The 141,096-nt window shown below is 34.1% G+C and overlaps 5 protein-coding genes across 10 annotated transcripts; 4 read left to right on the top strand and 1 right to left on the bottom strand.

Annotated features, from left to right (window-relative positions):
- The first annotated feature begins 4,422 nt into the window (after positions 1 to 4,422).
- Positions 4,423 to 12,936, top strand: LOC110447553. Of its 2 annotated transcripts, XM_021493331.1 has the most exons (5): positions 4,423 to 4,832; positions 7,603 to 7,687; positions 8,227 to 9,780; positions 11,509 to 11,539; positions 11,786 to 12,936. In XM_021493331.1, the coding sequence occupies exons 2-4, from the start codon at positions 7,624 to 7,626 to the stop codon at positions 11,529 to 11,531; spliced, it is 1,641 nt and encodes a 546-aa protein (XP_021349006.1). In that variant the 5' UTR covers positions 4,423 to 4,832; positions 7,603 to 7,623; the 3' UTR covers positions 11,532 to 11,539; positions 11,786 to 12,936. The 2 variants fall into 2 exon arrangements, with proteins under 2 accessions (XP_021349006.1, XP_021349005.1); XM_021493330.1 differs by lacking the exon at positions 4,423 to 4,832 and having other exon boundaries at positions 7,501 to 7,687.
- Positions 12,937 to 26,033: 13,097 nt separating this feature from the next.
- Positions 26,034 to 28,733, top strand: LOC110447542 (collagen alpha-1(III) chain-like). Its single transcript, XM_021493314.1, has one exon. The coding sequence runs from the start codon at positions 26,034 to 26,036 to the stop codon at positions 28,731 to 28,733; it is 2,700 nt and encodes an 899-aa protein (XP_021348989.1).
- A 24,261-nt stretch (positions 28,734 to 52,994) lies between these two features.
- LOC110447541 (glutenin, high molecular weight subunit DX5-like) lies at positions 52,995 to 69,446 on the top strand (the record flags this gene model as incomplete). Its single annotated transcript, XM_021493312.1, has 4 exons — positions 52,995 to 53,181; positions 60,220 to 60,273; positions 60,619 to 60,722; positions 69,274 to 69,446. Coding segments are annotated over exons 2-4 (297 nt in total), but the record flags the coding sequence as incomplete, so codon positions are not given.
- A 101-nt stretch (positions 69,447 to 69,547) lies between these two features.
- Positions 69,548 to 90,898, top strand: LOC110447552 (nucleoporin NUP145-like). Of its 5 annotated transcripts, none has more exons than XM_021493328.1 (8): positions 69,548 to 70,494; positions 72,351 to 72,440; positions 82,747 to 82,881; positions 83,976 to 84,059; positions 84,458 to 84,478; positions 87,515 to 87,976; positions 88,165 to 88,430; positions 89,389 to 90,898. In XM_021493328.1, the coding sequence occupies exons 1-8, from the start codon at positions 69,591 to 69,593 to the stop codon at positions 89,395 to 89,397; spliced, it is 1,971 nt and encodes a 656-aa protein (XP_021349003.1). In that variant the 5' UTR covers positions 69,548 to 69,590; the 3' UTR covers positions 89,398 to 90,898. The 5 variants fall into 5 exon arrangements, with proteins under 5 accessions (XP_021349003.1, XP_021349002.1, XP_021349004.1 ...); XM_021493327.1 differs by having other exon boundaries at positions 89,385 to 90,897; XM_021493329.1 differs by lacking the exon at positions 82,747 to 82,881 and having other exon boundaries at positions 89,385 to 90,898.
- A 3,185-nt stretch (positions 90,899 to 94,083) lies between these two features.
- Positions 94,084 to 137,223, bottom strand: LOC110447540 (collagen alpha-5(IV) chain-like). Its single transcript, XM_021493311.1, has 32 exons — positions 136,963 to 137,223; positions 124,604 to 124,678; positions 123,709 to 124,323; positions 121,142 to 121,273; positions 119,826 to 119,864; positions 117,990 to 118,031; positions 116,726 to 116,821; positions 116,496 to 116,549; positions 116,206 to 116,262; positions 115,805 to 115,855; positions 115,358 to 115,558; positions 114,881 to 114,988; positions 113,586 to 113,648; positions 112,955 to 113,116; positions 112,641 to 112,703; positions 111,904 to 112,434; positions 111,689 to 111,751; positions 111,495 to 111,542; positions 111,160 to 111,231; positions 110,524 to 110,607; positions 109,616 to 109,798; positions 109,138 to 109,176; positions 108,060 to 108,092; positions 107,540 to 107,581; positions 106,638 to 106,673; positions 105,719 to 105,760; positions 102,882 to 103,202; positions 99,830 to 99,880; positions 99,064 to 99,240; positions 96,224 to 96,385; positions 95,227 to 95,289; positions 94,084 to 94,293 (listed from the first exon to the last, which is right to left on the bottom strand). Exons 2-31 carry the CDS (start codon positions 124,665 to 124,667, stop codon positions 95,276 to 95,278), a joined length of 3,645 nt encoding a protein of 1,214 aa, XP_021348986.1. The 5' UTR covers positions 124,668 to 124,678; positions 136,963 to 137,223; the 3' UTR covers positions 94,084 to 94,293; positions 95,227 to 95,275.
- Positions 137,224 to 141,096: the final 3,873 nt, after the last annotated feature.

Here is a 141,096-nt window from a genome sequence, read left to right as displayed (position 1 = left end):
GCATGCAAGTTAGTGGTTCATAATTAAAGGAGAATTACTATGTCCTAAAAATTATTTAGGAGGCACGGTAGTCTGGCGATAGGACGCCGGGCTCGTGACTGAGGGGTTGCGGGTTCGAGTCAAGGCACGGCAATGTGTTGTATCTTTGAGCAAGATACTTTACTCCGCTTGTTCCAGTCTACTGAGCTGTAAATGAGTACGTGGTTGAGCAGTGCTAGAATTGTTGAATGCTAGCTGTAAACGCCGAAATGGCAGCTCTGGCTGTATGCTCCAAAGGGAGTTGAGAAAGATATTGGCTGGTTGCAAAGGTCCTATAACTACGGATAATAATTTGTGAACCGCTTTGAGACGACCTACGAACAAGGTTGTGATAAAGCGGTATATGACAACCTCGAATTATTATTATTATTATTATTATTATTAAATGTTATATGGATGTTAGTTTCTTGTCAAATTAAATTATCATGGCCTCAAAAGGTTCCCCTTGGTTAAAAGTTAAGAACCATAACTCCAACAGGTTAATGATGACAATCAACTAGCACCACTAATTAGGTTTGTTATCCGATAGTTGCAGGTTTTATATCCAGTTTCCCAGGTGGAGCTAGTTACAATTTAATGGTAATGAACGCAAGGTAAGACAAGTGATTTCACTCTAGTTAACTTGGTTTGCATTCACTGGTCAATACTACGGACTCGAAATGATTTTACCTGTGACCTGGAAAAGAAATGAAGTCACAATGTTTTGCATCATCTCACTTAATGTGTATTTTAATAACGACATCATTATGCACGTTTTCTTGTCGAGAACAAAGTGTCGAAGTTGCTTCCCGTACACCATAATGCTATTTTAACGTCCTGTCTTCTGATAGAATAATTTCTTATTTATGTCCCGAACTTTACAAGATACAACTGGTACAAGCTGATGAGGACATTACATCAGGTTCTCAAAGCTTATGAATTTAACGGCAAGATTGTAATTCTTTGAAAAAGATCTCACACCACAATAATGTTTAGTTGATGTCACATTGATTTCAATGGCCCTATAACGTTTCCGTATAGGATACACATACTGAAGGCATTATGTCCTAAAAACCAACTTAACGTCTTTGGTCATATCTATCCCGAGAGATCTTAATATATAATTTTAAAGTTTAAAGACTTAAAATCGAAGTGTTCTGTATCACATATTGAAAAACAGCGAAAGGTGACATGTGACTTAAAAACCTTTTATAAACTTATAACTTTAGACTACAATGAATTATTTATTCTTTAGCTAGTATTTCCATATACATTCCAGCTACAAAGTAAAGACTAACCTTAAGTACGGATGACCTTCCAGTTACTTAAAATAATCACTAGCAATATGAAGTAAGGGGTCACCTCTTTAAAAAATTAAAAATAAAATACGAAAGTCGAACAAAATTAACATAGGTGGCAGATTGGTCTTTTGTGAATATGCATTGTTTGATTAAGAAATGTCAAAATTTGAAAACCAATGACTAATTGACGTGAAAATAGACAACAGCATATTGTACCGAGAAGCGCGTGGTTATCTTACATGCATTATGGATTGATAATCACTGTGGTTTTGGCGTTAAGTGCCGTTTTAATGTTAGACGTCATAATGAATGTACTAGTAGGCAGGTCGCCCTGTGGGGACATGCTCTGATGTCTTGTGTCGGCTGACCTGACATTACATCACCGCCAGGCAAGCACAACGACCACTGGCCTGTAACATATAATAGATCAGTCAGCACACACAGAACAATTCATAGAAATCACGAAATCACTCGTGCGGAAATCCACTCTCGAAAAGCTATATTTGATACGTTCATATTTACATGGTGTTAATATTAGTGTTACTCGCTGGCGTTTGATAGGGATTAGTAGACACTTTATACATATTCTGTATAAACATATTGCTGAAAAATAATACAAACATGATCAGTCATCTGACATGCACGATTTGTTACATTTTTGTGAATACAATATCAATGCTACTTATCAGTACGAATGGCTTATTTGTTTTCAATTTTAAAGCTAAATAACACGAGTCAGCTTATTTCTACCACAATGTTATATGATATTGTCAAGTGATCGACAACTTTGTTTTATAAACGATAATTTGTTAATGCTGATGGGTTTGCCTATTAATGTGAAAATGTGAAAAAGATATATTATCATTTCGAACATCTGTACATCTATATTAATTATATCTTATAAATATATAAGATATCTTATAAGCATGGTTTTGGTGTGAGACTTTTGCCGAGCGAAGGGAGTCTGTTAGGGTGGTCCGGGGGTTCACCGCTGATACGGTGTCTGTGTAACGGAGGTGAACGAAATCAAAGGACATCTATCTTCAACCCGTCACACTCAATACACCATGAGTTAACTAATCAAAGTGAAGAAAAACGTTAATCAACCGTTTCAAACACACTTATGTTTAAACAAAACTTCTACTGTTTAATTGACGCCAGGGAATTGCTAAACAGGGACAAATGGGAGAAGAATAAAGGAATATATACCAAACTAAATCAGTCATTCGTTTCAGGGCTATTTTCATATGCTTTATGCGCGTAACAAACCTCAACTGGAGGATATTCTACTATGCGTATAACACATTTAAAATAAGTTTTGTTGTTACTTGTAGTTTGTAATTTTGTAATTTAGTGAACAACCTTATATATAATATAATTTATTATCAAATGGTCATGCAGGGGATAAAGGATGTTTTTTCTCTTTCAAATCTACCAATATCATAATTCATGGTTACTCGATTTAAAAAAAATCACAATAATGTTTGTTGAAAATATGTCTTTTTGATAACACCATAGTTATAGGCACGCAGCATTTAAAAAGTTTGCCAGTCAGGTGTCCTTACCAAAAAAAACAAACCCACAAGGTCGTAAATATCTTTCTAATTTTGAAAACCGATATTTGCAATAACAATAAAAAAAGTTGGCATAATAAAAAAAGGAAACATAAGAGGACATAAACATACAATGATCCTATTACATATTCTCTCGGTGTTGAACACGTTACAGAAATATGAAAATAACTTTTGTTTTTTTATTAAAGACGATTATTATTTCATACGACCAATTAATTACAGCCAAGGCACAAACACTTATTGGTCACGAACAGTACAATATGCCAAATATAAACCCTTTAAGGTCAATTCAGCCTCCTAAAAGAGGCTATAGTCACCCTAAAGTCCAATCCCCTGATAGGTTATATTCAAATGCCCAAAGGAAAGATCAGAACTTATATATGTTGATTGGATATAATGAACTTGTACATAAGCTATCAAAATGTTCCATAGCGAGGTTAACGTAGTCAATAATAAGACATGGAGGCTGATGCGTTTATAAAAATAGTTCACCGGATTTATAACATGTCATTCTCTTAAACAACCCAAATGTTTATTATGAAATGACATATAATCTGAAGTTCATATATATTCCTAGGTCATCCGGAGGTTAATTTCTCTTTTACTAGCTGTAGAGAGGGTTTCTAGTCTCAAAATAAGATAGATCTTTCCATGCGAAACTACTTATATCATAGTAAACTTCGCTTGTAGTATATTTTAGCAGATTATAAACAAGAAAGCAAATGCTTCGTTACCAAAATCAATAGGTTACCTTTAGAGGATGTGCCATTTCTCAACTGTCTGTGATGTTATGAATTGTGCTTGACATGTTATAAACAATGAAACTGAAAAGTGCGCTAATGTTTCTAATATGTCTAGCATTTTTATAGCAACATTAAACGTCACGAAAGGACCTCAAAACAGTCACAATACCCTTGGTGCTACATAAAAACACCGGTAAACTATGTTACTTGGACATTTTACTATGGTTTTCATGCATTTCCATTGCAACAATCATCTACTCTGAAGGCCAGTGAGCCTCTCCACGGCTAGTTTAAGGGAAATTAAGATCCGCATAACCTAGGTTTAATAATAAACTTTCATTGGGTCGGAATTAAGTGCGACTATAGCCTCTTTCAGGAAGCTTGTTGAACCTCAATATTTAAAAGTGTATGAAATATTAAACCATATTGATCACGATGGTTTTAATTATAAAACTCACGATACAATTCAGGAAATCAAATATAAAATTTGTAGTATTTGCTTTTTATTTCTTCTGTGTATCTATTAGGACAAGGTGTAAGAATAACTGAGGAAACAGTGAATTTTACTATATATTCCTGTTGTAACGCATTGGAATATCTTATAAAATACGTAAACGTCAAATACAAGATACTGTTTCATATAACATGTATATTGTTATATACACTGAACGTGAGTAAAGCTATGCTTGTCAATCTACCGACATAGCTTCTGACAACCTTGTTGGCAAACCACATTGTATGTACAACCGCGAGATAAAGTGTTTCCCGAGGTCATTCACTGACCTCTGTCCATATGATGACATGGTACCGTTAGCTACTCACCGTAACGCATTGTCACTTGCATTACCTGAAATAAAACAGCCATAAAACACCTTAATTAAAAAACAAATGCATTTAATCCAATATCATATAATAGAATGCACTGAAGCAAAATCAACCTTTAGGAAAACAATTTCAGAGAAATCAGTGATACATTGATAAAGTATAAATGATATGAGGGTTAGACAGCGGTGTATTCATACCTATGATATAGGCATCGGTTAGTGTGTAGCATGCTGACTGAGACCGGCACTTCCTGTAACAACGACGCTGTAAACAAGACGGACACCGGTAATGTTCTGACATCAAAGTGCACACCATCTATGTTCCGCACTCTATTGAACTGGTCTGGATTAGCAAATTGATACAACAAAAAGGTAAGTGAATTGTTTTAAAATATCAAACACCACGTTGTCTTAGCGGGAACCTAAAGGCAATATGGTTGTACACATCTAGTGCCCAGTGTGTGATCAATTGAACCTATGTGCAGTTTGTAGATATATACTTAATCGTACACTCATTTTATCAATCATCGAAATCAAAATTACATTGCTGTTGTGAAATAATCTCTTTGTGAAGATTTATTATTTGATTGTAAAAGATTAACCGTCTCATTATGCAATTATCTATTCCACTGCATTTCCTTTTCGCTTCTGAAATATGTATATGTAGACAATTTGAACATGTCAGTGGCTTTTTGTGCTTTTAACTTTGACATTTTCAAACCACATATCCCAAGAAAATATCTCTGATCCAGAGAAATGATCATTAATCTTGAAGACTACAGCAGACATTTGACTGACCAGAAACACACAGACTACACATGTAACTGAATATCTGCAATGTTTTTTTCTAGATACATATACATATACATCCCTCGGCCTTTGCTTGGGGCAGATACTGGCGTGTAAGAAGCTATTGCATATGTTTATAGCTGTTCGGTAGCCCCTCTAAATACATACAGACAAAAAGCAATACTGTTGTCACGTGTCCTTATATAAAAAATCTTTTTACTGAGAAATGTTCAGCACATTTTACTTTTCGATGACGAATGTTTCTACAAGTATTACAGTTATAGTGTTTCTGTTAAGGGCGAAATTATTTACTCCTAACGAATGCAAATTTAACGGTGATGGAAGAACATTCCATCCGGTATAAAGTAAAATTAATTTGCCATCTTTATATAAGACTAGACTTTTAAAAGAATTTCTTTTGGGTTCAATGACGTGACTAAAATCCAAATGTGAATGTAACACAGCATAAACACGTGACGTTACGATATATCATATTCATATCATAATGTTTTAACGATTTAGCACATGATGATACGTTAGACGATATGTTATAACATGCTAATATTTTGTGACGATATGTCACTTGATATGGTTTAGCAATATGTCACATGCTTATATTTTGTGACGATGTCACATGATATGTTGTAGTGAAATGTCTTATGATAATATTTTGTGACGATATCTCACTTGATATGTTGTAGCGATATGTCGCATGATAATATTTTGTGAGATTTGTCACTTGATGGGTGATAGCGTTATGTCACGGGATAATATTGTTACGATATGTCACTTGATATGTTGTAGCGACATGTCTTATGATAATATTTGGTTTGATATGTCACTTGATATGTTGTAGCGATATGGCACAGGAAAATATTGTCACGATATGTCACTTGATGGGTAGTAGCGACATGTCATCTGATAATATTTGGTGCGATATGTCATCTGATAATATTTGGTGAGATACGTCACTTGATATGTTGTAGCGATATGTAACAGGATAATTTTGTGAGACATGTCACTTGCTATGGTATAGCAATATATCACATGTAAATATTTTGTGAGACATGTCACCTTTTAATATGCTTGAATGATATCTTCATAAGAACTGTAATTTGTTTTAACGAAAAGCCAAAAGATAATGTATTGTAACGAAATATTTCCCATGTTTACTTACTTAAGATACACGTTTCTCTCACCGTTCCTAGAATGATCTCCAGTTTTTCTTGTTCAGAATTCTCCTGAAAATCGCTAAGGTTTGACAGACAGCCCGTGGAAAGGAACCCTGATATGAGGTCAAGGGAGCATAAAAAAGTGTCATCACAATCAGCTCTCGACAGGAGAGGTCATGTGCAAATCAGGATAATTAAAATAGAATACTGTTACAAAATCTGATACGTATTGTTGAAAGGATAGGAGAAATTGGAGTCATCCCCTACGGCAAGGGTATACCACAAAAATATGATCCATATGAGTGAGATTTTTAATGTCAGCCACCAATCAACAATATCACCCCTCTAGTTGAGATTTCTCTGCTATACACAGAAGGCAGGAAAGCCTCGATGTAAGTCCCATACGGACTACCTATATGGGTGCACGCAGTGACCTTTACTGTCATCATATCACATACACGTATAACGTCAAAATTGAAAGTCTTTCAAACGGTGATGTTCTTGTTAAAATATTCCATACCATGATTTATATCTAACCAAATTGTCTGCAACCTGGGCCAGATTGATTAATTTAGATTACCATGCAGTGTCATAAACGCACCTATGAAGGACCACTGTGTACTAACCAATTTCTGCATACCATGATTTTCCTCTGTGCTGATATTGGTTGATCATACATGTATAACTTAAATGACTTTCTAGAATTACTAATATACCGATGCTCACACAAAATTAGTTACAATATGACAAATTAATTACAATTAACATCTAATCGTCACAGAAGCTTATTCTTAAAAAGTTATCGTTTAAACAAGGTGTTTTGCCAGCAATAATACAAAATTAAAATCAGACAGTGATGAACATGTACGGAGTACACTAGATTGATGGATAAGAGTAACACGTAACAAGCCCATATCTGTTCCCTCATGTCGTCCGTATTCCCCCACAATAACGTACTACTATAGTAATTGATCGCCACTAAAGAACAATCAAAGACCCACCTGTGTTAAGTGAGCAATGATGATAAATTATGGTTGTCCAAAGGTGATTACTTCCCCACAAAGTGAAATAATCTAAAGTGTGGAACGAACTGTACGAAACATCACAGTTTAAGTAGGTCTTAAATGTCAGAGTTGTGTAGATTATATAAGTGATTGTATGATCTTTGTGGAATGTTTCAGAAAAACAAGAAAATTAACAAGATGGCTTACAGGATGGTAGTGTCCTTGTTAATCGCCATCGTGTCTCTACTTGTTGTTACTGATGGTAAGTATATTTTTATTTGGTGTAAAAATATTGCTCCCAATAACAAAGACCTTCACCTAAGAATGTATGTTATCTACAGGAGTTAGGTAAAGCGGCTCTCAGCGTCAAGGGAAGCTTGTGTCATACCTCTAAATAGGGTCTGGAAATAACTGCTTACCTACCTTGTATCCTCCTGGCTGGTCGTTGGCGAGTGTATTGATTGTCCGGTTCAACTTGTTTATACTAATGTGAAGCTTTATCAAACAATCATAAGAAGTTAATGCATATCTTAAAATATCTTACGGAAGATAAGTAAATGTTCGTCAATATAAATCTTTTTTCATGCTTGGCCCTTTATATACACGGGGTAATATGGTAAACATGATATTTCTCGGAGTAACATTGATTCAAAACGGCAAATATTTCTAGTTAAATTTCACTTAAAACCATAAATCATGGAAACTACAAATGTGTTATTGCCAAAGCGTTTTTAATGTTAATGAAAGTTTTACACTGCTTCATGCATTTGTCACTATAATTGTACAATATTCCATTCTCAGCTCAATTTGGAATTCCCGTGGGCCCTCTCGAGGAAGTATCACCGTCAGAATTTGAACGAATGAGAGGAGGAATAACTCCAGTACAGCAACAGCGAGCACTTGGTCGGGGTATTCTAATGGGAAGGCGTCAATTCAATACGGTACCGTCTCGTTTTGCACAACAACGTCTTATGCTTAGGCCTGGTCAAATGCAATTTCGTCTTAATACAGGCATTCCACCTGTATTTCCGACTCAGTTTAACACGAATGCTTTAGCTAGACGTGCCACTGCCCAGAACCAAGCCGGTATGGTTGTTCCCTCTTTTAATAGAAATAACATGCGGATAGTGCCGATGGGAAATCCGATAAGAACATCCAGGCAACAACAATTCCAACAAGAGGCAATAAGGCGGTCACAGTTTGCTCAACGTTTTCGACCATTCTTTAACGCAACCCCATCGAGATTTGGAGTAGCGACCGTTCAGCAAGCGAATTCAATCCTACAGACCAGGCAACAACCAGTAATTCAACAAGCTTCAACGGTCGATTTGAGTAGATTTCCAAATTTTGGAACAAACAATGGCAATGAAATGGGCAATCAGCTTATTAATCAATTGATGTCTTTTCAACAAATTTCCGCGGATCTTCCAGGTCAAAGTGGAGTTCAACAGCAACTGGTACCAAGAGTAATGCCAGTACAATTACCTGCAGATCAGCAATTTTTAAACAACATGTTAATTCAGCCTGTCGCACAGTTTCCAAACACTCAAGGACAGTTTCAGACGGGTCAAGGCGTGCGTTCCACACAAACTGTCCAACAGTTGACAGGAAACAATATTGTTACACCTACTTTTTCAAATAATTTGCCTGTCCCTCAACTACCCTTTACATCGGCACAAGGAATCAATTCACAAGGACAAAGCACCGTTACAGTTCCCATGGCTTCTTCAGGAATCAACCCACCGCAGTGGTCGTTCCAATCAGGTAACACACCAGCAGTTATTGGTGGACAGGATGCATCACAAATTCTACAGACATTACCACAAACAGGTTCGAGTGTTGAAAATAATCAGATGTTTACAGGCCTGTCTAATCAGGGTATCACAGATCCATCTGGTCAGGTTTTCAATAACCAAGGTGCCATAAATCCAACTGCTGCTTCGCCGTCCTCACAAACCACCGGTGATAATACGCCTGTTCAATTTGATGAACAAATAACGATGTTCCATCCAATCACTCAGGAAATGTGCTACCGAGGACGAAATCTTTCGCCCGATCTCGAGAAGTGGATTGTAAACATTTTGACAATGAGGGCTCAAAGACCTGGCGGTGATGTACTTTGTCGGAATCGAGATAGCTACACTATAACAGAAATAATAGAGATGGAAAAAGAATTATTAGCCTTAGGTATTGACCCTCACAATCCAGCAGCGTTCAAACTACAACCAGAAATAGTAGACATGACTGGTAATGGAGTCCGTACTGGAACTGCTGCATCCTCTAACACGGCACCTAGCACAGGATTACCCATTCCTCCTGCTGACGTTCTGGTTGCTTTTTCAACTCCAACACAAGGTAAGTATCGACGATAGAAATTGTTACTATTCCTTATGTATTGAAGAATTTTGAGATAAGATGAATGTGCCAATTTAGAGCGACAATAATGTGTAACACATATATATAATTCAACATACAAATCTAACAATATAAAAGCACCAATACAACATCAAATGAATAGTTATCTTCTAGAAAACGAGTTAAAACCCCTTGACGATGTTTGAAATCGATTGTTTAATTTGAAGTCGTCGTGTACTTTTTTTACTTTCAATTTACCTTGTGAATTTGGAGTTCAAATTATGCTTTCAAACATATATGTAACCGTCTCTAAAACAGAGATTGAATTGTTCGATTTTTTAGGTAAAGTGTTGTTGCACTAAGTGACATTTACATTCATATTGAATTACTTGCTGTTCTAGAAGTGTCACCTCTGAGATGGATACTCATATCTATTAAAAGGTCTTTAATTATTTTAAGATCCTTTAAACGATCTCGGTTTTGAAACACGATGTCCATGTGGATGTATAATTTTCTGTTGCAAACACATGTATTTTGGTCTAGTTGTGTGAAAGAACGTGTAAAAGTTTGGGTAGTACTTTATTTAAATGTACATTCGTTTGAATGTAATTATAAAAGATGTGTTAAAGTTAATGTGATTATATGAATAAATGGAATATATGAATATGCATGTCTGGGTAACATCCTTGCAGGTCGGGCATTAAGCGTTATTTCCTGCTGTATGTTGTAAGAGGTAACACATGGGGAACCTCCTGCAGAATTGGGGGTTTGCTTTTGTGTCCTCTACTAGGGGACATAAAAGCTACCAAAACAAATCTGCTGCATCCATTGCAACATTAGGGATCTTTATATTTGCTCTCAACTTCCTAACAACCTTTTCGTTCCCTACACCCATTGCTTTGCAACGTCTCACTTTTGGCCTAAGTAGTTGTTATTCCCTGCTAAATGTTCTTCAGATAGAGTGTTCGGAACACCGATTAACACACATACACGCTTACATTACACACGTTGAGGTACGTCCTTAAACGACCTTAGCTGTTTCTAGGACTGCTAATACCATATAATTTAAACCAAACCATACCACTTTTGAATATATGTGTACACTTCTGTAATTTGGTGTACGACTGTATATATATGCGTCTATGTATGTGTGGATATAGTTGAGTGTGTGTGTGGATATGTGTGTAAACGTGTGTAGATGCATTAGTGTTTATGTGTGTGCGGGATGTGTGTACGTGTACATTTTGTGATCCACATATTTATGGGTCAGTAATGTGGTATCATATGTGGTGTGATATATGGGAGACTTGCAGTAAATATCTCCTTGTATGGCAGGTCCTTACACAATTGTGTTTTGATAAGAAATAGTGAATACAAAACAATATGTAATAACTCACTGTTGAAATTACCATGAACAAATCCTTTAAAGTCTTTTTATACTTCTTTTGAAAGGAGGTGTTTAAGTGCAACACAGGCGTATTACATATATCAACACGCGTTAATTGAGACCTTCACTATACACACGCGCATGGTGGTTCTGTTGACTTCTGATTTAACATCCGATAATCGTCCAATACACTTCAGCATTTTTGTTATATTCGTATGAAGTATTCCACACTAGAAAACACGGCTGGAAAAGCTGCGTATGTACTACATACAATTGTTGCGTATCTTTTAAATCTTTATCGTAAAAGAAATATTTCATTCAATCTTTTGTACTATTTTCAGGATCTTTACAAAGCAGATCGTAATATCTCAGGTAAGATATCACATTTATCAATGGAATATTACATTTTGTCAGCAACTGATTTATTCTATATCATTAAATTTATAATATGCTCCTAGCTTTGACTTGTATTACCTTAATTTAAGACAGGATGTTGATAAAATGGCAAGGATAACATCGATGTATATTACCTCTTGCCTATATTTAATTTCCTTAATTAAACAAAATGTTTGTTAATATTCTCTAAAATCTATAATATAATCAATCATTTATTTTCAGATGGTAGACATTCCTAGATTATTTGGGTCGTTCTTTTTGCCGATCCTCAACTGAAGAACCACACAATGGACTTTTGTCTCAAAAGTGCGTCAACATATACAGGTCAATTAGCATGACTTTAATAGTATCTTGTCAAATAGAAAATAGGAACAATGCACACATTTCCTGCATCACTGTTCGGATTGCTCAACTCATGACTCAAAAAGTTGTTGTTTTGATGAATACCATTTCATTTTCGTATGCAGATTGGGAACCAAGAACATTTCAAAACAAAATCAAAGACTTTATGAATGCCTTCAAATTCAAGAAGATAAAGCAGATATGTAATATCAGAGGCTACTTGTTACCTACATCACAAGTGATATTCCTAATGATATTTCTGACAAGTCCAGGAAGGTGTGTCGGACGCTAACGATTTAACATACAGTAAATATGTCTAAAATCACGAAAAACGCTGAAAACCGGAACATTTGTCATGGTAACGACAGAAAAAGATTTTTAAGTGTAAAAGAAGATTCTCCGGTAGATTCTCCTGGCTATGGATTATATTGGTCCTCTATCATGAAACAAAGGAAAATTAGAACAGACTCTTCGGTAACGAATCAATTGTGACAGTATTTGGTATGAGTTGGTGAATTGAAAATATTTTTATTATCAGAATGCAAAGTGAAAAGAATAAATAACAAAACAACTAGAAAATTTCAAACGACAACAACGTTAATAACAAGAATATTCTTGTTATTAATCCAGTCATAATATGTTAGTACTTTAAAATAGATGTTAACAAATACAATGTACCTATATCTGCATGAAAAATTAATAATGATTCTTATCCATGATTACTTCATCCATAATGGAGAATAGTAGATAAATTTGTCTTGTAGTTTCTATATAGTTATTGTCCCATGGACTTATTTTTCATATACCCTCATTTAAATTTGGCCAACATACATTGATATTCACATATATACCACATTTGTTATTTGGTTTATTTAACCATGGAGTATGACCCCTGTTCATAATTGATTTAACGAAAATGATAGTTAAAAGCATTCTTTTTTCATGTAGTTCTTATTCATTGTTCGTGTAGAAATATTACATTGTATTCAATAAATATTTATTTCTCTCTTATTTCATTGTATGTTTATTTTTTCCTGAATCTATTTATAAAAAGAACTATTTTAATTAAAACATAAAATAGTGTGATACTTCTTTTTTATTTCAACAATTCCCATTTTGTCTTCCATTTTATACATCGATGTACCAGGTCATGATGTTTTATACATGGATACAAAATGAATATACTTCAAAATATATAATGTTGTCTTAACTTGTGTATAGTCCATTCTTACACATACGTATACCTATTTAACGTTTTGATTAATATAACTGACAACATAAAAACCGCTATGTGTTGAAATAGTTCGACTAGAAATATATTTTAATCAATTTAATCACTTAGTATGATTTATTCATCTTTAATTTATCTTTCAAGTTTCATTTCGTTGATGGTACTTACGTAAAAATCAGAACGCCTTTAATACCGATAACATTGGCAAACATCAGTGAGAGCTCTTCTATAATTTTAAAAAAAACATTGAAAAAATAACTTTTCACAAAAGATAACATATTTCTCTTAGCTATGTGCTTTCTATTCATTGTTTTGATCACGTAATTGTTTCTTGGTGGTTTTTTTATCAATACTGTTTTTAAGAAAACCAATTACTTTTAAATTATTCACTCTTTGATCATTAAATGTTTTAAATGCTTGTTCTTTCACTCATTGGTATACATTCTCATTAATAAATATATATCTATATGAGATATCACAATGTGTATACAAATGTATTTTAAAATTCATTTTAAGTAAATTGATACACCTTACGTGCTGTACCGAATATAACCTGTTCCGAATATAACCTGTTCCGAATTATATACTGCGTCACAAACTACAAATAATAAGAGGATCATGCCCGGTATTAAATCTGTTTCAAATAGTAACAAGCTGAGCAGACTTTTTTGGTCCTTTCTGAACGTAAGCTATTGCAACATACACAATAATTCCTATCGTGTTCTAGCCTCATGAATAGAAAATGAAAGTATGTATATATCGGGCAACAGCTTTCTAACGTATAAAACTCGGCTAGTTTCGATCTTAGCAAAATAACGTACTGCATAAGTTGATCATATAACTTCAGCATGACAGTGTAATATGAGTCATATCTGCAAATGTGATAGGATTGGAAGACGACTTCCTGAATAAAGGTTTTGTTCTTTCCTTAAAAAAAAAAAAAAAATGCAATTTCAGATCTCCATATATTAAATCCAGAATTGCGTGAAACGAACTTTTATCTATCTTCTAAAACAAGTTCTTAAAGAAACAAGGAATCTGCCTTATGGCTAAGTTTGTTTCGAACACAAACAGGAATTTAAAAGTTATTTTGCGAGCTTTCAAAAACGTCTGTTTCCTTTGTCAAACAAAGAGTGTAAATGAGTGAGTTGTTTTCAGCGGTTTAGAATCGAGTCACTGGTCATTTACACTCTTTGCTTGGTATTTATACCGAATTGTTCAATCCTATTCCGAGTAAAAGAATCTGCCTCTTCATTTTTATATCTAACGTTCCTATAGAATGACATATAGGATCACCTCAATGCTAAACGCAATATAAAATATGACCTAAAGTTTTACTTTTAGATAGTTCAAGTTCTTTATTAACTTTGAGTCTTGCGACTCATCAGTGTAACACATATACATGATATATATATATATATATATATACTTTCTCATAACATTGACAAATATCGAAAATACTAATAAATACACAGACGAGACAAAACACTCGGAGAGCATAACTACTTATGTTAATAAAGCTCTTCTTGAATTTGCAGCTTTAATGTATTTGGCCAATTTTGCTAATTCATTTGTGTTTTGTCCGTTAAATAACTGAATTAATTTAAACATGCTCGGTTTTTTACAATAGTACTTTTTTAAAAATTTCTCACGTAAATCAGAATAACAGGGGCATTTAAGAATAAAATGAAATTCATCTTCGACATCATCTATATCACAAGCGGTACAGATTCTTAAAAGTCGCGGAATATTTTGATAACGACCTTTCTCTACATTTAAATTATGGGCTGAAAGCCGAATTTTTGTTATTTCTTTTAAGTAACCTTTCATAAACGATTTTCTTAAATAACCCTGTATACCAACTTCTTTGTTAAGACATGTATAAAAAAATCCTTTTGATGATGTTCTAATTTGTTCTATACAATCTTGTCTATAAATATCTAAAAGTCTTTCTTTAATTATAATCAAACAGCTATTATCAATGTTATCTGTTTGCCATATGTAACCTAGACCTATTCTATATAATTCATTCTTGATATTAATTACCCATTTGTCGTTACGCACTAACATGTCTTCATAACATGATTTTAAAATGCAATTATCGGTATTTATAATCTTTATCCAATACTTAAAAATTCTGAATTTCCTCAGCAGTGATAATGGATATCTACCAAGCTCTAAATAAACCATAGCATTACAAGTATTTTTACGCACACCGAGTAATTTTTTACAAAACATAATATGTATTTTTTCAACATCCGGGGCTTTATGAAAACCCCATATTTCTGAACCGTAACACAAAATACTGTTTACATATGTATCAAATACTGATAGTTGGGTTTCAATATTAAAATAATTATTACGACATACATTCATAACTGAAAATAAAGCTTTCCTTCCTTGATCTGCTATTTTTTGCTGTGTTTTTCTGAAAGTGCCGTTGTAATTTAACAACATACCTAGATAATTAAATTCATTTACGATTTCCAAAGGACATCCGTTATATGTCCAATTTCCATTGTTTCTTAAAATACCACCATTTCTAAAAACCAGCACTTTTGTTTTATCTGTATTGACCGTTAGATCCCACTTTTTTGTAAATGCTTCTAAAGAATTTAACATGTCTTGCAAGCCTTCTGGTGTTTCCGAAAAAATTACCATGTCATCTGCGTACATCAGCAGGAACAGATTTAAAGTTTGAATTTCTATCGATGGACAGTTGTCAATTAAAAATTGCATCTCACAGTCATTTACATATAATGAAAACAATAATGGAGACAAAATTTCCCCTTGAAACAATCCGTTTACACAATTGAAGAAGTCAGATAATGAACCATTATACTTAACACAACATTTTACGTTATTATACAAAGACCTTATTAACACTAATAACTTTCCATCAATTCCTTCCCTTATTAATTTGAACCACATATTTTGTCGATTAATAAAATCAAATGCTTTTGTATAATCAATAAAACAACAATACAATCGTTTCTTATGTTTAAGACTCCGATTAATTATGGCCTGTAATGCAAATATAGCGTCTATAGTTGAAAGATTTTTTCTAAATCCAAATTGAGCGTCAGTTATCTTACTGTATTTCTTATCAAATGACATCAGTCTATTATTAATGATTGACGTAAAAAGTTTTCCCAAACAGCTAACTAGAGTAATACCTCTGTAATTATTAGTATTATTTGCATCTCCCTTCTTAAAGACAGGCACAATATTACCTTTAGACCATGTTTCCGGAAAGTGCCCGGATGTGAGTATATTGTTGAATAGAATAACTAAGCATGGCAATAAAACAGTCTTAAATTTAATCATGTATTCGTTTAAAATAAAAGATAATAACATTTTAGGTTCATTCGGACTTTTAGTGGACGTGTCACACTATGTGCGCATTCCAAAATTCTATTGTAAATATCAGGGTTTTCTAGATATACATCACACGAGTGTAAGATATATTAGCCAAACTCGTGAAATAAGTTTGGTAATACTGAAGACACTGTAAGATACTCTGTTTATTACATTTTCTTTACGAAAACTACCCTGGAACGCAAAGCGACACATCAAGCTGACAATACTTTATCTGTATTCTTTACCACTAGCATGTCTAGACAACGTTACGCGACAAAAAATAATCATCACTGCAAATATTGTATATAGTATAAAGTATGCAAAATTACTATTTTCATGTAATAATTTAATTAAAGTCACGTCATATCAACCAAGACCACTACGAGTTGTTGATAAGCGTCGAATTTTAAATGGTGGGACTTGAAAACACTGACGCTGTGTTTCATTTGACATGAGTTTCCTCAGATCAAACAGTTAGAATTGCTGACCTGCATAGTCTGCTGGCTTCCTTAAATGTTACAGCCATGACCCCATATCCATTCATTAAATCTCTGCCATAATTGAAGGCATGATCATTATACATATTAGATTGTTGATGACTGATTTACTTTCCTGGATTCGGCAGAAGACAACGAGCCAGGTGTTTTGTTTGATGCAAGAAACGCTTACCTTCTAGTGTAACCGGTTTCGTCTCCGAATTTCATGGATAAGTGTTTGCTCCGTTCCTATTTTTTTGTTTTGTTTATTGATATCTTTTCAGTTCCTGTTGTCATTTTTGTATTGGTGTCCTCTCAGTTCCCGTTGGCATTTTTGTATTGGTGTATCATCCTTGCTTGATTTTGTTTGTATTGGTGTCGCCTCATTTCCTGTTTTAGTCCTTTTCTATCGGTGTGTCCTCAGCTCCTGTTGTCACCTTGTATTGGTGTCCCTTCAGTTCTGTTCCTGTCTCTTTGTATTTGTGTCTTTTCAGTCATGCTGTTGTCTTTTTGAATTGGTGTATCCTCAGTTTTTTTTTCTTTTCACATAAGTTCATGTTGTTGTCTTTTTGTGTTTTGTGTTGTTCACTTTTCTGTTTTAATTTCTCGATCAAATGAAGCAAAACATAAAGAGAAATTATCAAATCATAAAGAAGAAATAAAATGTTAAGCATGCCTTTCAATTTCCTTCAATTTAATATTATTTAATACATAAATAAATTCGTCCAAATTAACGCAATATTTTCATTGCGGTAGGATAGGAATGCAGAATACATTTCTCCTCATTTCAAAACATGTTATTAAACTGTCCAGTTATATGTTTAATACACAAGAATGTTTGTAATAAATATATTTTCATGCAGACAATTCTGATAATTATATAAAACTATTAATGAATGAAGGGAGATTACTCTTAAAAACTCTTTTGTATAACGTAAAAGGTCGCGTGCACCCTTAAATAAGCAATCTTAATATATCAACAAGCGAAACCGAAAGTAAATAAACACAATAAACACTGAATCGCGCAGTTTACTTAACCTACAGAAATGACGTAATTCGCATGTTATTTACCTAATCTTCACAGCATAACTTCACAGAACTTTCCTTCACAACATAAGAAATCAATGGGATTAAATGCAGTTATCTGGTACATCACTCTGTGACTGAAAACATTACCCACAGTAACACTAAATGATCTAAGTAGTAAAACACGAAATACCGCTTTTATGTTTTTCAGCGCATTTCTAAAAAACGCAATGTCATGTTAGCACGTGCAGTCGTGCTCTGCGCGGATATGGCAGGTTTCGGATAATCGAAAGTCGGTTGTCAGGAATTAAAAAACTGAAAAGCGAGTGAATCACCATGACACTGCTAACCATTTAGCATACAATGACCATGCTATTTCTCCAATCGACAATACAAATGATTCCCAGCATAAACAATCTGGATTTAAATTATTGCAATATGAAATTTGGAGTTATATTATGATAAATTAATATTCTGATTAAGCATTATGCTTATTCATATCTGATCTGTAATTAGTTATACAGTGCCATGTGTTGCTTTAACCTTTGTAAATGTCTCTAGGTATTACGTACTCTGTACATTGATGTATGTGACGTCAAACAATTCAACAGGCAGACACACTTATGGTTGTACACGCATCGACGGTCTGCTATCGTTAACCTCATTAGTCTGAACAACAAATTGTACTCACACTATGCGGGTGCTACGTAACCTAAACACTCACCTTTACACTCACCTTTAATGATTCACTTGATATGTCCATAATAAATGATAAGGCCACTAGATTGTGAATGGGGTTCTTTAAGGAGCGATATTTTATATGAAAAAAAATATATACAAACACGAGTAAAAAATGAAGAGATTTGTTTCCGTAATCGGGCAGGTGGTTTTAAATATGCTGCTCACGGTAATAGCCAATCACAACTCCTAAATCAAATCATGTTTTTATAACTAATTACAAAAGGTCAGACATATTAATTAATTATTATCATTAATGTGTACCGCGGTATTCAGTTTCACCGTGCGGCGGGTTATCCTTGTAACACACTGCGAGTAGTTAACTTGAGAAGCGGTTGCATGGATAATGTCATGGAACGTGTAAAAACATGTTTTGCATATGAATGAGGAATAACCATTGGATTTATGAATAGATAGAAATTAACGTGTTTTTTTTAGATCACCTGATCAACCAATAATTAATCATTATTAACAAACCTTTGACGGTATTTAATTACCGATCAACCACAAAAAGTAATACTTTATTATAATTGATAAAAATATCTCGATTATCTATACATCATACAAGATGACATAACTTTGAATAATACCTATTGAGTCCGACCTTAGGTTTCTAGGGTATAATACATGCTGTTTATCGCCCGGTCCGCTGTTCCCTCTTGTGTGTGGCTACGAAAAGGTCCCATCTCTTTACAAAATGGCGGCCGTAAATCACCTCCTGCTCTGCCTCGTATGGCTCGCTGTGGATTTACTGTCAATACATGGTAAGTACATTTCCTTTTGATATTTTGAAGCTAAACTGCAATTTTGAAAGAAACCTATATTTCTAGACACTCTCTAACCTTTGAAGCTATTTCTTATGTATCGATGCTGGATGTGTCAATCGCGCATAATCAATAACATATTACATTTCTCCGTCAATTTGATACAGCTGTTTAGTACTGTAAGACCAAATATAACTTTTTAATTAAAACTTAATTTTACATTTGCGACAAATTCCTATCAAAAGTTGTAAAACAGCTTGGGGTTCTCTATGATGAAAAAACCCAGGATTTAACAAACATATGGGGCTTGTCAGTCTTCGCGTATGATTTATAACTTGTCTTTTTTTTGTTTACATGACCCAGTTTCTTGTATCAACATGAACTTTTAATTATCTATCGTTTTATTAAATTCAATGATATATGTATACGTACAGCAAAGTTATTGTATGTGTCAGCAAGGGGAGAAATATAAACTTCGAAGAGTTGAAAGGTACACGACATTTATAGACAGGGAAGTCATTTGTAGAAACATAAATGTTACAGCCATACCCTCTCACAATGCCGTCATCAATTAAATACATTTTGTTCACGTTCGTTTCATCTAAATCCGTACTGATTTTCTACAGACATTTATAGTCCAATTTTGGGACGTCTGTCTACAAACATGGCTATTTCTAATTGATGTGATGTTAAAAGTATTTTTCTTTACGGATTAAGATAAATTTTGCAATTTTATTCCTATTTTATAGCCGTTTCGACATTTGCAATGATACACAAAGGATGAAGAATTCAATACTAGAAAAAGATTATTGAAAGGCCTACACTGTTTATGGGGGGGGGGGGGGGGGGGAGGGTTGTCTTAAACAAATTGCCTGAAACGTAAATGCACAAGTGACAAAATAAGCACAAGTGACAACGTAAGCACAAGTGACAACGTAAGCACAAGTGACAATGTAAGCACAAGTGACAACGTAAGCACAAATGACAACATAAGCTCAAGTGACAACGTAAGCACAAGTGACAATGTAAGCACAAGTGACAACGTAAGCACAAGTGACAACGTAAGCACAAGTGACAACATAAGCACAAGTGACAACGTAAGCATAAGTGACAACGTGAGCACAAGTGACAACGTAAGCACAAGTGACAACATAAGCACAAGGAGCACTTACCCTTCCGGAGCTCTTCATTTCTGTTCCGGTATATTGGAGACGGTTTGTGGTCTCTCTCTTTTGTTATGATGTTCTCCCTGTTGTCTGATGTCAGTACATACTAGGACGCAGACATATATATATGTATTGCTATATTTTACTGCATAAGACTGCCATCACAACTCCTTGACGTCAAAGAGAAATCCGAAGTTATGGCCGATTGGATATCTAATCCTGACCTGGGAAACTATTGAGCATTGTTCCTGTCTCGTCTTGGCAAAACAGTTTTTTCCAAAATAATACAGTTACTGAAGAAAGAAAAACATTGATTTTTACGTTTATGAAATCATGCATTTATGATAAAGTGATTATAATATCATACACAAGTCTGATTTAGATTGTTAAACAAACGTTATGTAAAGTGAAAGTATTATCATACAAACGTTATGTAAAGTGAAAGTATTATCATACAAACGTTATGTAAAGTGAAAGTATTATCATACAATCGTGATTTAATGTGAAATATTATCATTAAAGATATTTGGTAACTGATATAATGTCTGTCTAGTTGGGACATTAAACTGAGTTGTTAGATTCTCGAATGTCCAAACCTGAGACATATCATGATTATGCCGATAGTTAATATCCTTTTCTCTGCCTATTGCTTTGGTCAAACCTTTAAAATAAAGTTTTTGAAGTAGAACTAAATAGAATGTACTCATCAACAAGTGCATATTTTGAACACTTTAAACTGTACTCTGATTTAGTGCTTAGAAAGATACACATGGTAAAACTGATTAACTAATGTGTGAATGATGAGATTAAAGTTATAACTCATAAACATTATACAGACTGGCAGTTTTAATGGCAGTAATATCTAAACGTCAAATCAATTGATTGTAATTACTACAGTTTTATAACGAGTTCCCCAAATGGGTTTCAAGTGATAAAAACCGTGCTAATATTGTTTGACGTTAAATACAAAAAAAGCTTAATCAGTTAATATATGTCTGACTATTACATCGACAAGCATGGCATGAGTGTTTAACTTAAGGTGGTTAAAATGTACAATTGATAAACAGGTAGTACGAGGAAGATGTAACAAAAGAAAGGGATAAAATATTGCATACAAGCTATAAAACGTGACATGTGTAGTATACCTTACATTAAATAAAAGTGAGATAACAGTGTGTTAAAGTTATGTAACTTTATATGTACCTTAAATATATCACTTACAAAATTGATAACATAGTATAAGAAAAACACCACTAAATGTTATGTGTAACGATTAACATATAAATATCATATACAAAACCAATAAAATAGTGAATAAAATCTATTAAACCTTACGTGGACTTAAGTATCTTAACTAGGTAATACACAAAAGGTGATTAAATAGTGAAAAAAAACCACTTTATGTAATGTGTCATAAGTGCCATACATACACTACCCAAATAAGTGAAAGAAAACTGTGGATCACTTTATTTTTGCGAGACATGATTTTTTTTATTATTTCGCCAATTCATTTTTTCAATATCATAGATAGTAATTATCAATTTTGAAATAATTTCTTTTTCGATTGCGAAAACAAGTAAACATGAAAAAATGGAAAACAAATTGTTAAATACAGTACACGCGAAAGTAAAGGGATTTATATTAGTATTTATGCTTAAAACCTATTGAACAATTCAAGTAAATTTTCCGTACTCTAATCCATATTACTTTCACACAAAAACTGATGAAAAGTGTATAAAACCTGCAAAAATTAAATTGCGTTTATCACGTTATTGAGACATTAATGTTTCTAGTTATACCGCGAACTTAATTATTTCTTATATAAATATCATTGATAATAATTATCAATATTGGGATAATCTCCCTTTTAATCGCGAAATCACATACATTTATGTATAACGAATAAAACACAGAGAAATAAATAAAGAATGAAAATATACACTAAAATTTGGTGATTACATATATAAAGCACCCACAGAGGATAACGTTAAGTGTCAAAACTACTATAATTAAATTTCAGTTACTCAGTGGTATCCAAAAATACATGTCAATGTAATGTTATTTTTGTTAAATCAAATATAAGCTCAAAATAACCCGGAACAATGTTACATACATTGTACTATAAACAATGTTACTATTCATCCAGTCAATGTATTAAATTAATTTGTTGATTTCTTATAACACACCTTCAATGATAACTTTCCTAATGTCTTATAGAAAATCAATTATAATGAAACTGACAGCACGCTTTTCATTTCCTCCATTGTTATACCGCGTCATCATATTGACATTCAGTGACATCTCCATATATACTTACAGCTTAAAGTTCAAAGGTAGTGTACTGAAATAATATCTAATGATGATCTCGTTAGTTTTTATCGTTCGCTCGTAAACTGTCTATCACGGCTTCCTCCTTGTGACAACACTACACGATACGCTACCTGTTTGTGTTTGTGAGATAAAAGGTAATGCTATCTTCCCCTAAACGATTTCAAAATCTTGTCCCATCGAACGTAATGACAACGTAATATAACTTAATTATTTTATATTCCAACTACCGTACTTATTTTTGTAAAAACACCACAAATGTCTTAAACGAGGCGAGATAATTGAATTTCCACCGATTATAATAGAGTATAAAGACCAAAACGCTATAAATGCTACCTTTAGTTACCCTGGTCCCATTCCTTTATGATCGTTCATATATACTGATTGATATATTGCTATTACTAACTCTATTTAGACCGCATTAATATGGGGTTCCAACGTCACTTTAAAACATGTATTAAACGTTCTACATTTCATAAAAATGTTATTTATTATACTTATACATTTATTCTTTCCAATGTTTTGATAGGCTTTAGTTAGGGATTGAACCATTATAAGGTCTTTTTTATTTTTAAACATCCCTTGTGTTGACCCTTCCTAGCATTGTTTGGAAGACATAGAATTAACAGAACAAACAAATAAAACAACTAATCTGTAAGTCGAATTCGTAATCAACGAAACTGGGATAAAATGAGGACAAATACAAATCTAGAACAAAAAGAAACAACGAAATGTTCATTTAGATTAAATTCAAATGATATCATGTTCTCGAAGTGAGAACCGTTGTAATGACAACGAAACTATAAGTTTAATAAAAAAAATAGTTTGATATTCATATGTCACGATAGCGATCATAAAAAATGCTAATAGTCTTCACCGTTAACTGTAGGATAACGACCGGATATTAATTTGTCAAGGGTGATGTCACAATGGGGATAAAAATAGATTAACCTTTCCAATGGCAGATCGAATAAAACTGTCGAACATATTAGATCACATTAGTTTAATAAAATAATTTATTAACCGTAAATTTGAACTAATATTTACAACTACTATGGCCAATGTAAATGTCATGTACTTTCAAAATGTGCTTCGTAATCCTCTTTTAGCATGCACTTTAAATTTATCCTGGTTATAAATATAAGGTTGTTTAATAAAATCTAATACGTTTGACCTTTAGCAGATTCAAAAGTAGCTGTTTATCATAAGATTTTTATTATTATTAGTTCAACTATACGAATGAAAGGGACGCACATGCTGTGCGTATCGTAGGTATAACAAGCGGAATTTACTTTATAAAGCTGAAATCGCTGTCCTCGTTACATGGTTGTGGTAAGTCACACACTAAGTAGGCTATAAAATAAATCTTGTTTTGTTGAACAGTTTCATGATAAGAAATATACTATGAATGTTTTGAACCCAGCAGTAATTGAAAACTTATTTTGCGAGCGTTTCTTTCACGAGCAAATAGTGAAAATGGCGGATTTCTCAACTCTATACCGCTAAAACCCCTCACTAAGCCACCATACGTCAATCCAGTAAAGCCAACTGTCAGAATAAAATCGAGACGTTTGTCCAAACAACCATCTAATACTGCAAGCAGTCAGATGGACGATACTATGTCTACCAATTCCAACCGTTAGTGGATATTAAAATGGCGTCATACACATGACTCAACTTGTGTCCACCTTCGTCTTTGCTCATCGGTTCACATTCCCTCCTAATCCATACGGGTTCGTTGATTTTCTTCACTTCCATTCAAGCAATGGGAATTGTTCTAGCTTTGGTGGTGTATGTAAGCATGGTGTGTAATGGTTGATTTATTGTATTGTTCCCCCCATGTTTCTTTACCTCCAATAAGGGCGGGATTGGTTAACATATTTCCCGTCCCTGCAAAAGGTTTTCGAAATCTCGCAAAATAAGATATCAATTACTGTGTGTGTTAAAAACAAACTCCGAATAAGACATACCTTAATTTTGATGTGGCATTTATATTTTTATATGTATCCACTTGTATTATTATAATTAAGCCAAATTTAACATCTCAATTGGCCTACATCAATGATATGCTTACGGATGAAGGATATTAAAAGTGAAAACACGTTTTTATGTGATGTACTATCATTATACCATGTGCTAACTAAATATGAATATAAACTAGAAGCGGTTGATGATCGATAATCAAACAATACAAGATAATGAAAAAGACCCAGAAAAGCACTTAAATAGTCATAAGCTTTGTTTTGTTACATTAATTGCACATGTCGTCTGTCAATATCGAAGTAAAAAATGTAGGTTAAAGTGTAGACAGTGGTTATTGTAGGTAAATAGTATTCAAAAAATACAATGTCACACATGTTGTCGTGTCCTCATTTGACGTAAAAAATATAAACATTGTTTTTTTGTAGGGACGAATTCATTCACCAGTGCGCAACGCCACTCTGGCATGTTGTCATCTTTACAATAAAGTTATGCTATTTGCTATGTCAAATGAAAATACTATTGAATTATTTAAGGAATCTCTTTTTGTTACCGTGAATAAAATGGATATCGTATAGTTTCAAATACATCACTTTAAAATGTAATAACTTGATTATTTTAATGTAAACTATTATTAAATGAGTTATGTAGGTCTAATTGACCTAACCATTCTGGATATCTTCTAAACAAATATATTTCGGTTGACAAACTATTTCCTGTATATCAATAAATACCTCACTAAATAAATGTTATTTCCCTCTCTACCTGAACATATTATACATTTTGCAATCACGACTTCATATATGAGCCGATAAACTATACTAAAGTTTCTAATTGAGGAGATGATGAGGACTTTTTAATCTAACAAATCACACATTGTCTTCTTCAGCTCAACCGCCCCAAACAAACTTCGTACCACAAGGGAATCCATTTGGTAGCAGACCAAATGCCGCCTGGGATCCAAGAGTACTGCGGTTTCAAAATCAATTCCCGGTGATGCCATTCCGCCAATCACCCGGTCCCGTATCGAACTTTCAAATGGGTGGTGGAGGAAACAGAATGGCAGGTCCACCAGGTCCTCAGGGTCCTCAGGGTCCGCCAGGTGGTGGAGGAGAGAGATCGTGGAATCCACAAATGGGAACGAATCAGATGGGAAATTTCAGGGTCCTACCAGCTAATATGGCTGATAGTTTACGCAGCAGAGCTAGGATGTTTAGTAACCAGGGATTTTCGCAGGGGAACCAAGGTACTATGTTGCCATTTGTAGGTGGACATTCACCTGGCGGGAACATGCCTTCCGGCCAGACAGCATTCGGAAGTGATGTGCTGGATCTTAGTAACATGCCTAACTTCTCGGATCGATTCGGGCTCGCATGGGGAAACGAATTATTAAGGCAGTTATCACCACAACAAGACAGCGAAACGCCATCGTCTTTTGGGGGTTCAGGCTCTGGATCTAATACAAACAGCAACACGAATCCTCAACAAGGTGGACAGACAAATAACCAACCAAACGCTGGTCAACGCGGATTCGGGAACATGATGTCACCCAATGGTATGATGCCACCGAATGGGATGATGCCTCAAAATGGTATGATGCCTCAAAATGGTATGATGCCTTCAAATGGTATGATGCATCCTAATGGGATGATGCACCCTAACGGGATGATGCCCCCTAATGGGATGATGTCATTTGGACAGCAGATGCCATTCCCTGGCATACCTGACATAACGCAAATGAATCAACAAGGCAACCAAATAACACCACCCCAAAACCAAGGCCGGAATATCCCTGGAATGCAAACTGGACAGACGCCTTCAGGCATAATGTCAGGAGCTTCAAATAATGGATTTCCACAGTTTGGCGGTGGAAATACAAATGCTAGAACACAAAATTCGAATTCTCAAGGTCAGTTCCCTCCACCCTGGTTAGGTTCCGCACCAAATATGTTTGGAAACTCATTGAATTCGCAAGGAAATCAAGGACAAGTACCCGGAATGAATGGAAATATGGGGACAAACGCTATGCCCGGTGGAAACGGAATGTCAGGAATGTCGGGAATGAATGGCATGCCGGGAATGAATGGAAATGGAGGCACAAATAACATGCCTGGTACAAATGGAATGAATAGCATGTCTGGAATGCCTGGAGTTAATGGAATGCCCGGAATGAATGGAGCAATGCCCGGAATGAATGGAGGAATGCCTGGAATGAATGGAGGAATGCCTGGAATGCCCGGAATGAATGGAGGAATGCCTGGTATGAACGGAATGCCGGGAATGAATGGAAGACCCGGTATGCAGGGAATGAACGGAGGACAAGGAAATAATAATATGCTGGGTAACCCAATGAACAATATACCAGGTGGAACGAATGGTATGACAGGAGGAATGAACAATATGCAAGGCGTAAGGAATGGAATATTAAGGGGGATGAGCGGTATGCCGGGCGGGATTAATAGCATGCCAGGTGGAATGAATAATATGCAAGGAGGACCTAATGGTATGCAAGGAGGGATGAATGGCATGCCAGGTGGAATGAATAATATGCAAGGACGACCTAATGGTATGCAAGGCGGTATGAATGGAATGCCGACTGGAATGAACAATATGCAAAGTGGAATAAACGGTAATTCGGGTAACATGCAAGGTGGTATTCCGCCAAATACTGGCATGCTAGGAGGAATGAATAATGGCATTCAAGGGGGAGGTATAAGTAACCCGTCTGGAATGCCGGGAATGAATGGAATGCCGGGAATGAATGGAATGCCAGGGATGAACAGCATGCCAGGAATGAATAGCATGCCAGGGATGAACGGCATGCCAGGAATTAATGGCATGCCGGGGATGAATGGTATGCCGGGGATGAATGGAATGCAAGGATCCAATCAGGGAGGAAACAATCAAGGCAATAATCAAATGCCTGGATTCCCAAATTTCATGGGCAATCCCCAGGGTAACATGGGTACGAATAACCCTATGCAAGGAATAACTCCTAGTGGTGGCATGCAACCAGGGAACAATCAACAAGTAGGTTTTCAGCCTCCGCAAGGGGCTCAAAACCAACAAGCATTCAACCCAAATCAGTTTCAACCTCCATTTATCGGGATTCCACCACAAGGTGGGACTGCTGTTCAGGGCAGTGTTAATAGTCAAGGAAGTTCAAATGGATTACCTGGACCATTATCTTTTCCTCAGAATCCAGCTGGCGGGACTTCTAGTCAACCTGGCGGAGCCTTGCAGTTTCCATTAGGAGGAACGCCTGGTCAGAACCAGTTTGGCACAGGTTTAAATGGATTGGCTGGAACAAATGCGGGGACGTCGTCTTCTACAACAGGCACAGGTAATAATCAACAAGGAGATAGTGACATGGTCACCACGATAACTGATAATGACGGACGGGTTTTATGGCGAAGTGACCGTCATGTTTCAAGGACAGAAATTATGCAGGCAATCCGAAGGCTCGCCAATAATGACAATAGCTCGCCAGCTGCTGCTGCTGCTTCCGCACTACCGTCTGGTGCTCAGTTTCTTGGTGGCAGCGGTGAGACGAGTGCTGCTTCTAACCCAGGTCTAGAATCAGGGGCTGCTAGTCAGAATGGTATCTCCTTTGGAACAGTAGGTTCTAGTACTAATCCAATCCAAAATTTCCCATTTCAATCTACACCAAATCAGGTTGATCCGATGAGTACTACAGTTCATAACTTCATGGACAATCCGAACCGACCGAATCCGTCAGCAGGTATGTCAACAGTTTAACCTATGTAAGGAGCTAGTAACCAAGTAGTGAAAATTACTGGCCTTCTTACCAAAAGAATCCTAAGTGTCGTGAAATGTAATCTTATTTACTATCCTGTATGGCAAAATAGTTCTATCTTCATGCCAAATTTCCTAGCATGATGTATTTCTGTTCTCGTCTCAATGATAGTTAAACATAAATATTCAATGTACCACGTTTGCATGAAAGATATGTTCCATAACTAGGTTTAAAACTCCATTTCCAAGCTGATAGCGTAAGAAGCCAATTAGGATTGAATAGCATACACTGTATTTTTAAAAATAATGTAAATCACTATAATTTTGCAAATCACTTGTTATCACGAGTTTGAGTTGTATAGGAAAAATAACAATTTTCAGAAATAATTCATCGTATCTGAAAACCCCGTTCGTGATATACCAATCGTCCTCGGTAATTAACGTAAGAACTCTTTCTCCCGTGAAATGTTAGTGATTAAAAGTAAACTTAATATCATCCTTAGATGTTGAAACATAACTGCTACTTCTTGAAAAACTCCTGTTAAGGTTGTATAGATAACGCTTTAGTTCATTATGTACATTCAAGTATAAAGTAACTGTAAATCACATAAGTTTAGTGATTGCGTTTCGAACGACGTAGTGACAGGAATTTAGATACGCAAATTTAACAATGACAGCTACATATACATATACGTCCTTGAAAACAATCATGGGTCGAATTAAGATGAGATCATAAACAAATTATGTTGTCATTGACTATTTATCATGTGCTATTGCCCAAATTAGATAACTTAATCCCGAGCTTTTACTAGTGAGCTTTCAATCTTCGCTGAACATTTTAAGGGCTTCATAATATGGGACAGGATATCTACCTTGTTTCGCCTACGGTTTCCGGTTTTCTGTTTGGGTTCAAAGTTCTTGTATGTTTTCGATTTTGACACTCCTCTTGTATTTGGGTTTGGCGCCATGGCATTTTTTCATAATGAAATAATTGGTCTAACATGTAGACGAAAACAACATTTGGTGAAAATAATACCGAAAGCAGACCAGAGGCTATAGTAACACGTACAGAGAGACTACATTCTTCTTGTATACTATTATTTGTTATGTCAGTAAATGGATTCATTAAAAGCTATCATTTGATCTCAAAAGTTTACGACTCGTTATTAGTACGACATATTTCTTTCAAATGTTTTCTAAATATATTTTGCCTTTTGGAATATAAAATAGTTAAATGGATAATTTAATTGACAGTCCATTTGTTACACTGTTATTTGTTTTGTACTGTCGTCCAAAACATGCACAGGCCTGGGACTCTGTCTTCAATACCATGGCATGGACATGCTTCATTTCAATACATTAAGTACATGATGTACTACTTTCACAGCTCAATCACACAGAACAGAGTCAGGGTGACAAGCATACTGTAGATCAAAGGGTCAGTGGGCCAGCAGCATTTACAATTAGGACATGGAATATAAAAGATATCATTGGGTAGATTTTTGTAGTCATCACGGTAACTGCCACTACACTGGAGAAACGGAGATGTTGCACAAATCTGCATGATTTAACGTAATTCTATGTATATTATTCTAAACCAAGAATAATATTTTCATAAGCTATATTTATGAATAACATGCCTTAAGTTAGTACGTTTAAGCATCGTTAGATGAACAATATATTGAGAAGAGTTAAGGATCAGTGGATTAATACAAATGACAGCCATAGCATTTTCAATACCACCTACATAGTTCTTTTCATAAACATTACTGCCATGCGGTATCGAACTAAGTCTGTTTATATTGTTTATTGTACAAAAATAACAAGACCACAAACAAACAACCTCGTCAACACGACATGAAAAACCAAAAGGAAAACCCTATCAATCAAGGCGTGTTACTCCGCAGTCTTAGGAAAACAAAATATGCACCGTGATAAAACGTGTATTGGACGTATTATTCTAAATAAAAAATACCATTGTCATCGCATACTTATAAACAGTATGCGGAAGTTTCAAGAAAATCATGCTGTTTGTAAATGCCAAACTGAAGTAGTCTGACTGTTATATTTAATTTACTGACTGATCCCATCATGTCGGCGTCCGTGGGGGTAATTCAGGGCCAAGAGAGGTAGCATCATATCGTTCATTAAGTCAAATAAGACAGTCGAAGGAACTAAACGAAGCCACGTAAGCTAATTGACTGATTGATGTCTAAAGCGACCATGCATTAAGAAAACAAAACGGCATTATGTGCGCGCTGGAGGGAAGTTTCCTTTTCTTTTTAAAACCGTTACAAAAGTGATTTTAACGAGTCAAACATTGTAACCGATCCGTTTTAAAATAGGAAGTCCAGACATTTAGTTTTGATTTGATAACATGTCGAGGTTCTGTTCACTGTATCTCGTGTTACACGCTCCGATACTTTCTCACCTGACCGTACACCACCGCCTTTCACTATCGTCTGTAAGGTCTCAGGCTGATGATTAACCTATCCTACTTTAAAGCAATGATCACCAGCAGTTTATTTTTACTTAAGTCTACTGCATTTTAACGTAGTCATGATTTACATAATAAAATAGAGAAATACCAAATTTGCATTGTTTTGGCTGTTATACATATGCATACAATAATAGTAAACGCCAATACATTCTTTACTTTTTTATTTAAAATATGTCACCCTTTGAGAACAAGTAGTAACAGGTTATAAGTCCTCCCTCATTGATGACCTGTCTGATTTATGTATATGCCCTGTTCCTTTTTAATCGTAAGAGTTAATAAGAGTTCAACAAGTTTCTGATAGAACTTTTGTTATTCTGCTTTGTCTGTATCGCAAGTTTTCAATTGAGAAGAACATAGATAATATGCGTGTGTAAAAAGTAACAGTTATTAAATGACTTCTTGATTTATAAAAAGATAAAATGACCATAAATCTCCACTATCAACTTATATTACCATGTATGTTACAAAGTCAGTAGTAAATTAAAGTTTGAAGATTGGCATTGACATATTAAAGGTTGTTGTCGCTACCTAGTTTAAACGTCAGATGGGTTTTTTCCAGTATTTCTTATTATGCTATTACTCACAAATTTGACAATTAGAGACAAAATTGTACATCATTATATTAAAAATGATATTTTTATTCTTTAGCCATCTATTAAATTTACATAAAACCAACAGTCTCTCCGATGGTGATTCAGTAAGATATTTGTTGTAAATTATGTAATAGTGAAACATGCAAATACATATACTTACTAACATTTTCGAAAAAGATCTGTTCAGAACTGCTACCTATGTACCTGAACTCTCATACATCTACATAATTCAATTATAGATAGGTTAATACACGAATCAGTACATATTAGTGAACATTACCTTATTAAACTTGATTCATGTTGATACTATTTTTCTTTTTTGATTTTTATTATATTTCCCTTTTTTACAACACATAGTTTAAAAATGAATCCTTAGCATTTTACGTCATATTTGTGTTTGCAAATTGGTAGAAAATGCTGCTTCCGATTTAGCATTGTCGTGGTGGATTAATTAATCAACTTGATCATTTGTATTATACAATATTGCACAGAATGTTTATTGTGTACTGTATCCAATATGTTCTTATCATTTTGACACATCCGATCACAATACACTCAAGACATTTAATCGTTCATAAACAAAATCAAATGATTGATAAAACATTGTGTTGATGAATATTTTCCCGCTTTTCGCCGAAACTGAGGATGCTTCGTTTTAGCAACATGTGCTTGTGATTAAGTATCTTTTTATTAAACCTCATCATACCAATTGTGAATATAATTGACATAATACACTTACACGTTTTTATATGTAAGTGTCATATTATCTACAATTAATATCTGATTGGTAGTTAAACTATAATTCTAACAGAATTAAAAGAAAACGATAGTTTGATTTAAACAGGCATTGTTCTCACAGCTTATGTTGTATTTTGCTGAAACAAATATCTGGCAAAGCCTTGGTATGTTTGCCTTAGTAAGAAAATATAGTCATTTATGCATATATATGTTCATCATTTTATATTCCTTTAATATTCCTTTCTTGATATTACTACATTATAATACATTGCAATGATATTTGTTAAATAACCTATAATCGGTTTGGTGTACATATCATGCATGTGCTGTTCACATTTTGAAGTTCTCTAAATTGGTAAGAAATAATTTCCTAGCTTTTACAGGCACCATTGTAACTACAACGTCCAGTTCGCTTTGGAAAATTATGTATACCAATTTAATTTGAATAATGTATATAAATTATATACCCCAGCATATTTTCAATGTTCGTAAATGCAAACACAAACTGCGTTTCTTTTGGTGTAAGAACACGTGTGTTTAACTGAAAAGGGACTATATATCTAATACAATGTTGTCACAAGTAAATAGTTCAGTGTGTTATTGACTATTACTGTATTGGGCGGATTGGTTGAGTGGTTTACACTCCGGCCTTCCAAGCAGGCGCCGGGGTTCGATCCCCGAAGTCGCCGTACGCATGGAATATTCAGAAAAAAATGTTTTTTCTCCTGCCTACACAACTCCAACAACCCAGGTGGTATATAAAATGATCTGGGATGGGTGTTGCGGTATCTGTGCTGTAGCATTCAAGTAAGGTGGCACTATAAATGATACCATTGTAAGCACGGTCCCACTACAAACAGAACACAATACATCTCCAGCACACACAGGTATGCACACATAGGTAGATATTATCCAGGTGGCATAGACTTCCTCAATATTGTATTGATTAATATATATGCTGATTGTATTGACTGTATAACAGTGTATATCTATGTACTGTAAAGCGCTTTAGAGTGGCTTATGTTAGCTATATAGGGCGCTTTATCAAATGTTGTATATTTTATTTTCATTTATTTATACGATGATTATTGGCGTTTTTTTGTGATCACTTCAGAGTGACATTGACTTGAACATTATTTCACTAATGGCGATTACTTTTTTTTCTTTTCTGTTAAGAATTACTGATGTATCGCCTTGTATATCTCATTTGCATAAAATGTGTAACTATTCAGTGGTATCACTACTAGATCATCAAATTGAGTTGTTCTGGGCAGATTCTGTAAATAAAACACAAATTTTGGAGAAAATTTTACTATTATTATTTTTGCTAAATACTTCTCAATGCAAACAAAATATGTTTTTATCAAGTCCAATTGTTACTATTACCTAATAATCCTAATCCAGACTAAAATCAACAAAATAGTCTGCTGGTGATTTTGTCGTCCTAACAGTACAAAAAATCGTAAGATTAATATTTTGTTTTTCTATCTTGTGCTTATTATTATTATTCATATATTACTTAAATTAATTATAAAAGCTTGTTACAGGTTGCTTATTGCTTCATAATATCCAATATCGATACCAATGAAATAATAATCATCACGATAGATAAAAGTGACAATGATCTTTGGCTGTTACTATGGTACTAGTTAAATCACAAATAAGGAATTGTTTGACTCTGTTTAGTTAAACAAATGCATGCATATTTAAGATAGTTTCTTAGCATTTCTTCATTATTTGAATTGGGAGTGAAAACTAACATGATGAGATATATCTCATCAAAAGGGAGATAACTTGCATGGTTATATTATATCCTAAGAGCAGCACGCGGGATAAGCTTCGGCCATATGGATTTTAGAAAGTATTTTTACTTTTATTTCCATTTTGTACCACATGTCCGAGAAATAAAGAAAAGAAAAATATCGCATATTATTTTATTTAATCGTGTCTTTTTTTTTACAAGTACCATATTCGACATCCAAAATGATTATAAAAGTTGAATGTCACCTAGTAAGTCTTAGCCCTGATTTGGTGGAAGATTTTCGGGTGTTTTCCTCTTTCAGCTATATAACCTGTCTCATAGAACTATGGGATATTTTTGGTTAAAATGTTTACAATTTATTACGTATATCTATCGTTTTATGATTCCTTTATTTAGATGTGTTAAAAGATGGTGTGTTACTATAAATGACAGGCATGGCGTTTTATACCACCAACACATTTCTCGAAACAAATCTATTTTTCAAAGTATATTATAAGTACGAAAATAACACGACCACAGACAACTTTGTCAACACGACAACATGAATAACCACGAGGAAAACACAATTAATGATGGCCTACTACTCCGCTGTTGTAAAATATAGTATAAATGTTTCAAAGATTTGGATTTTCTTTTACATCATGTACAATGACCTTTTTACGTAGATAATTAACACTGCAACTAGGTATACGATTAGCTTGGCATGCGCATGTGCATAAGGTTAAGATAACTCAACATCTGAACATGTTGAACACAGTGATTTTGCCAAAATTAATAATAATGGAGCAACGGAAATTAAGTTTCCTTTAATTTGATATTTATTAAACTCGTGTAATATGTAATATGTATTTGTTTGGTTGTGGTTATAGTTAATTGTTCCACTGCCCTCGGCAGTCAATTGTCAGGTGAATTGTATTTAAGGCAAACACGTGGTTTTTTTAGGATATAGTTTCAAATACTCAGATACTCTGAATTACGTCAAATTACATTATTATGTGATGTAAAATATTGATATTATACTTTTCAACCTATATAATACTAACATCAAATGATAAATGCAACAGTGGATACACAAAGATAAGATTATTCACCTTTGAAGTATTTCTACCAAAGAAACATGTACGATTTGCACATATTTGGCAGATACAGCTGTATGGCATGCAAGAAGACATGTAAGAGAAACGCAGACGGTTGTCAAGGACATTTTTATTCCTGGTCGTCAATTTTCTTCCAGTTCAAATATAGTCCACAGAAAGAATGCCCAGTTCCAGTCAAAGTAAACAACATTGTTGTTTATAAACCACTGACTCAGGATGCCGCACTAACAGCCTGACTCTAATGAAAACAAAGTGGACAATGCCATTGGTTATGAATAATTTGTAGTTGAACTGACACTCTCGATAAACATTCTGTCCGAAAATTTCTTGCTTCCATCATTCATCATTGTGTTATTTATTTAATTACAAGGGACCTATATTTGTTTTTTTCCTTCAAAACGTCATTCGTTCATTCAAATATTTAGCAAGTGTTGACAAAATTTGACGTTAAATATAACATAAGCTTCCTTATCAATGTTAGGGTTTCCGCCTTTTCTGTCACATTCTTTAGATAACTTTGTTAATATTCTATTATGGGTTTGGATTATCTCTGTATGATATAGTAGGATACTACAGTACTGTGCTATTGTAGGGTCACGTGGAGGTTTGTTTGAACAGTTCCTTTCCGGACCAGGGGGACAAGGTAGATGAATGCCATTTTTTAATAAAAAGATGTCAATTTGAACTATTTTGTCTAAAGGTACATTATCAGAACGGTTTGATTTTATGTACCAGTATATCATGATGAAGTGTGTTTGAACAGCATTAAAAATGTGACGAGATGAATTTACATACACTGTAAGCTTGTTTCAATGATAGCTATTTCATTTGTAAACATTATGTATGAATACTTTATTAAATAAAGTTTTTTGTAATAGGTTTTTGAAGGTTTTCCCCTTTTGTTTCTGTTTGATTTGCTATTTTGTATTCTGTATGGTCTCATTTTTATCAACTTAAGTTAATTAAAGAAATAATCTTAACTTTAAATGTTCTATACAAAAGCATTGCTGGGGTAAATGACAAATCTTAACTTAACTTCAACATTGCCTTGTTATGGGATAACCTAATGTACTTAAATCATGGAAAATTAATAAAATTGGGGCTGGTACATGTATTTATATCTGTGTTGTTGGCTGTAGGTATTGATGTTAACATGAACTCACTTTTCTGTAGGTCAGCAGACTAATAACGCTGGCAGTGGGACAGGCAACCGCAGTCCGTTCTCTCTATAGACCGCTCGTTATTGGTAAGTACTCATTCCTGTATCATAGGGGAGCTAACTCTAAATATCACGTGCGTTTTCCTGGGATTACACACAAAAGTTTACAACACAATCACCATTGACCCCCATCCGATTCTGTAAAGACGCACACCTCCAATGAAAGATGGAGATGTGTTCTTATCATCATTATATTTCAATTTTGAATTTGTGAAGCATAAAAAAAAAAAAAAAAAAGGAACATTTTAATCATCTTAGTTTCTCCTATTTTTGAAGAAAGAAAAAAATGACAAAAAATGATAAAAATGTTAGTAAGTTAACGTGAATAATTAATAAAAATGACTGAATTATACAGACTGAACTTTCATCTGGAGCGCTCATTTTATATCTTACTGTTTCTCTTCGCTCAGATGGTGGATAGAAGATGGCAACAGAGTGCGCGTGCATCAAACGGCCCAACATTTGATCAGGCAGTAGCGACTGACCTTTGTCCTAATATTGTTCCCACTTCCAAAATGTTGTTATGATTTTGTCTAATTGTTACTTGTTGTTCGGCATGGTTCTGTATTTTGGTGAATAATAAAGTACTTCAAACAGTTATTCTGAATTTATTTTAATTAATAACGTGTATCGTTTATATTTATTTAAACACAATGATACATTTCCTTTTTCACTTGATTGCTTTTAAAGAAAATAGCAATGTTTAAACTGATAGGAAATTATGGAGGATCGAATTTGTTCTTACGTCTGTGAAAAATCAAACAACATTACAAGCCTGAATGTATTACCCTTGGAGTATGTAGTACTATAATCATTTTTGTTCCATTATTTGATGACTTACCAAAGACATACAAACCAATCTAAGAAATGTAAAAAATATGTCAACAGTTTTATTTCCCATTTCTAACACGTCTAATGTTTTATTTTCCAGTACATGACTTAATATTATAAAAATCCAATTCTATTGAATTATAAAAAAAAACCATCTTCAGATTTTACGCAATATATTCCTCGCCTTTTATTGATGTACAGGGGTTCATTTACCTCCACCATTTTTAATAGCATAACATGTTGATCTCTGTAAACCAATCGTCCTTGGCAAATATTTCTCCTTAAATTGATAATGTCATGTATGTTACCTCATAAAAAACTACAAACACTTTGTGCATTACAAAGACTATACATCTAGGTCTGGTATGGCTGACTGATACCGCCAACTGGGTCATCAATCTGTCGTGTTTACCGCAATATCAATGTCTATATATTTTCTGTTTACAATGTGTCATTTATACACTGTTTATATACAATATATTACACAAACAAAGTATCAGATTTTCAAGAACAATTTTGATAAGAAAATATCCAGTGATATATTGTTAAAAAAGTAGATAATATATATTTATTTACATATAAATAAAAATTACATCTTTAATGGATAATTTCTTAAATACTCAACATTGACCCTTAATAAGGAGGACGGATTAAAATAAAAGAGGTGATTGTTTCGGTTCTATTTATATACAGTAATTTATACGAACAAAGTATATATTTATCAACGACATATAACAAGAAAATATTCAGTGATATATTATAAAAATATGTCTTCATTGACATATCAAATAAAGTACCCAATTTAATGGATAACTCCTCATTGTATGTTAAATCTTTCGTAATAAGGACTAACAAAATACAAAGAGATGATTGTTTCGGCAGGACTTCGCCTGAAGTGTTAACCAATCCTTTCATGAAATGTAGCTCTACGTCATCGATCACGACAGACATTCAATGACACGTATTGTTGTATTGTTGTCTGATAGGAGAATGACCAGTACTCAGTGACTACAGTCCGAAATATGAGTAATTATTGGTGTTACGGATCACTTGTCAGTCACTGATATTTCGTACGGACCCAATCATCTGTACTGTCTGATTATATATTATTTAATAGCAATGATACATTTAGTAAAGCAAAAACAAAAATAACTGAACAAGCTAAAAAGGCACTATATGCATTGTACAAGAAAATAAGAAATATTCCATTGTCTGTTGATTTGCAACTTAGGTTATTTGATTCTCTTGTTTCACTGATCCTATTGTATGCTTTTGAGATATGGGGATTCGAAAACACTATTACCATAGAAAGAATTTATTTGCAATTTTGTAAAAGAATCATAAATATGATTTTTTTTTATTCCGAATTATATGATTTATGGAGAAACCGGGATATATACTCTGGAAGTAGAAATCAAGACAAGAATGATCATGTTCTCGATTAAGTTGTTAACTGGCGGAGCAAGTTATCTAGTCTGATATATATGTTTTACAATCAAATGAACAAATGCATTTTAAATGGAATAATTACATAAAAGATATATTAAACAAGTTAGGTTTTGCAATTTTTGGATTTTTCAAAATACATGCACTATGAATAGAAATCATTTCAAAGCTGTAGTTAAACAACGGTTAAAAGATCACTTTATACAAAAATGGTTCCAAGAGATAGAAAACTCTTCTCGTGGTAAATTCTACTCCATATTTTGTACTCACGTTTCTATGTATCTTGATTTCAGAGAGCAAATTTGAATTTCCAATTAAGTATATATATTCTTAAATATTAATGAATAAGAACTAAATAAGGTTTTGAAAAAAATGCTTTGATTTCGAAAATAAATATGTAAACAACTAAAAAAATACAAGAACAAAAGCGATCATGGTTTAACAAATACAAATTTATTTATTTCAGAAACATTTCCTCCTAAAGTAGATCTAACTTGTGCATATCATATAAAAGTTTAACCTTGTAACATAAATATTCCGTTTCTTTCTCCTAGTTGACTACAAACATTTCGCATTATCTGGAGCCTAATTTTAGCGTAGCTTTTAACTGAATACAGGCTTAAAATCAACTTTTAATATTTCATACTTAATTGACACTTCGTGGTATTGTAGTTTAATGTTCTCCTGTTTTCTTTTGATTACTTCTGTCTATATGCCGGTGTTTAACGTTGGAGTGATCCTACTGTTTGTACTGTATGCTGAACGTAACACACACAGCTGATTGCACCTATAAAATCTGGTAATAGATACAGTACGCCAAAAATGAATTACACCGCACCATACAACTGTGTAGGCTATAGCATTGTGAATACAACTTTTGCAGTGGTCGATATCTGAGATTTAAAGCCTTCTCAGTCGATATAATACCCATTATTATAATATATACATGTTATAACACTAACTGTGTGTCTAGTTTATAATATCTCTTACTTTGTTAAGCTTACAATAGCACTTACTCTATTAAGTATATAATTACACTTATTATGTTTAGTACATAATTACACTTACTATGTTAAGAATATGTTAACATTTACTATTTTTATTGTATATTTATTAAGTATAAATTAATTTTACTATGTTAAGAGTTACATATTCATTATATGTTAAACATATGTCTTTTACTATGTTTATGCTATCACTTCTTCCTCTAATATATTTAAGCATTGAACTGTTTTTGTATGGTATTTATGGTCTATTTGAATGACACAGCTTTGCAAGCAAACATCATAATGCGCGCTAAGCATAGCTGTGTCATTAAAATAGATCATAAATACCATACAAAAACAGTTCAATACTTATATTTACGTTTTCTCTGCCTTTTATGTTATTTTATAACTTACAATTTATATTTAAAATTTAAATTCCCGCCTTATCGACAGCCCACACAAATTCGTTCAATTATTGTAACAGCGTGTTATCGCGTGCTGATTACCAAACAAAGTAGTACTTTGAAATTTTAACAAACACTTCAATTTTATTCCTCAATTCAGTATCAATACAATTGCGTGTGATATGTCTATATGGTGATTTAAGTTTTTTAATAGAAATCTGAGCTGAAGGTAAGATTTTAAATTGTTTCGAGTTTCCCCCGGAACAAATTTAGCTCATGGATAAACAGTGAACACCGTGATCCGAGCTTGCCCTCCACGAGGGAGTTATTTTTGGAAGTTGAATGTGAAGAATCCAGGCGTTAATCTATTTGTTGATTGTATGGGAACCTGACTACAGTCGGTAGTTTATATAACAGCCTCGTTATTTGACATATCGTCAGAAACTGAGGAAACCGTGGCCGATAGACGCGTGATACTGATAACGTTTGAAGTGAGTCTCTTGCGACAGAGCACAGGGGTTCGTTACAAATGTCTGAAATACACATATGCCTTGTGTATGTCTATGTGTGCTGTGACTCATATCAGTAGGTCTATAACATATGTGTATTTTAGACATTTGTAACAAACCCCTGTGGATCAGTGCAGTGTAAAGGACGATATTTCTGATAAATTGCATGAGTGTTAAAATGTTTCCATTGCCGGTGCATTGGTTATTTCAACCGATTTTCATTTTGTTCGATATTGCAGACCTTGGTCTTATTTTCTTTTCTTTTCTACATTTTTTTTTATACAATAACAATTACATTGTCAAGTCTCACAATGCCCAGCGATATTTCAGCAGCCATTATGTCTGTTACCATTGGATATTGTTGTTCCGGTCGGCGTTGTATTAAGGTGCATCAGGACATTTTGAGATCGCCATATTTGGTCGAAAAAGAAAGTAAAGAATTTAGAACAAAAGCACCGTTTCACAAGCGATCAAATATATGAACTTTTAAAAGTAGAACTTAAATAAAATTATAGGTTTGATGATGTTCTAAATATCCTACTTTATTATAGCGGAAACTGGTATTTTGAGGAACAATTTTACATATCGTAGTAGCTGTGACGCACACAATTCATACCCGTAAAACTGAGGAAAATTCAGTTGGGTAATATACCTCTGAATGTGCTGTTATATGTAAGGTATGTCGTGCCATGTCGCGATTTTAATATAATTATGCAGCGCGTACATAAGCTGGCATGTTTTCAATCCAACTACTTGCCACATTTGCGCCATCAACCGTATTTTATAAAACATGAATGTGTTCATAACACTACCGTACATCTGTACCGATTTTGGCATAAATGCAAACTATACAAAAAGGAAACATATCTGCCACTTATCGAAACCGATCAATGTCAGGATAGATATAACAACCAAATCATTACCTTTCACGGCACTTTACTTTCGTTTAAACAGCCATCTTTGAACTACAATAATGTACATATATTCCTACGCCATCGAATGTTTTCGAAAATAAAACCAAAGCTACCACCTGTACGATTAAGATTAACTTTTTTTATTCTAAATAATACTTTTTTTAACAAGTTTTGCTGCAAAAACATACTTTACAAAGTTTCTTGAAAACCCCCACCTAATAACGGAATTATTTGGCGAATTAAAATCCGGTTTAGTGTTGCAGGTCACATGTTGACAGCCAAGATGAACAGTATTTCCTTGCAAATGTGATCGGCATTGTCGATTACTATGTTTTATAGACAATAGGTGTGTATATGTGTAATGAGTTATTGTGCTATTGGGTTTTTACAATGAATAGTGGATTTTTGGTATTGAAAGAGAAAATTTTCGAAGTCTGTGTTGTCAGTCGGTCAGCCATGTTTACAAAATGACGTATATTTTCTGCTATAATATTACATGTTATGTTTATGCTTTTTTATTTTATGCATTTTTTAGTAAAAAAAATACTTTATTATGTTACCAAATCATTCTGTTAATTTTGCGCTTGTGAAAAGAAATGTGTTTGCCAAACATAACGGTAAATTGTACGGAAGCCTACAGATAGTCTCACAGGTTTCGCATGCTTTCCATGAGCAATGGCTCATTTATTGTGAGTTATGCTCATTTCCGGTTTTTAATGTGGAAATGGGGATATTTGTTACCATGTGGCATATAATTGCAGATATATCAATCAATCCATCCTGTAGTTTAAATATTACGACATGTCTATAGAAACATGTTATAACAAAATGTGTATACTATAGTAAGATTTTACCTGAACAATTGCAAATACCATGTCATGTGGTGTTTTGGTATGTGACAAGTACTTCATTATAGACAGGAAGAACTTATTCTATCTTCTGTGTTTTCAATTATTGGATTCCAGATGTAGGCGAAAGTTTACCCGATTTGTAGGCAGGCAAATTTCCCATTTCTGGATCAAAGATGAGGACAGTGGAAAGGGAGAATAGTACAAGGGGAATTACTTTATACTTGTAGAGGAAGAGATGGCAGAGAATATGTAAGAAATGAAATATTATATCCTATTATATGTACAATATAAGTTATTTATGTTGAAAAACTTGCAGATGTTTCTGTGCTAATAAATAATTTTTGTTATGTTCAGTTGTAGCATAAAAGAGTTGCATATTCGGTATATACTGGTCAGTTTGTGTGATAATTCTATGAAGGCAATTACCAGAAAGAAGTTTGAAAGTATATTTGTACTTGAAAACATTATAACACAATATCATTACTAAGTTATATGATTTATTTACTCAAGTGTTACTGAAACTGATAGTAGAGTGTAAAATACCAATACAACATGAACAACATATTTCAGTTTGTTAAGCTGAAAAAACCCTTGATTAAGATTTCATTTTATCATGTTTGAACATTTTTGATTACCAGGCCGTGTATGAAGTACAATACGACGGTGAAGAAGATTTGACTGAAGTCAGTCATACACAACTAGCTGAACATTTCACATGTGCACACTTGAAGTGCATTGATATTTAAAGAAGGTGTTTTAGAGACATTGCTTTATTTATTTCCTTAAACAGAAGAAAGCCATATTCGGATACATTGAAGGTGGCAGTTTACAGGAGATGAATAGATGAACACTTTGGAATGTTGTTGAAAGAGTAATATTATATCTAACAAATCCATTAGTTGGTGATGTACTTTGTACAAAACACCATGTCATAGAAAAAATAGGCAAATTATTGCGAAAGTGTGTTTAAAATTATGCATGCAAACAGACTTGCATTTATGGGTATCCATACTTTTGAAAATAGTATCAAATATGGCCGACTTTGCTGAAGAAATAACATGTAACTACATGTTATGTGTTTTGTTATATCAAGTCATATAGTCTCAAATTGGACTAAGTAAGAGTGGCACAACATGACGTGGTATTTAAACTTCTTATCATTGTTAAATGGTGTACAGTAATGAGAAATTCTGGTGGTACATTTTTGGGGGGTTTTGGTTCCAAGACTCTTCAATGATATGGTATGTGAACATTAACCCTAAAAACTCATATGCAGTGATGAAGCACCATATCATGACCTTTATTTTAATATATAATAATCTATATTATTTTTTTTTCCCCTTCTTTTTCATTTGATTAAACTTAGGGAGCAAAATGTGTCCTGATGCACCTTAATACGCTAAGAATTATGTCTCGTGGTGCATGGTATTTAAAGTCCCATCAACGACACATCTTTCAAATAGCCTTTATAGTGACAATGCCATTCAAATGTAAACATTAATATTTATTCCGTTAAGTATGTTTCTATAAATAGATGTTATTTACTGTGTACAGTGTATATATAGTACCATGTACAGTATGTTTTATTGATTAAGTCTAGTATATACTTTATCAGTTATATAATAACTTTTTCCAAGTAATTATATTATTATTCTCTTTATTTCCATCAACATGAAGATAACACAAAAAGAATAGTTACATATAAGAATCTATCAACATCTGTATACATGAACATTGGAAAAGAATGCATATATCGTTTTTTCTAATGTGTACATAGATATTTTATAAGAGAAAGAATATGTATATAGACACCATTGCTTAAATATATAATCAAATTATTTGTAATTATGTTTTAACGTTTTATACACATGTGTTACTACCCCTTATCTGAAATATTCATAATCTTCAGATGACAGTTTATAATTTAATTCACTACCCAATAAGGTATTAGTCAAATCAACATCTGGTAACTCATGCAAATAAACATTGAATTGTATATCCAATATACTAGTGAAATGGCACCATAATGTGTCTTACTTCAGTAGTTTGTTTCAATATGTAAGATAATATGAGTTGTGACCTACGAGACTATGATTTTTAGTTATTTAAAGGGAAAGTTTCAAAACCTACACCGAGTCATTTAAGAGTATTCCTTTATTTAACAAAGTATGTAGATATGTTTCCAATGACAAGATAATTTTTCCAAAATTGTAATTTATTTGTGAAAAAAACTCTTAAAAAAACTCTTAATTAATAAACTAAAACATACTTATGTTATAAAGATGGCACGGAGTATCGTACAAAAAAATAGTGAGAATTGTTGAATTTGTGGTCTTCCATGTTTAGTCTGGTCGTCATTTAGGTGATGAACTTGGAAGGAATGATAGACCACACAGATAGGCATGACTGTCTAATCTATCTGTAGCGTCATTTCTAATATACCACAATAGACAACACTATGCGTGTCAGATTAGGCAAATACATCAAAATTAGTACGGGGGCATATGAAACTTATACTGTGAGTCAAAACGTAAACACGTAGTTTTCTAGCAAGTGTGAAGTTCAACTGACCACATCGCTCCCTTCATGCCAGGAAGATTAACTGACCAAGTCATTGTATTTTATGGTTGTTTTATAGCTGATCTGACGAAGGGGGAAATAGACAGTGTATATTTTCCACCAATCAACATCAGCCAAGTGCTCTATGTCGTACATAGCATCGTGATGTACTAGCTTCCGTGTATAGACCCAGGCTCTGTTTCCACCATAACAACCTTAGATGTATCGAAAACCATAGGAACAGCTCAAAAAATCGACCCTCAATTCAACCACTATTTATGTCTTCTATAAAAAAAAATCGAAACGAATTTCTCGCTCAATACATGACCGTGCTTTTCATTCGTCCCGAATAAAAAAGGACTTAGAAAATATCGAATATTGAGAGAGGATAATTGGCCCTTTCAAACGATATTTCCTGACAGAATAAAGGGAACGTTCCATGTGATTCAGGGTTTCCTATTGAGTAAGCTTTCCGTTACACCGTAATTGTCAAGTTTATTGCAACAAAACTTGGATAATAGATTAGAATCAATAAGTGTGACAGCCTTATAAACAGTCTGATGCATAAATTATTCGAAAATTTCGGAATCGGAAATGTTCCAAAATTAAGTACATATTTAAAATTTAGTATTGCAAAATACGGGTTTTGTTTATTCAGGTGAAAAGCTTGTATGGAATTATAGATATATGCTAAATTACGAGTAAAATATAATAATAATAATAATAATAAAATAATAATAATTCGAGGTTCTTGTATACCGCTTTATCACAATCGAGTTTGTAGATCGTCTCAAAGCGGTTCACAAATTATTATCCGTGGTGATAGGGCCTTTGCAACCAGTCAATAACCAACTCCCTGGGAAGTAACAGCCAGTGCTTCCATTTCGGCGCTCACAGCTAGCATTCAACAATGTTAGCTCTGCCCAACCACATACTCATTTACAGCTGAGTAGAGTATCTTGCTCAAAGATACAACACAGTGCCGTGCCGTGAGTCGAACCCGCAACCCTTCGGTCACGAGCCCGGCGTCCTACCACTAGACTACCGTTCCTCCTTATAGATCTATAGATACTTTTAAACAGGGAAAACAAAAAGTTTTCTTGTGCACGAATGCATTTATAATATTATCCATGACGCCATTCTTTTATGACGTAACGCTTGACAACAAGTCTTCGCGCCATTTTGATTTCAATACTAAACGCAACTCCATAGTTTCTGCTGTTCTCAGGTCAGATTTAATAACTTTTTTGTGTGTGGTGAAATTAACTGTTTAGTGTTATATAGCACACGTGTACCAAAATATATAATTCAATTTCAATTCGATAATTCCAGATATTTCATTTAATAAATTCACATTTTTCTCAGTCAATAGGGTGTGTTTTAAAATGTGTAGACATACAGCACAAGCGAAAAGATGCCTTTTAAACCATTTATAACGTTACAATTTTAAAACTGTTGGATACAATTAATTGATGATTTACATTTAGAGTCGAGTTCCATGTAAACCATACCACAATATTAGCTTATAGTCGACCGCAGAGTCAACTGTCTTGTGACATAAAAGACCCACAAAAACAGGAAAACGTTTTTGAACTTGTAGTATGTCAATGCATATAGCCACAGAAAGTAAACATGTTTTACTGCACCAAATAGCCCTTTCGTCAATTTAGGGTTCATCACTGGTACCAAGGTCAACAGAAAGTCACTGATTCTGAAGTGAAAATCGGTGTAAAGGTACACATTAAAACCAATGATTATGTGTAATATCACAGGTATATCCAGACTTTATAGTGTGTCAGATGGACATATCATTTACTCTACAATCATTGCCTCATCCATTGACATGTATAGTATATATTTTATATAACACCTATATCGTTAAATACGTCTAAATCAATTGACCTTCGTCCAGATTTTAGCACGCTCTGATGGACACGGAATTTACCTGTATATCTGTGCTATTTAGCGTCAAAGTGTCATACCTTGTTGTCTATCCTGGTCATGTGTCCAGCTCTACAGCAAATTCACGAATACTACATTATACAAAATGTTGATGGAAAGTTGTCAGATTTTTTTCTTAACAGGGTTGGATTATTACTAGATGAAATTCTGTCACCGATATTTTTGTCTATGTATATAAATGATTTTGAATCATATTTTATACAAAATTGCAAGGGTAGTTATGAGATTGAGGAACTCAGTTTATATCTGATGCTATATGCTGATGATCTAGTATTATTCTCCGAGACTGTAGAAGGTCTCCAAGATATGCTTTATAATTTAGAAAATTATTGTACTGAATGGAATTTAACTGTAAATGCTGAAAAAACAAAAATGGTAGTCTTTAGAAAAGGTGGAAGATTGCATAATGACGAAAAATGGTATTACATGTACAAAGGAAGTAAGGTTGAATGTGTGGATCAATTTCCTTACGTAGGTGTTATTTTAAATTACAACAATAAATTCACATCTATACAAAAACAATTAGCTAGCCAAGGACGAAAAGCTATGTTTGCATTATTTTCAAAGTTTTCATCATTAAACTTCAATGTAAAAACTATGCTCCACCTTTTCGATACATATGTAAGCAGTATCCTTTTCTGTGCAAGTGAAATTTGGTGTATGCACAAAGCTCCAGAGATAGAACATGTACATTTACATTTTTGTAAGAAACTACTAACATGGTATATCTAGAATTGGGACGGTTACCTCTAGTTTGGATGAGAAAAATTAGAATGATAAAATATTGGTTTAAGATATTAAAATCTGAAAATTGTATTATATCAACTTCCTATAGGTTTTTATTACAATGTGGAGTAGAAATGATTTCAACTGGGCTATAGCAGTAAGAGATGAATTAAATAATCTAGGTCTTAGTGATGTTTGGTTAAATCCATGTATCTCTCAGCAAAATTTGTTATTACCATTGATAAAACAAAGAATTTTTAATCAAGGCATACAATTCCTAAGGGCCACAATGGAAAACTCTCCAAAATGTTTATTGCATAAACAAATTACATATAATAGATTTTGGAGAAACATTACAATTTTACCTCACAAAATATATACCAAAGAAATATCGCATTTGTTTAACTCGAATACGTACATCTACCCATACTTTAGCTGCAGAAATTGGAAGGTATAATAATATACCTAGAGAACGTAGATATTGTAAACAGTGTAACTCCCCCTCTGAATTAGAGGACGAATTTCATTTTTTATTGGTCTGTTCTAAATTCCAAAATCTCAGATCTCGTTTTATCAAAAGCTATTATTGGAAAAAAACATCTGTGTTTAAAGTCGTCCAGTTATTGAGTGTCCATAATATTAAAGAATTGTGTATACTAGGAAAATTCATATATGAGGCAAACAAATTAAGGGTATTATAATGGAATATGATTGTTTTCATCCTCTGTACATTGTCCATGATTTGTGTAAAAAATGTTTTGTAAAATGATGGGCCAATGGCCCAAAGTTTGAATAAAACTTGAAAACTTGACAAGTAATGTAAACTTGTGAGAATGTAGATGTTAACACAACTCACAGATATTAATCTAACCAGACCGTACCCTTAAAAGAAGTAGTGACTCATGACTATCTTTTTCATTTCAGCAAGTTTATCTTAACCAAATAAGTGTTCCAGAAATATACATACTTACTTCACTGGGTCAGTAGTTTTTTTCCAGAAGTTATATGTTTCTAAGATAAAAGTAAGGTCTTGGAAAACGGGTTAAATAAATCTGGATATCCAGGAATATTATGTATGTAGAAATTTCACGTAAACACTAACTTCATCGGGGTAAGTTTGACAGACGGACAGAGAGATTCCTTATTACCTCTGGATAGAGATTTCAAAATAACACCAAACAATACAAATGATAATTAGAGTTTCCGATTCAAAAATTGTTCGGAATATTTGGTTTAAATCATATCAGGTCACATTCACTTGCAATTTAAAATATTGAGTTCATGTCAAAGAGCAGCAACTCAATTCCGTCCGCATCAACCAGTATCACACTCTCCCACTCGTCATCAGCCAATTGGACGCGCGCACGACTTCCCAATAGAAAATCTGTTTGGTAATTGTTCTCAAGAAATGAAAATTTTACATAATCTCTGCACTGGTTTCACAAAGAAAAGGGGCGACTGGGGGCGAGACCTTCTTTAATAAATGATGACAAGTATGGGGAATATAAGATTTGTTTTATCTTCGTTTTAAATTTGTGTTTCATATCATTTTCATTGATATATTTTGCAACCAAATTATCGTGAAATCCTGTCAGGTGTGAGTCCGATTGTAGGGACTGTTAATACCAGTTTAAGCGTGAGTACAGAGCCCAACAGGATAACACCGGTATGTTGGAATAATAATTGAAAAATATACACCGAAATGTAATTCCAAAAGTATTTTAGAAAATGCAACTGATTCTGCCGAGACACCGCGGAAGGGAAATCGTGAAATGGATCAGAAAAGAAAATATGTGTTAAGCAATGCAACACATAGATTGCGTGTCGTATGCAATCACCCGCAAACTACGCACACTCGTCGATGTACCGCGATGTATCGTGTACCGCGATGTATCGTGTTTGTGGTATTGCTCACTTGTCACATTTTTCTTTACATTTTTTTTTTCTTTGGCATAGATACTTGAATACGATACATCTAATTAAAATCCCTTTTTAGTTTGCTTAATTAGGAGAAACATGAAAGAAAATTGAAAGGCATTGCTTTATGTTCCCAGTATCGCACCGCCGCCGAATCAGTTTGATAAAAACTATTGGGATTCTTAAATGTGGTTTGACGTCCCATTTTAAAATGACTACATCAGACCAAATTTACCCCTTTATCTAATGAGTTTTGCGGGAAATATAGGTATATTATACAAGTGAAACAACAGCGACTCACGTGTTCATATATTGACTAATGTAACCACATTTTATATGTGCAGAAAATCGGCCGCTTTTAATCTATGAATACCTTTGTGACTGGTCAATGTAAATAGATATCTTTTACAAGGTAAAAACTGTAAGTTTTATAATATTGATATAAATCTTTATCCTATATAAAAAATGCAATTAAGTATACGTTCGGTGTTGGCTTTCACACAGTGATTGCTGTATTAAGTGTATTTTTAAAGTAATCCTACTGTATATGTATTTGAATATTGGCTGAGGAGTTGTTATTCATGCTGTTTAACTGACGATGCGAAGCGGAGCCAATAAACGGATATTTACAACTGTACCAATCTACAATTGGGTTATCTCCAGTCTAACTCATATAAGCTAAAACATTAAAAGAAATTATCATTTTAGGTTATTATTGTGTTTTCCCCAATAGCTGAGTGATCTACCGTGGACTGGTGGCGTCAATTACATTCAAGTTGAGGCGGAATTCTATTTACGTTTCGGGATCACGCTATAGTTCGTGACGTCATCAATAATCAATTTCAGGATGTATCGATCGGGATATTGACAATCACCATTCGATCTTCATATGCAAATTATGTTACGGCCATTATGTTATTGACCAATTAAATGCAGTGTTACATCTCAAATTAGAATAATAATGTGTCTCTATCAAGAATTACTCCCAGTATAGTCCTACAGTGAACAAAGATTAAACGTGAAAGAGATTGTCAAAAAGTAAGTTTGAATAGAGATAACCGACTTAAAGTATAAAGAACAGGTTTTTAAGGTAATGCATCTTTCTACAAGAAATCTTATGACGCCTTTTTTGTGCGGGGGAGGGGGCACACAGTATAAAACCGTTATTCTGGTTGTATAAGCATTAGATCAGTTGGAGAATCACTACTGCTTTAGGTCACCATTAAAATATCTGTTTGACGTAACCCGACTAAGGATTTGAGGTTTTGGTAGGTAGGTCGGTCAAACTATGTGACGAAGGAAAAGTAACATTTAGGACTTCCCACCCTTCGTAATACACATGTTTTTCTTGTCGTATTTTCGTGTCGTCATTTCCGTATTACGTACCAGTCATTTCACCGGGTAAACAATAGTACACGTGCGTGACGATGATATGTCAACACCCGATATCGAGACTTAATTAACTTGGAAATATGTAATCACACGTACTTCAGAAATAAAGCGTATGATACAAAGACATTAATTAACTCATCGGACGACACTGACATATGATCAGACGACTTCAAGAAGGTCGTATATGAGGCGCATGGAATGCAGACTGATGTGTTTTGATTACCGACCTCACCTGTACGTATCACGTGCTAAAAGTACTACGTAGTTCACAAGCTCTTGGTCGCTACGACATTTGTTGTCGAGCGAGTTAAACGTTACGCTCCATCAGATAAATCGTTTCACAAATGCAATTACAATAACTCTGTGAACAGAGTGGTTTGTAAAATATCAAGATCCCTATAAATTGCAGGTGCATGTACGTGCACGTGATAACGGCAACCATACGATAGCCTGTGGTTACCTATGTACCTGACATGATACATCATGCGTAGGCGGGCTATGGAATGATGTCCTATGTGTACATGATTGAGAGTATTTTTTATAAAAGAACAGTAAATTGACAATTAAATATAGTAATTCAATTCATTTCCGTCGTTTTTTGTATAGTAGGGAAAAAAAGTGTCACTGTAAAAATTCTATCCCTCAGCTCTCCAAAAAGTTCCGATTTTTTTCAAGGTAGACAACTCTCATCAGGATCAAAATTATTGTAAAATGTAAATAATTTATTATAAAGACTTTGTGTATATTTGGTTCAATTTTTCACTCTTTTTGTATGAAACTATGTGTCCTGTTCGCTTTTAGCTTGTATTTAGTAACTTTCATCCATACAATTTCAATAAAAAACGCTTTTTGTAACATGTTGTAGATACTTTATGATAAAAAAATATTTGTAGGGTTGATTAGCAATGTTTCTTTTCATTATTTTATTGTTGTAATAGTTTTGAACAATGCCACACCATCAAAAATATGAAAGTGTTGAATTTGACAAAAATTCAATTTTTCGGTATTTTTTACAAAAAAAATCCCCAGTTAATCGGAATGATTAGATTTTCATAATTCATTGAATTCTGCTGGCTAATTGTGAAAGGGTGGAGCCTCCTTAACTTTACTCAACTCTCATAAGTAAAGCCGGTCAACAGAAGCAATATCTCATTTTGTTTCACGACCTTGACACTGTCGCTTAGGCACTTTTAATATCCAATTTTTAGAAACGTATGTAAAATACTTTATATATTTTCTTTCAAAATGGGGAGATTATATTGTACCTGTATTTTAACATGAAGATTAATTTCGGTAGACATTATCAATAATTAATTTGCAGTCGGGCCGTTTTTTCCTGGGTTGGTCGCGTTACACCAAACATACATCGTACATGGATTTTATTTAGGTTATATAGAAATATATATCCATGTCATGACTGTTGTTAAAGAATATGGGGTCAATGGTTCAAAGATGAATGTTACGTTTATATTTGACGTAAAATTGTATTTAAATCTTATGTATCATCTATTTATCAAAGCCTAATTTGTGACAGCCATGATTACGGAAAGTTTTGTCATACGGAATTGCAATAAAATAGTTGTAATGGATCCAGTTGTAGGGAGAGCGAGCAAAAAATATACACAAAACTTAGCAGGAGCCTTGTATTCCTTCCAATAAAACAGTTGAAGCATGCCTTAATCAGGTATAAAACGCTAATGAAACTAGAAGCCTGACTGTATAGGCAGTGGCTTCGTACCTACATTCCACTGAGCTTGGCGTTGTAGTTTATATAGAAATGTGTGTGAAATAGCCACTATCTCGTCAGCTCTTGACCAGTGTTGACAGTCACAGTGGCGAAATGTCACGAGTCCGTACGCCTGTCAACCATACCGCCTGACGTGACAGACCATTAAATGACCCAGAGCGACACCTACTGTCCAAGTTTGGTACTCACCCTCCCATCCACTGCATCGTACCACGGGACTACCAAGCGGCCATTGGTGCTTTGGAGGGTTGGATTTTTAATCAAAACAGCAAGATAATTCATTTGGAAAACAGAAAAGGTAAATATAACTCTGTTTTTATATTGACAATTGTCATCATCCTTTCTTATCGATTATCACTCTTGAAGTACAGTATCACCTGGATTATCTATCTTGATTGACATGTACTGCTCATTTAATATACATCTGTGTCTGAGTGTACTTTATGTCACAGTCAGTCTTTCTTCATTCACAAAGTTTCGTGAAAGTTATATAGGATATGTGTATGTTGTGGTATCGAAACATTGATAATCCGACACGATTACGTATTGATACTATACAAAATTGAGACCTTTAACTTAGTTAGGAATTAGTGACATTTTAACATTCAAGTGTGTCAAAACTTCGGACGGCTAATTACTAAAGCTATTGAGGTGTGCTGCAATATTTAGAACCAGTGATACCACAGGATTGTAAAACAAAATATGAACCATTAATACTATAAGATAATTGGATGTGTGAACAATCTTAGAAACCTTTGATATTGTAAGATATTTGGACAAGCTTAGAAACTTTTGATCTTATAAGATATTTGGATGTTTGGACAAGCTTAGAAACCTTTGATACTATAAGATATTTGGATGTTTGGACGACCTTAGAAACCTTTGATATTGTAAGATATTTGGATGTTTGGACAAGCTAAGAATCCATTGATATTATACCATGTGGTACCAATGCCAGTTTGTGTATCAAAAATATGAAGAATTACACGATTGTCTAGAAATCCCATATATTTGTGTTATACGCAGTTTTGGATCATTTAGCAGGGCTTGTCTGTTACTTTAATGTAGAAAGTATCTTTAAGTAACTTTTTAGTTATGCTGTAAATATATTTAATATCTACCTATACATGGGTTTACGTTTAACCTCATTCCTTCGCTACATAGATGTAGATGTCAAGGACGCGGTCATTTTTTTCCGATTTCTCGCCGCTCCGTTTCATTCATAAACTTATTGACAGCCAATTGCAAGGTTTCCAAACAGGTGTGTAAGGTGCTACAAGGCACACCTTCCCCGGTATTATATCACTGTCCTGATTGACAGTTACGGCCAGTCTGGTTTAGCGTGATATATTGACAGTTCTCTTGTCTAATGTGCTGTTACAAGTGTTCGAACAACAGTCGCACACACGGGGGCGGATACCCCCGGGGCCCGGGCTAGTAATCTAGACATAAATGGACATTTTAACACAAGAAATCGAGACGAAATACTGATTGGTCGAAGGATCAAACAACGCGTGTTGATAGCAGGCTGCCGAGGGTGACAACCACTGACATCAATCTCACTGCAGTGATAAGTGTTATTTATACCTAATGCTGTCTCACGGTAGATTACGCAGTGCTGTTTCCTACAGGAAAACAATAATTCAACGAACGTTAAAGAAAGATCATCAGGTTGTCATCACAACAACTTCGTTAATATATTTTGGCTGTATACTTCACAATGGAAGAGTAATTCCCCTGCCTATAACGTACAAAATGTAGGACACACATCAACGATGCTAAACTATTCGGCTCCCCGTGTTTGCAACGCTAGCTGTATCTTCATATTCCTTTGTAACACTTTCACATAAGCTCTAACAGTATGAAAACGAATTTCGTAACTTTTTAATGGCCAACGTAGGTCCTTTTATACTATCTTATATAACATGGAAAATCCAAGTAGCCCTAGGCTGTTCTCCACAACTAAATCATTTGAATTTGTTGCTATATTATGTAAATCCAAGTCATCGTCAAATCAAGAAAAGAAAAGAAAAGAAAAAAGAAATGCATTCGAGATCAGTCATTTTGGCGTTTTCATAACATGATTGTAATCGTCTTAAGTTGTATGATGTACTAATACTGTTTTCTTCAAATGACGAGTAAAGCACTTCATGCCAATTAAAAAAATACTCTATCTATTGGTATTTATCTGATACTCCAGGTATTGGTATAAATCTGATACTCCATGTATTGGTATATATCTGATACTCTGATACGCTATATGTAAGCATATATATATATGTTTTTCAATATTTCAAAAATAAAAATAAATCATAAGATAGTAGTTTTAATTAGTAAGTATGTAATAAACAGAATAAAACACGCCTTTTTCCATATCACACCCAGTATCAATCCTCGACCAATATCAGCCCTCGGGCCTTCGGCCCTTGGGCTGATATTGCAGTCTCGGGTTGATACTGGGTGTGATATGGAAAAAGGCATGTATAATTCTCTATTTATCTGATACTCTATGTATTGGTATATATCTGATACTCTATGTATTGGTATATATCTGATACTCTATGTATTGGTATATATCTGATACTCTATGTATTGGTATATATCTGATACTCTATGTATTGGTATATATCTGATACTCTATGTATTGGTATATATCTGATACTCTATGTATTGGTATATATCTGATACTCTATGTATTGGTATATATCTGATACTCTATGTATTGGTATATATCTGATACTCTATGTATTGGTATATATCTGATACTCTATGTATTGGTATATATCTGATACTCTATGTATTGGTATATATCTGATACTCTATGTATTGGTATATATCTGATACTCTATGTATTGGTATATATCTGATACTCTATGTATTGGTATATATCTGATACTCTATGTATTGGTATATATCTGATACTCTATGTATTAGTATATTTCTGATACTCTATGTATTGGTATATATCTAATACGCTATGCATTGGTATGTATCTGATGCTTTATGTATTGGTATATTTCTGATACTCTATGTATTGATATTTATCTGATACTCTATGTATTGGTATATTTCTGATACTCTATGTATTGGTATATATCTAATACTCTATGTATTGGTATTTATCTGATACTCTATGTATTGGTATATATCTGATACAATATGTACTGGTATATTTCTGATACCCTATGTATTGATATATTTCTGATACCCTATGTACTGGTATATTTCTGATACTCTATGTATTGGTATATATCTGATACACTATGTGTGTATTATTACATATATGATATTGGTCCATTATCGAGTTTTTTTTAGTTAGCAATGGGTTTTCGCAGCAAATGATGAAATATTTTAACTTAAATTGATGTTTTTCAAGGATTAATTATCTCGTGTATTAACTTGTTTCAGTGGTAACATAAGTTAAACTAGTTAACGCAGTAGTTGCAAAAGTGACAAAGCAAATGTAAGGGTATGAACTCCACCAGAACTACCAAATTATTGTCCTGTAATGTTGTAGCCATACTGAATTAATTACGGCTATGCACTAATAAGTGTCACTGATTGTTATCGGGAACTCTTTTTTGTGTTTATTCTTCATCAAACCAAACTGAAGACATGACAGTTTGGTAATCGTAAAGGCAACAAAGAAGGTGCAACATAGCATTGTCGTCTGTATTTGCGTCAAGCAGTTTGGAGTTGACAAGTCAAACCAGACGGTGAAATATAATTAGTGTCGAGCAGTAAATAGTAGACTCGTCAGTACATAAGTAAATGTTTGATCCGCGCCAGACAGTGAACTATTCACCTTGTTAACAGGAAGTATACGGACTTGAATTTAACCCAGTCAGACAGACATTTATTATATTTATAAAGGTAACTAGCTACTGAGAGATTGTTTGTTTTGGGTTTAAGTCTCGCAACAGTTAGGGTCACATGATACATGTTTCTACGGGTCACTAAAGTGTCATTTAGAAATTCTGTCATACTGAAATGTCACAGTAACAGCTTGGACATGGTAGCTTGTGAGCTCAGTTGTATTGTATCGACAACAGACTAGCCATAGATGTCTACGGGAAGTCATTCCAAAGGAAATTGTCAATAAGAGAGAAGAGCAAAAATTGAGGTACAAAATGTTTGATTGCGATGGGATATTACTTTCCCCAAGAGAACAAGGAAGAATATTAAGGACCTATGATGCAAGTATCCCCAATTTCGTCGCCCCATAATATCTCTCAGTGTGATGAGGAGGTTGGTCCGCCCCCAAAGGAATAGGGAGCTGCTAATATGCTTTACTTTCAAATGCTGCCCTAGTTTATTTTTTCCGCATTTTGTGTTCTTTATCCCAAATTCGATTTGTACACAAAACAACGTCGTTCCTATTGTTTTTGTTGTGGGTAAACACCATCATGGCTCTTGGAATACGACCCCCATTACTATCTCAAACTGTAACCCAACGAACAATATAATTTAAGTCAATGTATGTTCCCAGTAAACAGTCGAACCTCGTTATCTCGAAGTCGACGGGGTCGTGGAAAAACTTCGAGTCATGCGAGTATTAGAGTTATGCGGGTTCGTAAATTTGGTATTTTGCTGTTTGGACATAGCACTAGCAGTTGTTGATTTCATTAATAGCCATTGATTGTTACCAATCGATAAATGATGTTCGTAATCAATATAACAAATACAGGTATGTTATTTTACGATAAACACGCTTACAAAAATAGAATAAGTTATTTCCGAAAAACGTACTTTCGTTTAACGCGATCAAAACGGTTGGACCACATTTTGAATTCGTTAGTAAATATGGACGGGCCTAGTTATTAAATGTTGTTTTTGGCTAGTCTAGATCTTGGCAAAGTCTTTCCAGGCCTACATTTGTATTTGCAAGTTCTTCAAGTTTTACTTCTGAGTGTTAAATTTAAAAATCTCTAAACATCTCTAACCTTAAAACATAACCATAACGGTTATACATTAATGCATGCAGGTCCATAATTGAACCATTGTCAGATCAGTTTATAAATTGAAGATATCGTATATATATTACGAGATATGTATTTTGTTACTCTACTTCTCTGGTCGTTAATTGGAATTCATTGCTACTTAGTTGTTACAAGCGTTTAATATAAATGTTTGTGTCAATGGCGAGTCACGTACACTCTGAAGGGGTAACACCACTAAATCATAAACAATCTTAGCAACATCTTGTCAATACATGATCATGTCACGTAATATAAAAAAACATTTAAGAGTAAAGGTCATCATGATAATAAAATCACAAATTACATGTATACACATGTGATTGTAATAATCATTACCTTTATTGACATCAGCCACGTTCCAGAGGTCATGGTATGCACATTGATCGATACTGATCATTACTGATCGAAACTAATCATTACTGATCGATACTTATCAATACTGATCGATACTGATCGATACTGATCAATACTGATCCTTACCGATCATTACTGATCGATACTGATCAATACGGACCATAACCGATCAATACTGACCACTTCCGATCAATTCTGATCCTTACCTATCAATACTGATCGATACTGATCAATACTGTCCATTACCAATAAATAATTATCAATACTGATCAATACTGATCATTACCGATCTATACTGATCGATACTGACCATTACCGATCAATACAGATCCTTACCGATCAATGCTGATCGATACTACTGACCATTACCAATAAATAATGATCAATAATGATCAATACTGATCGATACTGATTAATATTGACTATTACCGATCAATACTGATCGATACTGACCATTACCGATCTATACTGATCGATACTGACCATTACCGATCTATACTGATCGATACTGACCATTACCGATCTATACTGTTCGATACTGATTGATACTGACCATTACCGATCTATACTGATCGATACTGACCATTACCGATCTGTACTGATCGATACTGACCATTACCGTTCTATACTGTTCGATACTGATCGATACTGACTATTACCGATCAATACTGATCGATACTGACCATTACCGATCTATACTGATCGATACTGACCATTACCGATCTATACTGATCGATACTGACCATTACCGATCTATACTGTTCGATACTGATTGATACTGACCATTACCGATCTATACTGATCGATACTGACCATTACCGATCTATACTGATCGATACTGACCATTACCGATCTGTACTGATCGATACTGACCATTACCGTTCTATACTGTTCGATACTGATCGATACTGATCATTACCGATCAATACTGATCGATACTGACCATTACCGATCTATACTGATCGATACTGACCATAACCGATCTATACTGTTCGATACTGATCGATCCTGACCATTACCGATCAATACAGATCGATACTGATAATTATGGTTGAACATAGTGTTCAATGGAATATCTTCATTTGACCAACAAAAAGCGACGTTCTAACTTCCAGTATGGGTTTTGAGCGCTGTACCTTATCATATAGGCATGAATATGTCTTGGATTTGTTCCGACAGAGTTTACGTGAAATACCGGCCAAGTATTAATTATATTTTGAAGCCAAACGTTTCAAGTTTGTAACGTTTTAAAGGGATTTATAGACTTTTTTCCATTGTCGCTGTATTCCACATATGTTTTGGAACATTTCAAGCATGTATTGTTCATTCATGATTCAAAATGGATAGAAATGACCACATGGTGCAGTTAAGTGTTTACGTTATTTGGTTTTCTGCATCTACAAAACAATGAACAAATACATTGTATTTGCATCATTTCTTGTTTTTTTTTAGTGATTATCTTGTTTAACTGAAATACTGTTTGGCATACTTCCTGATGTATGAAACACGAGTAAAATTACCTCATATTGTTCAATAAATGTATTCGTTGGTAATAAGAAACGAAAGTCTGTTAGTTTTTGATAAATTTATCTAAATATAGGAGGAATTACAGATGTAATTGCCATACACGGCGCGATTGTATATATAAGAAAAACTCAATCCGTCTTAATTTCGTTTTTTTCATAAAGTTCATGATAATGAATGAATCTGGTCACTACTTTGTTACTGAAGAGTGCTTGTCATCTGATAACTTTGTTAAAATGTCAATCTCTACCTAAGTGTCGCCGTTGATTTGGCTACTTCAATACTTACTTTTAGTAAGCTTAAAGTCAGTAACCTTATTGGTTATGTATATAACTGTCCTATAGTGGTACACAGTTTGTCACTGACTTGTGTACACGGACGTCAGTGTAACTAATGATGATGAATAAACACCACAAATACATCTAATTATTTATGTCCAGACTTTAAAAATCGACCTGTCTTCTTGTATCCGACAATAGTTGGCTAGCGATGTGATCAAGGAGAGGGGCAGTGATGTACGACAATCTCCCATGGTATGTGTAACGTCATACACTGTGTTTTACATCATATCATAGAAATTATTTGACATGTCAGTGGTTCACTAGCGGAAACACCGAACATCACCGTACAGGCTTCAGGGATCCTACCTTACAGGCACCATCTTGGTCAGCTTTTAATATCAGCGTACCGTTTTTGTAGCTAGTGTTACGGCTGTATTTTTTCAAAACTAAAATATGACAGTCATTTGCAATTATTCGGTTCTATTTGATATTTTCGTATTTTTGAATATTGGTGGCATTGTTGCTACATCGATGGCACGACGTTGCGCGTGCACACGTGCCCAAGCATTGTCTGACGTTCTACATTGTGTTTTACAGGCAGCCAGTGGCCAGCACCGTTCCAGCCTATAAGATGTTACATTTAAATAGTAAAGCGTTGGTGATTATATTAATCGGAATCATTCTTGGACAAAATCAATCAGGTGAGTACTTATTTAACTTACCTATTATTTTATATTGTGCAATAACAATATGGATTATTGTGTTAGCGATTGCCGGTAAAAACATGTTAACATTTACCTATGATGTCGCCGCTGACTTCCTGCTTTGCATTAACGCATTGGATTGGATAATTCAATTCGAAATATCAACGTACATGCTTGTAATATGTTTCACTTTTTTTTTAATCAAGCAGGATATTCACAACAATACGTTGTTAACATATCCTGAAACGTCGTATCTGTGTATATAGGCAATTAAATTATGTACATGCACCGTTTGTAATTTATACATTTACAAAATCACTTCTGAAGCATCATTCTTTCTAATACCTGTTTTTTCTCGGTTTCTGAAATCGCTTTTTGGCGATTACACAGACAATATTCAGTACGTTTTCGTGTGTCACATTGGGGATTATGAAATTGAATTGAATATTGATTGGATAATTAAAACAAAGCGAATCGATATGATATGTTATATAGCCTGACGTTGATGATATGTACTATAAAATGCAGTTATGCAAATAATTGGCGTATTCTTTCAGAGCATTTTTGATAATTGCTCAATTGTTTTAACCTCTGACGTAAACAACTAAGAACATATCTATGATCAGAGTGACGTGCATTGTCAAGATGGCGACTTGAATAATCCCAACCGCGCCAGCTGCTTCAACACCATATTTTTGTCTCTCAAAACTTTGAGAAATATTTAACAAGCATAGTCCATATAGGAAGTTGAAAGTTCAGAAATAACAATTACTGTGCTTAACATATATTCATATGCATAAAAAGCTGCATAAACAATGAATGCTATTTATTTGTTCAAAATTTAAAAAAAACCATACAGTATATATTGCTTAACATGCAAAAAGACGCTGTTTCCAATGAATTTAACATAACATTACTATTTAGAATTTTTACCGAAACTAAGCGTGGCATAACATAGATAAGCATTATGAGAATGTTATTATTGGCAGTATTTGACAAAAATGTGTTTAAGGTAAATAATATGAATTCCGGTTACATACCAACGATAAGCTATATCGCCCTGTCTAAACGCAATGGTTTTGGAGTCAAATTTTGGTGGCAATGGTTATGTAACTATGTCTAATAATAGTTATCCATGTATCACATCAGACCGTATGTGGAGGGAAGTATCATTGATGGCAGGCTGCTGAATCACCTTAACGGAATAGTTAAATACAAAACTGATTACTGTTCATCTCTTGCGTATGCTATCAATAGTATTTGAGCAAAATCCCTTTAGCATAGCATCAATGAAATTGAGCGATAATGTTCATTATTAAACGCATTTTTTTCAATAACGTCGACGTGCTTTATCAAATCTATCTTATGGAGAATGTTCATATGAGCGGTGTGTGGTGTGTTGTTTCGTTGTCACTATCCCGGTGTGTGGTGTGTTGCTCCGTTGTCACTATCCCGGTGTGTGGTGTGTTGCTCCGTTGTCACTAATCCGGTGTGTGGTAATTAGTGTTGTTTCGGTTTCACTACCCCGGTGTGTGGTGTGTTGTTTCGTTGTCACTACTCCGGTGTGTGGTGTGTTGTTTCGTTATCACTACCCCGGTGTGTGGTAATTAGCGTTGTTTCGGTGTCACTACCCCGGGGTGTGGTGTGTTGTTTCGTGGTCACTACTTCAATGTGTGGTAATTAGGGTTGTTTCGTTGTCACGACTCCGGTGTGTGGCGTGTTGCTCCGTTGTCACTATCCCGATGTGTGGTAATATTTGTTGTTTCGTTGTCATGTGGTGTGTTGTTTCGTTATCACTTCCCCGGTGTGTGATAATTAGCATTGTTTCGGTGTCACTATCCCGGTGTGTGGTAACTAGTGTTGTTTCGGTGTCACTACCCTGGTGTGGTGTAATTAGTGTTGTTCCGTTGTCACTTCCCCGGTGTGTGATAATTAGCATTGTTTCGGTGTCACTACCCCGGTGTGTGGTGTGTTGTTTCGTTGTCACTACCCCGGTGTGTTGAAATTAGTGTTATTTCGGTGTCACTACCCTGGTGTGTTGTAATTAGTGTTGTTTCGTTGTCACTTCCCCTTTGAGGTAATTAGTTTTATTTCGTTGTCACTTCCCCTTTGAGGTAATTAGTGTTGTTTCGTTGTCACTTCCCCGGTGTGTTGAAATTAGTGTTGTTTCGTTGTCACTACCACGGTGTGTGGTAAATATTGTTGTTTCGTTGTCACTACCCCGGTGTGTTGAAATAAGTGTTATTTCGGTGTCACTACCCTGGTGTGTAGTAATTAGTGTTGTTTCGTTGTCACTTCCCCTTTGAGGTAATTAGTGTTGTTTCGTTGTCACTTCCCCTTTGAGGTTATTAGTGTTGTTTTGTTGTCACTTCCCCGGTGTGTTGAAATTAGTGTTGTTTCGTTGTCACTTTCCCGGTGTGTTGTAATTAGTGTTGTTTCGTTGTCACTACCCCGGTGTGTGGTAATTAGCGTTGTTTCGTTGTCACTACCCTGTGAGGAAATTAGTGTTGTTTCGGTGTCACTACCCCTGTGTTGAAATTAGTATTGTTTCGTTGTCAGTTTTCCGGTGTGTTGTAATTAGTGTTGTTTCGTTGTCACTACCCCTGTGTGGTTATTAGTGTTGTTTCGTTGTCACTTCCCCGGTGTGTTGAAATTATTGTTGTTTCGTTGTCACTACCTTGTTGTGTTGTAATTAGTGTTGTTTCGTTGTCACTACCCCTGTGAAGTCATTAATGTTGTTTCGTTGTCACTACCCCGGTGTGCGGTAATTAGCGTTGTTTCGATGTCACTACCCTGTGAGGTAATTAGTGTTGTTTCGGTGTCACTTCCCCTGTGTTGAAATTAGTATTGTTTCGTTGTCAGTTTTCCGGTGTGTTGTAATTAGTGTTGTTTCGTTGTCACTACCCCTGTGAAGTCATTAGTGTTGTTTCGTTGTCACTACCCCGGTGTGTGGTAATTAGCGTTGTTTCGTTGTCACTACACATGTGAGGTAAGTAGTGTTGTTTCGTTGTCACTTCCCATGTGTGTTGAAATTAGTGTTGTTTCGTCGTCAGTTTCCCGGTGTGTTGTAATTAGTGTTGTTTCGTTGTCACTACCCCTGTGAAGTCATTAATGTTGTTTCGTTGTCACTACCCCGGTGTGTGGTAATTAGCGTTGTTTCGTTGTCACTACCCTGTGAGGTAATTAGTGTTGTTTCGGTGTCACTACCCCTGTGTTGAAATTAGTATTGTTTCGTTGTCAGTTTTCCGGTGTGTTGTAATTAGTGTTGTTTCGTTGTCACTTCCCCTTTGAGGTAATTAGTTTTATTTCGTTGTCACTTCCCCGGTGTGTTGAAATTATTGTTGTTTCGTTGTCACTTCCCCGTTGTGTTGTAATTAGTGTTGTTTCGTTGTCACTACCCCTGTGAAGTCATTAGTGTTGTTTCATTGTCACTACCCCGGTGTGTGGTAATTAGCGTTGTTTCGTTGTCACTACCCTGTGAGGTAATTAGTGTTGTTTCGGTGTCACTACCCCTGTGTTGAAATTAGTATTGTTTCGTTGTCAGTATCCCGGTGTGTTGTAATTAGTGTTGTTTCGTTGTCACTACCCCTGTGAGGTAATTAGTGTTGTTTCGTTGTCACTTCCCCGGTGTGTTGAAATTATTGTTGTTTCGTTGTCACTTCCCCGTTGTGTTGTAATTAGTGTTGTTTCGTTGTCACTACCCCGGTGTGTGGTGTGTTGTTTCGTTGTCACTACTCCGGTGTGTGGTAATTAGTGTTGTTTCGTTGTCACTTCCCCGGTGTGTTGAAATTAGTGTTGTATCATTGTCACTACCCCGGTGTGTTGTAATTAGTGTTGTTTCGTTGTCACTACCCCGGTGTGTTGTAATTAGTGTTGTTTCGTTGTCACTACCCCTGTGAAGTCATTAGTGTTGTTTCGTTGTCACTACCCCGGTGTGTGGTAATTAGCGTTGTTTCGTTGTCACTACCCTTGAGGTAATTAGTGTTGTTTCGGTGTCACTACCCCTGTGAGGTAATTAGCGTTGTTTCGTTGTCACTACCCCGGTGTGTGGTAATAAGTGTTGTTTCGTTGTCACTACCCCGGTGTGTGATAATTAGCGTTGTTTCGGTGTCACTACACCTGTGAGGTCATTAGCGTTGGTTCGTTGTCACTACCCCGGTATGTGATAATTAGCGTTGTTTCGGTGTCACTACACCTGTGAGGTAATTAGCGTTGGTTCGTTGTCACTACCCCGGTGTGTGATAATTAGCGTTGTTTCGTTGTCACTACCCCGGTGTGTGGTAATTAGTGTTGTTTCGTTGTCACTACCTCTGTGAGGTAATTAGCGTTGGTTCGTTGTCACTACCCCGGTTCCTGCTTGGAGTATGTGACATAACTTGCATTTGATCTAGAATAGCATGGTTAGTGTCGTCGATGGAGCAGAGGACGCTTGCATTTTCGAAACACATGGTGACATTTGAATGTTCTTGATTGTATGAGTTATGACATAAACGTAAACATTCAACTTGTGGGAATGGATGGTTATTTTTACCCAGTCTTGTAAGTTCAATATCAAATATATTGTCAAGGTGATCGGGTGGCGCAGTAGATAATGAATTCACTTTTCACTAATCGGGGTTCGAATCTGCGATCGGACTGGAAAAGCTATCATGTCACTTGCCCAACAATATTTTCCAACATTAACCCCATTGATATCCCCTGATGATTTCATGGTGTATTCATGGTGTATTAGTGGTGTGTTGGATGTACTAGTGACTTATGACGGCACGGTTTATCAGACACTCAATAACAACAACTCATAGATGCCAATCCTGGGATTAAATGACCCGGAGCCTGTAATCATGTCAAATAACAAGAACAAACACAATTTATTAGTGATATTTCCAGTCCTAAATCGATCATCTCTGCTGATTTACAGGCAAAATGTATTGCCATATTCGAGAAACATTTATACAAGAAGGTATATATAGCTGGTTTAAAATCATTTAACAGGTATGAGATTCGTTTTGTGTTGTTTAATGTTCTTAAATTCGAATTCGGAGTAAGGTGTTTCGATTTGGTAATACAAATGACGTCACATACATTGACATTTCTTATTCAAAATAGCTTACATAGACCTACAGATGAGGAGATACATGTATATCTAAAATGAACAAATTGTCTTATCTGAACCTGTATATGTTCTGCAAAATTCCAGAAAGATTTTTATTTTAACAGGAAGCGTTTATATAAATATATTTACATTTGCATGGCATTGTCACTATATAGCCTCTTTGAAAGCTGTGTCGTTGATGGGACTTTAATTACCATGCATCACGAGACACAATTATTAGCGTATTAATACAACACTGATCGGAACTACAATATTCAATATAAATAAACATGACGGCTGCTGAAATATCGCTGGGCATTGTGAGATTTGTAAATTTATATGCAAAATAAAAAATAAAATAGAAAAACACTTTTATTACAACGAAAACAAGACCAAGGTCTGCAATACATAATGTATAGTACAAAATACACATCGGTCGAAATCACCAATGCGGCAATGGAAACAATTTTAACGCTCATGCAATTTATCAGGAATATCGTCTGTTACAATGCACTGATCGACAGGGGTTCGTTACAAATGTCTGAAATACACATATTCTATAGACCTACTGACACATATGTTACATACCTACTGATATGAGTCACAACACACATAAACATTTCAGACATTTGAAACAAACCTGTGCTCCGTCGCAAGATCACTCACTTCAAACGCCATCAGTTTCACGCGTCTCGCATCCACGGTTCCTCAGTTTCTAACGACGTGTCAAATAACGAGTCTGTTATAGAATCTACCGACTGTTGTCAGGTTCCCATACAATCAACAAATAAATTCACGCCTGGATTCTTCACAAAATGAGCAAAGAGAAAGGTTCGAATTAACTTCCAAAAATAACTCCCTCGTGGAGGGCAAGGCCGGATTTACGGTGTTCACTGTATTTGTCCATGCGCGAAATTTGTTCCGGGGAAAAATCGAAACAATTTCAAATCTAACTTTCAGCTCAGAGTTCTATTAATAAACTTAAATCACCCTATCATACGCAATTGTATTGATACTGAATTGTGGAATAAAATTGAAATGTTTGTTAAAATTTCAAAGTACTACTTTGTTTGCCAATCAGCACGCGACAATACGCTGTTCAAACTATTGAACGAAATTGTGTGGACTGTCGATAAGGCGGGCATTTTTAATTTTAAATATAAATCATAAGTTAAAAAAGAACATAAGAGGCAGAGAAAACGTAAATATAAGTATTGAACTGTTTTTGTATGGTATTTATGATATATTTGAATGACACATCTTTGCAAGCAAACAATTCATAATGCGCTAGATTTTTTTTATATTAAATGATGTTTTCCCTTTTGTTTTGGAGTATCGTCAGTACCTGCTGTTGTTTACCTTTTTGACTTCTCTGGTTTTTTCCTCATGTGTTGAAACTGTGGTCCGTTGTTTTACGTGCTAATATACATAGTATAAAATGACATTACGGTTCTAAATAATGACACATAAAACTAGCCATCGCTCTCAATAGAGATTACTTATTTTTTAATTTAAGATATTCCTTTCCTGATCAATACACTATCTTATTTACTTGAAATGTTACTATTTCTGTATATAGTTGCATGAAAACAATCATATTCCATTATAATACACTTATCCTAGTAGACACAATTCTTTAATATTATGGACACTCAATAACTGAACGACTTTAAACACAGATGTTTATTATCATCAATTATAACTTAATAACCGAGGTCAATTTTCAAGTGCCTGGATTTATTTTGTAAAACCTTTGAGAGCAGGATTCAACAATAAAACGCCTTATGTTAGTTTTAACCACAACTGACATTTTCAGCACGTGATGTATTAACTGTTCGTTAAGTACAATGGATAGTTTTATACTGGAAGTTAATCTCCCGTGATAGTTACATTACTCAGCGCCGAACCCATTTTGGTTACATCACGTTTTTCCTATCACGAAGTGTACCTGAAACGGCGTTTAATGATACATATGCGCAAGGTCACACAAAGGTCAGATCGAATACTAGTATATAACATTTTATATCGTTGTTGTGTTTTTAGAAAGGAATTCAGATGAATAAAACCGTCATAATAAAGATATCTTTGTAGGAATATCTTGTATATATATAGGTCATATGTCTCCCGTGGCATATGGAATATACTACACTCGTTCAGCTAGAGCTAGGCATAGTTAATGTGAACGTCACTGCTTTACTCTGTACCATTACTTATTGAAGAACTTTTGATTTAATTCAATGCTTAAAACGACATATTTTGTTCACCAAATTATGGGATTTCCTTATGTAAACACTATGCGTCTCTGAGATAACCTTTCTTAATCATTATGGCCATAACGGTTTGTGCAGAACAGAAAGCTTTCGAAGAATGACATATATTGTTATGCAAAGTAAACAGCAAAAAATATCACGCACACATCACCTACCCTTATCCCTTGTGCATATACACATTTAATTTTGGTTCCCTCTCCTTGACGAATCTGATGACTTTGCCTGCTAGTATGTTTAATAGGCTGCCGAGGTCATACTGTATCTCCCGCTTAGGCGTAGTCGGTTCAGTCTTTACAATTCTTTTTTTTAAAACTTGAGCTCAACAAACGCCGGCCCTGTCGTCTAGCTTGAAGATTATTTCTGTCCTCACTATCTCTGAAAGACTTACATTACAACTGGTTACATGCTGAAGTTTATGTTATTTGAACATCAACTGTTTCTCCAGTGTATCATCATTAACGTTGTTACCCTCTTATCGCTTTGTGTTCTTGTACAGACATGCCTGGCATTGAAGTAAGGTGCTGTTAGGATTTGGAAACGACCGCTAGATAGACGAAGGTGTTCATAAAATAGCAATTAAATTTACTATCTTCAATTATTTTAACTTTTATATATCTATAGTTTGTTTATGTATCTTTGTTGCATTATTGTTTCTTAGTGACTGTTTATCTCCGTCATATGTTGTGATATGTAAATGTTCATTTTTCTGTCGTATAAAGGGGTGGATCGCCCTAAAAACTTGAAAAATGTCTTTGCTTTCACTGTCGTTATTACTTCTTTGCCTTATTTGCGTAATATGTATCCAACCAACATATGTTTATTCGGACCCAGTGCCAATATTGGATCATACTTTTGTTATTACTTATGAGACTTATGAGACTGATACCAGCTTAAATCACTATATTTCCAGTCATGATGGCATAACTTAGACGGTTCATTACGACCAATAACGTGTGTATTCTATCAGGATTTTTTCAGGTTGAAATGGTGTCTTTATTATATCAATAGTTCAAGTTATTGGATGCATACTATCCACTTATACTTATTCATAATCATTGCTATGTAGAATTGGCTGTTTATCTCATTTTAAAAAAGTGAAACGGCTGCAAAAATAACCCTGCTCTAAATTTCCGGTTAATTAGCGATCTTGAACAGTAACTCGTTATTTTATTTTGTTTAATTTCAGCTGCTCAGTTTGGAAATTTTCGCGATGATAACGGTGGATTTCAAGGCCGACAGAGTTTTCAGGGACTGCAAGGACTACAAGGACTACAAGGACAAGGACAAGGACTACAAGGACAAGGACAAGGACAAGGACTGCAAGGACTACAAGGACTGCAAGGACTACAAGGACTACAGGGACTACAAGGACAAGGGCAAGGACAAGGACTGCAAGGACTACAAGGACTACAAGGACAAGGACTGCAAGGACTGCAAGGACTACAAGGACAAGGACTACAAGGACTACAAGGACAAGGACTGCAAGGACTGCAAGGGCAAGGAATGCAAAGACTACAAGGACAAGGACTACAAGGACTACAAGATATACAGGGGACACAAGGGTTACAAGGACTAAATGGGAGAAGATTTGCGGGGATGAATTTTGATGGCATGCAACCAGGTGGTCAGCGAGGGCAGCTAGGCAACGGCCTTCGTTTTGGCGATGGCACCTTTGGTGGTAATGCCCTTGGTGTCGATCGATTTGGGACAGGGGGTACTGTTGGCACGACTCGATTTGCAGATGCAGAATTTGGAGGCCGCTTTGGAAATGGTGTGTCAAATACTAATACTGGCAGAAACCGTTTTGTAGGAGAAACATTTCAAGGTGGTCGAGGTACAACCAATACTTTGGGAGGAACCCGATTTGGCGGAAACGATCTCCGCCTAGCCGGTAACGGTCGCAATGGATTGAACGGACTAGAAGGAATGAGGGCGGCGACAGCACGGACAAGACTAGGCACTGGAAGGCAGGGGCAAACACTAGGTGGCACCCGTCTGGGAACTGCTGGTACCGGAATAAACGGTCTAGGAGCAACAGGTCTGGGAGGCAGATTAACAGGGGCCAACGCTGGTCTTCAAGGAGGTATTATGGATGGTGGAATCAGAGACAATACATTATTAGCACGACGCAGATTACGTGCCAATCGCCTAGGCGCTAATGTTGGTGGTGGTGCTCAGCGAACCAGTCTTCTTGGAGGTCTGGGGCAAGATGTTAATAATATGTTTGTTGATCCGATAACATTTCAGCGAGTAAGGGTATTAAACACTAATGATGCTAGCAATATAATCGCTAGAAGAACTAATAACGAGCCTGCCTCACGTCGCAGGGCGACAAACAGACTCAACATGGGTAGGACGGTGGGCAGGACGAATGATGCTAGTCGTAACCTCCGTGCCGGAGCTCCAGGTAGGCTGCTTATACAATAACGCGTATGCTACTCAAATGCTTTACAGTCTAAAAGTTATTTTTTTTGCAAAATTTATCAGTGACTTTTTAATACAATAAAAATAATGAACTGTACATGTGTATGTTATACTGAGGATTATGCTTTTATCAAAATGAAGTTTTGGTTTCGTATATAATCATTTAAGTCAAAATCACACGTTCTTTAAATGTTTTTTTAATATTTGAATTTGAATAATCATATATTTTTTCTCGTTATATTTTGATTAATTGTAGCGGCTGAAATAGCTGATATACAGGCTAAAACAAAGTCGTTTTTGATAGGAACATCCAATTATAGAAACATCGGACCAGCCAACCCGTAACTAGAGCATATATGTAGATGCATCGTTATACTACTACCAACTTACTTGCGCTCTATGCTTATCGCTTAATACCTTGTCTGCAACAATACAGGAGATAACTCGTCTATCCATTTTATTTGGTTTCTCAGGTTTTTTATGGAGATATCTAACCTTATTTTTTTCAATTCTTACTACATTTTCTTCAGCTCGCTCAGTTCAGGGAAAACTCAAATTTTGAAATTTGATGTACCCCTCTGTTGAGAACTTTGCTGAAGACTTGGTATGCATTATAGCACTTATCATATCATTTATAATATTTCATCTGATTCGGTTACATTTTCAAAAATAGAGAAACCAAGTTCATTAAAATAGACAGTAATATGCATTAATTTTTCAACAATACATATTTCAACAAATGGATTCGAAATTTAACACAGCCTTCGATCAGATTAAATTTCAAATTGACTCAGTCATCTTGCAAGATATTTCAACGTAAGCCGTTACAAATACTTAAGTCAGGATTTATGTTAACTTAACACAATAGTTATAGAGGTGAGAATTATCATTTGACAAATTAAGATGGTTTACAAGTATTTAATATGCTGTTGATGTGACGTCACTAACAAATAGACCGTAACGTGCTAATTGAACCTGTTATGCTTGAATGTTAATGCGCCGCTACGCGTATGAATGCTTACATTTATCACTATTTGATAGCTTATGTATTATAGGCTGAATGCTTCTAGTATTGGCTCTTACTATTCATACCATACTATAATCGACATGCTTTTCGTGCGTATATAACAACTAACAAATACTCATGAGAAATATTTGAAGGTCAAAGTAATGGACCCGCATGTATTTTAGTAGAAATAAATTATAATGAGTTCAGATTTAATACGCTCTACACAATAATATGATAACAAGTAATCTTAAACTAAAATGGCATTTACTGACTTGAACAACATTTTCAAATATCAATCTTTCTATGCTTCTTTTTTGTTTTTCAAAATTAATCAATTGAAGAAGAATTATTCGTCTCCGTATCTTCTACAACAATCGTTTTGTACGGTATACCGGGGAATTTTCGTTGCAGTATAATTTTCGCAAAGGTATTTTGAAATGGTTAATTCGCCCTCATTACGGCGGGCGAATTAACCATTTCAAAATACCTTTTTAAACAAAATAATACAAATAGCAAATAAATGAGTATGGCGAAATTAAAGCTGGGCGAATATGGATTTTACCGGCGAAGTTCGACAGTTTCACTGGGCGAAAATTTCTTGATTTACAGTATTTTATTGTTTTTTTATTATCTAAAAGTAGTCTTGGTAAGTATTGATACGGTCTTATCATTAATAACTTGAATTTTCAAACGAACGAATAACTACATCTTAGCAACGTTTATTCGGAACGTGCATATAAACATGAAATTTATATCGTGAATTATACAAGAATTAATGTGCTTTAACATTACCCCAATACTTATGGTCTCATTGTCATCACAACACACAGTTCGCAGAATACCTAACACAAATACACTCCGTAGACGACTTGGTACTGGTACGGCAATCTCTCCTGTAGGAACGGCAAGAGGCAGAGCAGGTAAGACATTTTTCACTTCTAAATTATCCTACTCTAACAGTCTTTTTGCTAACTTCTATGCCTATGGTGATGGATCAAAACGTTTTGTGGTCGTAGTATTAGATTTAGGTTTTATTTCAATCATATTTGATATCGGTGATGGATGCCGATAAGAACAAAAATGATTATATTTGATCCTTTTTAGGAATTTTTATGAGAGAAGACCGTAAATAATTATTACAATTTTGCACTTTTGTACTTTTTCACTACATAACATTTTCTTAAAATAGTATCAAGTGCCTTTGCCGTTCAGTCTGGTGTACCGCCGATACCATTTGGCGCAATTCCAGCACCAATCAACTCTTTTCCTGGTATGACTCGTGGCCTTCCCGTACAGAGTACACAATTTCAGGTACAGACAAACCTTCCTGGACAAACTATTGGCATTAGAGACCAATCAAGGACATTATTTGATCAGAGAAGACCAATCAATGTCAATTCTGGTGTGCTTTTACAGCGAACTGGTCTTAACGGTAGCCCTATGCAGCAAATTAATGTAAGCAATGGACCGTCTGTTACATTCTTACCGCAGGCCAGTCAAGCTAGTGGACAATCCAACACTTTCCTGTCGCAATCTGGTCTAAATTTTGTACAATCTGCTACATTTCGTCCGACAGCGTCAGGTTTTGAACAAACCGGTATATCCAATGTGCAGACTGCCAGCATACAGACCGGCATGTTTCCTGGACAGTCAAGTCCAGTGCAAACCGATACAAGGCATGGGCAGATAGGTAGTGTACGAGTGCCTGAACAGAATGCGTCTTCGAGAAATATAAGTATTTGCTTCTTTGAAATATCTATTGGCAACAGATCTGCCGGTAGAATATACATATATTTGTATGACAACGTAGTCCCGATTACTACTGCAAACTTCCGTGCTCTTTGTGTCGGAGTTAGAGGGTTTGGATACTCTGGTTCAACCTTTCATCGAGTCATTCCAGGATTCATGATACAAGGCGGAGATTTTACTGCGGGAGATGGCACGGGAGGTCGAAGTATATATGGAGTCCATTTCAGAGATGAGAATTTTGTTATGAATCACACCGCGCCCGGAGATGTGGCAATGGCAAACTCCGGACCAGACAGTAATGGATCTCAGTTCTACATAACAGTCGGGAATGCATCCCATTTGAATGGAAAACACGTCGTGTTTGGGAAAGTAATCGGCGGTATGAACGTAGTAAGGCAGATAGAAAGGGTTGGCAGTGTTCATACAGGTACCGTTGATGTATCCAACACTGTTCGTATCACCCGGAGTGGCGAGACTTTCATTAATGTACCTGTAAATTAGTCTGAAACTCAAATAGGACTGCTTCATTTGTAAATGTTCCTTGTACATGTAATGCATTTTTAGATATATATAGATAAGTTATGCATATCAGTTTCCAAAGAAACTCATATAAAACTTTGAGTTTCTCGGTTATTCAAATGAACTTGAACCTTACTCCTTAGAAATTGCACTTCGTTTGTGTTTATTGAACTATAACAAAGTTACGAGACATTCTGATTTTGAAAAATATTAAAATTGCGAAAGGTATACAAGTGTTTGTTAAGCTACCTCTTTTTCCGTTGACACATAACCTACACACAAGAGTAAAAAAAATGAACTCGTTCATTGCTTTACATCAATGGTGCTATTTCTACATCAGCTGCACCTGGTAGAATACACTTACTCATTTTGTAACCAGTTCTTGTTTAACTGCGTTTCTGGCTGTGGTGTTTTAGATGGGTGGTCTGTATATTAGTTCGCTTTGCCAAGCTTTTACTTTCCTATATCTATAGTATTCGTGTATGTTACTTGTTATGAGCGATTTTTTAGTTTGATTTTCTAAAGAAAGGACGACATAACGAACCAAATGAATCGATGACAGCAATTTAATTAAATAAATGATGAATTCATAGAAATAAATAACCGTACAATTTTCTCATATACGGTGTTATGCGACGTAATTAAATAAGCTTTAATTTTGGTTATTGTGTAAAAGGACAACAAATTCTTCAGTTTGCTAAAGTATTTCAGAGGTATATATATACATATTTGTCTTATTGAAAAAAAATACATGTTCATGCTTTGATTGAATTTTTCCAGTGGCCAAACAAAGCAATAAATGTAATGACATAATTACCACGTCATAATTTAATATGTCGGTAATTACGTTTCCGTGATCGCAGTAAACTGTAGTGTTAGTGCGTTTGACTAAAATACCACGATTGCATGCTATTTTTTGTTTATATTTATTTCACTGTTTGTAAATGAACGCTAATATATCGTCATATTTTATTCTCTTAAAATAGCATCCGGTATGTTTCCTGTAAGGCCTGGTGTTTCAAATGCGCAATCCAGTGCATTTATTTTTCAAAATGGCGTTCCCGTTACAGCACGGACTGGTTCTTTTCCCATTCAAAATAGAGCTTTTCCAAATGGGAATGGAGTTTTTCTTGGCCAAAACATTGGTTTCCCTGGTCGGATTGGTATGGTTCCTATTCGGAATGTATTTCGTAGACTTCAGAATGGAGGATCCCCTTTTCCAACTGTTGCGTTTACCGGTCAAAATGGAGCGCTTGTTGTTCGAAACGGTGCAGTTCCTGTTCAGAATCGAATCTTTCCTGTTCCGAGTCCTGTTATTCCTATAGGCACAGATCTATTACGAAGTCCGACAACAGGACCATTCCAACCGATTGGCACTATTAGAGGACAAGCAGGAACAATGTTCAGACAGACTAGTCCTGTCAGAGGTCAGATGGGATCGAATAGTGGTCGAGGTGATATAATGTTTGGGCAGCCTATCACAGAGAGCATAGGCCATACCACAGCAAACAACGGACAAAGTCAAATATTTTCTTCTCAGGCCAGCACTCTTCAAGGTTTGCCTGGAGCATTTTCGGGTCAAAGTGGAGTTAATAATGTACAGAGTCAAGTATTTCCTAGTCAGATAGGTACATTTCCAGGCTTAGACAGTGCCCTTCCTCGTCAGTTTGAAACAACCGATAGTTGGTTAGGAACACACGAACAATCTAGTAGTAACGGGATACAAACTGGTAGCTCGCCTGTCCAAACTAATTCCGTACCAACGCAAAGTCCCGCTAATCATTTCACAAATAGAAGTCTTTGCTATTTTAACATATCAATTGGTGGTAAACACGTTGGACAAATATTAATCTATTTGTTTGATGACGTTGTCCCTATCACCACAGCGAATTTCCGTGCTCTTTGTACTGGTGAAAAGGGTTATGGATATGCTGGTTCAACATTTCACCGGGTCATTCCTGGGTTTATGATACAAGGTGGCGATTTTACGACTGGTGATGGCACAGGAGGGTACAGTATATATGGAGGTCTATTCAAAGACGAAAACTTTATACTGAAGCACTCTAAGGCTGGAGTAGTGGCTATGGCGAACTCTGGGCCGGATACTAACGGATCCCAATTCGCAATTACAATGGACGAGGCATCCTACCTAGATGGCAAGCATGTTGTTTTCGGAGAAGTCGTTCAAGGCATGGACGTCGCAAGGATGATTGAGAGTGTCGGAAGTGCGGAAGGGGATGTTGATCTCGCCAACAGGGTAGTCATCACACAGAGTGGCGAGGCCTACATTGGCACACAGTCCTCATCTATCAGTCAGTAGGATTTGAAATGTAGACATAGAAATACTGATGAAGAGGAATGGATAAATACGATTTCTAAACGAAATGAGCAATAAGAACATTCTAGATATGTGATTTATAACCAGTCTTCACTTTCAATACAAGGAAATGTGACCAAAAAAAATGAAAATTGAATTTGAATAAAATTTAATCATTTCAACGTTATAGTATACTTTTTGTATTTAAAATTTGGGGTAGGAAAAATGCGACATCATAGGAATCTGTGGTGAAGTTGGTCTAACAAAGAAACCTGTTCAGCAGAACGTTTCCATTCCTAAGATATTACTCTTTGTTTGGAACAACTTTTACTATCATATCGATTTAGTCTTTAGTATAATTATCGTATACATATTATATAGTTAATCGTTCTAAAATTGAAAACCGATATTAACGTTTAAAACAATAATAACATTCCTGACTATGTCTTCAGTGGAGATTTTATTAAAACAATTTTACGAAAACCATCTAAATACATACACAGCGTTGCCAGTGAGGATACAATATAAGAGAACGAATTCGTGTTAACACCAAATGTTTACCTATCTATTATATATATGCCACTGCGTGCCATTGTAAAGTAGCTGCAAGTTTGTCATCTATAAGGAAACCGACAGCTAATCGGTCAGACTTTTACAGAAAATAATGTTTTGTGAGACATTCTTGAGCAATTCTTGCTATGACCAACGTATTTGAATGTTTAAAATATATAAAAAGTTTCTTGTTTGAAGAGAAGGCATACAGTGTAAGGTAAATATTTTGAATATCAATAATTTCATTTAATAGTTGCTATATTACGTGTTTAGAAAAAACACCAGTAATCGATGTTAATGGGATGTGTCGTATCGCGCTACTAGGTCATCTATTGCTATGACCATACAATGAGAGCTGACTCATGGAAGACTGTCACTACATACATTACTGTAGCAGGTGGTATGTGTCAATGTCATAGTATCCTTGTAGGGCTGTTAAGCCTTACAAGTTATTTTAAAAAGTATTGACAAAAACTTAAATTTCATTAATCATTTGTCTCCTTACATGACCCACACAATGTATAACGTCTTATTACAACTGTTTATTGCAATACTTCGCTGTCTTAAATGTTGTTAGTATGATTAAATCGGGTTACACGGGTATCATAATTATATTAGTTTCTTTAAATTTGAGCTGTCCTAAGTTTTGAACAAATTTGTCAAAAAGTTGAATTCCACATGTACACTTACAGGCACTGCATGCCATGGCTTAAATAATTAATTTTGGTTTTGGTTTTGTCTTTACGAGCTCTTTAAAGCGCACAAATGGGTGAAAATATATTGAATACAAAATCTGTCTCGTTAATCGCGGTGTCAGAAATGAAACAGTTACTTATCAGATCCATCGTCTGTCATTGTTAATTCGGTACCCCATTGCTTGGTACGGTAGGAAAAGTAATGGGTATTAAGACTTGCTGAATGATTTCATAACAGAATTTAATGGGTATCCAATGTCTGTTGTGCCTATATTTTTATTGAAAACTGTCTTAACACAACAAAGCGCGCAAAAGGGTGAACACATATTGAATACAAAATCTGTCTCGTTAATGCAAGAGTCAAAAATGAAACAGTTACTTATCAGATCCATCGTCTTTCGATAGGAAAAGTAATGGGTATTAAGACTTGCTTAATGATTTCATAACAGAATTTAAAGGGTATCCAACGTCTGTTGTGCTTTGTTGTGGTTTCTGGGATTCTTTTTCAACGTCATTGAACACGTTGTATTATTTGAGGCACACATTTGTATTGAAAAAATATCTTAACACAACAGTGTTTTCATCTTGAAAAAAAGAGAACAAATATGAAATTTAGGAAACATATTATTATCTACATGTGGTCCTCATTCTAGTACAAACATCGATTACAGATGGCGATGAGGAAGAGAATCTTACGCCTGACCAAAGACTGGCCAGACGACGCTTAGAAGCGTTAAACAACATATTTCAGCCAGGTTTGAGGGTGAACGATATAATGTCAAGATTGCGTCATAGATAGAAAACAGTTGCTTTTTTAATGAAAAAGATTTTCGCATGTTGTTGTGGGTGTGATTAGGTCATGTTCAGCATTGTAAGTTTGATGGACGCTCTAGATTGCTAGATACAGAAAGCGCATGGCTACTCTGGCGGAAGTAGTGTCAGAATGACGTAGACCGTAGATTGATTCATTAGCCGGACCTACAAGGAGACAGCGATGAAGTTTTTCTGTAGAAGTATAGTCACATGTGTATTATGTAAGTAAAACTTTCTCTATTGTTCACCATTTTGCATGTGCTTAGTCATATTTGAATTATGACTGTGTTCATTTTCTATCAATAAATGTATTTATGTTGAGATTAAAGGGAGATATTCAACTTAAGTTTCCATCCACATTTCCCTATTGAATAATCCGAGAAATTTTTTATGTTAAGTAATTCAAAATAATGTATTTATTGCAAAGATCTAGTTAAAAAATAAGAATTATATGTTACAACGCTAGTTACGTTGTCATTGCTTTAGTTCAATGCTAAGAGTGTATGTAGCTTATGTTTTGTAGCACCTATAGATTATTTGAGGACAAATTTATAAAAAAGAAATTGGTAGATAATCCATAATAGTTGAGCAGTCAGCAATGGAATAGCGACCTCTAGCGCATGAGATAAAGTGTACAATAGTCGGCTAGATTTAGTAAAGAAGCTTTTACTTTAATGAATGCTGCAAGTTGACTCCATAAATACATGTAAAACTATACTATATTTCACTTCTTATAAATAAGTTAAACAGAATGCTTATCCAAGTGTTATAATATTTGTTTATATATGGACTAATTCAGTGACAGTTTGAAATGTTACTTTTAATAAATTAAAAGCCTAAAATACTCTAATTTCTCAACTGATTGATAATCGTTACTATTACTAAAGTGATCAGCCTTGTTTATTGTTTAAATCTACACCTACGCAGTCCCAGCTCCACTTAACTCGCTGTTTGCACACGCAGGAAACATGTCGCAGATCAACGTAGCTTTCGGACTACCAGGTGTGCAAAATTTGTCATACGCTTTTTTCAATTTTTGATTATATACTGGATTGATTTTCACGAAAATGCAAAATTAGAACAACTGAATACATTTTCGATGAACGAATGATATAGCAGATGATTTTAAAAACGATACATATTCATCGTTAAAGAAATGCTTATGGTTTCAAACTAACTTGATGACCACTGTGAATGTATAGCTTACCCAACCAGTAGCACAACTACCACCTCAACCACTACGACCACCACACCCAGCCCGATAGCCGGAAGCTGGAGGGATTTTGTAAACGGACGTCAACAGCCGGTCCGGAGTTTCAATGGTTTGTGTTTGGTGTTGTAGATGTTTGTGTCCTAACCGATTCGTTAGATAAAATGTGTATCATAATTCATGTCGTCTAATCTGTTCAATTTATTGTGGCGTATTGTTGCTGTGGTTATATGTGTTGTGATTAGATACGTGGCTGTGGAAATTGTATCTTGATGAATTACCTCAATATATCATATATGTCACCACGTTGAATATTATTTATCATAAACTAGTTCAATGTTTGTCTTTGATTGAGATTTTAAAAAATAAACATGGAATGAAAACTACCTTAATGAAGCTCTTATAACGTAGCCGTCGTTGCGTATTTGCTCACTTGACATCATATCATTATAATAATGAGAATTAAAAAAAAATATACATATATAGAGTAAGTCAAAATAAAAATAAAACATTTTTGATTTGGCAGGGAATCTAGGGACATCGTTAACACCGTTCGGGACCCGGTTTACGGGTTCGCAGCCTCGGACATTTGGGAATAACGGTGTAGGTCGAAATGGTTTGTTTGTGACCTTTATATCATTTGTTGAACTTGCTGACATTAAACGAGTTTTTTATATGATACAATTACTATTAACGCTGAAAAGAAGACTCATTATGTATATTGTTTCCAAGGAATATAAATACTAAAATACTAAAATACAACATTTTAATAGCGAGGACTTCCCTAGTATCTGATTGTTTTGATCAATGGATAGCATATAAATATAGCATTTCCTTATATAAATAATAATTCCTATAACAGCATTATAACAACACGTACTATAAGTGATAGTACACTAATAAAAAAATGTTATATCACATGACAGTAATCAGCACTGCGGCCGCCAGAAACATCATGCAGAATGTGTTAGGTAGAAATGGAGGACAGCAATCCCTGTCAGGGATAACATCAAATGTCCCAACTGGTTAGTCACCATGTTGCCATCTGCTTGATTTTCTAAAATGTTGCTAACTTAGTAAAGATATCAGCCTTCTCTCTTGAATTCTGATTGACTTTCAATTGCTAACTTAATATTGATCAATTTTGTCCACCCGTCTTCCCTCGGACAACTATTAGTGTATGACTGGACATGGTTCACTCCGTGTAGGATTTACTGATAACAAAATAAAGTAAAAATAGACCGGCCTATAATGTTAACGACGATATATCACATGATATCCACAAAACACGTGGTGTATTCTTCTAGGAGACCTGAATTCAATCATCGCCAATACTGCCCAACGTTTTACCCAACCAAACTCCAATCAGCAGGAAACCAATCGATTCCCGACTCAATTTACCACCGACGTTAACCAACAGGGCAGCAGTAATCAGTTTCCAACCTCACAGCTCCGAAATGACTTGCTCCGGCAAAGGGTCACCAATTTCCAAATGCAGGATCAAAATACAGCTACATCCGACAGAGCTGAAGCAATAAGTAACTTCATGAATCAAGTCAATGGTCAACCAAACCAGCCTGATAGCGTCAATGCAGGAGCAAATTTTCCTTTGCTGAACAGAATTTTACAACAAGGCGCCAACCCACAATTCACAAGAGGCGATGCTTCTAATAGTGTCTTTCAAATGGTGAACGAGCCATCCTCACAAATTGGTTCAATAATGCAAAACTTTGAAGGAAATTCGGCTGCTTTTGACACCGGACAGTTACCTCCTCGTGTTGAACAAATGTTTCTTCCTGCAAGACAACAAGGGAGAAATTTCGTTACCATCACAAGTAACATTCCATTCAGTAGTAACATTCAGAGTGATCCTACTGTTGGTACCGTGACGTTTGTACCGACCCTACAGCAGGCCGCTGATACTGGAGGTAGTTTTCCCTTTATCACACAGACTAGCACACCGGAAACATTCATAACGGATTCAGGTGCGTTCAAGAAAGTAAACGTTATTTCTATATGGATAGATGTTTCTCATGTATGAAATACAGGAGATGACGTGAAATATTTATTCAAGAAGTATCTACATATTTTTTTACATTAAAAGATAAACGTTAGACGATTAATGAGAAGACTCTCCTAATTTGAATTTATTTCTACCTTTATGTGTTATTTGAATGTATTTAACCATTTAATAATATATACGCAATGACCAAATGAGTGGAACAGAATTCTAGTATATACTGTATGAATATGTTTTAATATCCCTTTACTGTGTTCAGGATTCCCCATGTCTGACGGAACTGTAACTTTTCAAACTATCCCTGACAACATGTGGATAACTAGTAATCGTAGGTCACTTTACTTGGTGCATTATACTGCTGATTACGGGACTTTACGCTTGTGGTGCCATAATTAAGTTCAGTACTTTTATGCGCATGAATGTTACTTGCATTTTTGTATTAAATTACATAAAGCCTGAAACTTTGTACTCCAATAATGATGTAATCATTTGATAGCACAAACATCAATATTGAATGCACCTATGCTTATTGTATTGCCTATTCTAAAGCGAATAAAGGACATTTTGCTGCATGCAATGCCCGCTTTATGTTGTATTTGCGGTTTAATTCCAACACAGACATCTTGTTATTGTTTTGCAGAAATGTGTTTTGTTTCAGAATAAATGTGCTTCTTTATTATGTTTGTGTACTGACTTTCCGTAAGCAATTAAAATTGTGCTGTATGACGATTGAAAATGCATGTGTGTAAATATAGAACAAAAATATCTTACCTGTATTAACACTGTCCTATTTCCGCTTAACAACGATGCTTTCCTCTTTTCTTCAAAATTGACTCCTAATATTAACACAATATTACTCTAAATGTTCAAATAATAACTATCTGCAACCACTATGCGTTCATATGGATGACAGGTGGATCATTGCAATAAATGTTGTTTCCGTATTGCGGTGTGATGCTTATGTACACATTATATTGACGTACATATTTACATGTAGCATTATAACCTTACATATACCACTGATGTAGAGATATATTCCACAATGAGTCACGTGCATGACAGTGACATAATGTGTCATGTTGAGTTTTGTGTTCAAACATTGTTGTCGACTACACATAACAACAAAAATGTTATTCTTCCATAATGTCATTTTAATGCATCGCGGATTTATGCAAATATTCTCATTACTAATAAATTCATCTTTCAATCATACTAGATGCAAACCACTTCATTGATTGTAAAATGCGTAACCTTATATTGCATGAGAACCTGATTTTGTAGCTGATTCCAGTAGTCTATTGTATAGCACTAACAGCCGCCTTGTAGAATTGCGTAATATGTATACTTACAGCAGCGCCCGCCCGTCAGCGATCATCATCACTAACCAATAATGTAGACTGGGCTATGCTTGATGAACTAATGCAGCAGCAGTCCCGCCAACAGAGAGTTACTGATTCAGTTACAACCAATAGGGCTTCTCAACCAGGTTAGAGCTCCAGTCTTATACGTACTATAGAACATCTTATAGTCTCCATCCTACTTTTAGCATAACTTCGAATAATATACATAAAACTAGAAGCGTTATAAGTGTAAATGGTCAAATGACCATGCTTGACACCTCCCTGATATATATACATGGTGATATATATACATGTATAAATATATATATATCAGTTACGCTTATATTCTGATTCACAAATATTTCGCCGACTTAATTTAAAAATATAAACAGACACGATTATTAGGTTTATGTCAATCATTTTCTTTCTTTCATATTCTTATGTATGCATTTAGTATTAGTTTATAAAATTGTTTTGTTATAAGTATAAGTTCGCTATCGGGGTAAATAGAGGTGTTCTGATTGAACATTTATTTCTTTGTCATGAACCATTTTGTAATCAAAATTTTAAGCATATTCATTTAAGAAAATTTGTCGAAGGAAACCGATTCTTATACATAAAAATCCGTTTGAAAATAACACATGTCCTTTTTACATGTCCTTTTCACATGTACTTCAGATTGATTCGGAATAAGCTGAATATTTCTACTGCGGAAGAAACGTTGTTAATAATTAATCGGTGTATAGATTGGTTATTCTGTTAACCTCTTGACATCTTTTCTTGTTTGAAAGGTATATCGTTGTGTCATCACTGTAGTATACTATATCAAGTCTTAAACTGTTTCCAGCTATCATTCATAGTCACTATAAAACCGATTGGAAATGACAAATTCTTGAAGGAGTGCTCAAGTATTTATCTTGAATATTATACCTTATGAAAACAGTCCAGTGCTTATATTTACCATATTGAAATCTTAATATCATAGAAAATATATTCAATTCAGCTTTGAGTTTAAATAAGAGTATGTTAAATATATGGGTGTGAATTAACTGATGGAATAACCATTTTCCAGGGAGGGTCAGCGGTATTTAATGTTGTAATTAATTTCGATGTCAATAATTTAGCCATGGCATTCATAACACATATAAATGTCATCTGAGTTAGGTGGGTTGTATAGTGGTAGTGACAAAGAGTTGTAAAAACCGATATTAAAACTACCTGATTTCATTATTTTGAACAGCTGCTACTGCCACGGATGGGTTTTCATTGAATCAATTGGATCTCTCACAGTTTACTGCCAACTTAGACTCACTAGGGGCCACAGGTAATGGACCTTAATGACTATTTATCATTGGGAGTTGGAAAATATTAATGCACATTGAGATAAATAAAACATATTGTAACATTTTAAATAGACAAAATTCGATGACATAAGGCCAATCTCATTTAAACACTTTGAAACAAAGTGCAAAAGGCTCAGACAATTCTTTCTATGCAAAATAAGACATTTCATCCGATATAGTGTCTAGTAATATATCGGACTGTTCAAAACCTATCAAGACGCTTGAAAAGTAACATTTGTTGCGATAAGTATAAATCTGATAACATATTTCTATTAAGGCAATTATTCAGTTATTTTTATTGTTAGTTACAAATCTCCACTTATATATATATATATATATATATATATATATTAATATATACTCATTGTTTCCTTCGCAGGACTGGATCCACAGCAAACAGGTCAGATGCGACCACAACTATAATGTCCTCCCAGCCATATGTAGTGTGAACAATAACAAAGACATTAGTCAATGTCAGCATGAACACTGTAACATAACCCAATAACAGCGCGGACATATGTCCCAGTATGTTGTACTGTTGACTAAACCTTTAATTCTAAACATCAGAAGTGAGAAATGGTTTTATTTCTGATGTTTGAAGCACATTTGTAGACAGCAAAACCCATATTTATACATGTATATATAAATATTAATATCACGAATTATATAAAATGTATTATCTTATATGTTAATTATTATATAACATCTATAATTCAACAACCAAACCTGATACATAGTAACATTTCGGTATGGGTTTGACATTAACCGATGCACGTCACATGTGTAAGTAATAAAGCACACTTGATTGCTATTAACAATTGTTTATCAATGTGGGCGTTTTAATTTAACTTAACAAGGAATCATTTGTTTCTTCTTCATCTGAATACACTGTTACTTTTTTTCAATTTTGTATATTCTACCTGTTGATCGACGGGAAAGATAAATTATACGGAAAAATCGAGAAATAATCCAATATATATTTATGATATGCAATGAGTGGGTGATACTATGCCATATGTGCATACTAAAAATGTTTTTTTTACTGACAGAAGTATTTAGATCACTCAATTTAAGTACTTTATGTCTTAATACAATAAAGGAAATTATTATTTCATTTATATCAAACAACATTATTTATCCTATTGAAATAATAAGAATTATCATATCATTTCATTTTTATTTCATTTCTTCCTTTTTAAACAATGAACGTTATAATATATAGATACCAAACGACAAGAAATCTGCATTTCGTCATTTGATCACAAAGTTGAAATAGAATTCTCCAATATGTATTTAAAACTGTATATCCCATAACTGTTTTAGGATTTATCACTTCCAAACAATCGATATTTAATTGTAATTTCATAGTCTGATGTAACACCGCGTGGCATGATGCTACAATTCATTCTGAATTGCGATCTGCTTTATGACCTCACGTGTTACAATGAATTATCTGCTTTTTATTTAATATAATGGATAAACAAGATATCAAACTCGTGGTAATTGATAATGATGTATTTCCAGTCTCTTGGAATTTATTCTCAAACATAAAATACTGTCTAAAGAGAATAATCACATTATGTTGGATATATTACTTCATCAAGCGTCACTCATTGTATATTTCTATATATAGAACATAACATGTACATCTTGTGTTCGGCAATTTCGTTGATATTTTTTAGATAGAATATTTATAATAAGACCAATATTACTTGATATTGTTATCCTGGACATATTCCGTCTTTGCGTATTGCAGAGTTATCTTCTCTTGGGAGCAGGTATTGATTGTTACGTCACTTGTTTGTGAGAGCAACGTCATCAATTTTTGAGAAAACGACGTAATTTTCTCACACAAACCAATGACGTAACAATCAATACCTGCTCCCAAGAGAAGATAACTCTGCAATACGCAAAGACGGAATACTCCTTGTGAATGTCTCGTGTCTCCTTCTTTGATATATTTTGCCACACAGGCAGTTGATCTTCAATTTCGTTTCACATATTTAAATTTAGATAAGAGGTTTTTAAAAGTATATTGAAGTTTTTATTTTTAAATTTCAAGATTCGTGCATGAAAGCACAATTGCCTGTGTGGATATGTTGTGTTCGAGCTAGCTTATTTAGAAATAAAACATAAACGACAATATATAAAGTACTTCCTATTGTTTTTCTACACAAAAAGAAAGTAAAATACGAATTTTGAGATACATTCAGGTGTAGTTCTATGCACACTCCATTGTTTTACCGTGTATATACTAATACTATTTGGTAATTCGGCCTGACTGCATATCATTGATTTATAAGAAACGCTACCTCAACAAAATATTCAGAAATATGATTCCTGATATACCTTACCACTTATGACAAGCAGCACCCAATTGTCTCAAAGCCTGATCAGCCTTACGAAAGCATTCAGATCGTTTAAAATGAAACTCATAATAAACGCAGCATGAATAGGTATAAAATCAATCATTAGCGATAAGAAACTCCAGCATATCTATATATATTCTTTTGAAATTTTTACTAAGGGTTAATTTTAAGAAACTAGCAATGTTTATCAGGCTTTAAACATCCAGGGCCAGGGGTGACATACGCTATAGCACTAACTCTTCACAAGCACTCGCTTTGCAAATATCTAATGGATGCTGTTGCTTACAATAACAATGTTCAGTGTAATATTGTATTTAACTTTATACTTGAATCAATTAACATTGCACTTAATGTCAAAGTTAACAAATGCTGTGAGCAAAAATACACATTCGCTAAAACGAAAAACCCGAACATGAACACGAGTGTTCAAAAGTAAGTTCATTGGTCATTGACGAAGATTAATAAGATTAATTTACTTTAGTACATCTCATACCAATGATATTATTTCCGGAGAAAATTTAGCCTGCTATAATGACATTGGGCATGCATGTATCTAGATCAGGTAAGTTGATACCCATTGATTTGTCAACTCGGCTATATGGAAAATTCAGACGACTATGATGAGATGAGGTCTTTACCTTGCCTATTTATGGTACTGTATCTGCATCAGGTAAGTTTGATATCTATTTATTTGTCAAGTCAGGAATATGGAATATGCAACAGGGAAACTATTTACGTTTCTAACACAATACATAAATTTATGAATAGTAAATGAAGTTATTAATTTTAAGTAGATGTCAATTACTGCATGTTCTACTGAGAGTACTCACGATAATGCATGCCAAAACTACTAATGTAAAATAACATTATTTCAATAACGCAACACGTAAATACATTGAACAATTAAGTCATCTATGTAATTGCAATATCTATATAACTTAATACAAGAAATATTTCCCAGCCACGAGTGACGTGAAGTTATTAAAATGTTCCGAATAGACATATTCTTATATGTTTATTTATGTATATCCGCATGCAAATTTACGTATGTATTGTTCTTATTTCAGCTTTTTTGCCAGTCTCAACTCTACAATCATCACAAACAGCAGCTGCTTCCTTAGCAGCACAAGAGACTGCGCGAGCTGCTGCGGCACAACAACGGGTAGCCATCCTTGCCTCTCGCAGAAACCAAGCAGCTATAAACGCGTTGGCAGATTCCCAAGCCGCTAGAAATGTTGCAGCATCGCAGGCAGCTAGATCTGCAGCTGCATCGCAGGCAGCTAGATCTGCTGTCGCTGCACAGGCAGCAAGGTCTGCTGCAGCGTCCCAAACTAGGCCTGTTGCAAATATGCAGGATACAGCAGCGGATCAAGTCTTACGAAGAGCTGTCGCAGAACAGTCATCTGATGCAGTGACACTTCCTGCGTTTCAGGCAACACGCAGAAGGGGGCCAATCTTTGCAATAGTTCCACTGACATCACGGGCAAATATCGATGACATGAGGAAATTCGTACAAGAACTGTCAGCATGTGAGTAATATGCTTAAATAGATTATGACTGTGAAGCCAAAATATGATGTTATATATCAAAGTAATGAAATAATGTACTTAGATAACGTTTGTCATTTATACGTTCGACTTCATGGAAAGAAATATGAATATTTTTATATTTCAGAAAATATGTCTTAAACGAATCACCAATCTTTTATATTTTCAAGCAATAAATATGGCTAGTAATGAACCGACCGTTGGAGACAATTTGCTACAAAGTAGTCTACTTCCGTTGGGAATACAGCGGGAAACAGCTGCCATTGGACTTCCGAATGCTTCCGTCGCCGCCGATTCACTGCCATCTGTTAGGCCAATTCAGGTCATCAACACAGTGTCTGCAGAAAGTAATATTCCAGGCGAAGGACCAATGACCATCATGAGCGATCAACCGTTTGCTGTTCCAATCCCTATCCAGGATCCGATAGCTATACGGGTACACAATTAAATAACTTAATAGTATTTTCATAAAGAAATCTATTTTACGAAAGTTTTGCCGTTGAAATAATTTATTATATCAATTTGATAAATCTTTTTATTCCACACTACAACTGATAGGAAAACGGTGAAATTCATTTAGTGAGAGATATCTCATATATTGTCAATGAGAACGGTACAGTATCACTATTCACTGCATTGCATTTCGCAGATTCTTTTGTCAGATGCAGATTGAACAATGACAAAATAAGTGACTACTTCCGTATATCTTTGGTACATACATCAAGGCATTTACATTACTGTAAAACTGTAAATCGGACTAGAAAATAACAGTTAACGGTAATTGCATTAAGTTGCTCTTTCAAAATGTCGAACATTATTGTTGTCAAGCGTGACGTAACTAGAATCTGGCGCCTCGTATATATTAAAGGTTTTTGTAAAATGGAATAAATAGGAAACAAATATGCTTTTCAAATTGATTATCATTTACTTTTCACTCCTACTGCAGACATATACCAATATTTTATTCATTCGTTCTTTACACCAATCAAAAGCTTTAGAGAATAAGACCATGTGTTCCGGAGTTTCAGCATACTCTGCTTCAGCTATGACACTCTCCATGCTATTCAAGGTCAACTCCAAGTAATATCCCCGATGAGCATAAACATGGACATTAAAAGCGCGGGAAAAAAAACACCACAAAAATACCATTACACTTTTACAATTCAGACACATTCAGTGCATATACTCATCATACATTCAAAACTATCGATTTAGTTGGAAGTTTAAGTTATAGCTAGCAGTAACCATTCGGTTATTACTTACTTTTCATTGGGAGCTTGGATACAAAACCAACCACAATTAACTATATATCAAGTTAGCATATCCATTCCTCCAACTAACATCTAATCTAGATATTTAATCCTAATTAATGACCATCGTTTCTTTTCAGACAGAACCTGTAAGGGCTTGAAGCGAATGCGATGGACTCGTGTTAGGGCGACTCCAAATATGAGAAGAATAGGCATCCGATACAGTTGTTGTGGAGCAAAGCCAACACATCATGTTAAGCTAATAGTGATTAGTCATCATTTGTTTTCATTTCTTTTGAAGATATTGCATCAACATTTTAAACAATCGATTCATCCATTCATATTGTATGAAAATCATTGTCCATGAAACCCACATCGCAAAGATTGCAAATCACAGCCACACATTTAGTTGTCACAGCCACACATTTAGTTGACACATTTAGTTGTCACAGCAACACATTTAGTTGTCACAGCTACACATTTAGTTGTCACAGCCACACATTTAGTTGTTATCAACTACTATCATGCATAGTGTAACATAACAACATGTATATTTTCCATAAATGCATTTCTATTTCTTATCTATCATTCTTGTATAAGCACCACTAATTATATATCAAGGTAAGGCCCCACTTATCTGGTGATAAGGACGTTGTGAGCATGGCTGTGTATGTGAATTTGTAAGCATATGCAGTATTTCATTGTTATGTCGCGTGATTTCATTTTCATCTCTCATTTGTTCAATTATGCTATTCCATATATGACATTGTATTTTAATTAAAACAGAAAATTCAATTTTGTTCAAATGTCTTTAATATTTGTATCATGCTTCTAACGTATCGCCAATGTATTTATACATGAGCACAAGATGATAACATGGGTTACCAAACTGGTTTTTTTTTTTATACAAAACATGAAGTAATGCTTTTACCGGAAGGCTTGTTTAGCTAAAACAGCTAATGAAAACAGAACAAAATAAAACCACAAAAAGAAAAGAAAGCAAGAATTCCACAAGAGTAAGCGCTTCCTGCACCGCATGTGGCATTCGTGATGACGTCATCCTTGAGTTAAAGAAAGTGCGCAGGCTACCACATTCTGAGAGACAATAATTATTTAATAAAGGTACTCTAAAGTTTGATACCTGAATATTAGGTCACGAAGACACATACACAATTATTTTCAACGCAGATTGAAATATGTTCGCTTAATCATTCTTGCTAAGTACAATTTGACAACAGGACGCATATACCTTTAAAATCCTTTAAGACTTAGGTAGTTAAGTGAACATTATAATCCAGACGTAAGTTCATGAACGAAGGGTAATATGTGCTTTCTCTAAATCCTTGATAATAAATGAAATGTAAGATGTTTAAGTCCTTATAACTTTCGCCTCCTCAAATAATACGCGATATATTGTTAGAAAATAAAACTCGTCTGAAAATCTGTCATTATTGTTACATTTACATTATTGATGTTTGTTCTGTACATGAAACTACCAACTGAAAACAACTGCGACCAGACCATGAATGCACTATGAATACAACGATTCTCGTGCAACCATTCAGCTGATTTCTTACACAATGACCACTTCATACTACTACGCATAGTACCGTTTCTGAGATGAGTTATTTCCCCTTCTCCGAGATAACGTAGTTGCAAGAAATAATAATAAACATTACAAAAATCATAAATGGTGCACCATTGTTCTATTATTCTTTTTCTTTCTAATTTAAAAACAACAACAAAGAAACTTATAACATTGTCATATTAAATACTGACTTCCGCCTCGCAATCGGTTCCTCGTGATCACGAACTTTCTAACACCCAAACGGCCGTATAGGTAATCCCCGTGACATCAACTTGCACTTTTAACTAAAAGAACTTTGTAATGACAAAGGCCCCCTCATCCACCAGCGTATCATCATTTACATCTGCAGGCTTTTTTGGTAAACAGCACATTCAACGGCTGTACATTTAACTTCAAACGAACTCTATTAGCTAATGCTGACGGGTGCTCGGCCGACGAGTGTCCTGGATGGTTACTATGGTACCGATAATTTGAAATAGTGCGGACATAAACAAATTTGAATATGTAATATGCGGTGTTTAATGCAAAAAACAACATAGAATAAGATCAACTTTGAAAAATGAAAAGAATATTAGGTATTGATAATGATTAGATTCTAGAGATATATTTTCGCTTCAACAAAATCAACTGATCTGAGGAAGTCGAACATTTGAAGTTCGTGTGTAAGCTGAAGTTCTGGCAGTTACTTTATTATGGTTTTCTATCCGATACTTCTGTTAAAAATATTAAATTTACAAAAAAGCGTGTTACCTTTTTTTTATTGTAGTTCATCGTAACATAAATATATGAATTGAATGGATTTTTTTCATGTACATTGCGGCAACGAATAGCAGTAGCTGATCTTCTGAGTAGCGCGAACGCGCTCCACAGGATATGTTGATCAGCCACTGCTATTCATTGACGCAATGTACATGAAACAAATCCATTCAATCCCTATATAACATCAACTAAATCTGACCTAAAGTTATATATTATAACATCAACTAAACATGACCTAAAGTTATATGTTATAACATCAACTAAATCTGACCTAAAAATATATGTTATAACATCATCCCCATCTGACATTAAGTTATATGTTATAACATCAACTAAATCTGACCTAAAGTTATATGTTATAACATCAATTAAATCTGACATAAAGTTATATGTTATAACATCAGCTCCTTCTGACATAAAGTTATATGTTATAACATTATCCCCATCTGACATTACGTTATATGTAATAACATCATCCCGATCTGACATAAAGTTATATGTTATAGCATTATCCCCATCTGACATTACGTTATATGTTATAACATCATCCCTATCTGACATTACGTTATATGTTATAACATCATCCCAATCTGACATAAAGTTATATGTTATAACATCATCCCCATCTGACATTACGTTATATGTTATAACATTATCCCCATCTGACATAAAGTTATATGTTATAACATTATCCCCATCTGACATAAAGTTATATGTTATAGCATCATCCCCATCTGTCATATAGTTATATGCTATAACATCAGCTCCTTCTGACATAACATCATCTGTTATAACATCAGCCCCTTCTAACATAACATCATCTGTTATAACATCATTCCCATCTGACAAAACATAATCTGTTATAACATCATCCCTATCTGACATAACGTTATATGTTATAACATCAGCATTATCTGACATTACGTTATATGTTATAACATCAGCCCCTTCTGACGAAAGTTATATGTTATAACATCATCCCCATCTGACATTACGTTATATGTTATATAACATATAACGTAATGTCAGATGGGGATAATGGTATAACATATAACTTTATATCAGATCGGGATGATGTTATAACATATAACTTTATGTCAGATGTGGATGATGTTATAACATCATCCACATCTGACTTAAAGTTATATTTTATAACATTATCCCCATTTGACATTACATTATATGTTATAACATCAACTAAATATGACCTAAAGTTATATGTTATACCATTATCCCCATCTGACATAAAGTTATATGTTATAACATCATCCACATCTGACTTAAAGTTATATTTTATAACATTATCCCCATTTGACATTACGTTATATGTTATAACATCAGCTCCTTCTGACATTACGTTATATGTTATATAACATCATCCCCTTCTGACATTACGTTATATTTTATAACATCAGCCCCTTCTTACATTACGTTATATTTTATAACATTATCCCCATCTGACATAAAGTTATATGTTATAACATCAGCTCCTTCTGACATAAAGTTATGTGTTATAACATCAGTTCCTTCTGACATAAAGTTATATGTTATAACATCAGCTCCTTCTGACATTAAGTTATATGTTATAACATCAGCTCCTTCTGACATTACGTTATATGTTGTTATAACATCAGCTTTATCTGACATTAAATTATTTGTTATAATATCAGCCCCATCTGAAATTCTGTTGTTAGAAACGTACGACAATCTGTAAAATGCTAATATAATGGCTTCCTCTGAAGTTCTGTAATAGGGTGTTTTAATATTAGGTACGCCTCACAATGTTCAAAAGAGACCATGTGCCAAAGGTTGTTATAATATTAGCCTTGTCTGACAATCTGTGGTTAGCATTTTTTGACAACCTGTTATTTATTACAACTTCAATGAGTTGTTTATATATGTTAGCCTTGTCTGAAAGATTGTGATACAGTGGGTCGTGTATATCTTATTTGTATTTATTTATTTTTAAACTTCATATGTAAAACGAGTTTTTGCGATTATTTTTCAAACAACATGTTATCGCTGATAACCTTTTATCCCTAACAGTATCATATACGGATAACGTTCATAATGAGGAGTTAAAATAAAATGGCGAAACTCTTCAACCACAACACTCCAATTTTCACCAATCTTGTCAATAAACGGGTTACACAACTCTTACTTTTACCAAAACTATTTCATGGATGACCTAGGAGTTGATAATCAGGACATTTTGGTAGATACGATATTAATGTCATCATTTTATTACGCTTACCCTTTCGGAACACCTGGTCCTATTTTCCTCGTAATTTGTTAAGGGTCTCTCCATGTACATCTTTCCTTTGAGCATATTTTGATTAAGTTTAATTGATTTTGAGTTCGAATAATGGTTTTGTTGACACCTCGGTATTCGCTTGTTTTTCTATGCTGGTGTCAGAGATTTAAACAAAATACATTTCAAAAGTTTCAAACGTTCCTTATTTTATACAACGATACAAAAAAACTGTCATGTAATTGAGAATAATAATTTATTCAATAAATCAAGCTTATATAAACAAACAAAATCAAGGAGACATAATTAAACTGAAATAATCAGTACAAATTGATTGCACTTCATCAACATCAAATTCAGCTTAGCAATAAATGTTCATTCCAGTATTATCTACAGGGATCACGGCAAGACACGAAGTGGATAGATGGGCGTCATACAGTCTTCTGCACACCTATACAATATGAAATTATAGATAAGACAATACCATCTCAAAGTCGATATCAAATAATAAGAAAACACATCAATTTCCACAAAGAGCTGAAATATGGGGATTTGGATCGGTAAACATTTAATCTAAGGTTTACAAATAGTCTTCTTTCAAAAAGTAATTAACCTCAGTAATATTTGTTTTAAACGATGTACTTATAAGTTGATGTATTTTTGCAAGACAAGTGCCATGCGGTAAATATTGACCTTATCCTGTGGAACTAATACATAAGTTGATAAGGTTATTTGATCGAGTTTTTGAGAGGAATCTATCACCCTTGAAATAGGGTAACTATGGGCAATCAACGCGACACTTTAAAATACAGCACATAGTCTTTTGACATTCTTAACTATCTGAAGAAGATGAAATGTTTTTCAATGGTGGTGATAGAAAGGAAAGCTTTACATAACTAAATTTATGAATATTTACGTAATAACACAATAAACGGAGGGTGGTAGAAATAATGTTCACAAAATTAAAAAAGACAAACAAGAAAAGATATGATAATTTGGTCAATTATAACTTTGAATATCAAGCGAAATGCATACTTTCTTCAAAACGTATAAATGAAAAAGATAGTGTATTCCCATGGATCCCTATGTTTATGTGTGTGATATTTTCGAATCTTCCGACATAAAGACCATTTCGAAAGTTAAATACATTGGGGATAATAAGCGACCACCTTCAAAGAGTTAACAAAATGATTGAAAATTCCGAATCCATCAAGTAAAATTCAGAGAGAGAAAAAAAGATTGATTTACTTTTCAAACCAGTGTATGTAATAATGCTCCCCTTACTTAACATGTGTTGATATTGAATATATTAAATGTGGCACCTAATTGACCCTGTTTTCCTAAGAAACACGTGCATATATTACGTAAGAGTGTCTTTACTTACCTAGCACAAAGAATCGCATTAGCTTTACAAAACTAGCGGTTGAGCAAATTCATCTGCTGAAAACTGAAGGAAGAGCTTCATTATATATCACGTACATTGATACAGATGTCAATTGCACCTCAAAACTAAAATAGTGATGCTACATGACAATGATATTCTTCTTGGTAAAGAATTAGTAGGAAACACAATTTCCGCTTTAAAGTGAAAACAACAAATACGAATTGTTGTCGATTGTTTTGATTTTAAATATTCCCAATTTCGATTTGAAATGCCTATCTTGTAAAATTAACAAGAACAAGTATGCATACTGTCTGGATGGTAATCATTGCAATTTGTTTTTGATTATCACATTCGTTCAGGTATCTCATGGTTTTACGCATTTTCCCTGTTTACGGTTAAACACTGACCGAATATAAGCCCACGCAAAATTGTACGTAAGAGTTGCGCCCATTTCATGGAAGCATTGTGCCTGAAATAACTGCTGTCCAAGGCCATACGCGGGGTCAGTCCACAAATAGATGACCAATGGAGTGATCGATCCCCACAGGAATAATTACCTGGCGTGATAGGATAGTGATCTAATTTATGATGATTTTATTTGAGAAAGAGGCATTTATCGACCGAAACAAATTTAACACATAAAAAAGGTATAATAACCCATCACTAAAGTAAAAACACCTAGGAAGTTCAACGTAAAAGGACAAACACTTAACGTTAGTAGAAGAGATAAAATATAATATTATTTTACTTCTCGGTTCAATTGTTGCTGGTAAGGAAAGTCAATAAATCGCAGAAACATGTAATGGTTTTTTTTATAATATCAACTAGACAAACCATTGCATTGAAAAGAAAAGTTATATTCGGCAAAGGCAATAAAGTTAATATAACACATGATATCGACAAGTTAACAGTTTGTCAACAGAAAGAGGCCACGTCATATGGCAGTTAGATGTCAGAATACTGTTAGTGTGTTATAACATGTATTCTCAGTGCTTACCTGGTAGACCTTGAATGATGGCATCAGATGGACGAGGGATCTCTGTCAGCGGTATCATAGCATCTGGAGGATTAACAATATCTGTCTTGGAGGAGGGATTTCCGAGAAGACTTGGACCGGACGGGAAATTTAGTCCCGGAAAAGGGTCCTGTGTCTCGGCAACTTAAATAAAACGTCAGAAACAATTAACTGTTAACGATTGCAGACATACGTTTTATCGTCTCAGTCGAGTAGTAGCCATTGTATATGGATCTATGAAGATGGCGTTAAGAATAAACAATACATATATTCCATGAATGGCAACCAGGCTCTTTCATGAATAACGTCGAGATGAGCAAAGCTTGGAATGCTTATTTATCCTATTTACGAATTTGCACTAAATACACATATACAGTAAAATGTCCATGTATTTCCGATTTCATGATCAATATAAGTCAATTATTTGTAATCGTTAATATACATGACATTCATCAATTGAAAATTGATATTGAATTATAATAGACAAAAACATTTCATTGACATTAACCAAATATAGAAAACACTTTGCTCCTACTCTCTTTTTCACTTGTAAAGCGAACACTTTATTACACTTATAACTTATATATTTATTACTTATTTCATATCTGATTGTTAATTAACCTCGTAGAATTTACATTTAATATGTAAATAGCTTTACATTTACAAAAATGGAAAACACATCGTCCAGTGCAAAGAGGAATTACACACGTATTTTCGAACTCATTTCTATAAGATATTTCCTGCGCGAAATTAGTCAAATGAGGTAGATTTGTTGTTTATACTGAAAAAAACCATTGAGTAGTGAGCCATCGAAAACGTGTTATGTGTTTATCATTGATAATAATAAAATAAAAAATAAGTGTGAGTGAGAAGACACATTAAAAGTGCGACACAGACCCGTTCTATACCTGTTTTACTTGTTTCACATACACATTTAACATGTCACTGGCACAATAAACGGACAAAAATAAATAGTATATACTAATATATAACAGATAACATTAAAAACTTTATACCGTATAACAACACGTATTACATTCAAATATAACATACTGAACAATATAATCATGTTAGTAAAACAAGTGCTTAAAAGTTTTTACAACTTCTATTGGAAACGCTATAATTTGTAAATATAGAATGAATGTATGAACTGATTGAGAGAAACAAAAAAAGGTTTGTCGTTTTCTAGATGTCCATTTAAGAGCAATGATATCATCATGTTTCGGATCCGATTCAGAGAGCGTGAATCAAAAAATAATTTTGTAGTTTGTTTTCCTATCACAAAATTCCTTTCCTACATTGGGAAACACTCCCTGTTGCTATCCATTCGTGTGAACTAAGCGAGCAAATAAGCAAAGTTTTAATCTAACTTTTTTTCGATAATTTTCCATCTACTTTTGTTTGTATTTTGCTTTGTTTTAGAAAAGTCATATATAAGATTTCTTTATATAAATCCAAATTGTTTTGGCAGTAAACTAAAGACAAACGCGTGTCAGCTTTCGCTCAATATCGCATCATCGTACATAAGTTTGCTTCTATAGAATATTACTTATAGCTTATCAGCAGAGCTGTCATAAGTATGGTTTTATTAATTTCAAATGAAATTAAATCAAACTTTATATCATTTTTAATCCTTTTTGCTGAAAAATAATCCAGCTTCAGTATTTGCATCATAGAACTACCGGACAAATAGGAAATTCGGCGTAGATTATATCGTACATGCTATATATGATAATGAAACATGAAAATATTCTCTATATATCACTATAGCGATGTGATTGAATAAAACCAATATCAGCTCTATCTCAGAGTTAAGTGCACGATTCCCGTCAGAAAAGTAATATTTATTACATGCCAGGACAGCTAGACACACAATGCCACGGGCAGTATACTATTACATGCAATATTACATAACACTTATGTGTAAAACTCCACTAAGATGATACGTGGCGTCATCATAACAAACACACAAGTGATTTATCACATGTTTACCTTGATCATGTAACGTGGACAAACAACGACACGATACAGACGTGGCTATTACTCACGAACTGGTTTCTTAACAAGGTTTTGTAAAGCCTTTATCATTGCGCTTAAGTTCTCATTGTTAGCATTTGTGAGGTCAAGAACGGCCATCATCATTTGCTGGCCTCGTTTCTTTTTCTTTCCACCTGTGTTAGATCCCAAAATGTTCATAAATATCAGGGAATAGGCCACCTTTAAGACCATGCATTTCTGGTCCACTTAATTACAATACGTATATGAATTATACGTTTAAGTAAAGTTTTTGTAAAGTCTTAGTGAGTGGCCGTGCGTGTCATGAATAATAGGTAAAGACATGCAAATCTCTATGAAAATTCGTTATCTTTATACAGTTCAAAGGATTGTCCTTTGAAATATGTTGAATACTTAATTTATCAACATATGTTTTAAAGGACCTTTGGCATAGAAATCAACGAGATATATTACTCTTTAATAATTTTATATCAGCAAAAAAGTAATTTTAGATAATCCTATGTTCTACTTTTGTATTTAATTATTTTCAAGATAACTGTTCTTTCTTCCATAAACAGCAGGAACAAATGAGATTGGTTACATAAGCACTTTGGCTAATTAAGCCCTGATTAGAAAGAAGCATTCTTCAAAAGAGCGAGTGTTTTTTTATTGGTATTTTTTGTCAATAATTTTAAACTATTAATAATAAAATTGATTTTATCATGTTTAACATGTAGTATGATGTACTTACGTTCCTTTGTATCAAGTTGTACTAATCATTTTCTTTCAATAACGTTATAAATACATGATAAAATTGCCAAGCCCACCTTTGTTGTTGTCAGTAGCAACCTGTGGGGGAAGCTGTGGGATCGGCGCGTCTTGGATAGGGATTCCCTCCGTAGGATTCTGAAGCACATCAGTGGGACCTGGTTGGAAAACGTCTTGGGGGACAGGAACTTGTGTGGCTATGGCGGGGTCGGGGATAGGCTCAGATGGAACACTACCTACAAACATGTCATTGTTACAATGAGGCAACATCAAATGTGGGATTTTATGTTAAAAGTGATACCATAGAACGTACTGCTAAGGCGGGTGCATTAAATGAATGTCTTTTATAAAAAAAAAACACATGTATAAATTTCCTTTTTTGAAATCTAATTAGACCTTCCGTCAATGATCACTTTCAGAATGTTTGTAGGAAATCACACTTCGCACGAACTACTATATGTTTTCTCACTCTTGAGCCATTGGATAAATATATGTTTGGTTGATATGAGATTTATGTGAATTTTGAGTATAAAAAATGTAATGTCACAATACTTTGAAATTTCATACTAGCGTACATGTTAATGTAAGTTTATATTTTTTACGAATAGGTGTGTGAGTTAACAGACTTTTTGGATATAATGTGTGTTTATGGGGAAATTTCTCTTACCATAATATGGTATAAAATAAGCTACTCGTTTGGAAACCCCTCTTTCACCATAACATGGTAAAAAAATCGTGACTCGTTTGGGGACACATTTCTGACAAAAAATATGGTTTAAAAGTAGTGACTCGTTAGTTAATTTAACCATTATATGGTGACATTACCTGTATCAGTTGGTATAATTCCTATACTGCCTGTATCGCTGAACACAGTTCCTGGATCAAATAAAGATACAGAACATTTTAAAAACAAATGTAATTAGAACGTAAGAATAGATGATTTGTCAATATATTTTATAAAGATCATCAAAATCAAAGGAATACATCTGTGTTTTAGGATTGATAAAAGCTGTTAATGATCATTAGTTCGTTAGAAATCTCCCATATAGATTATCTATGTTACAATGAATTTTAGACAGAAATATTAAGGTATCATTGAATGAAAATTGTTTTAATTATACTGAGTAACTCATACTTAACACTAAGCGCATTTAATTTAAATTGTTTGAACTACTCTTTACATATTCGACTAAAAAAGAACAAAATCTCTAATAAATTCATATTGAAAAAGACTTTTTAATTTGTAGAATTTTAACGACAAATAATAAGAAAGTTTATACTTGAGCCTAGTTTAGGTCGAAGTAGAGGCTGGTCAATGCCGAGCTGTTCGGAGGTAGGTATCTCTTGGAACGGCATCACAGGTGGAGGGGAAGGGGGAGGGAGTGGGCCGGGGAGGGGGCCTGGAAGCAAACGTGTATACAAACTAGCATTAAGCAACTAGCTAATATATAGTTTTACGGGTTCAAGCTAATTATGAAACAGCAGTGATTAGTAAGTAAAGCTTTATCAATACACAGATATTGTGGTGTGCGTATTTAGTTATAAGTATATAAGTAACTTATACGCTGCATTTTTCTAGAAATTGGAACCAAATAGCATTGTATGTAAAATGCGTACTTTTTGTTTTGTGTTGCCCATAAATATCAATGTAAAATCCCAAAAATCTACAATCATTTAAAAACGCTATCGGTATGCGATGTCCATACAATGAATTTGTCAGTTATATTTTAAAAGTAGATTACAATGATATTGTATAGCAACTATCACTAATGGTGGTTCCGAACAGAAAGCAGCCATTAATTAGGCCATGTACATAAAGATTCACAGAGTGCAATTACTGACTATTAGTTGTATCTTAATTGAGTTGATTAATTTCCAGATGTAACATAAAACGAGCTTGAGCGAGTTTTCTACTTATTCAAATTAAAAAATTAACAAGCAGGAATTAGATTAAGCGTTTTATTTATTTTGTTTTTACAAAGAACGCGTCAAACAGGAAGTTTGTTCAATTATATTGCATTATCAATTTTGACTGTTCGGTAGAGCTAGCCACTTGTAAAATTTAAACATCTATTTTGGTACTGTATTACGAATCCATTACTGTGGATCGCAAATCAAGGGGTACTAATCTTCAAACCGCCACGTTCCATAGTTTAGGATTTTAACTAGTCAAACAGACGGAAGGTGTAAATAAACCAGTTGCTACACTCCTATGTTTGATCAATAGTTCTACTGTGTAGTGGATGTCATGGGTGTTGATAAACCAGGGCATTTGTGGTAGGAATACCATTTCAACATCAAAACAGCTATTGACACATATTTTGCTTTATTAGAGGTTAGAACAGTTTACATATTGATGTTTACATTTGTCAATATCATTAACACATATTGATGTTTACATTTGTCAATATCATTAAAACATATTGATGTTTACATTTGTCAATATTGTTAAAACATATTGATGTTTACCCATTACTGTATTACCTTCCGCTCTTGTATTTGACCAAATTGGTCTGTAAACGAGATTTGTTTGTATATGTAGTTTGTGTCTTGGAAAAACTATCTCCGATTATGAATGCATAGAACGGAGAGACGAAAAAACAGTCAAATTAAAAACAAATATCCAATATAAAGTCACACAAACAAACAATATAAGCACCCTTGAAATCTGGAACCGTTGACATGTTTTAGCTTTTGTTGTTAAGCAGATAATGTACCTCATGACTGTGGAAACCAGATTTAGGCAGAAAATATATATTGTATAAAGTAACCGGGATACCAGGAGAAACAGCAGTTCACTATAAAGGCAGATTTACAGTTGGGTATAATAATTATCTGTAGTGCGATATCTGCCTGCTACAACAAAGACCTTTTCATTGGCAATATATAAGTCGTCAATGTAACCCGGAGTTATAACTACAGTACAGTATCCCATCATTTCATTATCGTCAAAGAGTTGCAACTGTTGCACAGTATAAGAAGCATTGGTTAGTGTTATATACAGCTGTATTGTCGTTTAGTAACAAATTATTATGTCACAGGAGTGTATTTTATTGTTATTATTTACATATTAACAAGAGGTTAGGGATGTTCACGTATTTTATTTGGTTACGATGTGACAAGATTTAAACATAACATCCCAACCTATATCACGTTTTAAGGTAAATGGTAACAATGTATCAGTTATAATCACGGAGAAGAGTTCTACTCAGAGATATTATTTTTTACTTAGAGCATTATTCCTTCTCAATTGGAGATGAGGCAATCAAAAGGGTTTTTATCTGTTTTAGAGTATTTCCCCTTGTCAAGAAACATATCTTTCAAAATTCTTTGTTTTTCATAGGCTTTTGTGTCCAATAAATTGGACACTCATTTTGATGCTGTGTGTTTATAATTCCTAAATGGCGACATTAGTACAATGTAGAATGGAAATTGGATTGAAATATATCACAACAGCGACAATATTTATAATAAAGTATAACGTGCTGATACCCTTTACTTGAAAACACATTCGACGATTATATCAAGGAATATGCTCTCACGTTATCATTAAATACTTTATTGTAATTTTTATAATGCATACAATCATGTAGTCTTTGCAAATGATAAAACATATAACAGGTCGTCACAGAAACAACGTCAACAAACTTTCGTAACGTCCCGTAAATTGAGTTATGTGAGAAAAGCGCAATAGTATAAAAGACAACAAGACAGCAGTTGGAATATTTTATGCCAATGTGATACAAAATGGTACAAGCTTGTGATTTCCGTGCCAATACAGTCGTGTATTTCAAAACGTGTCTCCTTGAGACGATTATATGTCTATTTGTAGTGCAATGACATAGCAGTGCGATACATTCATTGACATTTTATTTACCGGCGGTATTAAAAGGGAACGGATCCACTGGTGATGCATTAAAAATATCTGTGTTTGAAATAGATGAAGATGACGGACTTGCCACGCTACCGCCAATAGGCAAAGAGTCTGAACTTGGAAATGATGCAGTAGAATCTAAACTTGGAAATGGTGCGGAAGTGTCTAGACCAGGAAAACCACTAAGGTCCAAAGGTGAAAATCCAGGAGGGGCTCCTCCAATGCCAAGCATCGCATCAGGTCCAGGTAGCGCGTTTGCAGAGAAGTCAGAAGAGGAAGGAGGTGGTGGTGTTATGTTTGACACTGGCTCGCCAGCATTAACATCTATGGAAAGGTTAGAACATGCAAAGTTATAAAAAGAAGAAAAGAGTATAAGTTTAGTTAAAAGTAAGACATTAAGAAAAGATTTCAAATAGATAATGAAGATTTCCAAAGGTAATATAAATTTAAGGATCCCCGTAACACTGCCAAAATCTGTTACTAAATTTTGGAAAAAAAATTCCCGCATGACATAACCATACCCTGCGGTATTTTTATGAGAAAAAAAATGAAATATAACAAGAGTATTCTGAGTGTAAAGTATATGTGCTGCTAGACCGGGACTGGGCTCAGATTGTTTTACTATCACTGTCACCGAGTGTGTTACAGTTACAAACGGGAGTTAAGGGGAGGTTACTGTGAATGAAAAAAACCGGCAGTGCAGTGGGACAGGGATCCTTAAGCTAAACACAATCGACAGAGTCAGTTTTACTTGTATTTATATATAGATGCTAAAAAATGCAGTGTTTCAAATAAATGTAACAATGAACACAATGGCATCAATATATTTCATATGTTATAAACAAAGTAGAACAAACTTTATTTAGGTGAAACGGTTTAGAACAATTTAATGATAGCAACAACAAAAAAAACTACACTGATATATCAAACAGTTTAACTAACTAAAAACTGACTACTTAGAACTCTAAACAAATTGCCCATGCTTTCTAATAGCCCCAGAGGGTCAAGGTGATATGTAGAAGAAAAAAAGGGAAGGGTCCAAAAATGTTTCATAACTTTCTAGATAAAGGACTACGACAGTGAAATGAAGACGTTAGGAGTGGAAACATTATTCAGCACCATAGACAAGAGTTAATAATAAAACCCACATGTTACAGTATTGGGAGTCCAGAAAACATTACAGACGTACCAAAACAACAGGGAGGACTACATTATAGATATAGTAAAGAAAAGAAAATCATGCAGATCGGAGAAAGTCTAATTCAAGTTTTATTGCACGTGTCATGACGTAACGAATGCGAAAGTATTTATTAAGTGTGCCTGTACAAGAATCCGTCTTTAGGAACAGTAATGCATCAGCTCTGGTACGTTCATAGCATCATGTAAGTATCATAGTATTGGGTTAAATCAGTCATATGCAGGATATTCCTGAGGCAGTGTATAGATATCCTCCAACAGTAGTCGAATTGTTCTGTAGTCGAATGATGAAAAAACGTTTACAATTTCGTCACACCGTAGAATCAATAAAAATGCAAATCGTTCACTCAGTCGTAGCTTGACAAAATGACGAGACGGTCTTGAAACGTTCCGATACATATGTATAGTGTCTGTGTCTGAAATTAAATTTTGATATAGTCTGGATATTCCTTACAAACGAGAACTAGTGTGGTCACTGACATGTCACGAAGACAACCGGGGTTCAGTATCAGATTTTATATGTATATGATTATAATGATGATGATGCCTACTAAAAGAGCACAGCGGACTTTGTAAACATAGAAAGCAGGCTTAGTAAACTCAAAGTAGATTTTATATACATATTAGTACTACTACAACTAATCCATGGTCGAACTAAACACTTATAGCTAACTTTCCGCATCGTGTTAGATATACTTTATGTTTGGCGTTTTATGCCATAACATCGTTATAATTAACCTCCATATAGAAGTTACTCACGACTACAGAGGCAATGATTATATAAGGTACTATCTTACCGGGTGTACCATCAGGGACTCGAACTCTTATGCCCGGAAATGTACCTGGTGAAGACCACGCATGAATTGTACAGTTCAGTGTTTCTCCCTTGGGTATCTGCAGAGCTCGTAACTAGGTTTTACCGTGTGTTACAAACAGGAGGACCGCAGGGGTCAGAAAACGCACATATAGTTACTTTGTGGTCGTAAATGCTACTATGTTTCCAGACTTCGGACGGAAACAGCGAGTCCAGTTGTCTGGACATATAGTTTACAAAGGACAACAACTCACTAAATGTTTGAGAGAACAGCATAACTTAACACAGACACAACTAGTCATTGCCTTGGTATTTTGAATGGAATAGAATCAACTAATAAAATGGTCTTAATTCATGTACTGAATTCGCTTAACTTCGAACTTGCTTGTACACGTTGTACATTGTGGCCGCTGATCAAGTTCAATGTTCGTCCAAAGACAATGATAAAACATCTTTTGTGGAAACGAAGTAGGTGGAACCCGTACTATCACACGTCCCTTTTGTACGCGAGTATTAAAACCGGAAATCAATTTAAGTTAATAATATAACTTTGGATAATAGAAGTACATGTACTAGGGGAAATTAACATGTTAAACCGTGTATGACAATTGTTTATTCTAAAATGAGAGGTGATCGAATTTTTTTTTCAATGTTAAGTTTGAAATGTTTCAATTTGCTGATAGAATATCAAATATCTGACATGTATACAATCGAATAGACAGTTCATTTATATATCATATTGTTTGCTGGTGTGTAATTGTTATACATCATACCATTTCGTATGAGTATCACCCTTGTATTGACCACATATGTATAAAAACAGTTTTACCTTGTGGAGGTGGGAGAGGCCCAGTGGCGTCAATTGGGAAACCTTCGAGATAAAAATGGCAATTAATTCTAAAAGAACAGAATGATGAATTCATACTGTTACCTTATATAAAATATCTTTATAATAAATACAATGTTATAGATATGTGCAAAATAATTACCATAGACTGCATCATATAATAGGTCGACTTTCCTGCACATCAATTACTCTTTGCAGAAAATTAATTTTGCTTTTGTAATTCAATTGTTCATTATTGTATTGTCAATTCTGGAAAATCTGAATTTTCCATTTCATACAAATGATCAAAAACATTGCTGTAATAGTATAACGTATTTTCTGTTTAAGCGTTTTAAGCAAAGGCACTAAATCCACCATCCCATCAAAACAAACGTATTGATGAGAAGGGATAAAACACAAGTGTTAATTTCCATATGATGAAGGGGCATATTCCAACAGATATTCATACATTCAAACTTCCACGTTATAATACAATAGAACTGTTTACACCAACACCTTCGCCGCAGTCGGCGACGAAAAAATTGATGGCTACTTCAACCCCCGCACAGGCGAGGAAGCAAACATTAAAAAAATCATTAAAAGCACGTTTAAGATTAGTTTAACAAATGTAAGATATTGTTATGCGGGTATATTGCTGACGTATCAGTATCGGGATATGCCATTCTGGAATAACAAAACTAGTCTTCAATCATTCAAGTTTCACAGGAATCGATACTTTTCATGCATGTTTATACAGTGTGTGAATATTCATGTCTTTTCGAGTAGATGTAGTTCCTCAGCATATGACGGTGAGTATGGATATATACACAGCACAAAGCATTGGTAGTTTCTGCAAAGCTTATGTGTCAAAACTGTGTGCGCATCCTCAGCAAAGTGTCTGCGAAGGACGAATGGTACATACCAGCTCGTCCACGCATGGAAATAGGGATTCCAGCACCTCAAATACAAGTTTAATTCAGCAAAGGTTATGGTTGTGAGGTTTGAGGAAATCATGTAAGAAAATTTGTAGTGTTCTAATCTTTCGAACATATCTTCCTTAATATAAATTTTGTTAAATGCATGCACATACCTTAATGATCACAAAAATGGCTCTCACATTTCTGTGTTAATTCTAACTTTTGCTTCTATTCGAATTTATTATTGAATCTTTTTATCATATAATGTTTTAGCAAGAAAGTCATCCTTGCTTTTCCTTGAAAGCTACCTTATATTATTATTTCATTAAAATATCCAAAATTGGCTGTAGAAAATTAATCTAAAGGTGGTAGACTTTTAAACAGGTTTTCATTTATTCAGTAAGAACTATGTCTTTGAATGAAGGAAAAAAGGGTTCATTGTGTTTCGGATATGCTATAACGTTTGGAGTACGCCTTCCCTCTATGAAAGGTATTTCAAAACAAAGTGACAGATCGTAATCGTCAAATACAGATTTAATGTATCATTTTGCGAACTTCCATATCAGAAAACAAAGATGTATTGTGACCATTGCATACCAAATCGTAGGAAGGAATGTGTTTTAAGTTTTCAGAGTTGTGGTCGTTACTTTTTAAAATTTTACTGAGGTATGTGAACTTTTTTAAACCTATGACTTGTTCACCCGACGACAGATCTATTTTACTCCATCATAGCAAGTGTTTAACAACAGTTTGAGTGAATATCTTAGATGCAGGTGTCACATGCGCTTGGATTTCTATACCAAAGAAATGGTGTGTATCGACTGAATGCCAATATTAAAATAACTGTTAGTATGATACATGAATCGATTTCCTTATTTGTACCAAATTCCCGACATTAAATACCTACTTCCTCTAGGACCAGAAGGTGAAGATCCGGGGAGGTTCAAACCTACAACAGTATATGAAAACAATATAATGGCTAATGGACTAAGAATTTAAATAAAGGAAAAATGCCCAAAACTCATGACTGTTTCGAACAATCAGAGCGAATTTTACAAACTTATGCATGCATACAATATAACAACACTATATTCAATGGTTTACAGAGAAAATATTGTTCCATAATAAATCAAGCGAATCAAATCATAAAAAGCTCATAACAAACTTGAAAAATACAGGTTAATATCTCTCCTCGAAATCCATATTTTCACCAAAACCAAAAATCGTCGTTAGCGGCTCCCACCTTAGACTGGTAACCACCAAAAGAACCTTAGTATTAGCTTCGTTTGACTTTTAATAAAAGGTATACATACCAATAGAAATTTTCAAATAATCATTATGATGTAGTTTTCCCCAAATTTGACGTAAAAATTCACAAGACGTTAATGAAATTTCTTTCCGTGTAAATAAAATTAAAAATGAAATACCTGGGAATGGCGGAACTTTCTCTGGTGATAGATCTACAAAAGAATAAATAAAACCTTTTGTCAAAATTCTACCATTGCAAAATACCTGTTCAGCATTCTCTCATCAAATGAAATTATTTAAACAGGTGGCATTAGACAATGAACGTATAAGCTAGCGTCATCAAATACTGTACATTGAGGAATTTACAGTGAACAGTCGTCACTACAGATAACATCTATGCTGTTCACTGTAAATTGACTAATATTAACGCTCTGGTATTTAAACATTCGATGATAAATCTCATTACACAGGTAAGCGCATCACAGATAGTGCTTAAGGCGCTAAAACAAACATGTCTCGAATACTAGCAGTTAACAGTCTATACAGGCGTTGCAACAATCATAAACGTTAGTCAGTAAATTAACAAACACAAGCGTACGCAAAGTTAGTATATAAACGTGCAAACTGGCGTCACTTAAACAAGAAGCAAGCGTTCCTAAAAGCTGAGATACTTAAGTCAGGCAACGTTAAAATAGACGTCATCACATGATCATTTGACGCTAGTCAAGGAACGCATCAACAGGCGCTTCCACCAACATTAACTAGTCAAGCAACTATCAGCATGCGTCACCACGCGTTCACTTTACCTTAGTAAAGACACGTGCAAACAGGCATCTTGTACATAAGCTACGCTAGTTAGAAGCGTATAAACAGGCATATGCATATAACAACTTGACGTTGGTCAAGACACTTATTAGCAGGTGTAACTGAACATTTGACAAGGGACGTGGAAACAGTTGTCAATACATGATCACCTTGCGGTAGCCTAGCAACGTATAAGTAGGCGTCACCTAACCTATACATAAGCAAGTGTTGCTGCACTGATCAGTTTCGATACGCAATCAACGTGTAAATGAATATCTCCATACAAAGACTCTAACAGTATCAAATAGAAGCTATACTCAGTTATGTTAAAGGTAAAGGAACATGCGACCAGTTAATTTTATATAAAATGTGTTTGGAATAAAAAGATCTAGTTCCGTGTATAGTAGTAACATATATTTGAACATTAACAGTGCCCAGCCTACACGATCATACCTGCGCCCGGTAAGGTGGATTTATTTTCTGGTTTTCCAGCTGTTTTATAACAAATAAATGGAGATCACTTAAACGGTATTTCTTTGACTTATACTTATACTGTTTATAAGATTAAGAATGACAAAAGTGAATCAAAATAATACCTTAATTAAATATATCAGTAATTTGAAATTAATAGATGAATCAATTTACTTCCTTGTTTGATACATAAGATTACCATGCTGAAACGATCAAATGTACAAACATAAGCAAATTCGAAAGGGCTGTTCATACTCTTGTAAAGAAGCTATCGTTCATTGACATAACAATATGATTGAATGTGGGTTCACATTATTAGCATTCGAGCAACTGTTATAAGTTACCTCGTTCCCCATCAGGTAACAAATTATTGAAAAACACTTTTCGTACACTGTGAACAAAATGAATCATGAAAAATGAAAAAAAGAAATATAAAACAGAAAATGTTTAATTCAATTACCGGGCAAAGAAAACGGGTTTGGTAGACCTTGACTTGAAGGTGCGGGAAATCCCGAAAGTTCAAGGGGAGCTGAAAGGTCAAGAGGACTTGGCAATTCGAAGGATCCTGGCAAATCCATGGGTCCAGACAGCTCAATGGGTCCAGGCACCTCCATGGGTCCAGGCATGGCAGGTGGATCAACAGCTTGAATTATACGATAATATGCTCAAAGTTCACAAAGCTACGCAGAGAAGGAATGTTAGGATGTTCTTGTGTCATTGAATGACATTTGGAAGAAGATATCAATTAAAGAGTCATCTTATGAATACTTTGAAATTGTTACATATGTTAGTTTTAATAAACGACTTAAGAACTGTATATCATTATACATTGGAAATAACGGCTTTTTTGTTTGAACATGATACCCTAGTCGTTAACAGAATATACATACCAAATTTATGCAATACATATAATTTTAAAATTTTAAATTTCAACAGCAGACAGTAACTACAAATCTTAGTCCACTTGGCTAAACAGCTGTACGTACGAGCGTAAGCATTTGCTGGACACGCGTGTTACAGTCACGTTTTACGGTTAAACCATCACACTTAAATGTTACAGCACTGTAGATCCCATCCAGTAAAGGTTTTACTATCTTGGCTATTAAAGTGACAATAGGAAAACAATACTTTCTATAAAAATTCATGCCACGACGACTTAAAAGTTTAAATCTAGATTTCCAGCATGAAAAAAGGCCATAAAGATAGTCCGGCACGGATATTTATTTTTGTTAAGTTTAACGTACAGATGCATTAAGAAAATAAATTTGTAAAATATATGTTATTTAAAAAGTTTTTATATTGTCTTTCAAGGAAAGGCTATTGCATGTGTATGGATGTGACACGTGTAACTTTCTACGATATCTTTACCTGTAATTGGTGGTAACGCTACGGGTGGCAGGTGGAACGCTCCGGGGAACGCTCCGGGGAACGCTCCGGGTAACGGCTGTATCCCTATAACAACAAACAGTTATCGCATGAGTTTTTGTTAGTCGTTTACATATAATTTGTTCAATGTGGAAAGCCAAACAGCGTAAATGCCGATTGCACCATATGGCCACTTCGTCTCTTGAGGACTGATCAGAGGTTCTAAAGATTTAAAAATCGAAAACAGTCTCAAAAGTAAAGGAAAGGGGTTATAAACTCTGAACTGTGTAACAAAATATATATCAGATTATTTATTGTCAGAAAAGTATTGTATGTCAACCATGCCAGAATTAATTTCAGTTTCAAGTTTTCGGTCAACTTTTAGAGCTGATAGTCCACCAACTGAGTCTATAACCTTGTTACGTAAAATTACTCGAAATACAAAAAAAAAAACATCGTTTGTTTTTTTGAATTCATCGTCTTAATGAAGAAAGCAAAACAAAGTGAGCAAAATGAAAGGATGACTAACAAATAGAACATATCTAAACATTGATTCTTATACATTAAATTTAAAAATTATATCTTAAGATGACAGTTATGGATAACGTTGAAATAAAGGTTATGGTATTAATAACTGACCTTGAAAGGATGGTATTGGTCTGGACTGGTCACCGAGAGAAGGTATAGAAGCCGTTGGTGCAGGAGTACTTTCTGTATCAATAAATGTTAATCGTCAAATAACTTTTGTCCACAATGCTGAATGAACATTTCATATTACAAATTTTGAAAGGTAGACAGAACGATATCAGTGCTTACGATTTCAATGAATAGCATACCGTTATTGATTTGTAAAAACAAAATCGAAACTGCTGCTAATGTTTATGAAACCAAAGCCAGTTTATGGATCCTGTATAATAATGATATATTAAATAAAACAGAAGTATAAATGTTATCATATATATTGTAATACATACGTGATGGTAGAGATGTAGGTAAAGGAGATTGATTGCTGCCAGGTAAATCTAAAATTTAGTAAAATCATTTTGAGACGTTTAAATGAATTTAAGCGTTTAAATCTTAGAAAATAAAATAAACAGAACACTTATTGAAGTGGACAAGTAAAGTACGGCGGTCAAACGATTAATACGAATCACGAGCAACTACTTACCTGGGACTGGCATATTGGCTGGTAAAGATGGAATACTTGGATCTGGCTGTTGGACGGATCCAGCTGAAAACAAGACACGCCTTATTAAGGATATTCTACAACGTTTAATGAAGTTTTCATATCAAAATAGCATATAAATATTATAAATCGCTTGTTACATTTCAACTTCTCAAGAATTAATATGATGTTTTTGAATATCAATAAATAGCAAATACCTCCTTGTTGTGGTGGTCCTGTCTGCATTCCTGGCATCCTTCTTGGCATACCCTGAAAACGTCCTGAAATACCATTTGGCATACCCGACATACCTCCTGACATTCCAGGCATACCTCCCGACATACCCGGCAAAATGCGTGGCATTCCCTGCATTCCTCCTTGCATTCCCTGCAATCCTCCTTGCATTCCCTGCATTCCTCCTTGCATTCCCTGCATTCCTCCTTGCATTCCCTCCATTCCTCCTTGCATTCCCTGCATTCTTCCTTGCATTCCTCCTTGCATTCCCTGCATTCCTCCTTGCATTCTTCCCGGCCTTCCGACCATGTTATTTTGGAACATATTAGGCATAGGAAATCTTCCAGATATACCAGAATTAATTCCATTTGGCATACTGTTTTGTGGCATGCTAGGGTTTGTAATTTGATTTGTCGATTGGCCACTTGGTTGACCTGATGGTTGTGGTGCGCTGTTTGTTGGCATGTTGCCGCCTTGATTTCCTAGACCTGACATGGCAGAGAATCCTCCAAAACCTACGAAATGGCAAGAAACCAAGTAAGTCAAAAACAATACACTAACTGACTAGAAACAATGCCTTCTTACGTTTCCTTTACATCGTTATATATGCTTGAGATAGATAGATAGATAGATAGATAGATAGATAGATAGATAGATAGATAGATAGATAGATAGATAGATTAAATATAATTACATCGCGAAATATTTATTGAAAACTTACGTTGTCTGTTTGCTGATGGTTGCTGACCTGGCTGTGGTCTCATCTGGGGAATACCGGTTTGTCCTGGTTGTCAACAAAACAAAAACATTTGTAAACTTACCGAAACTTTAAGAATAAATTAACATATGAAATTATTTAAGGTGTATTACAAAGCTGCAAATAAGTTTGATTATAGACTAATAATGCGATACAAATACAAAAATAGACAAAATATTGTATCCTTTATTTGCAATTTGCTGCTTCCACAATTGTCATTAAAACAAAAGCGTCAAACACAATTAAATAAAATATCCATTCAATTAATCTTTACTTACCATTTTGTGGCATGCCCATATTTTGCATACCCATGTTAGGCATTCCCATATTTGGTATACCCATATTCGGCATTCCCATATTTGGCATTCTCATCATTGGCATATTTGACATGCCCATCGGAAACATACCGCCCATATTTGGCATTCCCATTTGTTGCATTCCTTTGAAATTGTCGAAAATACGGATAGAATAATCTATTAGAAACACATGCATTTCTACAAAGGGTCAGAGAAGGTTAATAAAAGGATATTAATGATGTAAGGATATAAACAGAAACGAGTTTTGGTCAGAAGTATGTCCAATTTTTAATTGAAACAGAAACTAGTGAAAAGATATTTTGCCATAGACCAGTTACCATATGATGCAAAATTAGTAGGAAGACTCAATTACATTTTTTTTTGAAAAGTTGAAGAAACCCGTTAGTATTAAATGATACCTTTTAATATAGTGACTAGTTTTATAGTCGTAGTAAGATTAGATTGTTAAATTTTGAAAAGTTAGTTGAACATTCATCTTCATTTGTTATATTTTTTGAAGTGCCACTTATGCTTTAAATTTGACAACAGCATGCATGCATTGAAGGACCAGTATACCACTATTTAATACCCAAATGATAAATCAGTAACATACCCTGCATTGTTTGTGGTTGGGTTGGAAGCTGCTGTGGCTGATTTTGAGACCATTGTGTACTAGCTGTTTGGCATGAAACAAATTCATTAATATGTCACACTACCAAAATTTCTAACAACCCATTTCAATTTCTTAAATATATCCGAGGTCCATCAATGGAATTTAAAAGTTAAACTGGTGTTTGAATCGGTCAGAATGACCAACCTGTAACCTTTAAGCAAATCCTACTAGCTTCAATATTAGTATTTGCAGGAAAGTTTACTACACGAAGTCACCATTATTGAGAACCGTTTCTTTTCTGTGTAACATTATATTTTTTACAAAGAGAAATACCGAAGACCGAAGTAATATTAAGATACAATATCATTATATCGCTTTTGTCATTTTCGACCAATAGTTTTTGAATATTGAAATAATCTACAGAATCAATAAATTTCTATGAATCAGGAAGAATAAAAGATACACATTGGCCGTAAAAAGTAAAAAATCAATGTTAGATATTCAGTGTTCATTCTATCACTTTTAGAGTGGTTAAGTGTGTGTGTGGGAAGGGGGGGGGGGGTAAATTATAGTAGCAAAAAGTTAATATTCAAAATGTGGAAAGATATCAAAAATTGTATTGATTATCATTAAGATATCTAAAATATTATTGATTATTATGAGATAGTCTTATGGTGAAGACAATGTTGCTGTATTATATAAGCATTCATGCTATGCAATAGTTATTCCTGTCGAAATTGAATAAAATGTTGCATGTGTACACATGAAACCATTTTAACGTACATAATTTAAAGCTTTTAATTGCCAGTACACATTATTAATCTATTTTATATTGTATTTCTCAGCATATAGTACAGTGTACACTGTCATATATGTATTTGGCAGCATACGCTCTGTTTTATACTACCTGTATCATTTTGGTAGCACAGTAGTATAATATCATATTATATAATTGCCAGTACAGTATACGTGTTTGATATATTTAGCTAGAGCACAGTACTTTCATATCATATTTTGTTTTGATATATTTTTTGTAGAAGACAGTATTATTATGTCATATTTAAAAAAGTTCAATATACAGTCTTATGCAGTGACATATGTTGAAGCATACTGAAATATATCGTATTTTGTAATTGCCAGTTGGCAGTATTAAAATATAGTATTAACAAGAGGTGGAATCCAGTACTGATTCAACTGAAAAATAAGATAATTGCCGAAATAATTCCGAATGGTAAAAACTTTGCCGAGTTATGCCAAATATATTCATTTACACAAAAAGTATGCATATATATCACCTGGAGGAGTTTGCTGGCCATTTTGTTGTTGCTGCGGCTGGGGTTGCTGCTGCGGCTGCTGCGGCTGGGGTTGCTGCTGCGGCTGCTGCGGCTGAGGTTGCTGCTGCCCTGCATTTATGACAATGTTGTTTTAAATGAATGTTTATACATAATCATGTAACAATTTCCCACTTTTAAAAAGTTTATCTGAATTTTCCTTCGACACGGTTAGAACATGTCTCCCAAGAAATTAAATTGAATGTTGTTATGCGGAAAGTTGTATTCACTAACGAATGTGAAACTGCTTCCTGTTATCTCCAGATTTATAGTCCATATATCAAATGTGTTTCCTTTTTGTTTTTGTGTTTCCTCGGTCAAAATTGCTGTTTTTTCTACTTGTCGCAGTTAGTTGGTGTTATTAGTTATTTTGTTGTGTTCTCGTTAAACTAAATACAATTTATCTCCACGTTGTTTGCCAAAATGTTCACATGAAGTTACCTGTTGAATCTGGTATGGCCTGAGTTGCATCTGGAAACATTGGTCTTCCCATTTGACTTCCCATTGGACCTCCTGTTGGCATTCCCATAGGTCCTCCCATAGGCCCTCCCATAGGTCCTCCCATAGGCCCTCCCATAGGTCCTCCCATAGGCCCTCCCATAGGCCCTCCCATAGGCCCTCTCATTGGCCCTGCCATTGGACCTGAAAAGACGAAAATGGTATAAATTCATTCTGTATGTATCCTTACATTACATATTTTCCTCTAGACAACAAATACATATATTTTGTTAATTCAAACATACCTGTTAAATGTCTGTTTTTATAGGTTTCTTTCATCATGAACATGCAAGTTAACTAATTCCATCTACGTTTATCCACGTTTTTAATGCAATGCTGATTTAACTTTGCGAATGACGTCACTTACAACATTTTTAATCATTTAACTACCTTGCATATTGCCTCTAAACATAGGAGGGATCATCTGTGGTGGCATTCTTCCTGTAACGTGCACAAAATCGAGATACAATTAAGCACAATTCTGATTTTCAAGGGAAAATATTGTTTGCATTTACCTGGATATTCCTATCATAGTTGACCACAATAAAGCAACAAACCATTCATACACATATTACATATTAAGGAACTCGTGTATATTCTTAGATAAAACGAATAACACTAAAATAGTTGTAGCATACACTTGTTCACAGAATTCGAACGGTATCGTACCATTTAAATTCATATGAATTAAAAGTATTGCATTCATAATGAGTACATCGTTACAGTAATAAAAATGTATAGAGCTCAATAATTCTAACTTAACAAATGTTTTATACGCTTCAGTATCCTACCTTGTCCGAATGATCCTGGCACCTGGGATGGCATTGGCGGGCTCTGGGTGCGTGTGGCTTCAGAAGGGTCAATTGATGAATATTGATAGCATCATGTGTCTTATTTTCGAAATTCTCTTCACATAATAATTCTTTGTTTAATGCGTTAATGATGACATAAGAAATAATAAATTAACATCTATATATATTTGTTCTTTGTAAACTACAGCAATTGTCTGATATCAATACCATTAAAAAATAACTTTCTGACATTGCTACGCATTGATTGCACCCATTTTATTCAGTTTTACCTTGCTGGGATGTTGTAACCTGCCGGCCTGGTGCATTAAATGTGGTTGATGAGCCTTTATAAAACGAAATATCTTTATAGAGTGTATTCAACGTATACAACATACTTCAAAAAAACCCACAGAAACCTTCAAATACAAATATTTACAGCTAAACTAAATAGAAAGAACATTTGCTTGGTTTTTTAAACAACACTTATCACCATGAGTATGAAACAGGTAAACATCAGTACCTTGCATTGGAAGCTGCTGCTGAGGCTGCTGAGGCTGCTGTGGTCGTTGAGGTTGTTGTTGTTGTTGGGGTGGTAGTTGTTGAGGGGTGGGTCTCGCTATAACACAAATGGTGCGACATATGTAGTACACAGACCTTAGTGAAGGTGATATTTAACGTAATAAAGCGTCAAATATGAATCAATCACATACTATGCATACCCCTAAATAATTATTTCAAATCGGTTGAAACACGGACACAGATTTCAGTCTAAAACACCCGCTGGTACAGTTTTAAGGGTTCAATGCAATAACTGTTCATATTTAAAAACTTTGTTACAAGTAAAGACTGTTCGTTTCTTATCATCGTACAGTTTATACCCAAACAATAAACGTCAAATGTACATTTCTATAAAGTTATCATGTTTATTTTGTAATATAATTATGTAAAATGATATTTAGTTTATTTCAAAAATTACATTTGATAGCAAAAACAACGTTGACCAACTTTGATATTAAAACACAATGGACCAGTACAATTGCATTAAAAAACATTTGTTTTGTAAATGCAATTAAATATAGAAATAAATCGCTTCCAAAGATAGTTAGAAACACAGTCACTATGTACGTGTACACTCAAGCGTTTCTAAGAGAATTTTGTGGACTAAAAAATAAAAAAGTAACCAGAAAAAAGGATGGCTTTATTGGTATGTATGGAAACCACACTACTGACATCGCTTGATTGCAGCGGAACGTTACACTGTTTCGTTATGAAATTATTAAACAGAATCATTAATGAACAAATAATTGAAATAATACCATGCTAGAGGTGTTATAGTTAGGTACATTGACATTACTTGTCTAATGCTTGGATAATCAATGAAAGCAAGACCAAAACAATTAATACAAATCAATGTTGATAAATTTAGCAATTATAGATATAATTATTATTGAATAAATAACCATCAAAGACTGACATCCTAGTTGGCATCCCTGATAAAACTAATATGGACAGAACAAAAGTGAATGATGTCATCATAAATGGGTAATTAGATATAGAGTAAATCATGAAGCGTTAAAAATGCAAAAGAATAACTAAGGCGTGTATTTTCAATGCTGCATTTTTTTTTTGGAAAGTTACCGATGATTTTGTTATGTTGATATAACTTGTGCCTAATTCGTTTGCTTCATTTATGCAAAAAAATATGTTAAAATCAAATATGATTTTTTAAGTAAAACGATACCAGTGTACGTAACTATAATGATGAAGGGAAATTTTCTTTTTACCTGGTTGTGTTCCGGCATTGGTTGTCTGTCCAGGCCGGTTAGCTATAAATACAACAGAAATAGTAAAGCTGTGAGTATCACAAAAGCGAATAAGTATATGTCCAAATAGTAGGATTGAACTCAACTAAATAGGTAACGATATACCGGTAAAATTCTTTTTAAAATAAAAATATCAAAAGACTAAACGTTTTAGCTTCAGAAATCACAAATGTTTCATGTTATTAAGTAACTGTATAATAAATCATAAGGTATTGTTTCATTGCTGAAGGTCATGTCCAGTTTAGCGTAAAAAGAAAACAATACGTAAATGCGAAAATGTCTGTATCTACAAAAATGCAAGCATAAATATCGCAACTTTGATTGAAATAATATCTGAATCATAAAATTGATAACTCATGAGCGTCAGCAGGGTTTGGCTCACGAGACGTTATGGATATAAGTCATAAACGATTGTAGAAGTAGATATTTTCTTAAAAACACCCCCTCTCCCAACAATATGTAGGTGAATAAATGTCTTTTCTAACAATTTGAAATCATCTTACTTTTAAATGGGCAGATAGTAATGAAACTTACACTGTTATGGGAGCAATATAATACACGATGCATTCATATTTCGAGAGAACAGTACTGTTAAATAGCATTTATCTTTGAATATGCACCAATATTTTGTAGAAAATATGTGATTATGTCAAAGAAATGCAATGTTATTATTATAACATAAGACCGTATCATATAATTGTATAAACATATTTTGTAATAAAGTCAAATAGCAAAAAAAAAGGTACGCGAATACAAATCACATTATGATATACGTTGTTAACACTATAGATATTTTTTCAATTAACGGTTCTTTGCAATAAATTTTGAACTAAATGAAAACATGCGAAAATGTAAACAAATGCGTCAAATGTTCCCTTACCAAACCTGAATCTAGTTTGTTTAATGTTCCTCGTATCATTTCATTAGAAGAAACATAACTTTATAAAATGTCAAGAAAAGATTTCCATTCCATGTTTCGTACATGTAGCTGTGCATTACGTAGCCCATTGTCTTTTGTGTTTTTGTTTTGTTTTAATAACGACATTAAAGCTATCGTCCTTTGCCGCTTGAATCTTAAGAAGATATGACCTTTAAAGGGTCGCACATTGATAAATTGATATGACAAACAGTCAGAAGAGGTACATGAAACAATTAGCCATGCCATCCACAGTCATGATGGATGAAGCAACGGGAAGTTATATTGGGCATTCAACGTTAGTTTCAGTGATTGTTGACAATATTCGTAACATGTGGATTTTCTCAAAAAGTGAGAGACGTATCTGCCACCGATTCGGCCAATTAATAACCGTAATTCAGTCTCGTGCATATAACCTTTTCATATATAATATACATATTACTTGATTTGTAATTGTGGATATCCCTGTCCATCACCAGTTCTTCGAGTATGCACTTTTTAAGCTGCTATTGCAAGGTTGCATCATCAGTATGGTATATAAAGCTACTTTTGTTTGGCAAGACACATATTCATATTGACCTTATCTCAAAAGCATGTATCACTTCTTCAAATGTAAACATAAAAAGAAAAAGAAAATGCACTTATTATTGGGATATTAATAGCTTTCATCATTATCATGTGAATGTAAATAATGAATGATAGGAGAAGATGGACCCAATCCACTGCTCAATTAAAACACACACCAAGTTTGGTTTATATATCAGATAAAAGACTCTCACCAATTACAAAATAAAAGCTTAAAATGACAGCATGACTTAATGTGAGTCATTGTAAGTAGTCGTATGAAGGGTGCCCAAAAGCCGAAATATCACCATTCATACCTTCAATAACCTCTGTAATCTCGGGTAGGGGTTTGATTTCTAACAGAAAGAAAGTATGTCAGATTATATAACAACATCTATAGAATTGATATTGTATTTTAATCAAGAAAAAAACGTTTTGTTTAAATGATATAATTTAAAAAAATAAATGTGATGTAATCAATTTTTTGCAATACATACACTATCTGATTAGGACTTTTGGCTATATATGTATGGGGACTAAAACCAAGTATCATAATATACTGAAATAGGAACTAAATATATATTGAATGGTAAACATTAAATGTTGTTTGATGGGGAAATAATATAAGACCAGATAAGAAAAAATATTACGTTGTAAGTGAAATTGTTACTCCTGAACTTATTACGAATATGTAAATGCATGCAATGAATACTCTTGCGCATACACCAATTTGCAAATTTCTGCTTTAAAGGCAGTTGGCATTTCCTAATAATGTATATGAGAAATTCGCATGTAACTTGTTTCATGAAAAGCACACGGTTCTATAAATAGATAATTCAAGAATACCGATATTCGTTCCCGATTATTATGCTAAGGTATTAGGGCACTTAACACATTACGTTGCTGTATCAATTCGGTCATATTAAACTTTAACTTTATCGGAAGTGAATTGAAGCGTATCTGTAGATACTAAGACAAGCCTTTTCACTAGGCAGTTTATCAGTCAACCTTCTTCTTTTCTTTATTCTGTTTTCACAAATGTGAATCATAATGCCAACATCAACTAAAAGACCTTATGATCATATGAAGCCCGAGTCAACGATCAACGGCAGCGATTCCGATCAATATATCACTAAGTGCTTTATAACTTTGAAAACTATAATGTTTTCCTTTGGTCAACAAGGATATTTGAACAAAAAACACTCATTTCGACATCAGATTGGATAGTCGGTGCTTTCATTATCATTTCAATAAAACAATTACACCCGGATGAGGAAAAAAGTGTTTAGAATTGAAAGCATGACTTCAACTGATGTGTCGGGTGTGTTTACCCCTGCATTATCGCTTGCGTTCGACGTAAGTACAACTTAACGGTTTGCTTTATATAATTATGGAAACTACAAATGAGTAAAAGTTCATGATAGCAAGAAAACAACAAAAGTTAGATATTTACTTCCCAAATTAACGTTCAGTAAGTAAATATTCGATTTTGTTGAAGGAATGCCTTAGTATTTTTCTAAACACCATGTCCTGACACTCAATAAACCAATATAATTATTGTTCTATCTTAATTATTGACTACCAATTCCTTGATATAACATATATACAGCTTTCATTTTCTGAAATTACTTACCACCAAATCTCGGAGACACACCTGTCATTCTCCCAATTCCAGCCCTCTGCATCTCCCTCCTAACCTCTGGAGGAAGTGTCCGAGGAAAGTTGATATTTTGTGTTTGCTCGGGAATTGTGACCTGCTGATTTCCTGAGTTCAATAAACGTGGTTAAGATACAAAAAGTACATTAAAGTTATTTAAGTTGATTGGAATAATAAATGATATTCTAGTTTTATGACACAGCCCACAGCCATTTAAACATTCCATACAAATCAGAATAGCAATACTGTATCCAACTATCAGCTTCTAAGGCAAAAAAGGCTTTAACATGTATATATACATGTATATTTACTCTCCTATTATTAGTCGTATTTATTAATTATGTTTATACGAGCATGCACTGTGTATACGAGCTATATATCCCGAAACCTTATCCGCATCGCCTTATACATCAGCAGTTCCATTTATCGAAGATTCCTTAATAACATTGTTTCATTTGTGCTCCTATCTGATTTTGAATACTGCGATGAAAGCAATAAAAGCAACCGATATGTCAGATTCTTACACAAACATGATAATGTAGATTTTCTTTATACAAAAACACTTGCACGCGTGCCTGCTATATAATCACTGATAACAACAGCGAATTGTATAAATTATAAGGCTTACACCTTAAAAGTCTTGTCGTCCAACACAACCGCCACAATCAGCTTCATATCACATTCAGGTTGTGAGTCATTCTAAATAATAAGGAGGACAACTTCTCTATATCTTTTCGATTGTACAATGTTTCCGATATCAAAACTGAACTATAAACGTAAAAAGATTAATATGTATATGTGTGCAATAAATACGTGAATAACGATGTATAGAAGCGTACATGCAGTTAAATTTTCGTTGAAATATGCTGTTATATAAGCATAACAAAAAAGCGAAGCATTAAGGAAACAGTGTGTTCAACAATAGTTTTGTAATAGTTTGAAAGGGGTATATCAGAATTATACAAAACAGCAGAAATTAATTGATTGGGATGTCCTCAATTTACTTTTGATAATTTGTATTCAAAAATGTTTTTACAATGTAAAAATAATCTTAAATGAGGTGTTAAAGGTAGAGCGTCAATTTTCAAAATTTGTATGCAAAATGAACACCCTGTTTATTCAAACATCAACAAAAATATTAATTAAGCGTTCTCATCTTACTAAATATAATCAGAATCATAATCCTCGTTGTCTGAAACAACAGCTCAGTGTGGCTTAAAAAAGTGTATATCTATGGTGAAATTAAGTAGAAAGTAATTTCTGTTACCTAAAAACTCAGGATATTTTCTTGAATTTACTTAACCAGTCCATCACTAAGGTTTTTTCAGATCTTTAAAATTTATTGTTATTTTATTTATTTTACTGTGGTTTTTTAAAATCAATAAATGGTTTAGATAATTATTTATGTTCCCTTGTGATTAAGAATACGATGACTAAACATAAAGTCGCCATGATTAGCGATCCGTAGTAATGAATTAGAGATATCGGAGGTGACGTGGTATACTGACGTGTGGTTTGGGACTAACGCCCCCTTAACTAACTACCGTTAATGACAGAGTGGGTAAGTTTGTCTGTCTTCATGATTACATGTGTATAAATTTAGCAATACATTAAAAGTCAATGAGTAAACTGTCCAAACTGGGTATTACACCTGCTTGTGATGAATGATAATTACAACATCTACATAAAACTTTCTTCTTACATACACCTACTCATTTAAGTTGATGTAACTACAACATTACATAAGCCTTTGTGTTTCACTACCGAAATAAAATTAGGTTAATGTTATCCTGAGTATACCTAGAACACGATAATTTTTAATTGATATTGTGTTTTTATTAGACTATAGTGTAAGGAAGAACTGCGCGACATTTGATGTATTGTGCAAGGAATATGCTAGGCTCTCATATCATTCCATGAATATGCTAGGCTCTCATATCATTCCACGGGTTTGATTTTTTGGGGCTACCATTTTTGTTATTTAACTGTCAAGTCTGTCTAGGTGTGAGAGAAAGAGGGCTGGGAATATGCTAAATCATCCTCATTCCTAACGGTCTAGCGATATCTAAGAGCATACGATACATATTTAACATTTTAAATTGAAAATAGAAGTCCGTTTTTAAATGCTTAAGTCTGTTTCAAATTTTGCAGACAATATACCTCAAGACTTCAACATTAAACCTCATTTCGAGGTATATATTCAAGACATCGCACTTAAAAAACTGACAGATACTGTTCAACCGATAACAGCTTGACATTCTGCATTAATTTGGTTAATAAAGCAAAGCCCAAGCCAGACTTACTTCGTCGTACAACGGAAGTCCTAGCCCCACCAGCATTGTTAGTGTCATTTTGTCTACGTAAGTTAGCGAACACCTCTGGTTGTGCTGCGAACGTGCTAAGGAGCGAGCGTGGAATACCAAGTAAAGCGAGCCTGCGCAATTCCCGTCTGTTTCCGTTCCGCATTGACATCAGTGTTTGAGCCATGCTATTTGGTAGAATGAGCATCTGCTCGCCTTCCCTCAGTAACAGATTGTTTATACCTCTTTGAGGGGACGACCCAAACTGAGATGGAAATGAGGACATGCGTTGTTGTTGGTCGAACGGCAACATGGATTGTTGCTGCTGCTGCTGTCTTTGTTGCTGCATCTGCTGCATCTGCATCTGCTGCATCTGTTGCATCTGCTGCATCTGCTGTTGTCGTCTTGCGAGCATTGGATTGAAGCCACCAGGCGCTCCGAAAGGGGACATATCCTGGGAAGGTAACATGGGTTGTCCCATGCGATTGAAAGGACCTTGCTGTCCCATGCCAAACATTTCTGTTGGTGTCTGCTGCACACTGTCGGATGGAAAGGGACCTATGATGGGGACCGTTACTGTCCCAACTTGTCTGGGGATAGCCTGGGTATTTGATGGTAACTGGGGATTGTTAGACGCTGTCGAAGCCCCGGTCGTTGATGTTGCTGCATTATTTGTAGACTGTGGTTGTTGTTGTTGCTGTTGTTGTTGTTGTTGTTGTTGTTGTTGTTGTGGTTGAGTTGTGGGTTGTTGTTGCTGTTGTCCATTTTGTGGGATATTTGATGCTGCACGAAATCTCTGTCCAAAAAAGCCATTAAATCTACTTACGGGTCTGATGTTTCCGAAAAACTCCCCCTGGCCTGTCGTAAAAGCAATACAACAGTTAGTTTACGCCACAGTATATGTATATATATGATGGATAATTGGTTTGAAGTAAAATGATGAAATGTGATAATGCATTTCTATTTTTCAATAAAGTTGCAAATCATGTGTAACAAATACATATTTATTTTATATAAACTAAAATTTTAGTTTTTTTTTTAATAAAAATAGGCAGGTGTACATATTGTTTTATTCCTTGAACTTCAACATTAATACATAATAAGTATAAACACTATTTGCATAGGCAATTGTACATACCATGTGCTTTTTGTAGAAAGAGTAATATCGTGATAGGCAGCAGTGTATAAAGGGATTTCATCATTGTTGTTTAATCTACAATGTAAATGACATTANAAAAAAAAAAAAAAAAAAAAAAAAAAAAAAAAAAACCCGAAGAAACGAATGCCTGTTGGTTGCGCATAGACATATATCTAAAGATATCTAAAAACCCATCAGGTAAAAAGAAGGAAATATTAGAGAATACCACAAAATACCACAAATCACGGGCAGTATGTATGACATATACGATTTTATTGTGGTATTGAAAAACTTTATTTTTATACCATTACGGACTATTATCCAGTCTTGTATGCTTTACTCTTTGAAATTATCCAGTTTTGTATGCGTTAGCATATGACATTATCTAGTCTTATATGCTTTACAGTATAAAAGTATCCAGTCTTGTATGCTTAACTGTATAAAAGTATCCAGTCTTGTATGCTTAACTGTATAAAAGTATCCAGTATTGTATGCTTTATTATTAAAAGGTTATCAAAGGGCCATTTATATGAACATTTCCATATCCTACTAGGTATCAGACCGAGGCTCGCCATGTCTGCCCTGGGGGTCAGGGGCCAGAGGCCCGATGGCTGATAGAAATCGAGTGAGCCTTACTATAGTCATATTCTTCCTTTAATAAAACACAAGTGACACAATAGTAAATACAGATGAAAATTCAGTTTGAGGGATGATTTTTCTGAAAAGTGTTGAACCGAAATGAATATATCGTGAGCCGGGCAGATATGGCGAGTGTTGTGTAAATATGGGTTGGTCCAGGATATGGGTCAAACACAGCTCATAGTAACATGTTAAGCAACCAATATCACGAACAAGTATGTGTTAAATACCAGTATTGCTTTATTATGTATCATTATCCAGTCTTGTATGCCTTTTTATAAGTTACAGAATATACTATCAAAATTATGTAACAGTACACTGTACATTCTATCATGGACTCTTTACCACTATCAAAATATCCCCATAAAAACGTGAATCTGCGTCAAGATCCTAATTGACCAGGAAGCAGGTCTCTCTTAAATGTCAATAGTGGCTTGTAAATAAAACTCATTAGATTGGCTGATACTCGTAGCTACGTACACACGAATCAGGAAAACCCCATGCCAAGGTCAGAAACGAATCAGGTGTTTTGTGTACAATTTGTGTATACCACACGTTAGTGTGAGCCGAACCAGACAACAATAGAAAAACGAAGCGATTTGTTAGATATTCCACTCAGTCAAGGAAGTAAAATGACTTTACCGTGATAGGAATACCGAAATTAATCAATTAACAGTTACGTTGGTATTACATAAAAGGTTAATTACTGTGTGTGATGTATGTTTACGCATGTAGAGAGATGATTGACAAATACTTTTTCTATATTATATGGTTGCACTCCGGTATAGTCAAGGAATCGTACCAATGTAATCAGTCCGGATATGGTCACTGTTCCTTGGTATACAATCACTAAGAGCATGTGGAAAAAATTATTGAATCACAAAGTAAAAGAAACTAATTACGATAAAATTAAACATAATCCTATACAAAGACATAAAACATTGTCTACGAGTGTCTAGAAAGAAAAGGATCGTGCTTGTCATCAACTAGGTATTCGGTGGTTACAACAGCATACAGTCCACAATAACGTTACACTATAGAGTAGTTTAGACATGCTCGATGAAAAAAATCAGTACAGATTCAAAACAAATTAATCATATCGGTCAACACATTCAGGAAAACCACATACCCCTTTGTTCGATAGGATCAAATACTAGTCAAACATATATCGGAAATGGGAGAATTTACGCCCGACAACCGACTTTTCTATCACAATTCCAGTATTTTTATCAACCTCATATGCTATTCTTCCTATCATTTAAGCCATGTGATATGAATTTATAAAAAGTTTATCCCCCTTCCCCCTATGGAATGGAAACAAAGAGCAATTAATGATCTATATATACATATGTCTTTTATAACATATTCTCTGGTAAATAAGTTAATGTAAATATACAGATCAAAGACTAGTATGTACCCTTGCTAAAACAAACACACATTTGTTTGTTTTGATGTTGATATAATTCACATTAAGGAACAATGTTAACACTTTGATGTGTGTACTGGCCTCGATTGTTTCTACGTTAAAGCGATATTAATACAGTATAGAGACTTTATTAAGAGTTTGCACTTAAAGAGCAATTACCAGATGTCATTATCTGATGTTGGCGGTCGTTACAGGTTAATTTAACGATGACCATACAATAACTTCATAAGGTAAAAATGTTAAAAATAGGTAGAAAAATAATATTTGTTTTCACATTTTCCGTTAATTGATCAATGTTTTAAAAACTTTATCTTTCTTACAAAACAGATGATTTTTGTCTGTATAACTCTGACCTTATATGTGATATTTAGGCCAGAGGGTGTCTGATGGGGTGACGAAGGTTGACAACCTGACAGATCAGTGAAGCATGACGCCACATACTAATCATTACTTCAGCCATTGTTTGGACACTTGTCTATCTATGTTAGACAAGAATTATTCATCATTACGTTTGTTAAGGCTGACAATCTTTACGAGCGCTGTCAAATGTTATTTTTATTTAATGTGGTCAGGAGGTCCATAAATACTCAAGCGTATGTTCCATGTTGTAGAGGTTCCTTGTAGCTTAGTACCAACAAGACTCGCCATCATACAATTAAACCAGAATCACTTATCACCTATCATCGCAATTTAATTAATAAGGAAATGTTTCACGTGAATTTACTTGTATTATATCTGTCCATTTTTTTATGAAAAATATGTAAAAGATAAAGTGCAACAACAACTTTGTAATCATGAACTTGATACGTTATCAACGAAACAAATGTGTGTTTCATAAATGATTTATTGTTTAGGAAAAAACGGATCGTCACAGCGTCCTAAGGATAAAGACGTTTTGAGACGCTTATTATCACTTCATATCTAAAATCAACATCAATCAAATCTTTATGAGAAGAAGCAGTAAAGTACAATACATTAAAACTAAAGGAAAGAGATCGACAGATTCATTACAACAAAGCCAATATATAGAGCTCCAAATGATGGTTACAGCCGTCAGCGTATAACATGTGGAGTGATGGTGAATAAATGGTATTAATGACTGTGTTGGTTAACCGTCTAAACATTATTAGTATTGTTTAATCAAATGTATGAACTACATGACATCCGTTATGATATATGACACAATTCCTCTTCTAACTAATGATTTAAAAAAAAAAATCTTATGAATAAAACTAATGAGAATAATATTCTGTTTCCTGATATCTCTTAAAGTACGCATGTAAATAAAGTGAACACGTTTTTGTTGGAGACATTAGTAGCAGTGCTATGACGTCACAATGTACAACAGCATGTAAACGCATATCGAGCTTCCGCAAAGGATATAGCTCGACGGAGCATTGTCAGCTTTCGGATATATCAAAAACAGAAAAAGTTTCTTTTAGATTTGTCCGGAGCAGTTATTTCTCAGATTATTATCGTGTCTTTATGTATCTTGTATTGATTCAACGCATGAAATTGGAAAGATAATTGAAACACCGAAAGGGAATATCTTTTGTAAATTTTTCGTTAAGCATTCAATGGATATTTAACTGTACCTGTACAACAACTATACATTGTACAAGCTTGTAGTTCAAGTCGGTATCGCCCATGTCAACAAAGACACAATAATCGAGCATCAAAATGAAGAAAAATGCTAATATATTTGATTTGTTTTCATCGTAGAAGTAATTAAGGAGGCACATATTTAAATTTTTAGTTTGTCGATCCAGAACGCCAAAACAATTTCACAAAAACATCTTACTGCACCATAAAGCTAAAGGGAGACACCTGTTTATATTGAAGATTATTTCATTCTGTTTGTAGCCTGTTGTGTGATCAAATCCCGTTAGAGATATTGACATTAAAAGTCCATTAACTAAGTGGTGATGTCTGTCCATACAAACAGGTTTATGTCTACATTTCCTGTAATAAAATTGTTTGCTTTTACAAAATAGTCATATGTGATAACAAGCATTCTGTTTGAATTTTCATTTTTCCTATTATTCCAGCATCCTTTAATTGATTTTCGTTAGATAACATAATATGTCGGGTTTTTTTTTTAGAGTTAATCAAACTTTATTGAATCATTAACATTAACGAAAGCATATGCCTTAAGTATATAAGATAATTATAGCTTATTGCAACTTTGTTAAGAACATGAAAATATTTTAATCAAACTTTACACAAAAAGGCAATGTATGTCAATATATCAGTCCATTTTTAAAAATACATACAGTAACAACTGCAGTGTACGTATTTGTTTGGTACCGACAGGAAGAAAACGGCAAATTAGAAAAGAGAGATAAATAAAACATGTAATGGATAAAGAAAAAAACAGTTCCAACGAAAGAGACAAAAAAAGCATCTCTACTTACTCTTCTTACAAAACTATTGTAATTAAACACACCAACTCCGTTTTGATACAGTAGCGCCGTTTAGGAGAATAATATATGTGTAGATAGTAATTTATTTAAGTACAGTAGTAGATATAAGGAGAGTATTAAGTAAGGTATGGGTTATAAAGGAAAGAGACCGTTTAATGAGAGAATATATATAGAGGGGAACTGTAAGTGACAGTACAGTGGGAGAGGTAAGCAGAGTAAAATGTGGTTTGTATAAGGTAGAGAACGGTTAGTGAGAATACTGTAATAGATGTTAGGAGATTAAAGTTAGTTTATATAAGGTAGAGAACGGTTAGTGAGAATACTGTAATAGATGTTAGGAGAGTAAAGTTAGTTTATAAAAGGTAGAGAACGGTTAGTAAAAGTACAGCGGAAAAGGTTTGGAGAGTAGATTGTTTATGTAAGGTAGAAAACGGTTAGTGACAGTGGAGTGGTAGAGGTTAGAATAGTAGATGGTTCATATCAGGTAGTAGTCGGTTAGTGAAAATATTGTAATAGATATTAGGAAAGTAGAGTTAAAGTACCACGGAAAATGTTAGGAGAGTAGGTGGTTAGTGAGTAGAGCAAAAGAGATCTGGAGAGTGAGAGTAGGTGGTGTATTCAAGGCTGGGAACGATTGGTGAGAGTGCAGTAGAAGACGTTAGAGGATTTATATAAAGTAGAGACAGTTAATAAGTACAGTGGAGAACGTAAGAGGATTTATATAAAGTAGAGACAGTTAATAAGTACAGTGGAAGACGTTAGATATCAGGTAGTAGTCGGTTAGTGAAAATATTGTAATAGATATTAGGAAAGTAGAGTTAAAGTACCACGGAAAATGTTAGGAGAGTAGGTGGTTAGTGAGTAGAGTAAAAGAGATCTGGAGAGTGAGAGCAGGTGGTGTATTCAAGGCTGGGAACGATTGCTGAGAGTGCAGTAGAAGACGTAAGAGGATTTATATAAAGTAGAAACAGTTAATGAGTACAGCGGAAGAAGTTAGAGGATTTATATAAAGTATAGACAATTAATAAGTAGAGTGGAAGACGTTAGAGGGTTTATATAAAGTAGAGACAGAGAATAAGTACAGTGGAAGAAGTTAGAGGATTTATATAAAGTAGAGACATTTAATAATAACAGTGGAAGACGTTAGAGGATTTATATAAATTAGAGACAGTTAATAAGTACAGTGGAAGACGTTAGAGGATTTATATAAAGTAGAGACAGTGAATAAGTACAGTGGAAGACGTTAGAGGATTTATGTAAAGTAGAGACAGTTAATAAGTACAGTGGAAGACGTTAGAGGATTTATGTAAAGTAGAGACAGTTAATAATAACAGTGGAAGACGTTAGAGGATTTACATAAAGCAGAAAAAGTTAATAAGTACAGAGGAAGAAGTTAGGAGAGTAGATGGTTTATATAAGGTATAGAACGGTTAGTGAGAGTACAGTGGTAAATATTAGGAGAGTAGCGAGTAGTTATATTGAGTTGGAGACGGTTAGTGAGAATACATTGTTACAGGGAAGTAGAGTAAGAGTGGTATAATTGTAATTAATATATGCATGATCTAAAAAACACTTCCTAAACACTATCATTTTCCGGACTTTTTTTATTGATCGCTAATAGACGAGTTGTTTTGGTTTTTATGAATCCTAAGTTCCTGTCATATCCTATCTTTCCCTGATGTGTCGACACTGTGATATATTTTTATTACATTATTTAACAGAAAAAATAACACTCATGTTGAAAGTTCATATTCAGTAATACTAGTATAGGCAAAGTGAAGAGTTTAATGTAAACTAAAATCTCTACAGAATCATTATAGGTCATTTAACTGACCATATCATTGTGTTATTAACGAGTAGTGAAATGGCTTCATACAATAATATTGTCAGTTAAGTGACCTACAATTATATTGTTAACATGTTAAGAATATTATTATAGCATCGAGATTAATAACTATTATCTAACTATCGTCGACAAGTTGTTATATTGTATGAGTATCGACCAGGCTTGACGGGCAGTGTCCGGACACCTGTCACATCATAGCCACACACACATCAACCTATATTTGATATATATTACACACTGACCAGGCCTCGACATCAACAATCAATTAATGGATGATAAAAAATCCATTCACAATGACATATGGAGGAACTAGTCTGTGGGTCATCTATATAGGAGGCCCAGCAATAGAGTACTGATAATTGTAGTACATGTATACATATAATTTGATTTCTTAATGACTCAAACTGCCTTTTTACATTTTACATTTTTTTTCTTCACATGCTCTATTTCATATTAACATCTTTCACGCATGGTACAGATCAAAGGCCATAAGTGATAAATAAGTGATACTAAATATACACGTTTAAAAAAGGTTTTCATAGTACCGTAAAGAGCAATCCCTAACCGATAGCCTAAATCTGTTCTCGAAGAGGTTAAGTTTTATAAATATGTACGGACAGTTGATGACACATGAACACAAACTACCATAGGGTGTATTTCCTCGTAAACATAATATTATTTCATTTATCATTCTTACGTGCCGCTCTGATATTGTTTTACACCTACCCTTCCCGTTATCGTTACTGCTGGTTTGCAGTACATACATTTCTGGTGTTTCCTTTTTATGAAACATTAATGATTTATATATGAATCAATGTCACTAGCAATGAAGGAAACATAACGTTTTTGACATGATGATTGTATTACTAAATATCGCAAACCCATTTCCTTAAAGGCTGTTTATTCATTGAATTCAAAATGTGATGTGATCGGCTTATGTTCACAAGGATGAAATGCAAAGCATAAAGGTATTATAAGAGACACTTTATTCATTTTAAATGAACTGCTAACAGGCCATTTTTATGAGTTTATTTTCTCTTCAACTGGCATACTTACATTCAGATAAGCATTCAGTCACCTTTTGATTCATCTTATTGTTCATACCACACCATAATATTTGTATTAAAGTGTGGCTATACCCAGTCAATGTTCCTTACCAATACCATGTTATCTAAAAATCGTACTTTATGTTATTATTGTACTTTATGTTATCTAATACCGTACTTTATGTTACCCAGTCAATGTTCCTTACCAATACCATGCTATCTAAAAACCGTACTTTATGTTATCTCATACTGTGCTTTATGTTATCTAATACCGTACTTTGTTATCTAATGTTATCTAATACTGTGCTTTATGTTATCTAATACTGTACTTTATGTTATGTAATACTGTACTTTATGTTATGTAATACCGTACTTTATGTTATCTAATACTGTACTTTATGTTAACTAATATTGTACTTTATGTTATCTGATATTGTACTTTATGTTATCTAATACCATACTTTATGTTATCTAATACTGTACTTTATGTTATCTAATACTGTACTTTATGTTATCTAATACTGTACTTTATGTAATCTTATACCGTACTTTATGTTATATAATGTTATCTAAAAACCGTACTTTATGTTATCTAATACTGTGCTTAATGTTATCTAATACCGTACTTTATGTTATCTAATACTGTACTTTATGTTATCTAATACCGTACTTTATGTTATGTAATACCGTACTTTATGTTATCTAATACTGTACGTAATGTTATGTAATACTGTACTTTATGTTATCTAATACTGTACTTTATGTTATCTAATACTGTACTTTATGTTATCTAATACTGTAATTTATGTTATCTAATACTGTACTTTATGTTATCTAATACCGTACTTTATGTTATCTAATACCGTACTTTATGTTATCTAATAATCTACTTTATGTTATCTAATACTGTACTTTATGTTATCTAATACCGTACTTTATGTTATCTAATACTGTACTTTGTGTTAGCTAATACTGTACTTTATGTTATCTTATACTGTACTTTTTGTTATCTAATGTTATCTAATACTGTACTTTATGTTATCTAATACTGTACTTTAATTTATCTAATACTGTACTTTATGTCATCTAATACCGTACTTTATGTTATCTAATATTGTTCTTAATGTTATCTAAAATCGTACTTTATGTTATCTAATGTTATCTAATACCGTACATTATGTTATCTAATACCGTACTTTATGTTATCTAATATTATCTAATACTGTACTTTATGTTATCTAATGTTATCTAATACCGTACTTTATGTTATCTAATACTGTTCTTTATGTAATCTAATGTTATCTAATACTGTACTTTATGTTTTCTAATACTGTATTTTATGTAATCTAATACTGTACTTTATGTTATCTATTAACGTACTTTATGTTAGCTGATACCGTACTTTATGTTATCTAATACTGTATTTTATGTTATCTAATACTGTACTTTATGTTATCTATTACCGTACTTTATGTTAGCTGATACCGTACTTTATGTTATCTATTACTGTACTTGATGTTATCTTATACTGTACTTTATGTTATCTAATAATGTACTTTATGTTATCTAATACTGTACTTTATGTTATCTAATGCTATCTAATACTGTATTTTATGTTATCTAATGTTATCTATTACCGTACTTTATGTTATCTAATACTGTACTTTATGTTATCTAATGTTATCTAATACTGTACTTTATGTTATCTAATACTGTACTTTATGTTATCTAATGTTATCTAATACCGTACTTTATGCTATCTAATACTGTACTTTATGTTATCTAATACTGTACTTTATGTTATCTAATACTCTACTTTAATTTATCTAATACTCTACTTTATGTTATCTAATATCGTACTTTATGTTATCTAATACCGTACTTTATGTTATCTAATACTGTACTTTATGTTATCGTATACCGTACTTTATGTTATCTAATAATGTACCTTATGTTATCTAATGTTATCTAATACTGTACTTCATTTTATCTAATACTGTTCTTTATGTTATCTAATGTTATCTTATATCTAAAACCGTACTTTATGTTATCTAATGTTATCTAATACCGTACTTTATGTTAGCTGATACCGTACTTTATGTTATCTAATACTGTACTATATGTTATCTAATGTTATCTAATACCGTACTTTATGCTATCTAATACTGTACTTTATGTTATCTAATACTAATACCGTACTTTATGTTATCTAATATTGTACTTTATGTTATCTAAAACCGTACTTTATGTTATCTAATGTTATCTAATACTGTACTTCATTTTATCTAATACTGTTCTTTATGTTATCTAATGTTATCTTATACTGTACTTTATGTTATCTAATACTGTACTTTATGTTATATAATACTGTACTTTATATCTAATGTTGTACTTTATGTTATCTAATACCGTACTTTATGTTATCTAATACTGTATTTTATGTTATCTAATACGGTACTTTATGTTATCTAATGTTGTACTTTATGTTATCTAATACCGTACTTTATGTTATCTAATGTTGTACTTTATGTTATCTAATACCGTACTTTATGTTATCTAATACTGTACTTTATGTTATCTAAAACCGTACTTTATGTTATCTAATGTTATCTAATACCGTACTTTATGTTATCTAATACTGTATTTATGTTATCTAATACTGTACTTTATGTTATCTAATACTATACTTTATGTTATCTAACACTGTATTTGATGTTATCTAATACCGTACTTTATGTTATCTAATACTATACTTTATGTTATCTAATACTGTACTTTCTGTAATCTAATACTATTTTTTATGTTATCTAATACTGTACTTTATGTTATCTAATACTGTACTTTATGTTATCTAAAACCGTACTTTATGTTATCTAATGTTATCTAATACCGTACTTTATGTTATCTAATACTGTACTTTATGTTATTTGATACTGTTTTTTATGTTATCTAATACTGTACTTTATGTTATCTAATACCGTACTTTATGTTATCTAATACTTACTTTATGTTATCTAATACCGTACTTTATGCTATCTAATACTGTACTTTATGTTATCTAATGCTGTACTTTATGTTATCTAATACTGTACTTTATGTTATGTAATACCGTACTTTATGTTATCTAATACTTACTTTATGTTATCTAATACCGTACTTTATGTTATCTAATACTATACTTTATGTTATCTAACACTGTATTTTATGTTATCTAATACCGTACTTTATGTTATATAATATTATCTAATACTGTACTTTATGTTATCTAATACTGTATTTTATGTTATCTAATACTGTACTTTATGTTATCTAATTCTGTACTTTATGTTATCTTATACTGTACTTTATGTTATCTAATATTGTACTTTATGTTATCTAAAACCGTACTTTATGTTATCTAATGTTATCTAATACTGTACTTTATGTTATCTAATACTGTACTTTAATTTATCTAATACTGTACTTTATGTTATCTAATGTTATCTAATACTGTACTTTATGTTATCTAATACCGTACTTTATGTTATTTAATACCGTACGTTATGTTATCTTATACCGTACTTTATGTTATCTAATACTATACTTAATGTTATCTAATACCGTACTTTATGTTATCTAATATTGTACTTTATGTTATCTAAAACCGTACTTTATGTTATCCAATGTTATCTAATACTGTACTTTGTTTTATCTAATACTGTTCTTTATGTTATCTAATGTTATCTTATACTGTACTTAATGTTATCTAATACTGTACTTTAATTTATCTAATACTGTACTTGATGTTATCTAATACCGTACTTTATGTTATCTAATACTGTACTTTATGTTTTCTAATACTGTATTTTATGTAATCTAATACTGTACTTTATGTTATCTAATACTGTACTTTATGTTATCTAATACTTTATTTTATGTTATCTTATACTGTACTTTATGTTATCTAATATTATCTAATACTGTACTTTATGTTATCTAATACCGTACTTTATGTTATCTAATACTATTTTTTATGTTATCTAATACTGTACTTTATGTTATCTAATACTGTACTTTATGTTATCTAATACTGTACTTTATGTTATATAATACTGTACTTTATGTTATCTAATACTGTACTTTATGTTATCTGATACTGTACTTTATGCTATCTAATATTGTACTTTATGCTATCTAATATTGTACTTTATGTTATCTAATATTGTACTTTATGTTATCTAATACTGTACTTTATGTTATCTAATACTGTACTTTATGTTATCTAATACCGTACTTTATGTTATCTAATACTATTTTTTATGTTATCTAATATTGTACTTTATGTTATCTAATACTGTACTTTATGTTATTTAATACTGTACTTTATGTTATCTATTATCTATTGTGTATGAAGATAATGGATACATTAAAAAAAACAATGCAAGAAGAATGGCATTGGTTTCGGGAGAAACCGTACATGGTAAAAACAAACATTATCAATGTTGACACTGCACCAGACCTTTCATCATGAACATATATAAATGCTACCGACCGGGGAGTGTGAGCTGCAGGTACATCTATGTGAACATAAGGTCTTAATCTAATTAGTATGTTAGACGGATGACAAAGATGATTATCCAGCACATTCACGTGAGCGACAGGTACATTATTGATGTAAGTGTGTGTGTGCAAGGAATTAATACCTTTTCCTCACCTTTAATTATCACGATGTTTCTACATTAACATAGAGGGACTGGACAATGTGTTTGATCCTGTAAACATTTTTTTTTAAACTTTTAAACGTTATTTTTATATTGTTTAAATCATATATGTATATATCAATTAATTGATGTGCTGTAGGATACTTCAGTATCAGATTTGATAATGCATATCTTTAAATACGCATAAACAATTGATAAATGATTTTATAAGTTGGTATTTTCCAATGTTTTTTTTTTTAAATCATAAATACAAAACGTTAGAGGAAAATGTGTTCTTACCTGTATTAAATGTATTTTGTGTGTCCAAGGAGCCAGTTTGTTCGTGATATATCCCGAAAAATTAGTTTGTTCCCTTAAAGTGATCGTAACAGTCGTATTACCGACTTTATATTTCGATTTGTTGAAGCCAGGTCGCTATCCATCAAACGTTTGACATCCACCACCTTGTGACAAACGAGAGCCCGGCTACTTTGTTTTCCTGCAGAGTGACACAGAATAGAGAAAACGTGATGCTTATCCGCGTCTTTCCTACGTTTCTACTTCAACAGGTGTACAGTCAATGAGCCAAGACGACAATTACACTACAATAATAAGTAAGGTGTAAGGGAAGGGACGTAATCGATGGGTTCATCACAATCAAAGTGTGGGACAAGTGCATTATTGTTACGGATAATACCGCACCTTAACAGGTTAACGTGACCGGAAAAACGTTATGTCGGAAAAGCATGTGTTACTTTTATGCCATAATAATTAGATTGTTTAATTAAGCCAATGTTTTTAATTAAAATGTTGAAAACAAACAGTATTGCTTCACATGCAGATAAACACACGGCTTATGAGGATTTCTTTATGTTGCGATATTAAGTAGTATTATGTATTTTTGTAAATTGTTATACTGCGTCAAAGAATGTAAAATTAATGAACGTTTTACCAAATGGCTTATATGAAAATGGTGTTATGTTCTGTATGAATGCTTCTTATAAAGAAGAAAGACAGTGTGATAAGTGTAAAATATAAGTGTCTTAAATTTCAAAATCAATCCGTGCTGACAAATTATCTCAATGCTTTTTGTCAAGGTGCTTACTGAATTCTCGGAACCGAATAATCAAATTTCATTCTTAAGTATAGGCGTCGCTTTTCTCCGAAACATTTTCAGTATAATGTCCTTCTTGGGTATAGATTCTGCATTTAAAACATATCGCTGGCGTTCCGTTCCTTTTCTATTCCAATGTGTGCCGTATGCGAGTTGTCTGAAAGTTGATTTTATTGCCTTGTAGGTTTTATTTGTCCATTTGTCTTCATGTCGTCACGAAGTAAAGAAAGAAAACCAAATGTCGTTGGAGTTCGTTTGATTAATTTCACGACCTAATGCTAAATTTGCCAACAACGGGCAAAAGAAAACGACGGGCGAAAAGCAATCACAATAGGTCACCCTCGGAAAACGAAATAAGCAAACTCATTTGAAACAATTCTACCAGCAGATAGCTTTTAAGAATACATTTTAATAATAGAATGAGTGCCTGTTATTACCAGTAGAAAGTTGTTTCCATTTTCCGTTTCTCGGCAGTAACATATCAGTTTCCCCTCTTAAGGAGAATACTTGTCACATTTGCTTTACGATTCAATGAACATATATTTGGACATTCAAACAAATGCCCGATATTATTCAATGATATGAAATTTCAAGATATACCATGATGGAAAACACTGTAACTTGGATTGTTGGTGACCTAAATATTTTCCAGAATTTACTGGACAACATCAGGTCATGGTACGTTCCCATTTGATTTAATGTCTCCTTGATTTCTCTCTGTTTCTTCGTACAAAGATTTAAACCTTTTAATTTCCTTTTTTTTATTTTTTTTTTATCTGCATGTGTTTCAAGATGTAATAATAATGCTATGCTGTAACGGAGAACAACTCGGGGCGGCTACAGACGGGGATACATTGTACGACGGTGGCAGCTAGGAAGTGCGAACATTTGGAGACGGTACTTCGATGACAGTCAAAGAAATGGTCGGAATTTCGATCATGGAGAAAAAGATCGGGCAGTCGGGAGGGAGGAGACATCCTTACTATAATGGAGGTAGCGAAGCAAAAAGAAGACGCTATTTCTACGACTGTCGTCAGCATTAGCGTGCAACCGTGCAGAAAGAAACCATGTTTGAAAGGAAGAGGAAACGGGTAGGAGATGGACTCATTACGGTTGCAAATCCCAAATGTTTGGTACCGTCGACCTATTTATGTGTTCAGTTTGTGATTTGTGCTGATGTGTAATATCTACTGCAAACGATATTTGTTCTGCTTATCAAGTTTAAATACAACATGGCGCATACATATATAAAGAATCATGTATAATAATGAATCATCAGGAATAAGAATAAAAATCCCACCAACTGGTAACGTATAGAGTACAGACAAATGTTTAAGATCTGATAGTAATGATACAAATATAATCCGGAGTTTTTTTCCGATTTCAAGCATATTTCCAGTCTTGCACATATTCGTACAAAAACCGGGTTGTCTTTCTACGAATATGGATAATAAATGTGTAAAGTCAAAACCATGTCTAGAAGATGTTATTTTACCAGAAGAAATATTTTGTGTAAAAAAAACCCTCATATATAAACATCTAGTTTACAGCATAGAATGCAAACAAGGGAAGCAACTCCAGTGCACTTAATAAAAATATTGCGCCGTTTGCAAAGTTTTCATAATTGATAACCCAGAATTAGATTCTACGCAAAGTCGACGTGTTAGTAATAGTTTTCATTTTTAAAAATTATATTGCAGAACTTTTTTCATAATCTATTGTAACGTGCGAATTAGATTATTACTTGTTTCTTACAATAAAACAAATACCTACGTTTTTAGGATACTAGGAATTGTAATTTATAGTATAATAATAACTTAAATAGTTTATTGTAGAACTAATTGTGTTTCTTACTTTCTAATAATACTTTCATCATTTTCACGAAATAGTAAATCAATGATATTAATTTAAACAATAACTGCATCAATTGCCTGTCACTAAAGTACTATATCGTCAATTAATTAACGAATATTCGTGTCTTTATGGTACTGTAGAGATATGCTGTTATTCGAAGCAAAACATAACTAACACAAAAGTAAAACTCAGAAACACGTGAGAAAACAAATATCTCAATAGTTCCAAGCAGTTTTTTATTTTCTGGCTAAACCTTGTTTATCTTTACCATGATAGCGATACCGAACCGAGTTAACCGCATTTTACGATTACCATGTAACGGGTTAGCTAGGTCATCGGTTATCTGTCTTTTCGGGATATTGGTAGAGACACTCTAACCTGTCACGAGAAAAATCCGGTGGGTAGATGTGATACTATTTGGAAAGGTAACCACTGGATTTCGGAGATGTCTCTCTCCTGAGCCAAGCCAGATATATGGTCTTCTTAATGTTAATTATGTATCAACTATTTCAATTTATAGGTATAATGATTTTGATTGCGAGCAATCATTCGATATCTACTCTTGCCGATGCAAAATATCATCAGAGTCTCTAGTTAATCAATGTGACGTTTCATGCATCATGGATATATATAAAATCGATCTCCAAAAGCTTATCAAGTCATACCATATTACCCCGAGGGATTTGCTTTTGGTTTTATATGGTTTAGCGTCTGATCAACAGCTAAGGTCATTTAAGGACGTGTGAATGTACAAGTGTGTATGTGTGCCGGAGACACGGTATGTTGGTTTGCTTGCCTCCTTGTGATAGCGCGGATCTGATGCCGACTTTGTAGTGCTTAACTGCACAAAATTTGAGAAAAAAACAAAATGACAGCTATCAATTATAAACGTTACAACCCCTCCACAAATGTTATAACATTCTATATATATTTAATACTGGATAGTTAAGCAGTTGTGTTTAAAGAAATATATCTGGAATAATTAATTCCAGAATCAGATGTGACTGAGTTTATCATGTATAGAATTAAGCTTACGTAAAATGCGTCTGTTTGCAAATATTTGCAGTAACAACATTCTGATCTAACCAAGCGTGGTAAAAGGTAAGATAGAATGCAGATATGGGCGGCCGTTAGGATAAAATACCAATACTACTTAAGTGAAAAAAACGCCGGGTATAATTCGATACATGATGAGCAAAAGCGAAAACTGAGTCCCCATCGGATCATTTAACATAAAAAAAAAACATTAATTAAATTTTTAATATTTGTTTTTTTATAAGGGAAAACAACAACACTCTTTAATATTAAAATTAGGTCATTTAATATTTTAAAATGTCTTTTCAAATTAATGTCTATATTATGTGCTGTACAAATAAAAGATTGTTTAATGTAAACTAGGCTATATGAATTCTTAAGAATTTGTTTATACATGTATTGAATCTTGATAAACACACTGAAACGGTCTA

This window comes from Mizuhopecten yessoensis, unplaced genomic scaffold, assembly GCF_002113885.1.
Source record: "Mizuhopecten yessoensis strain PY_sf001 unplaced genomic scaffold, ASM211388v2 scaffold3459, whole genome shotgun sequence".
Taxonomy (NCBI): Eukaryota; Metazoa; Mollusca; class Bivalvia; order Pectinida; family Pectinidae; genus Mizuhopecten; species Mizuhopecten yessoensis.
The sequence above is the reverse complement of the archived record's forward strand: the minus strand, read 5'-3'. Positions and strand labels throughout refer to the sequence as shown.

Coding starts and splice junctions, on each gene's coding strand:
- LOC110447553 (XM_021493330.1), top strand. CDS start 7,594: ATGTTTCAGAAAAACAAGAAAATTAACAAGATGGCTTACAGGATGGTA. Junction 7,688..8,226: donor TCTACTTGTTGTTACTGATG/GTAAGTATATTT, acceptor TTCCATTCTCAG/CTCAATTTGGAATTCCCGTG. Junction 9,781..11,508: donor TTTTTCAACTCCAACACAAG/GTAAGTATCGAC, acceptor TACTATTTTCAG/GATCTTTACAAAGCAGATCG.
- LOC110447542 (XM_021493314.1), top strand. CDS start 26,034: ATGGCAGGTCCACCAGGTCCTCAGGGTCCTCAGGGTCCGCCAGGTGGT.
- LOC110447552 (XM_021493325.1), top strand. CDS start 69,591: ATGCAAAGACTACAAGGACAAGGACTACAAGGACTACAAGATATACAG. Junction 70,495..72,350: donor CCTCCGTGCCGGAGCTCCAG/GTAGGCTGCTTA, acceptor CACAACACACAG/TTCGCAGAATACCTAACACA. Junction 72,441..74,774: donor AACGGCAAGAGGCAGAGCAG/GTAAGACATTTT, acceptor CTCTTAAAATAG/CATCCGGTATGTTTCCTGTA.
- LOC110447540 (XM_021493311.1), bottom strand. CDS start 124,667: ATGATGAAATCCCTTTATACACTGCTGCCTATCACGATATTACTCTTT. Junction 112,435..112,640: donor ACCATCAGCAAACAGACAAC/GTAAGTTTTCAA, acceptor GCCATTTCGTAG/GTTTTGGAGGATTCTCTGCC. Junction 108,093..109,137: donor ATCCACCTTACCGGGCGCAG/GTATGATCGTGT, acceptor ATTCTTTTGTAG/ATCTATCACCAGAGAAAGTT.